At 39.9% G+C, this 106,623-nt stretch overlaps 3 protein-coding genes and 1 long non-coding RNA gene across 9 annotated transcripts; 1 reads left to right on the top strand and 3 right to left on the bottom strand.

The window, feature by feature from the left end:
• Nucleotides 1-2,366: 2,366 nt before the first annotated feature.
• LOC110962607 (low-density lipoprotein receptor-related protein 8-like) lies at nucleotides 2,367-27,320 on the bottom strand. 3 transcript variants are annotated; one of them, XM_022210597.2, is made up of 13 exons: nucleotides 27,217-27,320; nucleotides 25,359-25,493; nucleotides 22,775-23,038; nucleotides 16,050-16,169; nucleotides 15,707-15,832; nucleotides 13,355-13,526; nucleotides 8,884-9,099; nucleotides 8,191-8,309; nucleotides 7,428-7,567; nucleotides 7,008-7,149; nucleotides 6,656-6,853; nucleotides 5,592-5,752; nucleotides 2,367-4,622 (listed from the first exon to the last, which is right to left on the bottom strand). In XM_022210597.2, the coding sequence occupies exons 1-13, from the start codon at nucleotides 27,275-27,277 to the stop codon at nucleotides 4,587-4,589; spliced, it is 1,890 nt and encodes a 629-aa protein (XP_022066289.1). In that variant the 5' UTR covers nucleotides 27,278-27,320; the 3' UTR covers nucleotides 2,367-4,586. The 3 variants fall into 3 exon arrangements, with proteins under 3 accessions (XP_022066289.1, XP_022066288.1, XP_051803552.1); XM_022210596.2 differs by having other exon boundaries at nucleotides 2,367-5,752; XM_051947592.1 differs by having other exon boundaries at nucleotides 2,367-5,752; nucleotides 6,656-6,847.
• Nucleotides 27,321-31,161: 3,841 nt separating this feature from the next.
• On the bottom strand, nucleotides 31,162-33,804 carry ndufa7 (NADH:ubiquinone oxidoreductase subunit A7). Its single transcript, XM_022210599.2, has 4 exons — nucleotides 33,665-33,804; nucleotides 33,369-33,418; nucleotides 31,576-31,713; nucleotides 31,162-31,364 (listed from the first exon to the last, which is right to left on the bottom strand). The coding sequence occupies exons 1-4, from the start codon at nucleotides 33,713-33,715 to the stop codon at nucleotides 31,277-31,279; spliced, it is 327 nt and encodes a 108-aa protein (XP_022066291.1). The 5' UTR covers nucleotides 33,716-33,804; the 3' UTR covers nucleotides 31,162-31,276.
• A 679-nt stretch (nucleotides 33,805-34,483) lies between these two features.
• mast3b (microtubule associated serine/threonine kinase 3b) lies at nucleotides 34,484-76,684 on the bottom strand. 4 transcript variants are annotated; one of them, XM_051947152.1, is made up of 28 exons: nucleotides 76,310-76,684; nucleotides 73,755-73,844; nucleotides 63,206-63,294; nucleotides 60,529-60,601; nucleotides 58,341-58,361; nucleotides 57,931-58,009; nucleotides 55,769-55,926; nucleotides 53,529-53,604; nucleotides 52,952-53,161; nucleotides 49,266-49,367; nucleotides 48,556-48,688; nucleotides 47,313-47,380; nucleotides 46,602-46,693; nucleotides 45,874-46,082; nucleotides 45,488-45,626; nucleotides 45,059-45,191; nucleotides 44,752-44,917; nucleotides 43,812-43,913; nucleotides 43,533-43,655; nucleotides 43,080-43,192; nucleotides 42,563-42,729; nucleotides 42,230-42,351; nucleotides 41,926-42,126; nucleotides 41,498-41,724; nucleotides 41,189-41,311; nucleotides 40,963-41,099; nucleotides 40,215-40,399; nucleotides 34,484-40,033 (listed from the first exon to the last, which is right to left on the bottom strand). In XM_051947152.1, exons 1-28 carry the CDS (start codon nucleotides 76,354-76,356, stop codon nucleotides 38,940-38,942), a joined length of 4,479 nt encoding a protein of 1,492 aa, XP_051803112.1. In that variant the 5' UTR covers nucleotides 76,357-76,684; the 3' UTR covers nucleotides 34,484-38,939. The 4 variants fall into 4 exon arrangements, with proteins under 4 accessions (XP_051803112.1, XP_051803113.1, XP_051803114.1 ...); XM_051947153.1 differs by lacking the exon at nucleotides 58,341-58,361; XM_051947154.1 differs by lacking the exons at nucleotides 73,755-73,844; nucleotides 76,310-76,684 and adding an exon at nucleotides 66,881-67,337.
• An 11,907-nt stretch (nucleotides 76,685-88,591) lies between these two features.
• On the top strand, nucleotides 88,592-99,956 carry LOC110950114 (uncharacterized). Its single transcript, XR_007941498.1, has 5 exons — nucleotides 88,592-88,865; nucleotides 90,877-91,203; nucleotides 96,121-96,273; nucleotides 97,944-97,990; nucleotides 98,076-99,956. It is a non-coding gene; the product is annotated as an uncharacterized LOC110950114 (long non-coding RNA).
• The last annotated feature ends 6,667 nt before the right edge of the window (nucleotides 99,957-106,623 follow it).

The raw sequence follows: 106,623 nt of genomic DNA, 5'->3' as shown, positions 1-106,623 counted from the left end.
TTTCTAAATTTATGCCTTTAAACAGAAAGTATGAACTGCAAATGACAACTTTGAAATGCATGCTTCTTGAAAAATTCATGAACTTTTTGAAAAGAAAAAGGGAAAATATGAAATTAAAATGTTGGATTCTACTTTGTCATTTCGTTTACATACAGATATTTAATCAAAAGCAATGATTTTGTTATTCGTGGACATCCGATGTCCGTCTGACTGTGGCACTAAGTAATCTTATATCCCTTTCGGCTTAATCAAGGAAGTGTGATCTCGTGCTAACCTACTTGTTCAGCCTCACAACTGATATCTGCCAGGGACAAAGGGATTGGTCAGGCTTAGTGGAAAACTGCAACAAAACACATATCACAGTGTGCAAACAGTCTGTACACAGTCGAAAACATCAGCAGATCAAGATGTCAAGTGAAGAATCAGTGGTACAAACCTTGGGACAATCTGACCTCTTTGGACAGCTGTCAAATGTGTTACTTCCTGCCACAGGCTTGTAAGTTCTCATTGTCCTATCAGAAAAAGACGTTCCTTCCTAAATGCTTCGACACATAGCGTCACAATTGTATTGTAGCAAAGCTGCTTTGGGATACAGAAAGTGACCGAATGACTCGGCAAATTCATCGTTCAAGGATGTGCAGAGTGAAGATGATTGTCAAGACAAAACGAAGCTGAATTCCAGTAATGACATAATGAAGCCATCAGTGCTCATTTGCTAATCTTCACTATTTCCAATCATTTATCGTCACTGCCACTTATCCAATATAGAGAAATTTTACAGTATCAATGTGTGTTGTGGTGTGATTTACCGAAGCACTCTCAGTGCTTTAAACTGATTGCGCTGGAAGGCAAAAAAATCTAGGAGGAGCAGCCTTTACAAACTGACTGAGGCTACAACAGCAAGTTGTGTCCAGTATTACATAAAATAACAGAAATACAGCTTTACCACAAAGCATGAGGGTGGCAGCATCATCAGTTTAGCAGCAATGATAGATGTGAAGTCATTTTGAAGGAACCCAACTGCTCTAAAGTTTCAGAAGTAATATATCAGTATAATTGTATTTGATTGTATGGTTTTTCATTATCTGTTTATGTACCAGAGTTAACTGATGCACTCAAAAAAGTACTGGATTGTTTCTGTAAGCGCATCGTTTCATTAATTTTCTCACAGTTTCCAAGTTTTCTAGATTCTTTCCTTGTGGTCAGTGAATGTGTCTCAGAGATATAAAACACTTGTATTTGGAAGAATCCTTCATATAACTACTGTGAAAACATCAGAATTTCATAAAGTACTCTGTGTAAAGGTTGTTCTACAGCTTAACTAAAGAAAAGTCTTATTTCAATCTGTTGAGCTTCATAAAAGGAAAAAAATGTGAAAATAAAACCACCATTATTTGACTGAAGCCACCTCAGATTGATTATTTGATCATTTATAATCTGCATCACTTAAAAAGAATTTTAATTCAGCTCATTTTAGGAAATTTTCCAAGACCTGGAAACCCTGAAAGCCATCTTGAACTCTGAGGATGCAACATCGTCCACACATGCAGAAATATTTTTGGTTTTTTAGATTTTTCGAAGGGATGAAGGGAGTAGGGGTGAGGAGAATGAGGAAAGCAGACGGAGCTACACCAAACATCCGGCAGCCTCCTCCACCTTCAACTCACTGTGATATTTTTTCTTTTGGAATAAACGTCACCAAGAGCTTCCCCCCCCCCCCTTTTTTCCCCCCTTTTTCCCCCCTTTTCTGGTTCTTTGACCTTTTCTCCTTCTTGCTCTAGAAGTTACTTAATCGTCTCCTCCATGTCTCTTTTTTCAGCTTCCATTGCAACTTACAGCAGATCTGCTAACGCCTTGGTGCCAGATACCACAGCACACCTTCAGGGGTCTAGTGGAGTCCATGTCTTGACGGATCAGGGCTGGATGCATGGACTTAAACCCAACTTCACTGACAAGGATGGGCCAAACCAAGGTTGGGATGCATGTTTTATTTGTTTTCTTTCTTTTAACCCTGCTGTTTGACCTCAGTTGTCCACAAGAGGAACAGACAAATAAGATCCACACGTATGTCTGCTTTGACCTACATTATGATGTCATAAATCACCATGCTGTAGGACTGATTTCATTTTTAATTCATAATAAAAACACTTAACATTGCTTTTAAAACTGCCATTTTCCAGGCATTTTTTTCCCCCTAATAGATTTGGAAATTAAATATCTTAACTGGTATTGGTGAGGCAAAAAGTAGCATAAGGGGGTTAGAAAAGGTCTTCGATTCACACAGTGGATATCTGTTTCTATGAGATTTTATATTCTCAGAGAAAAGATGAGTCAAAGCGTAACAACTGATTACAAAAACACAGAAATTGGAAAAAAATAAAATACTTTATTTGATTCACTTACAGCATTTAACAGTGTCTGAACAGTACTACAGCAGATGCAATGCTCCCTAGAAATAAATACAAAACCTTCAAAATAAATACCAGCCACACAACTCAGCAGTTTTAGCACAGATTTTCAGAATTATCGCTCAAATAGTGCCAATGGATTTTTAGAGGTCCAACAAATTTAAACATTTCTTTAAGACACAAAAAAACTGAAATTAGACAAAGCATGTCGATCGTTCGAACATTCACACCGGCGATAAACACACTTGATGCTGGAGCAAAAGTAAAGCTCCCAGAAAACCCACGATTGTTACCAATGGAGCACCAGTTTGCTGGAAGCATCAGAACACCAAACCTGCCACCAAAGAAATCTTCCATGTCTCTTAAATCCCTCAACTTACTATAACTACACGGCATTACTGTTGCCACTCAACCGTTTGTCTTCCCATTTGTTTCAAGGGAAATATTGAAATTTGAAGAATAAATACTTATTTGCCATCCGACGCTTAAATGAAGGCCAGTTTAAAGCCAGAAGTTGGACAGGCTTGGCCGAGCATAAAAACAAGGTCATTCAGCTCACTAATTGACACATTCCTCATTTGTTCATTGAATTATGATGGAATCTTGTTACCAAGAAGCTTCATTTCCTGCTCCCAGCAGAGAAATACAATTAACAAATTAAATATGCTGCTATAATTAGGGAGATTTAAAGGCGTTGGGTGGATTTTATTGCTTTTGGACTGTCTCTGCCTGTTCCCATTCATTATGCTCTGCTAACTGGCTGTTGTGGCATTACTTTACTCATTGAGTGGTCTAAGAGTAAGTAAATAAGAGCATTTCCCAAAAATGTTCAATGATCAAAAGAAGTACAAAAATTCACTGAAAACTACAGTTCACCATCAGTTCAGCATTCAGACAGAAAAAAAAACAGAAAAAAAAGAGGATGTACCTATGTTTTTTTTTTAACCTTTTCCTCTTAGTAATAGGCCACTTTAAACTGAGCAGCATCGATGTTGCATTAATCAGCTGCGGAAAATAAAGCTTGCAAATAGGGTTCGAAATTCAGGTATCATAATAGATTCCAGCACAGAAAAGAAGCTTCACAAACATTATTGGCCTTAAAAAAAAAAAAAAAAAAAAGTCAACAGTTGTGCTCTAAAATGAAGCCTCAGCTTTACACTAAATCTGTCCCTCAATACAGACTGTAGTAAATGTTTATGATTCAAGTGGACTGGACAAAAGGCAGCACAATGCAGGTCTGGTTTTCTGACTGTCTCACACTCACAAGCCAAGAGAGTAAAAAGGTCCAGAACAAACCAGATCAGCACCAGTTTTCTTAAGAAATATGTGAAACTATTCAAAAGATTCCTGTTCGACACTGGCAAGGAAAAATCATCCAAAATACTGCAGAAGCAAACCTTTGGGAATTTCATTGCTGATACAAACACTCAAAACACACACAGAGAAGGTGCAAGTAATCAAAATAAAACTACATTAGGACTGCAACTAATGATTATTTTCCCCAATTACTGTTTTGGGTATAAAATCTCAGAAACATGAGTCTCCTAATTATGTGTTTTATCTGATCAAAAGTCCAAAACACTCTTTTACTTTTAGAAAAGAGAAACATTTGGGAATTATTGTGCTGATAACCAAATGGTCCAGATGAAGTTTTTGTCAGTTAATTACACAGTTTATCAGCCAATAATTTCAACTCAGGATCACATTTCCACTGAACATGTTGGAGACTTTCACTTTACAGCATGAGTGCTCATCAGATAAGCAAAATGCTTGATAGCACAGATTAAAAAAATAAGGCATCTAATCGTTTACACTGATATTGAAAGAAGAAGAAGAAGAATGTGTGCGTGTGCTTACTGCTGCCTACAGCTTTCTGGGTGAATTAACAACGAACATCATGAACAACAAGGAATCTGCTGTACAGCCACCAGGGCTGGAAATGATGCCAAAACTGAAGGTACAACAGTAATGACTGAAGGCCTTTGTTCCCCCTCCTCCCTGAACTCATATTTACCACAAAGTCATTTGGTGATGTAAGCCTCCAGAGGGCCTTGGGATGTGGCGGGTGACCAGCTGGGTTTGTGTTGTCGTGCTGTTGTTGCGCTCAGCTGCGAGGTCACTGCAGGGTTGATACATGTACAGGAGAAGTCCAGTCAGCTGACCGTCTTTGTCTCACCTTCATTCACCGTCCAAGTCCAGCTTAAGTAGAGTTTCCTGGCAGCAGAGAAAGCACAGCTTAGTCGACCTACTGCGCACAGTAAGCCTTTAGCCTGATGGAACCTGGTCAAACTGTTCACCTAAGAAGCCACCAGAATGCGTTTTAAAGAAAAAGTGACAAACAATTAAATCATAGGAACCTCATTAAGCTTAAACTCTGATTAATGCTGGATTTTTTAAGCCTGTATTATATTTAATGTTTATTTGTAAATCAAAATGTCTGACTACCAAGTGTTGTTCAATATGTGGATGACAAAATAACTAAGGATTCCTTAAATTAGGCATCAAAGTGTTGTGACAAAGATGTTCTTCCCCTCAAATGTAGGTGTTAAAACTTCAATTAATTTCATATTTTGTGTTTTCCACAAGAACATCATAAAGCTTACATGATTTATTTTTTCTGCCTTCAACACTCTACACTTGTGGCTGCTTCACATTAGTTTCCTGGTTTCAGTGTGCAGCAATGACTCTCTTTAGCATGAAAAAAAAAAGAACTGGTGATATCAAACATCCAGTGTTTTTCCTTTTACTGGATCTCCTAAAGAGGAAACACCTGCTGATCCTGCGATTCTGTGAGTAATAATAGAGGGCAGAAACAATGGCACTAACATCATTCTACAGATCAGAGAACATTGAAGCTTTCATAGAGAAGAATCAGAGGACAAGGAGGAGATCTGGGTCTTTAGGCGCAGAGAGAAAGACGTTACAGAGGCGCCAATGTGCTCTTTTAAATGGTGTTCATCATCATGAGCCTTTCATGTTTTTCCTGTGTAATTTGTGTTCCAGTTAGCACATCACAAACACAGCCTCCAAAATAGAAAATCAACACCTCTATAAATCAGATACGCACATATACACACATCTCAAGTGTACACGTGCAGCTGAATGAATGCCGTCTCTTCTCTGAACATAAATAAAGGCGCCTGTGTTTGTATTTGTGTGTGTGTGTGTGTAAACTTCTCTTGCCTTGACCAGACATGTGTTTGGAGCCACGGCTGGCCCCTGAATGATGAGCGGGTCTTGGGACTCTTTAAAGGTGAAGCTCTGCACAGTGAGAGACCTGGACGGCCTGAGCTCTTCTCTCCACCACCACAAAGCCATTCCCGCCAGCAGCACACTGAGGAACACTGGGAAACACACAGAAGAACGTCATCCCTTTCTGCAGACCTGACAGACATTATGCTGAGGAGCTGACATCAGCTTCCTGCATTATGTCACGTCCTCTACCTCCTCTGAGTGGACTAACAAGTGACTGAACAGAGCTGCAATACTTGTGAGAGAAGTCTTTAACAGAAGGTGCTGCATAGCTCAGAGAAACAGCAATACGTTTAATAATGTGGTTTGTAACTGGAGAGGGCTTTTAAATGCACTCAAAAAGGCAGATATAGGAATGGAAATATACTGTATGTGTAAACACTATTTTAAAAAAGTATGAAGACACACAAACTGGTCCTATTTTAGATCCTTACAGTCATGGCAGTTCCTGTCTGTGGACAGCTGTGCAATGTTGCTTATGTTTTATACAGGTTTTAAATTTGACAACTTGGCAAACAATGGCTTCTCTTCTCGGAAGCCATCAGTAGGCTGTCTAAACAGATGCCTGAGTGTCCAAGTAGAATCAGTTGTGCAACTCTTTAAATGCATGAAATAACAGTGACAGATGGATGCTGCTTACACTGTGACTCATCAGTTCATGACCTCGTCAACATCAGTGTAGTGGCACAAGGATATCCTTAACCCATAAGAACCCAGACCCATTTTTCCTTAAAGGACTTAATGAGTTAAGGTCAGACATAAAACTTTACAAGGAAGAGACTGGGGCACTCAAAGGGCTTGTTACACTGGTGTCACCGTGGGTTTTTATGGGTTAAGATTAACAAGAAGTAGACAGTATTTGATTATCGGTCATTTTTACTTTTGAAGTGCCACCACAGTAGATACAGACTTATGATAAAATACGCATCAGTACTAACAAAAAATCCGCTTGAGTTTCATATGCCATAAAGAGCCATAAATCAACAGATTCTTACTGATAAGAGAGAGGATTCCAGCAAATGCAGGGTCGGATAAAGTTGATGTGGGAACCGTGTGGGTGACGGCAGGAATTTCTTGAGACCGGTTTTGTTTCATTTCTGGAGAAAAACAACTGAACTCTGGATGCTCAGCACGCAGGTGTACGACGCACTTGTGCCGACACACGGTCCCCGGACGTCCACATACGGCTGGTCCTTGGAAGCAGAAGAATGTAGAGTTTAGAGAAACCGATGGCTGTGATGTGGCTCTAACCTGTTTACTTGTTGCCGTAATAAACAAAACTTTACAAATCAGCAAACTAAAGTCTGGGACACACATTATGATGAAAACCTTGCTGACTGGTCTCACCGTTTGGTTGAAGAACAGCCTGGATGATGGAAACACCACCAGGTGAGGTGATGTCAGACAGCAGCACCTGGAGGTTTCTGCCATTGTGTTTGTTTGCTCGGCAGATGGAGTGTGTAACTTCTTCACTCCAATACACAAACCCCTAACAACAGACAGAAAAGGGTTACTGGCGCACTGCATGTATAACCAGGCAGTTTTCATTGTAGCACATGAATGGGATATTTCATCTCATCTTAAATTGTTTCATAGATTCTTGCGTGTGTATTTATGAGGGAGTTTTGAAAATCACTTGAGATTTTTGTTTTGTTTCTTCAACCCTAAAGTATTCAAAAAATAGTGTTTTCCAGACTCTTTGGGAGCTGAACTCTATTCCAAAAAGCTCTGGATAACAGGCAGCACAGAAATGTAACGCGATTATACCTCAAAAACAGCCAGTCCCAAGCACCGGTCCATATAGCCGTTAGACTCTACCACTGTTTTGCGGTGACGACCTTCTAGATTTACTCTGGAGATGCTTCTCATTCCCTCGTCAAACCAGTACAGCAGCTGGCGAGGCATATCTATGAAAACAACAACATGCATGAATGGGCACAATGAACACCTGCATTGAGGTACTTTCACATATTCAGATGCACTAAAGGTCATCAGCCCTCTGACTTTTACAGCAACACAAACTCGCACTGTTCTTGTTCTAAACAGGAAGTTAGTGTTCTTCTATTATTCAAATTTCCCTTCACCACTGGTTCCCACTGACTTTCATCTCACTCAGACCTGTCAGATTGAAACTGTTTGTACCACTATCTCTCCTCCTCAAACACCATGATCCTCCAGAGGATAGGTGGGCACAGCTAATGGAGGGCAGATGGATGAAGGGATGTCACTTAAATCATGTATGCAATTCATTTGGCTGCCTTTTCTACTATTGCTTTTGTTTAACCATTAGTTTTCTGCTTAAACCTGTTCAAGTCTCCAGTATTGTTCAATTATATTGTAATTTTTGTTTATGTTTGATGAGTTTAGCCAAGCTTTCCGCTCTGCTCCTGTGAAATACTTGTACTTCTGGTTAGAAATCACTACTCTTAACAATATGCATGTATGCAACTGTGAATATTGGAAGAGGAAGATTTGAAACCATCTGCTGCAGCATTATCAAACAGTATCTGTGAAAAATTTCAGCCCGTACCCAGGGAGAGGGCAACAGGGTGACGTATTGAGGTAAAGACCAGAGTCGTCCTGTCCCGGCCATCCAAACCAGCCCTCTCGATCTTTGGTGAGCTGCCACACTGAGTCCAGAAGAGCAGCCTGAGGAAACAAAAGCGCCTCAGTTTTCATGTTCTGACTTTTTTTGGCTTTCTGTTTTACTTCTATTAAAGCAACTGCATTTCACCTTTTTTGCAGTAAACCCATTTTTAATGCGATTGCCTGTGGTATCATTTTTAAAGTATTTTACAATCTCAAGGTATTCACACTGCATTTTTTGTCTCCAAGCTGGGCAATAATCAGAGCTTTTTTGCAGCTAAGCAGCCAAGTAAATTGGCAAAAACCAAATTCAGCAAAAATTGGGGTGAAATCCACTTAACTGTGAGTAATAAGACATTCCAAACATCTGTATTTACTGTATATCTGTATGTATTGCTCCATACTGTGTTGGCAATCCTTGGATAAATACAAGAATTGTGTGTTCAACCACCTCTAAGTGGTGCTATGTCAGTTCCTGAATCCTGGGAATAGCTCTAAAAACAAACATTACCTTTGAGTTGAAAATCGTGATGCAATATCACAGGTAATAGTCGTGCTGACGTGCTTTGAATAACATTTATCCTCTTTTGATGACACTTAATTATTAAAATAAAATGCAAATGTTGGTCCCTCCTACCCTCGGAGAGGATCCACAGCTACTGCAGAGGGCTGGTCGAGCCCGGTGATGAGCTGACGCCGAGCTGAACCGTCCAGCAGGGCAACGCCCAGTGAACCGGTCTCTGTACTGGTCCAGTAGAGAAGCTGGTGGATCCAGTCTACTGCCAGGCCCGACACAGAACCTTGAACTTCCAGCACCAGCACAGCTTCCTGTGGCCGTCCATCCAGGGAGATCCTGGGAAGCATCAAGTAGTTAAAGAATGTAACATACATAACCCACAAAACAAGCATGGCGTCTATTTGAAGTTCTGCTCTACTCAGTCCTCCCAGACATGACTGTGACTGAACACGGCTCCATTCTTCAACGGCATAATTCCATTTCTTCGCAGAATCCCTGAAAACCCAAAAACTTTTACAGAGAAATGCATCCAAAGCACTAAGATCTGATTTTAACCAGATAAATGTGGCCAACACTTCCTGAGGTGCACCCGATCAGAGACCATCAGGATTCAAATACATTAATTGACAATAAGCAGCAAGTACATCAAAAATATATATCCTTTAAGTAAAACTAAAGGTCTCATATTGTGCCCCTTTTCAGCAAATTAAAAAGTCTTACAGGTGCCAACATACTGATGTTAGCATTTAGCTGCTTCTGAGAATAGCCTCAGAGCCGCTAGCACGGCGGTAGAATCTTTCCTATTCTAATATTTCTCATAAACGAGTGATTTTTTTTAGATTCAATCACATGCTTTTTATCAGCTCTAAACTACATTTATCAGCCTCTATAGCCAGTGCAAGGGCTAACGTGTGTTGCAAGTGAATAATATTCCTGAGAGATAAGTATTTATAAACTGCTTTATTGAATTTTTAGCAGTTTGTTACTCTGTCTTTGGCTGAAATCTCGCCTATATATTTTGTAAAAAGCAACAACATTTAAGTCAAGTCAAGAGGCTGAAGCGCTGCAACATACAGTCCTGCACCTCTAAAGAAATGTAATGTCTTGCTTATTCTTACATGTACCATCTAATTTAAAAATACATATCTTAAAGAGGCTACAATACCAAGCATTCGTTTTGCATTTTTACTTTATAAAATACTGAGATGAAACAAATCATTAGAAAGGTAAAACTCCTGTCATATTGTCTGTCAAGGTCTCCTGCTATGTTGTATGTGATGAGAAAGCAAACTGCTTTCATTTTTCACAATAGCTGAACACCACATTATCTCTTCATGCACATTTGACTCAATTTTCTTTCACTTCCCTGTAATTTCATCTCGTGCATCTGCATCAACTGTCACAGCCGTTCAGTCACGCCTTTTGTCAGTCTGTTTTCTTGAAATGCTTACCATCACAGAAAATCCTCAAGAACAGATTTCATCATGATGTAACGTGAAACATTTCCCGTCTGCATGTCCGGTCTTTCAGTTAAAATTCAGTTTTGTAATTCAGAATTTTTGGTCTATAGTTCTTTTAGAAATGTGTTCTTTTGAAGTAAAACCACACAAAGAAAGATGATTTGTCACATTCCCACTGTCTACTCTGCCTTATCTGTGAAGTAGCAGATATACATGAAGGCACACCACAGTTCCCTTGTCATGAAAGGCCTCTTCAAAAAGATTGTAAGATCAGATAGGCACAGTCTGAAAGCATCTGAAACGTGATTAATCCAGGCTTGTAAGAATAGAGGGAGGAGCAAAAGCTCTGACCAGTCTATTCACCCATTCTTTGGTTTGATATCAGATCTTGTGTTGGCTTTTCATAAACTCAAGGGACAACACTTAACTTTTATAGTTACTAAAATGTGTTTTCTGACTGTTACATGGTATAAAAGCACAAACAAGCTGTCATAAAGATGGGAATACACAACGTCATTTAAACAAGGGGATACAGTCAATTTCTGGAAGACATTCATGGCGCTGTACTTCAATCTGCACACGAGAAATGATAACGTAGTTTAGTGAAGAATGTAAAGATTTTTTTAAAAGCTAAAGATCAGGGGGTGAGAATGTTTCAGGAAGTTACAGTGAATCAAACTCTAAAACTACAAACATCTTACAGACTGATGAGAGTTGGATGGGAACAAGAGCAGCTCATCGTTCTTTTGTCTTTTTGGTCTTAGAAACATGGATGTCTGTTATCACTGGCCAGCTGAGAGTTACACTTTTCCAGTTGGCCGCTGCTCTTTCAAAAGTAATCACTGCATCTCATCATCCCACATTTATCGCACACTGAATGGTATGTCCAGGTTAAAAACTGACTACTATCTCCCATACACAGTGCAAACATGAGCTAAGATTTAACCTAGTACTGGTTTTGAGGGACAGAGGTTACTGGGTTTATCTGCAAAGCAATCACTGGAATAATGAGAGGTTAAGATTTGGAAAACTGCAGCCTGCCGACGGTTTGCATGTGAGGCATTTAGAAGGCATCTGTAAATTGTAACTACAGAAAATAACCAATGTTTTATGCTTTCCCCTCACTTTCACGTGTCTCTGCATGCGATTAACTCTTACATGCTGCACCATCCACCACTACGAGTAAATTCTCAATTTGTGGGAAACACTGCAGTGAAATTTGGGTACAACGAATGAAAGAATGGTTCTTAGTAAGCACAACTCAGTTTCCTTCATTTATAACAAAGAGGTGCTAAACAGAATAAGTCACTGTTATAGACAGTTTATTTGTCTAAAGGTTTGACAAACAGAACTCGAGCTTTTGGTGTAAAGATCTGTCTGTCTGGAACCCTGATTTCTTTAGTTTGGTGAAGGTGACAGTAACTCTTTGGTCATGATCTTCATGTGCTGACTGTATGATAAATGGTGCATACACTGGGCAGTATGGGGTTGTTTACAGTTTCCATTGCAGAGTATTTTTGGTGCAGCTTTAAGACTGATACAGTATACTCAAAGCAGACAACCACAGAGACAGGGGACATGTACATGCTTCTATTTATATTACAGTGAGTGTCTGTGGTGGACGAGTGAAAACGTGCAAGTAGCGCGTAAACTCTGCTATGCGTGTGCAGAAAGAAGGCAGGTTAAGTGGAGCGGGCATTGATCAAAAGCACCTTCAGTCAGTCAGGATCTATAAATACGAACAAGAAAGCGTAAGTCACCCACAGTATACAAGGAAGTCATTATTTCACTGAACCAGCTGAAGGTTTGGATTATGAACAAACATGTCAATATTAGCTTCCTGTTCTGCCGCTATCTTGTTGATCAGTCCACCATTATCTCGGCATGGCTCAGTGGGTAGAGTGGCTGTCTCGCAACCGGAGGTTTGCGGTTCGATCCTCGGCCCGTCGTGCTCATGTCGTGGTGTCCCTGAGCAAGACACCTAACCCCTAATTGCTCCTGGTGGGTCGTGGTTAGCGTTTTGCATGGCAGCTTTCGCCATCAGTGCGTGAATGGGTGAATGTGACGTATAATGTAAAGCGCTTTGGATAAAAGCGCTATATAAATACAACCATTTACCATTTATCTCTGTTTGTGCAAGTCTTCCTTCTGCTTAAGTCCTTGCACTTCAAGCAGCTTCAGGGCATTTTTTACTCGTACTTCTACTCACTGTGGGCTCATTTTTCGCTGCTACATAAAGTCCTGCACCTCTGTGGGAAGAGGACAACCACGTATGACACAAAACCTACAATCAACAAGTGACCATAGGTGTGACTAAAACCGGAAAAAATGGTAACTCTGCATACTAGAGATTTAACTACTTAGATTTTAATTTGTTTCCATACTCGTCTCCTCTCTGCTCCGTGAAAACACAGTCCGCAGTTCAATCTAGTTCAGCTGAAAGTCCCTAAATTATTGAAGGGATTTTTTTTTTTTTTTTTACAGAATCCGGTTATCGTTGTCTAAATTATGAAAGTAACTCGTTAAGTGAAGCAATTTTGATTAAATACATTTTTGAGCTTAGCTTTAGTTAATTCTCAAATGAAGGTGCATGCCAGAAATGTGTAGCTGAAGGATGTTTGTTATGTAGAAAAATCCAATGATTTTTTCTGTTTTAACCATTTCTGGCTCTGATAAATGGTGGAAGTCTGGCCACTTTTCAAGCTGTTTATCATGTGTTCTACTGTGTCATTATTTACAGATGGATGCGTACTGTGCTATTGTGTGTGAGTGAATTTAATAAGACATCTTATTGTCTTTATCAGTGTGCCCTTTAAACACATGAAATGAACCACTTTTGGGCGAACTCTTGCTCAGCTTGCATTTGATCACGCACTGTCTTCATCTAAAAGTCTAATAAGAGAAAAAGAATTAACCTGTTGTCCAATCCACCCCATTGATCGGGGAAAGTTTCAGGAGGCACTGAACGAGGAAAAAGATGTCCGAGTTATCTTGCTTATCCTGGTAACTGATGGATAGGATAAATCAGTGTGTTTACATTTACACTGATTTACAAGTGTCACGCATCACTTCATCAATCTACTGGAGAGAGGAGTGTAATGGAGGCAACAGCTCCAGCTCTACTCTGGTACCTGTATATGGAGCCTTGTCCTTGCTGGGCCCAGTACACCATGCGGTTAGAGGCCACAGTCGCCAAGGGTCCCGGTCCTGGTAAATGTGGGGCCAGTTTTCTGCTCTCAGAGCCAGTAATGCTCTTCCACTGTATTCCTTCAGACGTGGTGAAAACCAGCTGAGGTTCATCTCCTGCAAGGACACACAAAAAACAACCCTGTGCATCTTGTGTCACTCTTTACGGCCACAGATGTCCTGAGAAAAGCAATAAAAGGCCACATTGTAAGTTATGAGGCTCTTCAAGGCTCTAGTTTTGATTGTTGGTGAAAACTCCTTTTCCCCATTGCTGGTTCTCACAAGTAGCTAAAACGTCTGGAATCATTCTGAAATAGAAGAGGAGATTGGTCCAACATGACAAGCAATGTAGCACTTAGTAGCATGAGGTGAAACGTTAACGTTATCAGAGGGAGTGTGCAAAACCTAAGCTATCAACATTGTCACAAAGTCAAACTATTACAAAACTGATCATTAGGTCTGTTAGCATAATACAAAGCACGTCACACAACACAAGAACACAAAGGAAATAAAGTCATGTGGACTATCTGCAGACTTGTTCAAAGAGTATGTCCATAGTGAAGTCATGATAGAATATGTTTGTACAGCCATATTTACCTTCTGCTATGTAATTGAGTCAATGTTTATTAAGGTAGAGCCAGTCCGAGCATCACATATTTCAACCGGACATCAGGATTTAAACCTGAATACATGTTGCTGATAGCATACAAATGTGTGCAGACACGTGTTTCAGTGGCTTTTAATCAAACACTGGACAGGAGCTCTGCCAACGCTTGAGGTCATTTAAATCTAAATCTTCATTTTAGCCTCATTTTTCAGACTGGGCTAATGCATGTTTGAATGTTATGCAAAGACTGACTTACTGTAAAACAAAAACATTTGCTGTAAAGTGGTGCTATATATATACATATATATATATATATATATATACACACACACACACAAATGTGATGAATTGAATTTTATACACAAAAATGTTATGCCGCCTCGTTGTTCGTGGGTTTTGAGAGATACTATGAACATTTTAATTATTCCTCATAGACCAATTGTATATTTATTAAGTTGAGCCTCGTCCTGTTCTACACACAACCTCCAGTCTTTATTCTGACCACATTCTGTAGTTCCACTGTTAACTTTACCTTCAAGTCATTAGACAGCTTTAATTAGTGTCAGTTTTGACTTATTTCGTAAATGTGTTATTGAAAGATGGTTTAAACTTATTTTATGATTACATTTGAAATACATGGCTAACATGGATCGTTTGTGTTAGCGGTGACTCCGACATACAGTAGATATAGTGATGAGAAATACAGACGAGATGAAATGGCAGAACAGATAAAAAATATATATAACCACTTCTGGTGTAATTCTCATACAAACTTCAAGTGTAAAATGCATAAATAGACAGATTTTTGTATAAAAACTGTGAAGCTTTTATGAAGTATATTACTAAGCTTTAGGCCAAAAAAAAAAAAAAAAAAAGAGAGGCGCAAAATCACACAGTGAAGGCCACATACTTAATGAATAAATGACTTGTGCAACATCTATGAACTCACTAGATGTATTAAGATCAACCAGCAGGTGACATTTGTTGGTCAATCAAGTCCAAAAAATAATAATTTAAAAAAAAAGGGGGGAGTTTATAAAGTTGGGGGACACAGAGACAAACGTCAGTGAGGTGGGGACATGAGGAAAATTTTGCTGCTGCTTTGTCGGTTTGACAGTTGGCTGAAGTCAGGTTGTTAATCAGTTTGTGTAGTATCTGATCTGAGACATGTACTACTTAATAAGTTAGTAGAATGGAATCGGTTTTGCTCGTTTTAGTATCTGATAGGAGTCGCTGACCAGGATGGGGATCTTTGAGACCCACAGAGCCTGTGGGCTGATCGACTGAAGGGTATAAATATGACCTGACTTCTTTGTTTGGGTGAGATTTGTATTGGCTTTTGAATCCTCCATCAGGCAGACCATGGTGCTTGATCAGATGCTGTCTTTTTTATATAATATCATAAAAAGCAGCAGTATTTTATTCAATATCTACGCATCCGTGAGGCCTAAGAGAAACCATGACACTTGTAACGAGAAGAGTTTGCATGGAGTAGATGTTATTTCTTCCTGTGGGAGATGTTAAAATGTGTAGTGTGGTATCTGGGAGAAACTGGCGATATGGCTGAAATACTATAAATGACACACCGAGTTAACTTCCAAAATGATGCTGTACAAATAACAAATCCTGGGATCTCACCCCCGGGTTTCTGTGTGGTCTATGGCTGTCATTGAAATCATTCATTGCTCACCTTTGGCGTTGCACTCTCTGGTCACTGGATTCATGTGGTAGCCCTCGAGGCAGTCACAGGTGAAGCTGCCGTTCACGTGGACACACAGCTGGTCGCACACATCGCTCTCCAGGCACGCATCGACCTCTAGATGATAAAACAAAGAGTTTCAAAGATGGCTAAATAAACAAATCGAAATGAGGCTTTCATTATTTATAGAGGATTTATGGAAGTTGATCAGTTACCATAAAGTCAACACTACACCCGGAACAACATTTAGAACATTTTTATGAGGTGACGCAAAAACCAGTCATAAAAAAAAAAAAAAAAAGACACCTCAACCATTACAGTTAAATCAGCTTACCCTCACAGTGGGTGTCCTCGACCAGCCTCATGTTTTCAGGGCAGTCGCAGTGGAAACCCATTGGCTGGTCCACGCAATAATGAGAACAGCCGCCATTATTGACTCGACACTCATCCTGATCTGCAAGATCAAACATGTCAGCAGAGGTCACGTACAAGGAAGCACCATATTCTTGTTCATCGATCCATGACTTTAATATGCTCAAGAAAAATATGCGTTTTAGATCTTTATAAATTTTTATAATTCATGATGCTCAAATATTGTCATGTACTGATGCATGAGTTACTGCTTTCTTATTGACACATTTCTGCACCATGTTCACCTTGTCTTCTAATATTTGCTTATTGGGCAGATCGCAGCTGAGGCTGATGGGGATGTCATGGATTTTGCAGGAACCACAGACCAAAATGGACAACTTGACGTTCTGACCCGATGATTCCACAAGAGGAAAGTTGAGATATCACCCATGTCAGTAGATTAGTCCTCTGTGGAGCCTAAATGTCCCTAATCACAAAGAGCCATTTTATAGTCATTGAGCCTAAGTTGAGGACAGACTAACATCACCATACCAACAGCCAACTGAACTGGTGCAATGCAAATAAACTGAATTGAATAGAGCATTCAAAGCGGTAAAAAAGGCAAATTTTAATATCAGCAGTTCCTGAGTGCAAACAGTCTTATTTAGATGAGGGATACAATCAAGTGCTCCAGAACAGCTGCTGCAGCGACACTGAGGTGAGATCATTCTGTCAATTTACATTTCAAAGCTCAGCATTGAACATTTTTACAGACCAAGCCCTCGATGCTACATTGCCAACTTGATAATGAAGGCTATAACTGACTGATGTGGCAGAAACGTGTGCAGAGACACTCAATAAGACACTGGTTATACTGTCAGTGTAACAGTTTTAAGGGGAAAAAAACAGTCTCAGTCTCACTGACTCCGGTTACTTTGAGCCTACACCTTGTTCAGTCAGTCATTTTGTTCTAGTAATGACGATCTGTCCCTGTTTTTTTTTTAAGCTTATTTTGCTCTCAACAGGGCGTTGCTGTGATCGACTTTGTATGACTCGTCACCCAGCCTACCATTTAGAAAGATGTCAAATATTATGTCACTTTTGGATGAAAATGTTCCATCTTCAAAATGTCAAGCTTAGGAGTGTCCTGTTCTGGACCCGACCACAACCAACCAGAAGGGCTTTGGACGGACGTCATAGTGACAAAAACTTTGAAAATATTCTCACAGTCTACAGTAAAGTTTTAACCCATTCAACTGAAATAATACAGTACTCAATAAGCAAATGTAAAATATAAAGAGACACATTTGCATTTATTTATTACGTCGTTCCTTGTGTCATATTATAGAGGAGCAAGCAGAAAGGTTTGGATGTCAGCTGGCACTGAGAAAACATTTGTAAAAAACACAATAGAAAAGTCATTATCAAGACATTATTCATGCTTTTTGACCTTGGAAATAGTTTTGAAATAATATAATGACAGATTCTGGTTTCTTTCACACAAATAAGTCAAAACAGACCAAACATATTAGAGCACGTGCTTATAAAATTGACAACTAAACCTGCAGGACCTTTTTACACTACTGACATTACAACCAGTGATGATTTGAATCATACGCATAGACTGTAGATATAGTGGACGTAGCATCTGGCTCCAAAATTGAAGCCCACCCGGAAGTGTCAAAAACTTGCAATATCACGCCGTCCGCTAGGGTTGGCTCCAAAAAGCTTTTTCTACATAGACCCCAATTCATTTTTGGAAAAATAAAATTTGATAGAATGATTTTCTACAGCTCAGGATTTTTTTCCCGTTAGTTTTCATGGTCAAAATGAGAGATCAGGTGGCCGATCTTAAAATAAATCAATACTGAATTTTAAATAAATCGTTAAAGTCGGCGGAGCCAGGGGGCGTGGCTATACTTGATAGACAGCAACAGAAGTGGGCGGGATAAGAGAGTCTTCAGCCAATCCTGCCCCTAGTTGCTCTCCGGTCCAGTCTGTTTGATGACGCTTTTTACGTCACTGGCTCCAAAAAATCCAAAACGGCGACCAGGAAGTAGCAAAATCTGGGCTTCATTTTCTCGCCGTTGAAACCAACGGGTGACGTCACGGTTAGTTTACGCCTGATCATACGTAGATGCAATTGATCATTTCTTATGCATCACTTAATCTAATTTAATGTCAAAACAATAGTGAACAATGCCCACCCGAGTGTGTTGTCTTCATACATCTTCTTTTGTTCAAGTTAGATATGAAAATATTCTACATCTATAATGACACAATTTTGGAAAATGATCACCACTGTCACAGCAACTAGAGAATTTTGGGCACTTTCACTTCATTTTATAGTCAAGTATATCATTTTATAATCCCAGTAGTTGGGGATTATTTCTTTTTCAGTCAACTCAGCTCTGCTACTCTTGTGATAGTAAGTGCTGCTGAGCTCATCACTATTAAAACACGGGAAACTGAAGTAAAGTTGAAGCAATAATTCTAATGGAATAAAACATGTTTTTGACTTCCGGCAGTTAGAACTCAGTTTTAAACTGACAGTATGTTCAGGGGCATCATCATGTTGGGTATCAATCTGCATAATGAAGTACTATACTGCCCTCTTCTGGACGGTCTGCAAACTATCAGCACCAAAAGACTGCACTGTAGGCGAGCACATATCACTACATCCACAAAGCTATGATGATATACTTCTGCAACAACCTGCTCTCGTCTCCACAGGATTTTAGGGCCTGACGTGACATTCTTTAACCAAATCTCGTTAGTTGGTTGACCAGCATCTAAAACCCTCTGGAATCATATGGAGGCTGCATGCAGCAATTTTTCTAACTGACAGAATTCAAAATTCACCCTCACTTCATGGTCAAGTTTGCAAAAGTACGAAGTATTAAAGCTTCTCTATCAAGCTCCTCTTATCAGTTCTTTACTCCACTGTTTGCTTTGCTTTTTGCAAGTGTCTCACCACGAATGCCTTTAAACGGACACTGTCCAGAAGGGTGCCTTTTTAAAATCATTATTTCACTGGTTAGACTTTTATCTAAGTAGCTAAGCAGAACAGATGCATTTATCCAGTACTTATGCCTTCAGACGCCATAAAACAGAAGGTTATAAGAACTGTCTTGATTCAGGCAGACTGCTGTCTTTAGTGATGTTGGGCAGGAAGATCTGGTTTGAAGTCAATGTTTCAGTTCATGTTAAGGCGCTGGATGGAGCTGATGTCAGGACCAGTAATGTTCTTTCACACCTAACTGGAAAAACTCTTCTTATGAGCCTGGTTTTGTACAGAGAGGTTACCATTTTGACATGAACTGCATAAATCCATGTCCAAAATGTCCTGTGCGCTGGAACACATTTGTTAGGCTTTCTAGTGCATCCAGTTTGTGTGGCTGCAGCTCAAGTGTCAGAGCAGGTCATCACTAACCTTGCCAGCAAGTTGATTTCTCGCGATATTTGTGAGTTCACAAATGTCTCAAGAAACCATCTTGCTCCGCTCCCGCATTCACTGTTCGTACAGAGCCAAGTTGGCATGGGCCAATCACACAGCAGTATTCGTGTGTGGGGCGGGATATCCGGGTGTGAAGACAACACCAAGCGCCAGTAGATCAAAACAAACATGGCAACGGAGGACAACGATTGTGTAGATGCTGCTATTAAGTCAGTTTTAGCTGAATCTCGTATCGCTTCTTTGAAGGAAGAACAACGAGAGGCGCTTTGCGCATTTCTGGATGGTAAAGATGTTTGTGCTTTTTTACCTTACGGGTTTTGGTAAGAGTTTAATCTACCAATTGGCTCCGCTCGTTGTGAAGATCCCGCGATTGGCTAAAAACAAACCTCGCGGGACATACTGTTGCATTGTCCAATCCGTGCCTCTTTCCTCCGAACGGATTTACATGGAGCGGTCCCAGATTGATATCGTGGAGTACTATCAAGTACTACACAATTATTAATCTGGCTATTGCCAGGTTAGGTCATCACACACACACGTTTGTACTTCTATCTTAGTGAGGACATCCATAGGCGTAATGCATTTCCTAGAGCCTTACCCTAACCTTAACCATCACAACTGATTGCCTAAACTTAATCCTTACCCTAACCAAACCTCAATTCATACCTGTTCTCTAAAAACAAGTCTTCACCCTCAAACATGGCTGTTTCAAAGTGAGGACCGGCCAAAATGTCCTCACTTTGTAAAAATGTCCTCACTTTGATAGTTAAATGCAGAAAATGGTACTCACAATGTAGCAAGTACAAGAACACACACACACGTTTGTACTTCTATCTTAGTGAGGACATCCATAGGCGTAATGCATTTCCTAGAGCCTTACCCTAACCTTAACTATCACAACTGATTGCCTAACCCTAATCCTGACCCAAACCTTAACCAAACCTCAATTCATACCTGTTCTCTAAAAACAAGTCTTCACCCTCAAACATGGCTGTTTCAAAGTGAGGACCGGCCAAAATGTCCTCACTTTGATAGTTAAATGCAGAAAATGGTACTCACAATGTAACAAGAACACGAACACACACGAACACGAACACACACACACACACACACACACACACACACACACACACACACACACACACACACACACACACACACACACACACACACACACACACACACACACACACACACACACACACATGTTTGTACTTCTATCTTAGTGAGGACATCCATAGGCGTAATGCATTTCCTAGAGCCTTACCCTAACCTTAACCATCACAACTGATTGCCTAAACTTAATCCTTACCCTAACCCTAACCAAACCTCAATTCATACCTGTTCTCTAAAAACAAGTCTTCACCCTCAAACATGGCTGTTTCAAAGTGAGGACCGGCCAAAATGTCCTCACTTTGTAAAAATGTCCTCACTTTGATAGTTAAATGCAGAAAATGGTACTCACCATGTAGCAAGTACAAGAACACACACACACACACACACACACACACACACACACACACACACGAGCTTCAAAATGCAAAGAAATAAAAGACATGGGAGTGAGAAAAAAAACTGGAGCAGGCAGTTTATTGAAAACTGCATTTCAACTCAAACACGCTTTTGTCAGCTGATCAAAAGTTTAAGATCACAGTCTTTAAAAGCCAAACCCTGCACAAAAATTAGGATGCCATGTCATTTCCTCTCAAGTAGTCACACTGTCACGACCTCCTGATGGCAAAAAAAAAAAAAAAAAAAAAAAAAATCTGTCTGTTTTTGAACGTGATAGGCTTGTTAAGCTGCATAAGCAAGGCCTCTCACTACACACCATCTCTGCTGAGGTTGGACGCAGTGAGACAGTCATTTTGAATTTTTAAAAGATCCTGAGGGTTATGGAACAAGAAACTCAAGTGGTAGACCCAAAAAAATTTCATGGGAGGATCTGATTGGCTGTCCATCCACACGTGGGACGATCCTCGACCCAAATTAAGGCCCTTACTGGTGCTGACTGCAACCTAGTAACCATCAGACAGCATCAAAAAATGTCTGCAATGTCCACATCTCCTTCAACGCCACAAAGTTACCTGTTTGGACTTCGCAAGGAGCACCAAACATGGGACACTGAAAGGTGGAAGAAAGTTTTATTCTCTGACCAGAAAAAAAAAAAAAAAATTAACCTTGACAGTCCTGATGCCTTCCAACGTTAATGGCATGACAAGGAGATCCCACTGGAGAGGTTTTCTACACAGCTCCATCATGATGTGGGGTGCCTTTTCCTTCAGTGGAATACTGGTGTTTCAGGTTGTGCAGGGCATCAAACGGTGGTTGGCTTTGTGGAGATGTTTCAGCGGGCATCACTCATGACTGAGGGTTTCGTCTGTGTAGTATTGACTGTGTCTTTGAACAGGGCAATGCTGCAGTTCACAATGCCAGCCTGACGAAGGACTTCCAGGAGAATAACATCACTCTTCTGGACCAACCTGTGTGTTCCCCTGATCTAAATCCAACCGAGAACATTTGGCAATCGATGGCAAGGAAGTCTAAAAGAATGGACATCAGTTCCAGACAGTGGATGCCCTTTATAAAGCCATCTTCACCACTTGGAGCAACATTCCCACTTAAACAAATTTTTGAAGAACGGTGGAGCTACTCATTACAGAGTTCTTTTTTGAGCTACGGTCTTAAACTTTTGATCAGCTGATGAACAGCCTATTTCAGTTTAACTGTTTTCAACAAACTGCTCACACAGTTGTTTTACCCTCTGGCTCTCATTTCTTCTTTTTGCATTTTGAAGCTCTGCTAAGAACCCTTCTATGATCCACCAGTGCGAAATGCAATTTCTTGCACTTTTTCAACTGGATCTTTTGATCGGGACTGTATTCTATTTGTGGCACCTCCAGTACAGGTTTTAAAGCATCCTCGAACCCTAGCAACAAATTAATCCTGAAGTGCTTGGGACACAAAGTATGTTAGATCTTACATTTTCACTCCAAAAAGGACAAAGTATTTCTTTAACCCATGAGGGTTGGGCACATTTTTGTGCATGACACAAAAATAAAGAAATCAATCAATCAATCAATCTTTAATACAAAGAATATAATGAGTCAGCAGCAAAACTTAGGGAACTGTTCTTAAGCTCTTGTTTTGCTTGTTGTATGATTTAAAAACTTTCAGAAAACCCAAAATCATTTAATTAGTTTCTTCAGTGTCAGCACTTGTTCTAAGACATGCAGCACCATCACGTCACTCACCACAGCGGTCCTCATCACTGGCATCAGGACAGTCTGCCGAGTGGTCACACCTCCAGCTGTGGGGGATGCAGCTCCCGTCTCTGCATTGAAACTCCGACACTGCACACTTAGGAGACTTCTGAGGGACTTGTCGTCCTGAACCACACAGCTCCTGGGTCTCATCCCGTCCGTCTTTGCAATCAGTCCGTCCGTCACAGAGCTTGTTCTCGTGCAGGCAGGCGTCAGACGGCCCACAGGAGAAGAAACCAGCAGAACACGCGTGACCTGTGGAGAGCGCAATTTACAACTATAGTTCGAGCAACAATCAAGTGTTAACTCAGTCTCAGAAGGTTTGACTAAAAATATAATGCTAAGTGAGTGCGTTTACACCACATAGTTGTCAACACCTGCAGCGACTAAAATCATCTGAAAACCTCGGCGCTGTCCACAGCTGAGGGCTGGTCCTTGTAAAGAATTTCAGTCTGATTTGGTGGAGAGTTTAAGTTTTTCAGCGGTACTCTAAGAAGGAAAAATCCATAGCTTATAAAAAGAGATTTATTTGAAATCAGAGAGCATGTATTTGTTGCAAGTCGCAGGAGATCAGCATTTGGTTGAAAAGCTGAACTGAATTTATTAGACATCACATCACAGCTCATGAACATCCTTTTCTGGTGGACTTCTGCATTATTCTGCAAGCCTTAAATGAAAAATTACAGCAATGACAACACAGCAATTTCCCACTGGGATAAATATAATTTCCTGTTATCCATCTACTGCATTTACTGTGTGGACTCTGGTTCAAAAGTCCAGCAATAACTCCAATAATGTCGGCTGGTAAATAGTCCTTCAGAGGCACGCTATTTTGGCAGCTGATTTTTGCAGCAGTCACATACAGAAACATCGGATTATGTCATTTTTATAAGGTGTGACTGATCATAGTGATAATGTGAGAATGTGTAGTCATGGCAACGATACTGCTGTACAAAAAAAAAAAAACACGTACAGATCAAACTACAAAGCTGCTTATGTTGGCTGAGCCATAATAAATTTTCTCCAAACTAAACCAGAGGAGACGGTGATACTTCGTGCCCTGCTGGGCTGGGAAACTTCAGGTCAGAAAACCAAACCATGATGCTTGATCAAAGTTTCTTCTTTCTTGCTGGGGATTAAAATGCTTCCCTTCAATTCACTCCAATAAAAAAAAAAAAAAAATCACATTTTGCATCAACCTCTACATGAATCAAATAAAATCTCTTCTTTCCTGCTGTCATTTATTGTCGCTGTGTGACTGAACATGACTTAAATTGTGTTGAAAACAGGAAGGATCAACATAATTCATAGTGCATCCAGTTGTAAATAACAGCATTAATATAGATTGTTATATTGAAAATTTGTTCAGTTATATTGGACAAACTGTACAGGATTGCATTATATTACCAGTTTTCTCTTTCATTTGCTCTTTTTTTCACTGCAGATTCCTGCATTTCTGAGGGAAAGAAAGTCAAACCTGTTCACTCTCTTCACTTTCCTGGCCAGCAGTCAAAGCAGCACCTTCCAGGTCTCTGAGTCCAAGTCAACACTGAACACATTCATACCTGCTGCCTTCACTCACATCAGTGTTCATATTGAATCCCTGAAATCACATTCGGTTCTCTCAAAACTTCTCCTTTCTTTGCAAACCTGCAGCTTACAGTTCACGGGCTCAGCACCAAATCCCTCTGGAATCCAACATCAGCAGCTCTAATAACTTTAACAGGATTAGAAGACAAAATATGCAACAGAATATTCCCACACAGGAACAGAAAGGAAGATGATCTTTGCTGCACTGTAATTTTAAAACTCCATGTAGGGCTGCGTGAGCTGAACCGTGGAGTCAAGACTTTAAAAAAATGCATTTATGTAATGAGGAGTTAATAAAAATTAAGGTTCAAGGCAAAAAATCTGGTCCAAAAACAAGCCAGAAGGAGAAAACACCTCAGATGAAGCTTTATTCCACAGTAAGGAAATATCACAATCATCATGCAGTAATGGTCTGAACTTGTCAGACTTTGACACCAACATTAGAATATAACTAATGATGGAAAAGAAGTTGGGGGAAAAAAAAACACAGGAAGTCACCTTTGATCTGAACAGTCCCTCATCAGTGTGGACTATGAACAGCGCATGAATTTTACAAAATGTGTTGGCTCAGTCTCAGTTTCAGATTTTTTGGTGCTTGGTGGAAGAAACACTTTTTTGCTTTTCATGAACTAAATAAGAAAAACTAACTGGCAGAAAAACTTGAGGTTTGCTTCAACTCTTAATTGATGCTCAAAGCATTTCAGTTTTTCCTCTTACACTAAGAGATGGCGGCATCCTTTTTATTCTCTGGTTAAATGCTTTATTGAACTTTTTATGACTTTATGATTTTATTTCGCTCCTTATAAACCCTGCTGCTTTTATCGTTTCATCTTCCTTTAATCTCTTGCATTGTTGCCTTAATATCTTACAAGGAGTTCTGAGTTGCTTTCACGTTTTGATAAACTTGCCTCCGATTACAACATGAGTGTTTGCGCTGATAAAACCCAACTTAACATGCATGGAATGAAGTCAACATTGTACTCACTGCAGTGGCGTTCATCTGATCCGTCCTCACAGTTTTTGCGTCCGTCGCACACCTTCAGCTTGGAGACGCATGAACCATCGCTGCACCTGAACTCCAGCTGCTGGTGGCAGGAGGGCAGAGAGTGAAGAGCAGCACCTGAGAGACGGACAGATTTACTGTTACTGTGAAGGAAGTCAGACAATAAGAAAACTTGGAGGAATCATCCATGGATTCTCAAAGTACAAGTCTCAAAGTAAACTCAAAGTATACTTATTATGGAAATCTCATTATTATACTATTTCGACGCAGACAAGTATGAAATTTGGATAACAATGCAATTTTAATTAATCCCTTAAAAAGGCAAAGACAGTAAAATGATTTAAGAGTTAAATATGACACATTACACTTCTAATTCTACTTTTTAGCTCCAATTTTCCAACATGTATGTCCTGATTAAGAGTTTAAAGAGACTGGGAAATTGACAATACTCAGAAATCAGTCTATTCTTTTCAAAGTCTAATATCAACACCCTCTTAAAATAATGGCCAAAGTCATTTTTTCAGGAAACAAAAAACTGAACTATATCACACTGAACCTTGACCTAGGACATTATACTACAGGGGTAGAACTGACTAATCTATTCATCTGAGGATGTAAGCGATTTTACCAGAGGAGTCCAGTGACAACCAATGAATACACTGAGGATTTTCTGCATAACAGGGCTCCAGATCGCAAACAAAATGGTGCATTTGTGACCCTTTTTTGAGAGTGTGCGACTTAAAACTTCAAATGGTTGCATTGTGCGAGGCCATGATGATCATCAAGTTGCATTTGTGCCGCTCTAACTAACGCAGGCAGTGATGGAAAGCAGTACTTTTGTAACTCAGGTGTACTGCAGTATTTACGCTCAAAAATGTGGTCTTCTGGTGAAATGAGCAGCGCACCTCCAAAAAACACATTTATATAGAACAAAATAACACAAATCTGGGACAAACCACACATTAAAACGCTTTTTTCCATCGCTGCCTGCAACCAGCAGCTTCTGCAGCCTGCAATGTGGTGTGTTTAGGGAGCATTGGTAAATTCTAGTGTCTATTGAGAAGATAAGTCATGCGTTTTTGCGTGTGGCGAGATGGGAGGACGACCAAATAAAGTTGGTCTCATCGGTGCTACAAGTGGGGAAAAAAAGTCAGTCTGCAGCCTTGAATAATCATTTTTTATTTTGGAGAGCACGCAATAAAACGAAAACAGAAAACTACATTTATTATATAAACAGGTAAATATTTAGGCTACGAATGTCCATCAAAAAACAGCAACACGTGGAAATCATGAAATATAGCATAAATGTAATTTATTCTCTCTTAGCAGTCTGTAATAAATACTTCTGATGAACTTTTCCCTTAAAACGTGGTTGGCTTTTGTCTCAGTTTTCTCCAACATTTTCTTCACAAGTCTCACTGGGATGAAAGTACACTGAATGTGCACATGTATACATTTGTGCAGTGTCACAAACTGCTATATTCCCATCTAAAAACTTGTTTTTAATGTAAAAAATTATTTTTACTGTAATTACGACATATTTGTAAACCCAAATATGCATCAATGCAATGTAAAGAAGAAGCCAAGTGGCTAAATTTGAATGGTTTACAGCTTTCAAATGACAGATTCGCACCTATATTTCAGTGTAAATATGAAAAACATCTTCTCCTGTGTTTAAAGTGCAGCTGTTGGTCTTTGTGTAACGCTTCGTGTTTGTTTGGCAACACTACAAACGTAAGTTCACTGCACGCGAGTCAGACTTGATTCAAAGTGACGGACGGTCTGAAGTCTGAAGACCCTCCGTCCGGCCGCACAGTAAATAGTAAGAGCAGCTTCCTACCGCTGATATGAAGCCAGACGACAGCAGCGACCACCAGAAACGCTCCTCCAAGGTCTCCCATGCTCCGTGTGTGTCCTCCACTGCAGCGAACCGGGGCGCGGAGATATGACGCAAGAGGCGCTGCTGTCAAACTGCTGAATGAAAAGTCTCCCTGTGTCAGAGCTTTTAAGACACTCTATGAAGATAATAACAGTGCAGTAAAGCTGCTTTATGGTACATCTCACAGATTCAAAATTAACAAAGGGGTGCGGCAAGGCTGCCCAGCCTCACCGTATATATTCTTACTTGTGGGACAAATTTTAAATTATCTAATTCAACAGAGTTCTTTCAAGGGAATCAGGGTTTTTGATCAAGAAATTAAAATATCTCAATTAGCCGATGACACAACAATATTTAAAAAAATTCTGGGGAAGTACCATCAGCTTTATCTGTAATATCCAAATTCTCAGACATCTCTGGACTAAAACTAAATTTACAAAAATCTGAGATTTTAACTCTTTATAATACTGATCTTACATACATCTGTGACATTCCTGTAAAAAATACTGTAACATATCTGGGAGTAAAGATTTCTAAAGTGCAAAAAAATTCAACTAATAATTTTATATCTGTAGTTGATACCATTCAAAAGAAATTTATTAGCTGGCTTGCCAGAGATCTATCTATATATGGTCGAGTGTTATTGAGCAAGGCAGAAGGAATGTCAAGAACCTCTTACCTATTCTCAACACTAGATGTCTCCAAATCCATCTGCTCTGATCTTGATAAGATTTTATTTAATTTTTTGTGGAAAAACAAAGCTCATAAAATAATAATTAAAAAAAAGATATTTTATCAAACCCGTTAGCTGAAGGAGGTTTAGATGTGTTGACCTTTACTGTATTCAATCAAATTTTAAAAGTAAATTGGTTAAAAAGATTTCTGAGAAACCCATATAGTTTGTGGAATATTTTCCCAAATTATATTTTTAGTAAATTGGGAGGTCTGAATTTCCTTCTGCGTTGTCCTTTTACTGTTGGTAAACTTCCTGTGAAATTAGCCAATTTTCATCAGCAGGCTCTGCTTAGTTGGTCTCTGCTCTACAAACATAACTTCTCTCCCCACAATTGTATTCTGTGGAACAACACATATTTTACATAGAAACAAATCTTTATATTTACAGAATTGGACTGAGGAGAATTTATATACTGTAAACCAGCTTCTTGATAATGATGGTAAATTTTATGACTATGAGAGCTTTTCAAACAAGTACAATACTCAAATACCACAGCAACAGTTTGAAATGGTTGTAGAGTCGATTCCAAGTAGTATAACATTTTTAGCACATAATATACAGTTTCCAAATGTAAATTTCAAGGAATGTCCGATTTCCATTGAAGGAACAAATCTGCTTGATAAGAAATGGACAAACAAAAATATTAGAAATCACTTAATTCACATTTCCAATCCAGTGTGTAAGCATAGATGGGGTTCCTATAAAAAAGAAAAGTGGAATAACATTTTTTATTACCTTATAAATACATAATTACAAATAAAGTTAAAGAATGTTTATTTAAAATTGTTCACAGATATTACCCAGTCAAAGACAATATTTGTCGCTTTCTTCCAAATATACTGAATCAATGCTCTTTTTGTCAATGTGAGGGAGAAAGTATCGAACATGTCTTTGTAGAATGTCCTTATAGCAGTAGATTCTGGTTTAAATTACAGCAATATCTGTCAGGAAAATTGGGAAATCAGATTTTACTAACAAAACTCCAAATATTACTTATATTTGATAACTCAAGGTTCACTTCAAATGAAATTTTTGTTATAAACCTATTCATAATCCCAGCAAAATATTATATACATAAAATGAAATGGAATGAAAAAGTGCCTTCTTGGACAAATTTTGCAGAAACAGACCTAATAATAAAAAAATATTAAAGACTACAAGACTTTTGAAAAAATACAATATACTATAATTAAGATGTTGCAGACCCCTGTAATTAATGTTATCTGTTTTTGTATTGTACTGTTTGTGTGTGTAATCTACTTGACACACTTGTTACTTGTTACTGTACTGAATTCATAGACTGATACACTGTTAATGACTGAATTGTATTAATAAAAAAAAAAAAAAAAAGTCTCCCTGTGACGTCATGGACTCGCATCAGCATCACCTGTGCTGCTCGGAATTTATTTCTTCTTTTTTTTAAAATTCAGCTTTTTCCTCCTGTTTTAACCTAAAATTCAAGACTGTTAATGTACCTTTAAAAAAAAGGGGGGGGGGGGGGGGGGGGGGGGGACTGTAGCTCACCTGTTTGTGTGTTTGTGTCCAGTCAAAAAAGCAACTTTATATCTGTGTAAAGAGATTTTTATTGCACATTTGACTAAACAAAACAAAAAGAAAAAGCTGTTTCATCAAAATGCTTTCCAGATCAACTACTGATGTAAAGACCTCACAATATTGTATATGATGTGAATTTACCTCATAGTTTACACATGAAGGACTAAAACATAGAAAAATGATAAAATACAGCTTTACCTGATTCTACTAAATATTATCACTGAGGCCCTACAGTATTATTAATTATGGAAATTAACCTGGCTCATTTGCATTTAATCTGATGACTTTACATGAAAGCCCAACAAATGTAAAGATTTTTTGAATTCCCAATGAGAAATCTTTGTGTGCATTATTTGTTGTTACATATACATTTTTTGCCTGTTTTCTTAACATAATCACAACATGGAAACTTTGTGAAACATATCATTTAATTGAATAATTGCGGCCAAATGAATGGAGTTTATCGGTTAGTTAGGGATTACATTTACATAGTATCATTTCTTAAGTTTAGGCTGTAGTCAATAAAAATAACATGAAGAAACTATCTCAGTTGTAACTATCCTAGGGTGTGGTGTCTCTAAAATAATAAAAGAAACAAAATCAAGTCATTATGTGGGGATTTTAGGTTGTCTTGGTCCTTTAAAGTAATTTCAACCAGATAAAACAACTGGACTGGTTACAATGTAGGACACAGAGCAGGTAAAACAATATAGACAAGCACTCTTTCACGCAACACCTCCATCACATAATGATCAAATTATCACTAAAATGTCACTTAAAGTTGGAAATAACAGGTTTGCCTCACAGAGAAGACCTAAACTTGCTCAAAATCAGAAAAACATTGCTTAATGTTGGACTTTTTCTAGTTTAATCGCATCTCCACATTATACCGAATAGACAAAACAACTCACTTACTTCAATAAATTCGTTTAGCTGTGTCTTCAAATGTCTGCACACCTGCACAGTCACGTTTCCAATCACGGTTGCAGATTGTGCCTCACATACCCAAAGCAATTAACATACGATTTGGAACAGCTGTGCAATTCGAGTTTTTTTTTGTTTGACTAGCGCAACTCAGTATCACATCTCTGCCACACATTTTACTTTTGGGTGATAACTCCACTTCATGTTCATTGTTGAGGTTGTTCGTGCTGCTTGTGGAATGTTTTCCTGGAGGGCTCAGAGAAGTCTGTGAACATTTAAGAGGATCAAATCACGTTATCGAACACATCCACAGAGTGCTGTTTGAAACAAGTTAACAAAAGGTGGAGCTGTGGACGGCTAACTGTCCTCACTGACATCCAGCATTCAGCAGCTCGGTCTCGTCTTCTTCCCAAAAAACCTGCATTTTAAGGCAACCTTTAATTTTCACAGGTCAAAGGACTGTCTGTATGCTGGTCATACTTTTGATCATCGCCCTTTAAAGCCACACGTTTGAATGCTGCAGTTATAAGTGTGAATTTACACACAGAAACCAAGTCCTCCCTGACGTTCACTCACCTTCAAACTGGTATTTCCGAATTGCCTTTCGCACATTTGACACTGATGATTCAACATCCATTTCACATTTGTTTAGGACAGCATATAAGCAAAATAAGAAGCTTGACCAAAAGACAAACATATAACATATTTTATTCACACTTTCTATTGTACAAGATGCAACCACCACTTGCTGTTCTCGGGGCTCGGCTGAAGGTCTGGATGGAGAAGTGAGGAGGTTTGTCCTGCTGCTTAGAGGTAGGGCTGATCTGTGGACAGCGATGGCTCTTTATACACAGCACCCGGCGCCACTGGAACCTTTGGGGTTTCAGCAACTTCACTAAAAGAGATCAGATCAGAAATATTCGGCTAAAAAGTACATGCAGACAATTTCACTGCGATGTTGTGGTGTCTCATGGTTTAATGAAATGCATAATACTTTTGACAGGTGTCATAAAACAGCAATGTAGAGAAAACACCAATATTCCATGGGGCTGAAATCCAACTGGTTTATGTGCTCAGATCAACCTGAAGTAAATCTATTGACTAACCTGCCAGCAGTCAGGGCCTTCTGTGAAGACATCACCACTGTGGCGGGTACCGACTCCCTGCGTCCGTCTCTAGTATAATAGTAGTTTGCAGCATACTTGTGGCTCGGGCCTACAGGCAGCTTTGGTGGTGGCTGTGTCCTATTGAAAAAAACCCATCACAAACAGAATTTCATTTCATGTCTCCCTGTCTGACTGTATCAACTTGTTCCAAGTCTTTATCAATACTATATGATTACAGTGAGCTTTTAATGGAGTACTGTTGCCTTCTATTTGATGACCGATTCATATTTTTGTAATTCAGCCCTACTTTCTCCATCAAGATCACACAGTGTCTTTTATTGATTTAAATATTAGAATTTGTTCTTGTTCTTCAAATGTCATCAAATGGAAATATTTTAAACATCTTTTAAATGAATCACTAACATTTATCCTGATAAATTTGTACTTCACTGCACTGGGATCTGCATAAGAGTTCAAAGCCTGAACGCACAAGAGATATTTGTAATGGCAGACAAACTAGTGGGATGCTGCTCATGACTCAATCCCAGTGTCCATATTCACAGACTTCAGGACTTTAAAGCTCATTCCCACCGAATGTGTGAATGTTTAGGGCAGCCTCACCATCAAAGCATCAAACATAAGGACTGATGCCGACTTTTCTAAGCCTTTCTGTGAGTATTTTCAATCAAACATAGGATTTCCATTCGTTCACAAGTTTCCTGCCTGTTGGTATTTTACTAAAATGTGCAAAAACTGCTTTGTCACGCACAGGAGTGATCAGCTGAGCAGCAAATCAAACAGCAAATGTCAAATGAGTTCAAATTCACTTTTTTCAATCAATCAATCTTTATTTGTATAGCACTTTTCATCCGATGAAATCGCACCACAAAGTGCTTCACAACATTACAATGTTGAATAAAAACAAGAAAATCTTTCCCTCCCACCCTGGGTATGTACATATATATCTACACACGCACACACACTCTCACCACGACTGTATGGAGACAAGGCATGGCACCGAGGGTCATGGAAAACGTCACCACTGGGGTCGTCCACACTGGGAGGAGCCGCAGGCCATGACTGCCGGGGGTGCTGGCACATTGACCCCCCAGACCCCGACAGCCAGGGGGACCCCCACACCGAAGTGGGAAACCCCCCATCCAACTGGGGTGAAGGGACCCACGGACAGCACCCCCAGCAGCAGACCAGATGCTGCAGCCAGTTAGGAGGACCCCCCTGGCAATATGTTGTGCACAAGCATTGTGTGCTGTCCATTTCTTTGAACTCTCATAAACTCAAACAGCCAGGCACTACAGCTATGACTATATTTAATCTGTATTGGTTCAGTCTTTGTTCAGATTGGGACTGAGGCTGAAAACAGACTCACTGGGTCCTACTGGAGCTTGAGAACTGTGGATGATCTGGCAGCAGGTTTGCTTTAGATGCACATTTAATGTCAAATCTAACTAGTCTAGTACTGTTTAGCAAATACAGCTAAAATCTTTTACTCTGAAGTAATTCAGGTGTTAAACCAGCTGACAGTATTTTTTCATCAGGACTCTGACACTGCAGCCTTCTGTTGACAAATTGCTATCTTTCAGGTCTATTCAAGTTATACTTTTGTTCGAGATGTTGCGGATTGAATCAGCAGATGTGCCATAGTGTGACTTAATATCATGCCACTTACATATAGTAATTGACAGAGTGGTAAGTGTTTCTAGAGACAGTAAATCTGTCAGTGTGTAGCTACCCACTACCTTCACAGGCTAACAGTTTAGTTTATCAAGTCTTACCTCTTAGCAACCTCCTCATAACGTAGCTGCAGTTTGGCTTGCAGGTCATGCTGAAAAACGAGAAAAATACACCGCTGAAGTAAATATTCAATCATTGCAAACAGACTACTCTTCTCAATGTTTCAGACGTTAGCTCGTATCACTGCTGCTAGCTTGTCTAGGTAGCTAGCTCTGGAAGCTAGTTAGCTTAGCTCGTACTACACATTTTTGCCTGTTAAACATGTCTTGTCGGAAAAATTTCTTTATATCCAGAGCACATCTTGGATTCATTTTAAAGTCTGACTGTAGTTTCTTACCCCTGATAGAAAGTTCCGCAGCCTCTGGATGAGTCTAGTAGCAGTAGCCATGTTAGCTGTTGTGAAGGACACAGCGCCTCTTCTGTGGTGTTAGCGGGCTCCTCACGGCAGCACTGACACCTACAGGCAGGAAGCACGAACTGCAGTCTTACACAGACAGAAGCATGGATGTTTTACTATTGGTAATTGAGACATTTAAGTTTCAGTCACTACAAAATGCACAAAAATATCTTACAGATAAAAAAAAATCACAGTTGATTTTTTAATTACATTTTCAAGTAATCTTGTTGCAGCTCAGCAACACTCGAGATAAGAAACAGCTCAATAAATAGATTTCTATTTAATTACACAGCTGTTGAAGTTTTGGTAATATTAACCTGAGATTCATGCCAAAAAAGCAAAATGAAACCAAAGTGATTTTTAAAACATCTTGACTTATGAAAACAGTGTCTGACTTTTCCAACACTTTTCTCTTCTGAGATAAATAAGTCAGTGTCTTTGAACATTAAGTAAATTATGTCTGTGTGGTGAGCGATAAAAAAACTGATAAAAGAAAAAGTAACTTTTACTATTATCTACCTAGTAGTCCAAAGCTTGCTTTTCTCTACAGAACATGCAGTCTTAATTACTATATTTTTTAGAAACCCTGCCACATTACTGTAGAGAAGACTGTACACAATGTAAAAATCTTAACATACAAAATTCTTAATCAGAATAACACAAAACTAACCTTAAAATCTGCTGATTATGTACTTACTTTCCAATGACAGAGCTTTGTAAAAAATTCGATGTGGCTTAACAAAACTCAGTGCAAGAAGATTCAAAGAGAAATACAAAGTTTATTCGTTGCACAAGAAAACACAGTAGAGGGCGACGACGCCGGTATACCATGCAGTCAAGTATTACAGCTGTGTGCTTGTCTCATGCAGCATGCACCGAACAGAAGAGTCCACAGGAGAACACATGCACATGTACAACAGTTTGACCTGCCAAAACGTTGAACCTTGTATAGCTGACCTTGCATTTGCTGACCTCCAGTTGTTGAAGCTCAACTGGGTGGAGTGACAAAGTATGTTTACATTCACATAAGAAACCAGGTTAGTAAAAAGAAACCGGAGATGAGATTCCTTCTACGTCATCATTTATCATTTTGGAACCTAAATTTGCAGACTTTTAAGTGCAGTAATCATTTTCAGTAAATCTCTGTAGCCTTTTGCACAGTGCCGTCTGTCTCACACTTGCAAATGTGTCTAATGGTTAAGTGTGAAAGTGGCTATTATAGCTAATCTGACTTTAACACGCTGATTTTTTAAAAGAGTGACCTTTGAATAATGATTTTGTATTGCCCATCCTGCTTCAGCATGACTTTTTTCTGACTCATGCAAATATGCACATGTACAGTCGTGGTCAAAAGTTTACATACACCTTTAAAGAACATAATGTCATGGCTCTCTTGAGTTTCCAGTTATTTCTACAACTCTGATTTTTCTCTCATAGAGTGATTGGAACAGATGCTTCTTTGTCACAAAAAACATTCATGAAGTTTGGTTCTTTTATGACTTTATTATGGGTGAACAGAAAAAATGACCAAATCTGCTGGGTCAAAAATATACATACAGCAACATGAATTAGCAATTTTGGTGACTTAGAAAGTTGTGTCAATGAAATGAGCTTCATAGCATTGCCTCTTAACTTCTTGTGAGTGATTATGAGTGAGTACAGCTGGTTACTTCTCTGAGGCCATTTAAATAGGGCTCAGTGGATACAAATGCCCACAGATGCTACAACGGGAAAGTCAAATGAGCTCAGCACAGATCTAAAAAAGCGAATCATTGACTTGAACAAGTCAGGAAGGTCACTTGGAGCCATTTCAAAGCAGCTGCAAGTCCCAAGAGCAACAGTGCAAACAACTGTAAATATAAAGTGCATGGCACTGTTTTGTCACTGCCATGATCAGGAAGAAAATGCAAGCTATCACCTGCTGCTGAGAGAAAATTGGTCAGGAGGGTTAAGAGTCAACCGAGAACCACAAAAAAGCAGATCTGCCAAGAATTAGAAGCTGCTGGAACACAGGTGTCAGTGTCCACGGTCAAGCATGTTTTGTATTGCCATGGACTGAGAGGCTGCCGTGCAAGAAGGAAGTCCTTGCTCCAAAAGCGACACCTTAAGGCTCAACTGACATTTTCTGCTGATCACATGGACAAAAAGAAGACCTTCTGGAGGAAAGTCCTGTGGTCAGACGAAACAAAAATCGAGCTGTTTGGCCACAATGGCGAGCAATATGTTTGGAGGAGAAAAGGTGAGGCCTTTGACCCCAAGAACACCATGCCTACCGTCAAGCACGGTGGTGGTAGTATTATGCTGTGGAATTGTTTTGCTGCCCATGGAACTGGTGCTTTACAGAGAGTAAATGGGATAATGAAGGAGGATGATTACCTTCAAATTCTTCAAGATCAGCCCGAAGGTTGGGCCACAGTTGGGTGTTCCAGCAGGACAATGACCCCAAACGCACATCAAAAGTGGTAATGGAATGGCTAAATCAGGCTAGAATTAAGGTTTTAGAATGGCCTTACCAAAGTCCTGACTTAAACCCCATTGAAAACATGTGGACAATGCTGAAGAAACAAGTCCATGTCAGAAAGCCAACAAATTTAACTGAACTGCACCGATTCTGTCAAGAGGAGCGGTCAAAGACTCAACCAGAAGCTTGTGGATGCCTACCAAAAGCGTCTAATTAAAGTGAAAATGGCCAAGAGACGTGTAACCAAATATTAGCATTGCTGTATGTATATTTTTCGACCCAGCAGATTTGGCCACTTTTTCTGTTCACCCATAATGAAGTCATAAAAGAACCAAACTTCATGAATGTTCTTTGTGACAAAGAAGCATCTGTTCCAATCACTCTATCAGAGAGAAATCAGAGTTGTAGAAATAACTGGAAACTCAAGAGAGCCATGACATTATGTTCTTTACAAGTGTATGTAAACTTTTGACCTCGACTGTAAAAATCACACTGAGTGTACACACTGTCCAGAAATCAAGTCATGTGAAGCATTAATCCCTTATTTCATTTAATTAAACTGAGCTTCTTCTTTATATGACATCTAAGGTAACACGCTACAAAACCAGACGATAATCTTGCTACTTATGTGCATGTAAATATACAAAATGCTTCCTGGTTTGGTGCTAAATTACTCTTCATGAACACTTTCTTAAAAACAGAACAAAAACAGATATGCAACTTCTGTAAGTTCCTTTCATGGTATCAAAGAGAATGGTTTCATCACACACAGCCACAGGATATAAAATGCTTGTACAGTACGTAGCATGTTTGTTCGTTGTAAACAATTCTGTCAGACTGCGAAAATAACTGAGCCATTCTGTGATCTGTTCATCTGGTTCATGAACACAAAGACAGAATCCTGAAATGTTGTCATCACAAGATTTTTTTGTAAAGGAGGAAGAAGGGTTAACATAACACAGCAACAATTTTGATGCTTTATAAACAGAAGACTCTGAAGAAGTCAGTACAAAAGCCAGCAACAGCCACTGACAAATAAGAAAATAACCCTCAATGCTCCATCTCTGTAGTGGAAAAACAATGTGAAGCCAACCAGCTCATTCCCTCAAGTAAGAATTCCCAAAAATCCCGGTGCCACAAATTGTCATCGTCATTGTGCATATTATGTACTTGAACACATTTGGAACTATACACAGCCTTGTTACCAAAATATACATCAATATTTGTACAATACAAAGACAAAAAAACATTTGTTCAAAGAAGCCCTGGGTTTGGATTCACTGTAAATGTGTCCCTCTGCTGCTTTCAGTTTAGCTTTCACATTCGGTTACAAAAATTTATGTCAAAATACATTAGTGCACTTGCCCCTCTGATGTAAACATCACCACACAGTAAACCAAGTAGGAACAGGTCATTCAGGCATGGCGTCACTCAACATGATCGTCAAAAAAAGATGAACACAAACGAGGATGTGACACTTTCAAATGTCAAAATGTGTAGTTGTGGTAAGTGAGGAAGGCCGAACAACGAATGCAAGAAAATCCTGATTCCCTCTTGTCTCTGGAGAAAACGCAGACCTCAGTTTGGCAGTTTGATGTTTTTTTCTGCTTTGAGTAGAGCAAGTCTACGGCAAGACACAAAGTCTTGCTGCATCAGTGTTCAAATCAGATCTAAAAAAGCAGCAGACACAAACACGAGTGTGCAACATGTAGAGCTTCATCATCATTTTTATGAGGTGATGTCAAGATTACGATGCCAAGTGGAAAAGAGATGCATAAAAAAATGTCTGTGTTGAAATTACAAACATTTCTCCTGACATTTCTGTCTTCAAAGATATGGCTTAGAGGACACCGATGATGTCATGGCACCCTTTGATGGTGTCTTCTTAACAGATTGTACTTTAAAGTCGCAGCTGCGTAGTGTCTCGGTGTGATTTGCAACGTCACCCTGCGCAGACTGGTTCCACATGAAAGAAATACAATCCTGTGACCATCAGTTCACACCGCAAGGAACATGACCAATAAGTCAGTGACATCTGATTTCCCTGCTGCTATGACTGTTCTGTGAAAAACAGACTTTGTTTTCCTGCAGTCTGGTAAGTGCCCGGTGGCTTCGATGTTTAAATCTTTGAGGAGATGTAGTGCTATTAAACAAACAATGTATGTGGACTGTATATTGTCGATCACGGCTGACAACTGATCTGAAAATGACAAATCAGTCATGTTGCTCACAGTGTGAACCACAGCTAATTCTTCAGTCTATGAACAGCAGTACTACAGAAGCTGCACTATTATAAAGGAAAAACAAAATATGACTTCTGACTTTTCGTACGTTTTGGTCCTACAACAGTTATGCCCAGCATTACCTCTACTATTCTGTATCACGACAATATATTTAAAAAATAGACATTTTTGGAAAAAAAAAGAGAAAACCTCCAAAAGACATACAAGCACAATTACAAAAATGTTGAGCCTTGGCTAGTCAAACAATGAGAACTTCCCTCTTTCCCTGTTACGAACGCGTCATACTTTACAAATGTAATAAATAAGACCAGAGAGTCTGCAATGCCTGAAGGCAAATATTTACAATATAAAATTCAAGTAAAATCCTCTCCCTGTCCTTGAGCCAGACTAGTCTGTAAATGTGTTTACGGCTTGCAGTTCATCCGGGCCACACTAGAAACAACTCGGCTGCAATTCCTGTTGTCCTTGAAAGACTTAAAAGAAACAATATGAGCAGCTGAAATGAGAGCTGTCACTTTCTCAGATGGCCTTTTAGCGGGGGGTCCTCTCTGCACTCAGTCTTCTCTGGTGCTGGTGCAGCATGAGGTCCGGTCGATGTGTTTTCTGCTGCCTGACTGCAGCTGCTGTTAGCGAGAGGACGTTGCGTTTGTTGTAGCTGAGATGAAGCGCCGTCCGTCTCCAGCTCAGGCTTTTCATTGGATTCCTCTCCGTCTGAACACGGCTCCCACTCGTCCTGCTCTTCGCTTTCTGTTGAGCCCTGCACAGCGATTTGGGGCACCAGTGTGAACCTCCTCACCACAGGCACCTCCAGCTCCACCTCCACGCTGGTCTGGGATCGAGCGTCCATCCAGGCCGTCCTGTGCTGGTGCTGCTGAGGCTGTGTTTGGGCTCCTGGCGCTGCGGTGGTCCCGGCCACCGTGCTGCTGGTCTTCTCCTCTGGCTCATCAAAGCTCACCTCCTGCACGGCCTCCTGCTTCTTAAAGGAGTCTCGCCGCTCTGATAGGTTGAGCTTCCGCATCACAACCAGCTGCTCCGATCGTTCAATCCCAGAGTCTCGCATCCTTTGGCTGCTTATGTAACCTCCCAGTCTGCTGTGGTCGGCCCCGAGGTAAAAGCCTCCACAGGCCCCCTCAACCTCTGAATCGCCCAGCAGGTCACCCTCACCATAAAACGGCACTTCCAGCGTGTGCCTGCGGGGGGTGTATGACTTCTTGTCAGCATGATACACTCCGGACAGTTTCTCAGCTGACTGCACCCTCTTGAGCAAAGGAGATCGAGGCGGCTCTGCGCTGCGGGGCCGAACAATGTGTCTAACGATGGTGGGGGGCGATAGTGTTTTGCCGTGGTAGGTGTGCAGGGTTTTGGCAAAGCCTGGCAGTGGGGAGGGCGAGCGCTGTGGGGAAAGCTGCTGGCTGGAGGACGAGGAAGAGTTACAGGCCAGAGGCGAGGGGGGGATGTTACTGGTGGATTTCCGACGGCCCACCTTGGTGTAGCGTTGCGTGCTCAGTTTGGAGCCCAGACCGTGCAGAGAGCTGGGTCTGATGTGGGCAGCAGGGGAACTGGGAGAGCTGGAGCAAGGAGACGTGCTCTGAGGAGAATTATTGTCTGGAAAGTAGAGGTAAAATAAATCACTTTTAGATTCTGCACATCAATGTTGGTACAATACTTAGCTATTATTTGCACAATAATATAATATGTAACGAATCTAACGTTCATTGAGCAGCTGCAAAACCTCTACATCAGAAGTAGTTAATTTCCACATCCACAACCTGGAGGAGTCTCTCACCAAAGCCTTGATGGTCGGGTGCGGGGCTCCGGCAGGGGGTGGAGGGTCCGGGGGAGAGGCTGTGTGTCGGGGAGCCTGGAAGACTCTCACTGGAAGAGACAGAGTGATGAAGACCTGAGGAGAAGCTGCGGCTGCTGTGCATCACTGTGCTCTGCTTGGACAGTTTCTTCAAGATGCTTCGTCGCCTGCAAGAGGGACAAACGCAAGACATGCGATCAATTTGTAGTTGCAGCATTGACACCATTTAAAACACTCAGATATTAGTAGTCTGTTATCATTACAACATTCAGGGGAACTCTTCGCACATCTATTTCATAAGGCAGGTGTGTAGGAGAAGGAAGAGCACATTCAACAGGTGCAAAAACCGACTCCCGCACGCTGTCCACCTTGCAATCATAAATTCATTGATACGTTTCGGTACTAGACCTTCATCAGGCAAATTTGATGAATTGAAGATTGCTAGTTAGCATCACAACATTAACCTGCATCATAACTTTAACATGGATTTACTGGTTTTATTTTAGTCAAGCTTTAACTCCTCATACATGCCAGTTAATAAACTTGCTTCATGTGGGTGCCATGTTTTTGTAGTTCATACTTAACCCTGCTAACAGTTTCTAACACTAGAGGGAGACAGAGGACTAACAACATCCACCCATTACCAGCTTCACAAAGTAAACAAATGATGAGCAACACTGCAGAGCTCCATCTGTTGTGAGGAAAGAACAGGCAAACCTCGGATCTTCACCTGTCATAATTATCTCTCCTCTTGCTCTTCTTGCTGCGACGAGCCATCTTGCCTTTGTGTTTGGTCTTTCGAGCTGGACCGACTTTGATCGACGTGTTCTCCAGCGCTATGGTCTGCAGAGCCACCTTGGTGCCGCTCTGCGCATTTCATGAGAATTAAAGTGTCAAGTCAAGTGAATTTCAAACTAACTGACGAGTTTCACATCGGTGTGAGTGAGCTGTTGTACCTTGAGCAGCAGTTCTATCATCTCTGGGTGGACCAGGCCTTGAACAGACTCTCCGTTCACGTGGGTGATGAGGTCTCCAGTGCAGAGACCTGCCTGGTGAGCCGGGCTGCCCTCCTCCACACTCTGTTGAAACAGTGAGGAGAGCAGTTTCATTTGAGCATTACATAACCACCTTTTTATATCACTCTCTTCTAGTTTGGGATCATCAAAATAAAGCACACAACTTGGACACACAGCATTTGAAACACACAAAGACCAGTTTCATTTGGGACGCAGACACAGATTTTAGAGCTGATGGTAAAAACCCACCGACACCATATGGTGCACGGTGTAGACGTCGCTGTCGCCCATGTAAACCCGGATGGCCTGCAGGGTGAAGCCGTACTTCTTCCCTGAGGTGTGGATGACGATCGGTGGCCTCAGGCTGGTTGGGCTGAGCAACAGATCCCGGTTGGGGGAAGAGTCACGAGATGAAGGGTTGGAAGACAGTGAGCGGGGTGAGATAGGACCAGGCTGGAGGCTGCTGGGCGAGTCATCTGAAACAAACATAGGACCGTTTTTGTTCACATATAAATCTGACATATTTATGGGCAGTCATAGATAAATAGATTCACAATTTAAGCTTTTGCGATATAGGTCTATTTTATTTTCATTTTTGAAATCAGCGTCAGCGGCTCATTATTAAACAATTTCTTTCTTGTGCTGGACTTTGGGGTGGTGACAAAAACCTTCTGTACCTGGAGTGATGATGAGGGACAGAGCTGAGACGGAGGCTGACTTGGGAACCTTTCCTCCACAGGGAAGCCTCTGTCTGTCGGGCGTCTCCAGCTGGTTCCCGAAGCGTCGAGGGCCAGCTGGGTCCTTGGGGGATGAGTGTTTGCCCCCGGTACTGTTGCTGCGAATCCTGATCCTCCGAAGGTTTGACACCACCACCTCAGCTGTCGAGAGCAGTTTAAAGGTTAATGTGTTAGTATGCTCAGTGGTAATTCCTTTCTATGTATGTACATCCTGTAAACAGAAATGTAAAAAGTCTGTGTATACCTTCATCATCGGTGGAGAGGGCGAAGCGGGGCATCGTTTCCAGGCTATGAGTGCTGCTCATCACCAGAGGACTGGTGCTCCTCTCAGACTGGGAGGAGCTGGAGGAGGCCCGAGGGCGAAGGCTACAAACAGTCAAAGACTAGTTGAACGAGTCAGTCAGCTGGTAAGAACGTTCAACTGGCCAACACACCCTGCATCACTGCTTTTCTTGCTTTCACACAGACATAATGGAGCTTTGAGCTTGTGATCTCTTCTCTCCTAATCTGTTTTGGCAGTATTACCTATGCGACCTGGCAAAAATTAACTCCTGATGTACAGTATGATGTATTCTACCTGGCCATGCGTCCAGAATGCCTGTGCTCCATACTGCCATCTGCTGGGCTCGGGGAAGGACCAAGTCCTCCCATGTCTCCACGGTCCTCCTTGTCCTCGCTGTGGCTGCGGTCTGAGGAGAAGCTTAGGTTGGATGGCGTCGCCAGATGTTCTGTGCTGCTGTAAACCTGAAAGGACAAATGGGAGAGGGTGTGATTGTTGAAGAGTGTTCAGGTGTTCTCTGAGCCTCACCGGAAGTCCTCCAGTAAATGTATTTGGTATCCCAACATGCACCAGTTTAACACGCTGAGCCAGACAAATGCAGATGTGTTGTAGTTGTAGCAGAGGTAATGCATAACACAGTGAAACAGACTGGTAACTGTTACACTTTACCAAGTTCTATCCCAGCATAAACTTGACTAATACATGCATGCATAAGTGAGTAACTGTCCATTGAAATAATGCTGTAAGTTCCTCCTGTGCCATTTTCAAAGGATTGATGGCTCTTACAAATACAACAGACTGGAGCGCTCTTTACCTTGCTGAAGCGATGCGACCAGGAAGAAAACTGCCTGATTTCTAGGGAAGACTCTTCATCATTGGTTTCTTCATCCTCGTCAGATGCCAAATGATGGTAGCGGTCTGAACGAGCTGAACACAGAAAAAACACACTCAGAATTAAAGAAAAGTTTAACTTAGGAGCCTAATCCCAAACAGAATTACAAACCAACTCACTTACATCTTAACTTAACCTGAACTCATCATTCGAAAAATACGGAGAATGTTGTCTGTTTTACAAATGTTGACTTCTGCTGGACATACATGTTCAAACAGCAGGAATCCTCTGAAAAATAAGGGAAGCTTGGCTTTCAACTGCCACAACTAATGCTGTCTAATGCTCACACTGCAGGTAATATTTCATTTTAAACAATTCCTGAAGCCTCAAGTCATTATGTAACACTCACTGTAAACAGTCTCGAATGTAACTTACTGTCAAAGTAGCTGGTGTCATCCTCCGCCTCCAGCTGAGGGATGAACTCGGCTTTCTGTCGGAGGAGTCCGTTCCAGTCCAAGCCCAGGAAGAACGGGTGCTGCTTCACCTCTGAGGCTCCACCTACAACCACACAGTTTTCATAGTTATCAAACACAGGCTCAAGTTCAGTGATCAGCACTAAAAAAGAAATTCTCTTGCTATAAAAATCTCATTCTATCAGCAATGACTGAGCACTGCATTATCAACCTGTGTCTAACATCATTATCATCACAGTACCTGTTCCCAGTCGGTCTAAAGGGCTCTGCCTCAGCAGGCGGGTGATCAGGTCCTGGGCATCAGCAGGTAAGGCATCATCTCCTTCTGGCCAAATGATTTCATCTGACAATCACAGTAAAACAGAACAATCAGTGGGGCATAAACAAAAGCAGCGAACTGAATACAAACTCAGAGCATTTTGACTTTAGTTTGGACTGACATGTTTGTCTTAGTTTTTCTTTTTTCATTTAGTTTTCTATTAATTTTAAACAAACAAAAATAAACTGTATTAAATAAAAGAAACAATGAAATAAAAAACAAACAACAAAACTGACACATTGCTCAAAATGATGCAGACAAAACACGTGGCGATCATTAGTCAATAAAGAAAAAAACACAAAAAAAGGCAGCAACCACATATCGGTTTTACATCTCATGAACATCATAGAATTTCTGTAGATGTTATGCAACATTAATGCGAGCCAGAAAAACCTACAGTCGTCTTAATTAAGGTGTCCGAGTTTATTAACGATCGATTATTACATTCACGTTCTTAAATTTAAATTGAGTTTTTCTGTTTTAGATTGGAGTGAAAAACATCCAACTACTTCGCCACAAAAATGCAAAGATACAATTTTGTACCAATTTCTGTGAGTGGAGACACACCCTCTTTTGTCACTGCTGTGTTTGATCAGCAGTTGTATTCAACACACTTATCTAAGAAAAGGAGGTGGATTTGTAATTTAAGTGTCCAAACTGAATAAAGACTTTACAAGGTTGCTTGAGCAAATAGTTCAAAATGATGTATTTTACATGCATGGCACATTTTAATACATTTTTAAGGTAACTTAATATATTTATCTCAGAAAGATGTGATTTTCTGTTGTAGGTTTGTTGAAAATTGGTATAGAAGTAGTGAATTGTCCCAACTAGTAACTAGATATTTTAAAAAACATCTCACCACTGACAACTTGTCCGAAAAGTTCTTCAGGAGTGTCTCCAAAGAACGGAACACAGCCGACCAGGAATTCATAGAGGATGATCCCCATCGCCCACCAGTCCACTGGCTTGCCGTAGCCCTGTCTGAGGATCACTTCTGGGGCAATGTACTCTGGAGTGCCGCATACCTGCACAAGCAAACCAACAAAGATGCATTTGGATAAGGAGAACCAGCTGCTTCCACAATCACTGCTGTCTCAAATTAATTTTAGATTAGTTTTCTTACATGCAGAATGACAAGGTTTGTAGTACATCTGAAGATGTCTCACCTGTTTGTCAATAAATTCTCTCGTGTCTTTCTCCATGTGACCCTCATACAAGTTGGTGGTCATGTTCATTAGGCCAATTTTGGACAGACCAAAGTCTGTCAGTTTGATGTGTCCCATGGACGTAATCAACAAACTGTTGGTTGGAAAAAGACAAAAACAGTCCTTACCGTAAAGCAATACAATTCTGCACAGACCAATACATAAAGGAGGAGAGGAACTCCATGTGTGTTTAAGCACAGACCAAACCATGTGTGTTAGTTGTATAATAATGTTGAATTTCACAAATCCTAATAAAAAGCTGCAAGACTGCATCAGAGCTGGGTTAGACTGTACATATTTTCAAAGGAGAAGCCAGTATTTACAAACAGTGCAGATGACATGACAAACACGTTTAACAGGAGTGAAGTAGGACTTGATCTGTTTTCTCACTTGTCAGGTTTGAGATCCCGATGCACAATGCCATAGTTGTGAAGGTACTCCAGAGCCAGGACTGTTTCAGCAAAGTACATCCTTGTCATTTCCACAGGCAGGGGACCCATGTTCTTGAGCAAGTTGGCACAATCTCCACCTTTAATGAAACAGAAAACCTTAAGACCATAGACTCGACATTATTTTCTATTTCCTTTAACAGAATGACTGTTCAAGCAATACAAACGATGGATATGCTGCTGGACATTGCAAATTTGACTCTTCGACTTCTCAGCATTTGCTGCTGGATAAATTTGTGGTTTTTCAGCATTTGCACTCAGTTTAAACTGAGTTAAATGTTTGAAATGTAAAAATGCATCAATCATGGCAGCCTCACTGCACTGTACCTTCTACATACTCCATGACCATGCACAGGTGACGGCGTGTCTCAAAAGAGCAGAACATAGAAACAACAAAAGGGTTCTCAGCAAAGGTTAGGATGTCCCGCTCCACAAACGCCTGCTGGATCTGGTTCCTCAGCACCAGGTTCTGGCGATTTATCTTTTTCATGGCAAAACGTTGGCGGGTCTCCTTGTGGCGGACCAGATACACAGCTCTGTAAAAAACACACAACCCACGTCAGGCCTATTATGTCTACAGCTAACAGTAAAAAGGCTTCAAGAAATCTTTAAGTGGTATTCTCACTTAAAACACTGATAAAGACGGGTTGAAAATGAGACACACTTCTACTTGCTTGCTAGTTGTAAGTATCAGCATTAATTTTACATCTCAGATTTTCACAACTGCTTGGATGGAATATCTCTGCCTGTTGCTGTCTTAGTATGCAGCCACCAGTATGATAACGAGGTCAGGGTGAAATCTGAATGAAATTAACAGACTGAAAACTTATGCATAAATTAAAAAGTTTTACTAAAATTCTGGTCAATAGCGGATTTTGAAGACAACTGTAATGTACTGTAGCAAAAACCCCCAAAAGGTGCTTTCTTGACATCTTTTTAACTCTCTAAGTTTTTCCAGCAAAAAAAAAAAAAATCTGCAGTAAGTGTGTTAGGAAGCAGAAAATAAATTCAAAGAAAAGACAATGAAAACTGAAGACATAAACGTCTCATCTTACCCATAAGCTCCGTTACTGATTAGTTTAATGGTTTCAAAATCACTCTCAAGAGGCTTCCTTCGAGTTGGAGTCAGCGTCTGTGGGGCCTTATTCTGTATAGATGAAGCAGAAACATGACACTGAGTGTGAGTTTGTGGAAGTAAAAATGAAACATAGTCAAAGCAATAATAGCATGATTAGTGGTAGAGCTATATTTTAAATTCTTGGACATTTTCAGTACATTCTGCTACTGCTGCAGTATCCAAAGAGCCTACTAGAACTTCTGATACCAAGTATAGCAGTGTTTTTACATTTCCCAGGATTTGAGATGTTTGACTGTATAAACAACATTTAAATTAGACATTTGTTATGCTACTACCGTAACAACTACTGCATCTACTTAACTGGCAGTCATAGATTTCAGAGCAGCTTTGACATTTACTTTCAAGTTGCACATGTTCTGGCATCCTGTAACCCACAAAACGAAAAGAACGCCCTGATTTTAAATATGTATGGTAACCTTTTATACTAAAATAGGTCACTGTGTTTCTGGAAACCACAAAGAAACAACAGTCCCGATCCTCTGGAGACAAACGTAGCACAACACGCAGAGGCGGCTGAAAAACAATTTTAAGCATGGGACGCATCTGAACAAAGTGTGTGTTCAGAGATCATCTATTCTTTAATCTTAAACCATACTCTCTCTGACCATCAAATTCTGTAAAAGTTTACCTCTACGGCTGCGTCTGGTTCCACGGACACTGAAGGACTGGTATCATACTGCTCAAGCTGCACCATGTCTGGAAATAACAGAAGGAGGCTGTGTTTAATATTACAAAAACAATCATCAACTCCCACAACTGAGCGTTACTTCTGCATCTCTGGTACTCTTTTCTTTTACGCAGGGTTAGAAATTTTCCTGTGTACTTTGTCTTTCATCCGAGCCTTGTCGTGTGTCGTAGATGTTTAGGAATGCAAGCATTAAATCTTTCATGGAATTTCCAAAACTGGCTTAACTACAATTTCAAATTACACTTCAGGGCATCTTTCTCCACTCTTAACTGCTGGAGATGTGGTTTGTGTATGACACGTATTCTAGGAAATATGTCAGACTTACTATAAAGTGGCAAAAAGTAACATATGGTGGAAATAACAAAATATGTCTCCAGCTGGTGAAAACACATTTCTCTTACAGCCTGTGCTCCTGGCAATGTCAGAACTGAGGTATTAATGACAAAATAATGCCCCCTCCATGATCCCCATGACAAAAGAACACACGTGCTCACAGTGCCAGCAGTCTTTTATAATGCGGATGGCATGAATATGCAAATTAACATAGCAAGGCACCCCCAAACGCTCATCAGATCACCTATTCCATATGTGACACGTGGCGCTAGCATGACATTTGGATGAAGAACGACTGAGTTATCAAAGAAAAATCAGTGCAATTCTAATTAAGCTTATTAGGCCGTTCATTAGCAATGTTTTTTTCACACCAACACATTTGTCTCTGCATACTATACACGTTGTGTTATTTGAGCTTGTTAGCTTTAAGTTAAGGAGTTACAGCAACTTCCGGGAAATTACTGACATGTAAATTTATGCAGAAATCTAATCAGAGCGCCCTCCCCCCATATGAGGTGCATATGGTGTGAGTGTGAAGAGAATTTACAGAGTCACAAAGTAAGAGACGGCTCGTTGACACAGTGTCTCATATATCATGTACCATGCTAAAAAAAACAAGCTGGCTTTCTTTTCCTTGTTTGATTAAATGTCTCATTAAAGACATCTGATTTTCTCACTGTTAAAACAATGAGTGCAAGCTGTGTGTATGTTAAATAGTCACTGATTCAATGCTACAACACACTGACTCTATTTAGAAAAGGCAGAATGAGAGAACATCTGATCAGGGCAACAACTGAAGCAACATTTCAGTATGAATGGAAGGCAAGGCATCACTGGACAATTCTTTTACCTTCCAACGGATCCCGTGTCAGACCCAGCTGGCTGATGATGTACCGTGGGATGTCCGTCTTGATCCCCTGGCCGACTTTAGCATGACCCTCTGCTGCCTCAAGTAAATGATAAAACTCCTCCGGGTCGAACTCCTGTCAATACCATCCAATTGTAATCAATGTGGAGAGACTGAAGGGAATATTCTGCCAGACTGAACATTAAGGAGCAAATAGCAAAAACAACTGTGGACTCTGCATAAATGGTTCAACTTAAAGGCTCTTTGGTTTTTTAGATAATCAGGTTCTGATCCAAGAGGTTTCAAGTCTAGCTTCTTTTTTATGTTTATTTACTATCCTGATCAAACCTGTGTTCACAGTTAGTGACTTATGATTGTAAAAGATTAAGCAATAAACACAACAAATGATCTTTGCAATTAGACTTTTCCTAATAATCTACTGATTGTAGGCGTTGAGAAGGTTTGCATCTTTTATTAGAAGTCAACATAAATAGACTTCATAAATTTATATTTACTGCAGTGTAAACATTTAGTAAAATCTTCATTCAAAGATCATCAGCCTCATGTTCTGATGACACACATTCACTTTCTAAGAAGGAGTAAAGGTCAGAATCTCATTTATGGCCTACTTTAAAGGGAATTGCCTTCTGCCAGGTTTTAGTCAAAGTAATCTCATTTCCAATTAGGAAGAGATTTTCTCTTCCACAGCTTACCAGGCATTCAAGGAGGCGGGCAGGCCGAGAGATTATGATGAGGATCTTCCTGACTAGCTGGATGATGACGGTCACCTCCTCGCTTTCAGAGCGTTCGTAGGCCTGGAGGGGAAGAAGGGGCCGGATTAGAGTCAGGTTTATTTATGCAGGACCTTAAACAAACTAGCTCATCACAAACCACATACACAGATTAGAATCATACATAAAAATATATTTGTAAAAAAAAAAAATTGGGACTATGCAAAAGTTGATATGGTGCTATACAAGTTTACATAACTTTGTGTCTTTGCTGTATCTGTGAAAGCATATTAAAAAAAAATACAAGAAATGCAAATTCTAGATGGAATTCTAGTTTCGTAATTTAAAAGCAGATAAAAGGAGAAAATGTGCAAATTGGAAAACATTATTTTCCAAGCAGTCACATTTCAAGATATGTAACAAAGGATGAGATATACACATCACAGTTAACCAATTAACAAACAACATGGACAAGGGGCGGCATGGCTCAGTGGGTAGAGTGGCCGTCTTGCAACCGGAGGGTTGCTGGTTCGATCCTCGGCCCGTCGTGCTCATGTTGAGGTGTCCCTGAGCAAGACACTGAACCCCTAATTGCTCCTGATGGGTCGTGGTTAGCGCCTTGCATGGCAGCTTCTGCCATCAGTGTGTGAATGGGTGAATGTGACGTACCTTGCAGGTATAGTAAAGCACTATATAAATACAGACCATTTACAAGAAGCTTTTGAGAGTTTCTCTGCCTGATGGCTAAACAGCAGTTACATTTTTGTGCCTGACTGAAAAATCAGACGTGTCATCAATTAGTTCTGTGACTCGAACATAACTGATCAATGCACAGTTTTCCCCTAGGGCCACTTTCCCAACCATTGAAAAAGGCTCTAGCAGCTCTGTTGTTTTTTTTACTGAAACAGGAAAATTAAACATATAAAACAGCACATTCTGGGCAGATGCAAAAGACATTAAGAGAAATACAGAAACAGACGCTGCCTGACCAAACAGCATCAGAGATGACGTCTCTTTACATCAAGAGAATTATTAGAATAATAACTGAGTGGGTGGATGGGTGGAGTCTTAATTAGTCATCCGTGGCCTTTTTTTAAGATGACTTGAGCAACAGCATCTCAACTGGGAACTGTTCCCAGTACTGGTGAAACAGTGGCTGCACAGTACACTACGCATCCGTGTGTAAGTCTTATGTCTGTACAGAGTGTAACAGGACAAGACCAGAATTACTCTCATCTCTGTGAAATATAAGGTTACAGTTAGCAGGTGGTTAGCTTTGCTTAGAATAAAGGAAAGAAACAGCAGGAGGAACTGTCTATCTTGGCTCTGTTTAAAAGAACAAAATCTACCTCCCAGCACCTCTAAATTCTATCATATTCCTTCAATGTTTCCACAGCTCCTGATGGTTGACATTATCTTTGTGTACGTGTGAGTTTTTAAATCAGAGTCTCACCTTCCGGTCATGCAAGACCAAAACTACAAACGTGAAAGTCACACTGTGAAAGTGTACGAAAGATGATTTTGTTACTATAAAGTGACATTCTTCAACAGCAGTGTGCCCTAGAATGGAAAACACAGAAACCTCACAGGCATGCTGAGTGTTAGGTCCGTTGGGAGGTTCCGGTTAAGCACGTTTTGTTATTTCAGTGGTATAATTCACTAATATCCTTTTTATTTTACACAAAATCCCCTGAGGGAAGTAGATATTGGCTACAGGCAGATAAATACATAAACTGACCCTGTTTACAGTCACGTGTTGTTTCTCATAAAGCTGCTTTTGTTGTCAAAGTTCAGGAGGCAGCGCATTAGATATTTTTCTTACTTGTTATTTGCAAAGGAACAAAATCTGCCAATTCCTGTATACCAGACGATATTTCCAAAGCAAGTAATAAGGCAACGAGTGTTAAAAACAAAAATGTTAAAACAACAATAGTACCATGTGTCCCTACATATTTAAAATCACAAAGAAAGATTTGGGGTAAAGTTAAGTATAAGAAAGTAACATATTATTGCTGAAACTATAACACCTAACAAAGTGGCCTTGGCTCACGAAGCAAATCTTGTGGGTGTGTGTGTGTGTGTACATATGACAGCGTTTGTTCCACTGTATGGGAACAGACTTATCAGTTCAGCTGGAGGTACAGCGAGTTGGTCATGCCTTCTGTCTGACAGCATGCAGAGAAGCACGGCAAGAGGTTGCTATAGAAACTAATATTTTATCACAACACACATAAGACCTGTGACAAAAGCGCCTCTCGCCATCACCAACAACTTCCACTACCAATCTATTGCGTGTGCTTTTGGCTATCAGACGGTTATTGAGCGATGGGATTGATCCCACATTTCCGCCCGGTTCGATCGATCCCATTTCATAACTTTGCATCTGAGCACACAGTTAAAGAGTTCAGCATCAGATGGTGCTTGAAACTGCAGCACAACATTGAGGAAGCTGATTTTTTATGTCTGTTGCACAGTGAGTCATGGCAGAGGTGAGCCAACGAAACAGGTGGCCACGAAAAAATAACTAAAGCAGGAGAAAAACATAATTGCTCTTAATGTGTTAAACAGTAAGTGCAGTGCAGAGCTGTGCTTCCCTCCGACCAATCTCCTCTCTCACAGTATACTCAGAACTGTTAAAGCTGGCCTATCCAGTCAGAACACAAGAGCAGACCTGACAACAAACACACATGATTTTCCTTCAATAACAACGCCTCAGTTCATAGATCCTCAATCCATCATGCTTTACTGCACAATATACACACAGTATAACAAATACTGTATCATGCTGAACATTCAACATGCATCTAATATTTGTGTATCCTTCATATTCAGTAATCGAGCAACATGCCTGCTCACATACAAGATAAAGGAGTTGTTTTTAGGTGCGCTTCCCTTTGGCCCAATCCCAGTCTCCACCCTAAAGCCTGAGTACTAAAGCCTCACGGACTTAACTGACGTCACGGCTGTAGTACTTTGCTGTTTGAATGCATGTGAGCTAGAAGCGGTGTAAAAAAGGAGGAACGGGATACAACACCGTAACGGCACACGTTGCTTGGAAACAAAGCATCGTCATGTTTTCTTAAGGGAATTTGCAGTCATGTTTCATTCACACTTTGATGAGTTGTTGAGTTTATTGATGCCCGTTTGGTACATTTTAGCAAACTAAGAAAAGTCTGGAAAACAGTCGAACAAAAATGCAAACAACTTTACAAACACGTAATAAAGAACCACAGCAGTAAAGAGCCAGGCACTGTCACTTGCAGATAAACTTCCTTGTGGATTTGTTCCTTGACACCACCTATGTTTGGTTTGTACATTTTGTGTGGGGCAGGACAACAACTTTTACACACCACCAGTTTCACTTAAAAAAAAATTGCATTTGAAATTGCATTGTCTTGGATTATACTATTATTAGTTTGAGTGAGTTTTTGTCAACTTCAACTCTGTGAATGGAATGCCTTTTTAATACGTGTTTGTTTTACAAAATAAATATACTTAACTGTCTATTCTGCCTCTAGCAATGATATCCGGATTATAACCTACTCAAAAGGACTCTGTATGCAGTCAGGGAGAGAACTGGTGCTTTCTAACAACATCAGGTCAATACTTGACCCACACACATTCTACATCAACCCTGCAGGACTTAAATCAGCTGGCTTTCTCCTCACCTCGTGAAGCAGCTTTTCCAGCTTCTCCTGCAGTTCAGCGAAGTAGCGTGAAGTCACCAGCCCTTTCTGGGACTTGTCCAGGCAGTCTCTGACCAGCTCCACCAACTGGTGCTGGATGAAGCCCAGCACCCCATCAGCCAGCGGGAGGGAGCTGTCTGGAGAGCAGTGGGTGACAATCTCCAACAAGCGGTCCTCCATCTGGGCTGTGGCCTGCACAGAGGACAAGCACAAGCACACAAATACAGAGTTAAGACATTGAAGTTACGGACAATTATGATTGTTACTCTGCATGGCACCAAATGTCCAGAGTGTTTCTGTGGATGGACTTATATGGTCGTAGATCATTGCCAGTGAGCCAACAAATAGTTTGCCACTTGCTGAGACTTAGTTTCTATGCCATACTGTCCTGAAATTAAAAAAAAAAAAAAAAATCCCTGATTCTGCTGTTTTTGCCTTTCAGGTGGATAAACAACCATACTTGGTCTGCATATGTGCAAAAACTGAGCAATTCACTGTGTGTTCGTTGTTCAAAAACATCTCCAGCACAAATACCGATTTATTTATATCTTATACATACCTTTGGAAAACGTTCTCTGTAAACATGGTTCATCATGACTATCTCATTATCGATGGAGACATTTGATCGCCCAGGGCTACAACAGAAACAAAAAAACAAATCAGTACATTTCAACTGATCGACACAGCAACATTTAAAAATACACAAGTCGATGCATCTCATCTCTGAGCTATTAAGCGAGGATGGGGTGTGTTAATGGTTATGTAACTGAGGCCATCTCGATTATCTAGAAATGGCCAGCAGTCAGTTCAAGTCTGCCCAACCAACCATACACACATCAACTCTGAACTCAGAATAGTATTTTTGATGTCAGCTTGCCAAACACAATGCTGTGAGCCAGAATTCGATTTTAGGAGCTCTTAAGCTGCTAAAGCTGCCATCAAGGTGGATTTCACTGTGAGGTTTTGATGTTTCTCTGTAAGACATATCTGCACCAATAGCAGAGGTTTCTCCTGGCCAAACACTGTGAATCATCAACATCAGTCAATTAGTCACTTCAGTATTTAGGACGATGAGATGGGTGTATTTTTACAGAAAAACCTTGCTTGATGAAAGCTTCAAACAGAACAGATGGAGGGAAAACCTATCGCATGCAAACAGACTCCCTAAGACATTTTATTTTTCATGAAAGACGCCTCTGTTTTAGCGGATGTCTGCTGCCCATCACACACTGCTGCAGCTCACCGAGGCTCTATGCATCAGGCGCCCCCATCCCCCTGAGCCAACCTGCCCTCGACTACAGTTCAGCGGCTAGATCCCCGAGGCGCTCTGTTAGCTAGCACGCCCACACACAGCACACTATGGTGCCAGAGCACAGAACACCGAGGCATCGCACAAACAGCGCAGTACAGAGCCAACAGACAAAAGTTGTTGAAAGCATGCAGCTCTGCAGTCAGATCTCCACCTGCGTGTCGGCCAGCAGGCCTGCGCAATCAATCAGAGGCAGTTGAGGCGCCAAACGCTGTATTTGCCAGGGAATTTGTACTGGTCGAACTGGTGCAGAGACATGTTGACAAGTGACAACCCACAAATACGCAATGTTACAGTGACCTCATGCACAGTGCAAACCATGCTACTGCTCTCGACATTTAATCTGAAATGCTCAATAGAGGCAGGTAATCCCTTCAGAGGGATTATTGCACTTAATCTGCATAAAATATGAATTTAATCAACTTAATGATGGGCCAAGAAATGCTATAGCTTTAGAGATAGACATTGGACCACCTGTTTTTTGTTGTTGTTTTTTTTTTTGCAAAATCTACACAAGAGGCCTTTGACACTGATAATTTTGTTTACATTTCAGAAAAGTGGTTGGTTAATTAAAGAACCTTCTACCACACATTTAAAAAGTCTCATAATAATAATCCATTACATGCATAAATTCAATGCAGAAAAATGATATAACTGTAAACATTTCCAAACTAACACTAGATGTCCTAAAACACTTTGAGTTGTGCATAAACTGTAAATATGAAGTTAACAGATACTGTCAACCAGCAACGCATAAGAGAAGAGAATTGCGAGACGACAGTCATGTCAGTGCTTAACAATGACAAATAATGGCTTGGAATAAGGAAACCAGCTGTCCATTACAACCTTACAAAGAAAACACAGCATAACTCCACCAGGAACTGCAAAGAAGGAGGCAGAAAACTGTAGTCATAGTGGTCTAATAATTATTCCCAAAGCTTCACAAAACAGATGTTTAGGCTGAGTTGTAAAACAGGTGGTGAGCACTTCTGTAACTTATTTAACCCTTCTGTTATCTCAGAGTGTCTAAATAGCATACGGGTAGTATTTAAAGGCTTTAGAACAATTTTGTGTCACACTTACCTCAGCACTGACAAAATGCATCAATATTTTAGTTTTTGCATTTTTAACTTAAACTGTCAAAGGATCCAACTGCAAACTGATGGACAGCTTGAGAGTCTAAAAAAATCTCAAATGAGGTGACATTGTTACGTTTTCTTAGTTTTCCAGTTGGTAGGTTGCAGTCCACTCCCTTGTACATTTCTACCAGCTACATAAAAAACACTAGCATCAAGAAAAAAAGGCTATCCCACACTGCAGACTGACCCTTAGGAAGATGTAATCATCATCATCATTCAAATGTTGTTACACTGGGCAGAAATTACCTTCTTGGCATATTGCTCCTTCAATTAATATGTAGCAATACAAAAAAATGTACATTTGTCAACAAGACCAAGATTGCAGTGAAAGGTGACATCGGGATTAGCTACCTGAGGCTCCGAGATCGAGGACGTATGACCGGTGAGGGCCGTCCATCCTCGTCTGTCATGCTGTCTGTGCTGCGGAAGTGTTTGAAGAGGAAGTGCAGCTCATCTTGTGTTGGCTGGTAGGGAAGTTGGTGAAGACGCTCCTGGGAGGACGAGGAGGACTAAAGACACAGAACAATCAGTCAAAAAACTAAAAATAAATTCTACGTTCACCAGCTTTTAAATATTAGCATTTATTTGATGGCGAGTGACCAAAAAACAAAAGTCACATTTTCCATGAACTCAGTCAACCTGGTAAGGATGTTTTAATAATGACACTGAACGATACTGTTGATGCTAAAACAGGTGACTGTTCAGGAAAATTCTGAAAGCCCACCCTGCAATCTTTATGCTTGTAAGGTTATTACGGTGCTGCAGCCAGCTACTTTTACTCTTGTCTATTTCATTGTGTTAAAGATTGTAATTTTGTTTAACAACCCAGTAAAACTCACTGCTTCAAAGGGCCTCGCAGAGACAGTAAAAAGCCAGAAATCACATATTTTGGATGCAACACATTCCAACATTTCACTGCAAAGCTACAAAAGACTAACAGCTTCCAAAACTGTCTGAGCCCTGTTGCCAAGTGGATGATTAGTGCGACCAAGTTAAGCCAGTCAGATTTAAAAGGGCTGTATGTGGCAATATGTGTTTGGCAAAATCAAGACCTCAACTCTGCCTGCAGCCTCCTTTTGTAAAGAGGATGTTGCTGCATGCCAGTCCTGCCTTTCAAGTGGCATCACTGTGTTGCAGAGGGAAAGGTCAGTATTGCTAAAAACCCGCAAACACATGTTAAGACAAGTTGGGCAAAGCTGAGTTTGAAACAGGGCAGTTAGAAGAGAAGAAAAACAATAAAGATTCACCTGCGAATTAAAAAGGTTCCTGTAATGTGAAGCGGCCTCTCAAAGCAAGATGTTTTGCTTTTTTACTGCAAGTTTTTTGCATCCTCTCACTGATGTTCTCATTTGGTAAAAATGTAATGGATGACTTAATAACTTGTTGATCGAGTACTCCATATAGTACCTTCATACCAGCATTTGGCTGTTGGGAATTTTCCACTCATATTTTTATTTACTTCCTCCAAACCTGTGCCAACAAAAAGCCAACAGAAGCTCCGACTGATAAGACACTGTGGAGGCTTTCAATGTGCCTCGAATACAAATGAGGCACAGAAATTTGGCAACTGTGTGGATTTGAGATAATAGTCTAAAGCATGAAAAATGAACTGAACACCAGTCAATGTAACGACTTGGGCAAATACCATTATTTACACAAAGAAGATATTTTTCATGTCTACTGAGGCATGGAGCAAACTCTTACAACTGAACGGGGTGTGATTTAAGTTGCCGGCAATCTGTTAATTTTTGCAGCCCATGTGTTGTGAACAGAAGAGGGCCACGGGGACAGCATCTGTGGAGTCTCTCTCGAATGCCTCAATACAAAGAGGGCAATGAGGGCCACTGAAGAGCCCTATTGTCCCCGCTGACCACCGGGCCTACCCAATAAACTCCCTCATAATAGCTCCACATGGTGGACTTTAACCGTGGACTTAACACTCTCTCTCATGCCTGGAAACTGCTCATTTGAATCCCATTTCTCAGCATCATTCTGTCAGTACAATTACAGCTTCAGTCTTATGTAAGACATTTGATATATATATATATATATATTAATTCTAAGCCCTGGAATTAAAATCCGGGCCATTTTTTTTTTTACATTGTTTATATTTTGACATTTTTTTCCCCCAATGTGTGTATAGCAATCTGGAAATCATTGTGTGATGTTTTGCTGAAAACCTGTCAAAAATGAATGCCACTGAAGAGTATTTAATCTATAACTTATACAGCGAGAGCACAAACACACATATTTTTTACTTTAACTCCTCATTAGCATGCACACATACAGACTGTATGTATTACTTCTAACACCTAGTTCCACAGACTGGGAGAATGACTCACTGAAGCAGACGATGGAGGAAAACAATTAGCGATTTGTCATCTCAGTTTTGGCATTCGCTTTCCCTTATTGCATAAACCAAAGTGCTATTTGGGTTGAGTGAGGTGTTAGAAATGCCTGGTTGACATGTATCGACTGGGGAGGACGGTGCCATTTTTTGGGGGGTGACCTACCGAGACGGTGGAGCTCGGCGGATTGGTTCCATAGCCAGATGATGGGAGGGAGGCCAGGGACCATCGCCGGCCCTCAGCTCTGAGAGAAAAAGACACGGATGTTACATAAGCCTCAGCAGCATAGGCATCAGTTTAGCATTTCATATGTGAAATTCCTTACATAACAGATGATGGGGGAGTCCCGTGATTACAAGAGTATGAAATTAATGTCTTCTTATTCTAAATCACACATAATAGGGTTCTCATTTTCATCACTCGATTCACAGCAACTCGGTGTTTTTTTCCAATGCGACGCACTGGAAAAATCGACTCCAAAATAAGATATTTTGGAGGAGAAGCGTTTAGTGAAAAACAAATGCAAAACACAAAGAACACAAAGAAAGGAGAGAAAGAATTTTAAAAGAAGCTACCTGTCAGCGCGAGCCAAGTGACTGAGATCACGACAGCAACAGAGAGAAAGGAAAAAAGCAAAGAGAGCGTTTCAGTGAGTTTTAGTAGTCTTGCGCAAGTGATCCTGTGACCCCTGGCATTCAACTGAGGGATTAGTACTGACAATGTTGCCTTCCTTGCCAGTTTTCATTTGGCAAAATACACGGAGTAGATAGCAAACTAAATTAATTTGAAGATATATTTTACATAACAGAAAGAACTTTTGACTTCAGAGTCATAGCCCGTGAATGAATCGTGTTACTTTAGTGTCTGCAGCTTGGGTTTTGCAACAGCAAAAATGAAAATATAAGCAATTAAAATGAGGGTTGTATGTTGCCTGGCATGTTGTTTGCAAGCAGAGGACACAGTAAACATATTACACAAAATTTTCACCCAGGTTGAATGAAAGCACTCACAGTTCCATTATATTCAGAATTCAATATAACTGCAGGAACGAAAACAGAAAGCTTTAACAATAAATATGTGAATTAAAAAACATGACGCATAATGTGAACGCTTTGAAAAGGGCTTGAAAAACAAGCGTGAATGCAAATTGACAACTTCAGTACAAATCAAAAACGATGTCTCAATATTTCTGTGGGTGTTTATGAGCTGATCATAAAAATCAAGTCTCATTAAACAAAGAAAATAAACAGGAAACTTTAAGCAGCAACAAACAAGGTTACTGGCTGTTCTTCATGGTGGTAAATGTTTATTATTGCAACAAAACAGTAGATGCAATGAGGAACAGACGACCAATGTGCAGTATTTCTAGAAAAATAAACGATATTAATTGTGGAGGAATTCATTTACTACGTTTGTCTGCGTCAAGATAATGCAAAGGATACTTCTTTGTAAATAAAACAAAAGACCTTTAACTCTGATGGCTAAATAGTTGAGGTTTGCAAATATTGAGGTTTGCTTTCATCGTGTCAGTAAGCTCTAACATGCTCTACGCTGGTGCCAGCAACAATTTTCGCCGAGCAGATGTGTTAAGGATGATGCACCTGAACTGCTCATGAGTTTTTAATGACTGTTCCTGGGTGTCTAAGGTGCCGCCTCACTTGTAAACTACACATGCCTGGAGCGAGACAAGCGTGTTGCCATGGTAACCAGGTTGAACGATGTGTGAGTGGGCTTTGGGGGTACCCTCGATGTGCCTGCACTCATCCTGTTGAGGAGGAGTCGGCTGTAAGAAGACCTGGCAGAGGGGGGAAGGTGTGAACGCTCCAGGCATAGTCAGCCTCAGTCACCCGGCTGCTGTTTCACTTCTGCCTCCCTCTGTCTTGCAGACGGTCGGCCTCTGTTCCAGCGCACATACCGAATCTCAGGAAACGCTCAGTGTGTGATCACAATTTACATTTATTTTGGTCTTCGGTATATATTTTGTTCATTTGGACTCACTTTGTCAAATCACAAAGAGCCAGAGCTTAACAACAGTTACATAGCCTCAGCTGCTTTCATTGTAATGTACAGCCCAAATCTTTCAGGGAATCTCAACACAATTTTGACAAACAAAACTCTAAAATTTCATATATTGTTCTTTTGGCAGGGATGTTAAACAAATAAGTCTCAGTTAGCACCTCAAGTTCAAAACATTCTTAATAGTTCTAGGTACAAAAAGTAATTCAGGCATTCTGTTGGTTGGATACTACATTTTTGGACTTGGAGGGTTTTGTATACAAAACAGCGAGAAAAAGTCTTTTAAAATCCAACCCATTTCTAAAAAGAAAAAGAAAATTCATTAAGAGACAATATATGCACTGTTTAATTTGTACATTGTCAATGAATTAACCCAAAGTAATTGCTGGTGTGATGCCGTTTTCACTCAAATGATAAGGATGACAGTTAAGATTGCAGCAAATTCATTATCAAAAAAAATGTTGACGTTCAAGTGGATCTTTTATTAGAAGTTATTAGAAGTTTTATTAGATTTAGTGACAAATTACATAGTTGTCTGCATGAAAAACATGTAAATGCAAATGGAATTTACAGAACCAATAAAAAAGCGTGCTACCCTTCAAATTAACTGTTCAAATGAAATGCAGGCTATGAAATGTGTGTCCATCAATAAATGTTTTAATTAAATCCAACTCTTATGATCGCTTAAGCAAACCAAACACACATCACTGTAGGGGAAAAATGATTCATGAAGCAGTGCTGACATACCTTCGGGCAAATGGAAAGTTGAGGCAGGCATTGGTGGACACATTTCGAGGACTGTCTAGAGGGCTGCTCGCAGCTGAAAGAGGAAAGACAATGTTATTACCAGTACTATTCACAACTGTAATAACAAACTCATGAAAATAGAACAGAGGAGACCACTTTGACCACATTTACTGGTGGAAAGTTTCCAAAAAGGATGACATCATGTCTGTGCAGGAACTCTCAATCACCGCAAACCCAGCGGCATTAGCCAGCACCTCAAAAAGGTCCAATATATCATCCTGGAATTACTTTTCCAAACATTACACCACCAATCTGTGAACACTCTTAATTGAGGGAGAAGCTTCGTCCTGCTTGGTTTTGCTCGAGCCTGGAGATCTGGGTCCTCTGGAGACTGTGGTTTGTTTATATGCAAGTGGTTGAGTACCCAATTAGAGCCTGATTGCACTCTGTGATTTGCTAATCCTTGGCATGATTGAGTTCAAAAGGGAGCACATCTACATACTGCTGCTATGAGGAGCTCTTGAGCAAAACTCTTTTCATAGAGTGCAGCTGCTTTGTGGCATTAAGAGGCTGTACACTGTGTGTGTGTGTGTGCACAGCGGATCTAGAAAGCAGAAGTACAACACCAACAATTTAGAAATCCCATGCCCCTCAATTATGTTTACGCTTTTTGAAGACAGATAAAGCGGAAGATAAAGGGATACAGTAAAAAAACAAAAGTGTTTGTCTTGGTCTGTCGTGCAAATAAAGAGTTGAGGCTTCAATTAATCCTCTTGATCCCATCTTAAAGTTCTGAATTAATAATAATTTCCCATCCAGCTCTGTAACAGTTTCACCTCGGTTTTTATCTCTTCTAATCACGGACAACTAACAGCACACATTGAAATAAAATTCAGACTTCAATATTTAATTGTATATCGTGGACATTAATAGTTAAATATCACTCAACCAACCATATCTGTTGACATATTAACACAAATTATGCTGATTTATTTGAGTATAGAATTCAATTAATAGCTACTGATATAGCAAGTGTCCGTGAACATGTCTGAATGTTGTACACAGTCAATTAGGAGCTGGATATTGGGAGGCTTAAATAAAAAATAAATAAACCTCTAAAAACGTATGCATGTGTGTATCATTTGAAAGTTTTTTCATGCCCTAAAATGGTGTAAAAGGTTTAACTCTACACTGTTGCTTCGTCTGGAATTAGTGAAGTCACTGCCTCGTTCTAAACTCACTCCACCACTTGCTGCAATTCGGGCACGGCTGCTCACCTTCGGCTCTGCTCAAACACTGTAAAACAACTCCTAGCTACACAATGTCAAGGTGCAATATTGGAGTAAAAAGACAAATTTGACAGAATTGGTTCCTAAATTGTGTTGCGTAAGAAACATCTGCTGGCTGAATCTGTCTTGATGAGACGGGAATCAGTCTACTGCCGTTTCAAGGCAGAAATGTCCAGCCATTTCAGTTATGATGCATACAAAAAACATCATATGGACATGTTAAAGTCTTTACTGCTGTGTCCCGTTGTCTTCAGTCCCTTATATGATTCCCTTCATGGTATTTAAGCAATTTTTTGGTAATTAGTGTTCAGTTTCAGTTGTCTCCCTTTGGTACATTGATTGGATTTGGTAACTAATTTACCTTGAAGTTCATTTAATTCTGTCAGTTCTTGCACTGTTCCAATGTGTGGGGTTAGTTGGGGCTGCACATGTGAAAGCAGTGATTCACCACTGTGTCGCAGTACGCTGTTATATTTATCCATGAAGGTTGCACATTAGAAGGTGGTAATCCTCACATCCCCTTTCTGGGTCTTTTAATTTCACAAACTAATCTCAACTATGATCTAAGCAGGAAACCATCCAGAGTAATGTTAATATCCTATTTTTTAACATATCCCTTGAGGGTCTGCGTGCTCTGATACGAGCTCTGTCAATATCAATTACCCAGTGAGCCTCAAAACAACAGCGGTACGAATCTCCAATTCCAGTCAGAACTTTAAGAACAGCATCGAAGCAAAAACAGAATGCAGAGATTTGTGAATTTGGCATTGAATTAAGGTGACAGGCTGACATATGCACGATTAATCTGGGGGAGATTGTGATTCAGATCGTGGTTTGTGATCGCTCATCCCCAGTTCACACCTCCTGACTACACCTCCAGTTTAAACATGCCAGCAACCAATTAACAGCAAGACACTCAAGGACATGTATGACTGTATAAGTACAAAATACTGATACTGATCTAGGCTGAAACCGGAGCAATATGTCACACTGTTCTCACCAGTATAGACATGCAAAAGAGCACCGAAGGTGGAATCAGAATGGTGTAACAAAAGCAGTACAACAACACAGTCCAACAGTGCACTGATGTGGAAATACTACTAGACGGCACAAGAAAACATGAATCAGACAGTGACGTTTAAGGGTTATCTTAAAGCCAAGGCACCACAGGGCAGATCATACTTTCGTAGAGGCAAAATTGTACAATCGTGGCTGGCATTAATTTCCTCCTTCACTCCAGTGCTTGTGAAATAATATTCTAGTAAGCCCACTGCTACAAGGCACTACAGCTACAATCTGCACTTTTATCTACCTGAAAGGTCAGCACAGTACATCGCGGGAGATCACTGCACAGCTGCAATTTTACCAAACATTGATATACTTCTTACCAGTGTGGAAGGACAGCGGGGAAAGTGGCCGGGACAGCGTGGGTGAAGGCGTCCCGACACCGAGGCTCTTCCTGTTGCTGCTGCGACAGCTGGAGCACAAACAGGAAAAGACAGAAGTCAACAGTCTGTCACCCGCAATACACATCATTCATCCGATTTTCTTATCATAGTTTGTATGAAAAGCTTTCAGTGGTGGTTTGCATACTGAGCGGTGTGACTGCACAATGTATTTTAAGTAACCACACGCAACAACAATGCTCAAAATATAGTCTAATCGCCAAGTACTTTAAGGTATGTATTAAAGACAGTGTGGATTTAAAATAAGAAATCTAAGACACTTAATCATTTAGACACAGAAAGATTTCAGATGTTGTATTTTTAGGATGAAAACAGCCTCCAGTTGGTCACACTGGGTTTATCTACGCTACACAGGTGTACTAGCATGTTATCTTAACAATATGGTTGCAGTCTGATGCATTCATTATCACTGCATAGCACACTCTGAACAGCACTGCCTCATTTCTCTTCATTATGTTTCCAGCAAGAGGCAGCTATAAGTTCTCATTTTCACACTTAAAATAATGAAAGTGACACTAAGCTTGTATTTAGCATATTGCGAAGATGTTAGCATAGAGCAATGTAAATAAACGACATGCTGGGAACACATGGTTAATCCAATTGTTTCTTTTGATTTACTATCAATGGTTAAGATGAACGATAACCTGAGACCGTGGCTAACACGTTGTATTCCTTTAAACTGAGTGTAATTGTTGTGATTTTGAACACTCATAATTACATGTTTGAGTCAAACGGGTTGTATGTGTTAATGTGTGTGTGTGTGTAAAGCAGATTGCAGACACAAAAGCCTTGTGACAGCGCAACATTCAGCAGATTAAGACGACACTTGACCTCTAAAGAAGCAGACTGTTATCCTCTAAAGCTTCGACTCTTGAGGAGCACAGAATAACACCAAAACATGTCTAGTTTATATCCACATTAAGCTTCATTTTAAAAAACATTTTCATGGTTATATAACTTCTAGTTTTTAAATCTGACTGCATTTTAAGACGTCATATCATTTTAATGTAGATGTACTTTTCTGACATTTTTCCAACATAGTTTGCACTCCTCCTGAATCATTTAGAAGCCATCATTTGCTCGGAACAAGTTATCGCTCCCTTCACAGACAGGTGTCTGACATAGCAGGGGCGACTGCACTGATTTCACTCCATTTCAAACTTGCGATTTTGAATAGTCATTTTAATTTACTAAATGGATTGGTAGAAGTGGTTTTAACAGACCTTTCTCCTACGCTGCTCCAAATGTACTGCTGAGACAGGTCTTCAGAAGACTATTTCTGACTCAGAGTGTGAACCAGTAGACCTTCAGTTTGGAGGCTGCAGATTTTGCAGGTTTTAGCAGAAAAACAAGAATGTGCATGGTGATCCAAAACGAAACAAGTCTGGCAATCACTGTTACACTATACTGTCTTCTGTACAGACATATGAATGTTTGTGCTGTTTTTATTCTGCTCTTTTTAGTGCTGCTGCTAACTTTTTTCATCATGAGCTGATCTCCTCTTTTTTTTTTGATGAAGTGTCTATATTGCAGAAAATCACAACCTCAAGGAGCCGAGGACACTTTTGTTTTCTGTCAACTTCAAACCGCGGACCAAAAACTTAACTCTGTCAGTGTCGATCAAAACACTGATAGCAACGATGATGTGAATCAAGCAAACCAGAATAGATGCCAAGATAACAGCCTACAATAGGCACCATTTTCCTAATACTGCTTTGTATTTCAAACAAAATGCATCCCATAAATAATAAAATTCTACAGCTGCACCATGGTCCACTACATGTTAGTTACCTTGTAGCTTTATACACTTTATTTCCTACACAGCTGTCCAATATAGTATCTAATACCTGCAAGCCCATCACATGAAGAAGACGTTCAGATTTTACAGATCTATCCCAAGTATTGAATAGTACTGCATGCAGACAGGATGAAATCATCGACTGCAACCACAAGAGATTAAAAAGTTCCTGAAAATTCTTTGCATACTTGTGCTTTTTTGGTACACATTTTACAGTCTAGCACAGATGAGGATTATGATACTTAGTGACACCAACTTCAGTTTCTTTGTCTCTGCCCAGTGAGATTATTTCCGCCCTCAGAGCCACTCTGCCTTGAGAAATGTTTATGTAACTACAACTCTAATCTGCAGGCGAACGCATGACACATCAGTATGGCCGTGTCAGATGAAGAGGGAAAACTGACGAGAGGCAAAATACAAAGAGGAAATCTCTTGTCAACAGACTGCAGGCTGAAAGGGGGTGTGGACGGCAACAGCAGGCCAAGCTTGAGCCACAGATGTCCAAGATAGTGTGTGTGTAAAAAGAGGGAGGGTGTGAGTTCTTAAAAAAACACCCTGAAGGGACAAACTTTAACCAACTGCTTTCATAATGGCATATTTTTTAAAGATGGCAACCCACAAAAGTCCTAAAATGATTAGTTGATTATATGGGGGACAAAAGATAAATAATCAGCTGTTTTGATAGTCAGTGAATTGTTTTTTTTTTTTTAATTGAACAAAATCTCCAAAGATTGTGCAGTCCAGCTGCTGAATGGGAATATTTGATGGCGTATGACTTTGGACTCTGAGAACTTGTGATGCCCATTTCTTACAAGATTACAAGTGGCTGTAGCCTTTAAAATATTTTTTTGGGCATTTTTAGCTTCTCAAATGTGTCGATTTGCTGTTTTTCATTTATTTTTAATGAGGGCAAATTGACTCTCTTTAGGTTTTATATGTTGATGTGATGACGAGTAATTTCAAGGGGCTACATCTAGCTCTGGGAGACTGTAGGGGACATTTTTAACCGATTTTTTTTCTCCATTTTAAAATCATCAGTCACTATGAGAGTGACAGATAAATTGATAATAACATATTTAGTCAACCATGCACAGGCCCCATTTGATCCTGTGCCACAGCCTGCATCAGACAGTTAGCAGCTGCAGCTTTCATCTGCACTTATCTGACAGTAAACACGACATAGTTTGACACATGGCCTCCAGTCAATCATCATTACGGTCTAAAGTCAACCAACAAGCCTCCAGCACAAACAGAGAAGCACAGATATGTTTGCCTCCAAGCAAGAGCCCGTATTGTGTGTTTCTTTGACTTGCACTGCTGTGATATTCTGAGTCTATTCACGCCGGTTTATGTGCCAACTGCAGGCTGCACAGTTTGCCTTTGTCCAGCCACACGTATGCAGAACTGCTGTGATGTTACGTCCAGCATTAACAAAGGAAACTGTACACTGTCAGGTCCCGCCTCTGGGAATACTGAATATACATCAAATACTGTCTGAAAACTGCATTCAGTTGAGATACTTTCTGCACCAAAGCTGAGTATAAAGTCGAAAAGAGCCGTTAAACTGAACAAACACGGGATTAACGTTGAAGCAGACGGCTTTCTTAGGAGCTAGCTTATATGTTGGCAGTGTTTGTTTGGTTTTTTGTAACATAACCTACGAAAAAAATAATAAATAAACAAATGCGAGACTGAACCGGCACTAATTAACTCCATTTAAACAGCAGTATAACACAACATGAGTGTACAAATCAATTTGAATTAGTTTTATCCTCCATATCCCAACTCCTGGTAACTACCTTTTGGAGCGCTTCAGCAACGTTCCCGGAACAAAATGGGACTTGCTGTGACTCGGTACCGCAGACCAGTGACTCGGATCCGACATGCTGGAGGATTTTTTCGCAGAAGCCCGTTTCAAAGTTCAGAAAACTGCGACTGGGCTCGACGCGAGAGCCGCTGGTTCTCCTGGTGCCGCCGCCGCCGCAGCCGCTTCTCTCCCCACCATCGTCTCCTCTGCTCGGCGGGCTCCTTTTGTGTTCGCTCCTAACCAAGACTATAGCTGCATTCACGTTCTCCGGTCCTCCGTCTGCCTGCGGTCCTGTCCCCGGAATGAGACCTCCATGGCGGGGTGTTTAGGTGTGTTAACGCCGCTACCACAGCAGCAGCAGCAGCGGCAGCGGCAGACTTTAGTTGGTCCAAACACTGGCTGCTGGCTGCGTGTCTGTCCGTGTGAGGAAGCTGGAGTCTGATGCTGCGTTCAAGTGCTGCTCGGTAACTTCCCATTACGCGCTGCCGAGAAACTCTGCTTGAAACGAACGATATTATTTATCACCGAATCACCTAATTGTGAGCAACTCTCACTCTACAGTGTGTCTGAAAAATAGTTAGGCACCCATTGCAATTTTCAAAAGCTAAACAAATTCCTTGTCATCCAAAGAAATTCAACATTAACACTTGAAATGTCCATTTTACGTTGACGTGTTCAAATGAATACAACACAGGAATTAAACAAAAGTAACTGAGTATATTTTATCTTCATCTCAAAATAGCAGATTCTGATATAAAGTTGTAATCATGACATCACGCTTGGATGTCGCTGTAAAGAACCTTTACATTTTAAAACATGGATGCTTCACAAGATCAATAAGACCCTAAAATTCAAGGTGGCCGTCCAAGACAAGTGTCACCAATTCAGTGCTAGACAAGAAAATGGTCACAATCATCTGTTAGTTATGCTGCTAATCAACGCCAGAAAAGTGTTTTGCACAACTTCATGGTCCCACGGCAAAGCTGAACTTTCGCTTTTGGAATGTGAAGCCATCATGTTGTCATTTTATCTTATTAGACATTTATGTTCCTTTTATTTCTAATAATTAAAATATGAATTCCTGACATCTGATCCTTGGCCAAAATCTAATTAGTTCTGAGTATTGGTCCAAGTGAAGATTTAAGCCAAATTAAAAAAAAAAAACAAACAATAAATTCTCACAGGTTTTTTTCATATACTGTGTTTACAAGAACAAACAGATGAACAACTCATAAACATCATGCATCAGACCACAGCAACACAGAGGCATAAAAAACAGCTGAAAACTGTCCCATTAGAGAGACTGGAATCAGTGAATGAGTTGCCTTTCTGCTTGATAAATGGCATGTGTTGTAATTCGTTTTCAGATATTGTCACTACAGATGTTCAGCTTGCAAACAAAGCTGCATTTTGATTTTTTTTTTTTTTGTAACGAGTGACATCTGTTTGTTTGTCTGGCTGTCAGCAAGAATGTGAAAAACTACCTAGCTAAATTCCATAAAACTTGGAGAAGAAGTGCAGTGAGAAACTTGAGTTTTAGTGCAGATCCAGACAGTGTAATATGTAGTACTTTAAGTTTTAGGAAAACAGTTTAGGAAATATGTAATATATAGTGGAAGCATTACCTAAACCTGCTGATATTTCCGACACATTATAAAGTCCAGTAGCACTGGCACTTTATTTGTAAGTTTACAGAGACGAAACTCATTGATTAACAGGATAAAAACATATTAATTAATAACCTAAATGGACACTTTTTATCATCTACATTGTAAAATGTTCCTCGAGGGACAGACAAGTCCATTATTATGAAACCATCAGGTTCATGATTAAGTATAAAATACAAGTTTTGCTGTTGGTCCCAACTAAATCTGTAAAAAGCTGCTAAAGTAGTATCAAGCAACATCACCAACAGAGTTTTATACAAAGTAATGAACATTGTGTGCAAAGCCACTACAACAGACACATTTACTTCATCTACTAACTGCTATTATTTACTAATATTGGACTGAATAATCAACCAATCATGTCACTGAGGTTATTTACTGTGCAGCAGCTACCCGTCGTGTTTTAAGACAGCAGTAGACGAGGTATCAGTTTGCTTTAACTGCAGCTAAAGACAGTAACAGACTGAGTTACAGCTCTGATTACACAGTAAAGGAGAGCAACAAACTGAGACTGCTAAAGATTGTAGGAGTGAAACTCCAAACCGCGCTGACTCCTACGATGAGACGAACCTGCTAAAACCCGAACATAGTTGGCCTGTAACCCCAGTTTACATCCTGACAATTTATAGGTACTTTAGTTTGACAACAACACGCTGTCCCTGGAGTTAAACGAGGTCATTCCCCCTCCCTGGCAGTGCACTGGGAAAATACAGCATATTTACTGTTAACATTAGCAGCAAAAGTAGCTGGAAACAGTGATTCTAGCAGGATAATATGTAGCGATCACTGGGGTCAGAGTGATTTGTAAACAACTGGATTATGAATAGCAACTGAACGCATTTTTTGTCCTATTTTTTTCTGTTCTGTTCCAGGTTATAGTGTCTTTTCTGGGCAGTAACTCCATTGGACAGGGTCTCACTGTTAACACATCTCATCTGATCAATAATGTTGCCATAAAACCAGCACACCAAGTTAATGTTTGCACAATTAGAAGGCTTTCTGAATTTCACTGTTGGACTTCTGTTGAAATTTCAAGCTACTTTTCACTTTTATGAATTAACTTCTTCATTTTGGTCAATTTTTTGGTCGTACAAATATTTTAAAACCAAAATATACTTACACAAGATGCATTTTTTTATATAAAGAGCAACCTCGATTGAGTTTCAACCCCCTAAAGCTAGTGTTTAGTTGTGCTGTAAGCCTTCATACTATCTGAACATTACATAAGAAGAGTTTGAACAACTGCAACAGAAACTCTGCTTAAGTTCACCTCTGTAGTCACGCTTCTGTTCATGCCAGAGTGACAATTTCCTACAGAACCTGAAAGCAGCGTATAATGTTGTTGGGTTATACCATGAGGAGTCTGATGGAGGGAGGCTCCAGCAAACTTTTACACAGTGGTACATGCCATTACATAAAATATCTCTAGTTTCTGTGTTCAGTGCAACAACAACAACAAAAAGAGTAATAGAGTGTAACACTGTTCAAAAGGAGTAAGTAATTCTGTAATAGTTACTGCAAATGCAAAACTATATATTTGTAAAGTCTAGAGTATTTCTCTGGACTCTATATGTAATAAACCTCAAATTAGGTTTAAAGAAAGAATGATATTTGAGAAAGAAAATACTTTGTGGAGTTTAACCTTACTGCAGTTAGCCATATTTAAAGGAAACCGAGAATTAATATGTTTTAACTTTAGAATTCTGCATACACGAGTTATTTTTCAAATCTTGTCTTCTTTTAGTGAATGCAATTTTTTGTCAAGGGATTTTATATGGTCAGTAACACCATTTTCAAATATTGTTTTGTTAAATATGTACATTCGTTTAATGTTGATATTGTATCACTTATTGTTTTTTTGTCGTGCACCTTCCAGTGGTAGCTACTTATACACTCAACAAAAATATAAACGCAACAGTTTTGTTTTTGCTCCCATTTTTTATGAGATGAACTCAAAGATCTAAAACTTTTTCCACATACACAATATCACCATTTCTCTCAAATATTGTTCACAAATCTGTCTAAATCTATGATAGTGAGCACTTCTCCTTTGCTGAGATAATCCATCCCACCTCACAGGTGTGCCATATCAAGATGCTGATTAGACACCATGATTAGTGCACAGGTGTGACTTAGACTGCCCACATTAAAAGGCCACTCTGAAATGTGCAGTTTTATCACAGCACAATGCCACAGATGTGGCAAGATTTGAGGGAGCGTGCAATTGGCATGCTGACAGCAGGAATGTCAACCAGAGCTGTTGCTCGTGTATTGAATGTTCATTTCTCTACCATAAGCTGTCTCCAAAGGCGTTTCAGAGAATTTGGCAGTACATCCAACCAGCCTCACAACCGCAGACCACCACAGGACCTCCACATCCAGCACGTTCACCTCCAAGATCGTCTGAGACCAGCCACTCGGACAGCTGCTGAAACAATCGGTTTGCATAACCAAAGAATTTCTGCACAAACTGTCAGAAAGCATCTCGTCGTCCTCTTCGGGGTCTCAACCTGACTCCAGTTCGTCGTCGTAACCGACTTGAGTGGGCAAATGCTCACATTCGATGCCCCCCCCCCAAAAAAAATGCACCTTTCAGAGTGGCCTTCTATTGTGGGCAGTCTAAGGCACACCTGTGCACTAATCATGGTGTCTAATCAGCATCTTGATATGGCACACCTGTGAGGTGGGATGGATTATCTCAGCAAAGGAGAAGTGCTCACTATCACAGATTTGGACAGATTTGTGAACAATGTTTGAGAGAAATGGTGATATTGTGTATGTGGAAAAAGCTTTAGATCTTTGAGTTCATCTCATAAAAAAAGGGAGCAAAAACAAAAGTGTTGCGTTTATATTTTTGTTGAGTGTATTTTCGTCATGCCATGTATGGTGATAATAAAGCTATTCTATTCTATCACTTCTACCTAGTTTCTCAATGATAAATAAATTTAGTTTGCTTTAAATAGTATTAAAGGTCTCAGCTCAGAAACGTTTCCTCCAGTGTCTCTTCAGGACCACACAGATTTGTGGAACCATCTTTTAGACAGCTGGACATCTCACCAACCTTATAGTTTAGGAATTTTCTTTCTTCCAACAATTATTCCATTAGTTGTCAAGAACTATTTTAGTGAGCAAATCATCAGTTTTAGTTTTGAAAATCCAGACTGACTTTATTTATGTATTAATATAAATACAAATAAAGGCAGTCTGGCATTGTGATGATACGAGACGATTTCAAAAAGGAGGGGCTAACGAATGCAGCTTGAACGAGAAAGAACCAATCAGCATAACACGGATGTGATGCACAAACAAATCGACCTTGAAGTCCATGTAGTCCAAACGACAATGGCATGCAGCCGAGAAAGTGAATGATTACTGCCGTTTTTGTCACAAAAATCTGCGAATACATGGGGTACTCTCAAGTACAACACTTATTTTTGAAAAGGCTACGCAACAAAAGACTCCTTCCGAACAATTAGCGGTGTTAGGAATAACTTTGTTAATGTTTGTGTTTGGTTACGGGAGGTGCGCGGGTGTTTTATGGGTAATCCAGGCGCTGAAGATGACGCAGCATTAACTCCCGCCTCCCGTGCTATGATTGGTCGTACCAAACTTTCCCGGGAGGGAAACCCGATTCAGTTCGCCCAATGCCAAACTGATTCTCCTGTATCTCCTAACATGGAGATAGGAGATTACATGGAGATTCAGTTTGGATTTTCCAAGCTATAACACACCTGCTCTGTAAAAGGTGCCAAAATGATAAAAGGACTCCAGTTTAAAATGCGTGACACTCTCCTCCTCTGCCCAACATGAATCCTGTACCTGCTAGCTGCAAACCTGCATCGGTAAAGTCAAGCCAAACTGCTGATACACATCCAGTGTATCAGTATGAAATGTTGATGCCAGGAGTTAATTTAGTTGCATGCAAATACAGAATCTGATGCACGAGAATGAGTGTGTTTCCTGATGGTGAAACAACACTGGGGGGGTCTCTGATGTAAAATGGTGTAAAGAACACAGCCAGAATCAAAACAATCTGCCACACTATGGAATCAGATTACACCAGTGTGAGAAGGAATCCATGTTTAACGTGTCTGTGAGAGATTTGTTTGCATTCCCAGTAAAAATTTGCTCATTTTTCCACAGAGTAAATGAGATTCATTACTGTACTATGTGTGGTGTGACAGCCTAGCACAGCTCACACATCCAGAAACATGCTGGATGCAGCCGCCTCTGGTTGCAGTGTTGCCTTCCTCCACAGCACCCAGCACCGTTGCCAAGCAACCCACATAGACTTAGAGACAACTAACAACTGATAGGTCTTCACTGGTGAAACAGAAGCACCTTAATATACAAAAAAAATAGCAACTCTGACTTACTGCACATTTCTTCTTTCACTAGAGGGTTTACATTTATATTTATTTATTATTTACTTACATATTTATCTATTTCACACTTTTAACGATCTCACAAGCGTGATCAGAAAATCACTCCGATAAAACAGAAACGGTTTGATGAGCTGTTAAATCTACAGTTATCAATGAATCTAGATTTTAAAATGTGGACAGCTTTTCCAAATGGTGAACAACACATTGGATGTTGGCATCATACTGATCCAGTCTATACTGTATCTACACGACTTGGTGTATAACGTCACACCAGCCTGGTTCTTCACTCACATCCATCTCTGTTATTTCTGTAGCGTGTGTTAAAAACACGTCTTCGAATGATTAAGAAAAGGTCATTTTTAGTGGCTATTTGTGGGAGCCGAGACTGTTTTACATAATTACATCACATGACTGTCTTGTCTTGAGATTGTTTAGTCGAATACTGTTACAAACATCAAGAGTTGATGTGGACTAAAATTGATTATATCCTAATAATACAAACTGCTTTCAAGCAACCAGAATCATCAGTGCTTTTGTCAGTAGAGGAAAATTGGACTTTCCTGCCTTGTCTGTGGCTCTGACTGAAGACACACATCTTTAAAAGTGAGTCATTAAAGTACATGTTTTACTTGTTTACAAAGACTGACTGGCCTGCAGGACTGTATATGTGTAACTGATTCAAAATAAACCTCTCTGATATGTTTTTTTAGTCGATTCTTGTGGCGCAGAGGAACAAACGCTATCAGGCTTTGGCTATAAAGACGACACGTGTGAACTTGCTGGAACTTGTTTGTGTGTGACCCGGCCGTCTTACCTCCAGGGATGCAGGGTTTGTAAGGGGCTGCAGGGGCTGCAGGGGCTGCATGGGCTCAGGAGGGTGGGGCTCTGGCATGTGGGTGATAAACTGTAAGGCAAAACATGGTCACATGGATTATTGAGCTGACTCAGCAAACTGGCACGCCGGCGTCTGTCATCTGTCGGCATCACAGATCTGCTGGTGGGTTAGACCAGACTGAAGCTCGCTTCCCTCTGCCTCATATCACCAGCTGATGGTGACAGACTCTCACCAGCTGCAGAGTGATGCCACTTTCTGTCTCTCAGCCCGTCTGTCTGTCTGTTACTACTGTTTGCTACAGGCTGGCTGGACGCATCACTCTGTGCATCTGATTAGCTTCTGATCTCATGTGAACTCTTACGCAACAGGAGGTCAGCAACTGAGTGTGGACACGAGAGAGGAAGCTCAAGCACACACACAGAGAGTGAACGTCGAATGCAAATGACACACACATGATGTTATGGTGGTGATAAAGGGCTTGACTTTAATTCAGCTCGAACAATACATGCTGTGTTTCTGTGCACCCAACACACAAAATCCTGACAATAGAAATCAATATCATCCACCACTTCACACCTCAGTGCATCATTTTTGCATCCAAACATGCCTGCTCAGCCCGATCGCTCACCCTAAAGTCTATATCTCACTGATGCTGACCCAGTGCACAAGCTTTTTTTCTATTGATTTCCCTGCTCAGATGGAAGCTCTTGCCTTACGGGCTCGACAAAGCTGCTATTGTCTCAGTCCTGCAGAAGCTTCTCAGTCCTAAACGCAGCGCTGGCTACCACGGCACTAATGAACGTGTTGTCATAGTAATGCAGGGAGGATGGCAGGAAAAACAAGTCCTCGCACAAAGACTCCTCATTCTGTGGTGTCGGCTCATAACTAAACAACACATGCAAGTCATTGCGCTGTATTTCACATTGACACACCTTCTTCAGACCCCGAAAACAAAGCCCTCGATGGTGCTCGAGTGAGTGATTGTCTGTCATTTCCATATTGCTTTTCCATTTTGCATTTCCATTACATCTGCACTTCAGAGACAGTCCTGTTCCACGGTGTAAACTGAGCAGCAACTCATCAGTGACACCAAAGTTCTGATTTTTGATTGTCTTTAGTGCAAAAATTACAATTACTGGAAGAGAATTTTGAATCAAATCCGCAATTATCAGCCTATTCTGAGATGTTTTAGACTTTCTGTTTTCACTTACAGCTTATAAGATTTGAACTGTCAATTAGAATCTCCAAACAAGACTTTCCTTCCTAAATCTGTTCGGAAAAAGACAAACAAGTACAAATGTACAATTTCTTGAAAGCTGTGTACCTTGCAGAGCACATTTCTCTGCTGTAAATAAGTCTGAACACAAACAACTTGTCTCGATCCAGTCATCACTAAGACCCCGAACCCCTCCCTGATCGCCAAGCATGAAGCCTCCTCCGTATCCCTGCAACAGAAGCCACACAGTGCTTAAAAATGAAAATGAAGTGGAAACAGCGCATGCTCAGCTGAGGTGGTCCACGAAGGAGGCAGATGGATGGATCAGAGAGAGAGAGAGAGGATGTGAGCAGGGAGCTCCTACGCCTTATGGATCAGCATCTAGTGGGTAGCAGGTACTCCCCCCCTCCCTCCCCACCTACCAAAAAAAGAAGAAAAAACACACACACACACCACTACAGTCACTCTGAAGGAAGAGTGGGCGGGCAGAAGACTGCAGCCACGTCCTTTGATGAAGACAGGAATCAGAGGTTATCAACAATAAGGAAATAAAGTAAGCAGTAAGTCTGGGATTTCATGCATTCCTGGAGTGAGGGTGAGATTTGACAAACAAAGGACACAACAGAGACACAAATTAAACACCATGAGGACAGAATTTGCTCTGAGGCATGAAACATCTGATTAAAGTTAAAAGATCTGAAGCAGTGTTGAGGAGGAAGTAATCTCACTGACGTTTGAACCGCCCCAAAAACTTCACAACATCTTCACAAGTCCCCTGTTGTTTCAGTAGTACGGTTTTTACAAGTTTCCCCAGCCTTGAACAGTGCAAACACAGTTCCAGGTCAAGGCTGGGAAAACTTGATTTCTCCACTCTTGAGTTCAGTTTAAAGATTAATAGGCAGACAGCAGCGGTGCCAGGTCTGAGCTTGTTTTTAACTGAGAGGAAATCCTGGCTACAGATGAGACACCTGTTACTCCTCCAGCTTCCTAACTACCACACCGTCGTCAAAATACAACTGCAAACTGAAGCTGTTATCTAGATAAATGGCAATTTCATCACCCGGGGCGAAAACAGGAGGGGTTGTTTGCATCTCCTCCAGGCTCAGATGGCTGTTTTGGTGTCGCAGCTTTGGTTGTAATTGTTGGTTTGATCTACAGCCACTTTGCATAGCGTTGGAGTCATTTCACACGAGCGCATAAATGCCAACCTTTCGCTTCTGCTTCAACTTTAAGAGACACCAGTTTCACAGAGCAGCTTGTGGTTAAACACCTGAAACCAGACGACGAGAGTCTTAAAGAAAAGAAAAGCAGAACTTACTCCAGAGTCAGAGAGGGGATCTTCAGTTTATCTCTCCTCGACTTCATTCTCGCTGAACGCCAGTCCGGAGCTCCACTTACCACCGCCTAACACCGCTCGCTCTCACGGCCGGCTTCCAGCCACTCATCGCTGTCGTGGGGGACTAAAAATAACCCCGTTTAACCAAGTATCGTTTACCAGCGGCTTCAGTGGAGTCCGGGGAGACCTTCCGCTGGCGGATAGACGCAATAAAACGCAGTTACACCCAAAAAGAAACGGCGCGCAACCTGCGGGGGTTTCGCTCCCAAGTCCGTCGGCGAGGCGCACCGGAGAGCGAGTGCCACAAAACCGAAGGCAACGACGGGTCACCGCTAACCTCCATGTGACTAGTGGGAAGGGAGGAAGAGAGGGAGGAAGGGAAGGAGGGAGGGCGAGAGGGGGAGTTGATCGGAGGGAAGGGGGGTGGCCAAATCAATTCGGGCGGTGGGTGACAGTGAGCAGAGTAGAGGTTGGGTGAGGACGAGGGCAGAAATTAGTGTTGTGACTGAGATGTAGTTTAGAAAGCTGATTATTCCGGTTTATATACATGCACATGTTTGGTTTAGTGCACATGGTGTAACAGTCTCTTCTATGTTTCCTTTCCACGAGTGCGTAAAACCAATTACGCGACGCCATAGTCCGAGTATTTTTATTTCTCTGCGCCCTGTGAAGCAGCTCACAGAGGTGTGAACAGCAGCAGGCCGAGGAGGATGGGGAATACCTCCGCTGGAAACCGTGACAGCTGCCACACGAGACGTGTTTCCAACCCTCTGCCTGTCAGTGCATGTGCGCCGAGACTCTGCCCTGCGAGCCTATATTCTATGGGGGGGCATTAATTGCACGGACAGAGTCAATTTCCCCCGAGGAGGCTGACAGCCGTGTGCACGTGGACGTGCAGAGACCGGCTGTGTGTAGCTAAAATCACATTTTTGGAGCATCAGTGTTTATTCAGGGCTCCTCGGGGTTTTTTGCGCGCACGTGTGGATCGAAGGTTTGAACACGTTTCTGCAGCATGCTAAAAGCAGATTTCCCAAACATGTGTCAGCGCAGTGTTTTATATTCGAGTGGATGTGTGCCTCCAAGTGCATGCTTCAAAGTCGATCCTCCTGTGGGTGCTTGTACTGCAGGTGGTTAGGTTTAGTGTGTGTGAGATATCCAGTAACTGTGTACCAAATTGTTGGTGCGCTCTTGCGTGTGCGTGTGAGGAGAGTCGGGGTGTACTGACACTATTTGCACCTCAACTTGGTTTCTTTGGAATGCTGGCAAGATCACACCAATGTCCTCCTGGTTGCTAGGGAGCTGGTGATGGGTGACTGGTTGCTAGGACATGAGCTTGACCCAAGCACAGCAACAGTAACCAACCAGTTATCTTCTCACTCTCCCATCTACTAACACATATATGCATTAGTTGTCTTCCTCACATGACTGACATGTCACAGCACTCGATGAATTGAGGAGTAAGCTGCCTCTTTGCTGTAGGAATCCCGAAGTCCTTTGTGTTATCGATGGTCAACATTATGCTTCATTTGGATTCATATTTGTATCCACTGATAAATGTCTCTTTTAGCTCCAGTTTTGGTCTCCACTGACTCCTGAGGGAAACCTGACTTTTTCTGTGCTTAATTTTCCACTATGTTCGCCAGCTTGTTGGTAAAAGTCTCTGTTTGCTCTATGGTGTTGAGTTGGTATAGTGTTCAGTGAGTTGGGGTTTTTTCAGCTTTTTCACTGAAGGCAGCTGCTTCCTGCCACCAAAAAAGAAAAAAAAGATGCTATGAGAGAAGTGTGAGTCTGACCCAGAACAGTAAAGTTGCAATTGAACAACTAAAAATGGAATTGAAAGTCATTAAAGTTACATAAAGCAGAAAGGTGTTGCAGATTCAGGTGATTATTCTCTGTTGGTTTGTCACTATGAGCAGCTTCTTTGACATTGTCGTTTGATACAGTATCAAACGAATATATAAAAACACATATTAAAGCCATTTAAATGTCCTCTGTAAAACGTTTCAGAACTGCTTAATGCCATGAGATCACCAGCATGTCAGACCAAAATAAATGTCAGCCATACCTGCCCCTCCATATACTTCCAATTCTTACGAGAAAGTTTACAAAATCCATCCATTACCTATACACCACTTAATCCTCATTAGGGCCACAAAGGGACTGGAGTGAAAGACACCCTGGACGGGCCACCACTCTATCACATAGAGACAATCACATTCACACCTACAGACAATTTAGAATTATCAAATAACCTCAGCATGTTTTTGGATTGTGGGAGGAAGCTGGAGAACCCAGAGAAAACCCAGACATGCACAGGGAGAACATGCCAACTCCATGCAGAAAGATCCCAGGCCGGGTTGCAAACCAGGGATCTTCTAGCTGCAAGGCAACAGTGCTATCCACCAAACCACTGTGCAGCGCAAGTTTCCAAAAGAAAGAAAAAGAAAGAAAAAAATTCAGTCACAACCATTTACCAACACCAGCATTGTAAAATACATGGAATAGCCACCATGAGTTGTTTTCAATTCACGCAATGTCATCTTCACTTCATCTGCCACTTTGTCTCTTTACTCACGTTTGTTCTGCTCCGGTCTATGTGTGTCTGTTTCCACAGTTTGTCAGATCAGAGTGGACAGAGAGGGTTTGATTGTGGACAGACAGGAGCAGATCTGTGTGTGGAAACTGGCACACATAGACTGGAGCAGAACAGAAATAACTAAGAACTAGAAGCAGAGGAGATATAGAATAGAATATCCTTTAATTGTCCCAGGGGAAATTTGCAGACAGGAAAGTAGGGAGAAGACCTGCAGCAAAGGGCCATGAGCTGGAATCAAACCCAGGTTGCTGTGTTGGGGAATATAGCCCTTTTTGTGGGTCGGCCACTCAACCAGTTGAGCTATCTGTATTCAGACTTCAATATCATTTCAATTATCAGTGTGGTCTCTTTTTTTGACAGATTCCGATGAAATAAATGAAATGGCTCTGATGCCTGTCTTTGTCTGTAGCCACTCTTCCAGGAACAGATTATCCTGAAACAGTAGCTGGAAAACAATAACAGTAATAAGATATGGGCCTTAGTGAGTAATAACAGTGAAAGAAGAGCAAAAGGTTTAAAAAAAACTGAACAAAATAGCAGATATGACTTCAAGAGAAAAGGAAGAAAACAGTTATCAATCTCAGAGAGTGTTCTAGCATCACGTGACAGTCACTGTCATTTCTACTGCTGTTGTACAAATTTTTGTCTGTAGTAAGCTTTATTAATGAAGAAGAAGACCTTATGGATCAGAGGGACCCTGCTATCACAAGCTGTTAATATATGACATTTAATGTGTATCAGTTTGAAATATCAGGTTATCAGGATCCTTGATTATTAATAATCTGTATTGGCATTGGCCCTGAAACAAAACGTATCAATGACACCTACTCAGAACAGAAGTAGAGACTCTCACATTGAGCTGAAATGAAACTATTTACCATATTTAGTTGAATAACCAAAGAAAAACAACCTTGGACTGCACTTTGGTTTTTGCCATTGCGATGGGGAGAGGTCAGTCTGTTTATAAGCACAAGGAGGACCAACGGTTTCAAAAGGAGGGACTCACATGCACTAACGAGAATGCACAACCAGATGCCAAAATATAGCTCAGATTACAACACACACACACACACACACACACACACACACACACACACACACACACACACACACACACACACACACACACACACACACACACACACACAGACGTACACGTACAGGCACACACACACACGAACATACACATGGAGTATGACTTCACTTGCTAAGAAAGCCCTTGCTCCACTATACCTTTACATAGCAGAGAGCTGGTAGCAGATATAAGCTATTTTAAGATTCAAAATCATGCATAGATGCACATTTAAAACGTAAACCAACATTTGACATTTCCACCATCAGTGTGTGAATGTGTGTGTGAATGGGTGAATGTGATGTATCATGTAAAGAGCTTTGGGTACCTTGCAGGTATAGTAAAGCGCTATATAAATACGTACCATTTACCATTTAGATAAAATTTGACTATTGAATGAAAAAAAAAAACAGGTTTGTGCAGTAGCATGACCTCACCTCTTATCTCAATTTATTCACACTACACTTTGTTGTTTTTGTAGTTTGTTGGAATTTCTTTGCAATCATTAAATTGGTGCATGAAACAGAAAAGGTAAATGTTGGGGCTCTGTGGAGTTGTAGCGCTGAGCAGTAGGAATGCACCATTGTTGACTGTTTTTGTGGTAAATCAGTCGGCGTTTCTAAAGCTGAACCTAAAGAGCAGAAAAACAGCCTCTGTGTGTGGCGGGTGGTGTGTAGTGATGGCAGTGGGGGTCCCATTACCGATTGCTTGATAACTGTTTTGTTAGGGCAGCGTTTTAGTAGCAGAGTCGGTTTCTCAGTTACCATGACAATAAGGGGTTTCCTGCTCTTCCCTTCCCGTCAGTCTGTGTGTTTCCTCCTGTTCTCTGCTGTGTGATATTAGCTGCATGCTTTTTTAGTAACAAATGTCTCTCCGCAAACGGAAGCCAAATCAGATTTTAGATATGACATCATGTTTTGTTTACAACAACTTATACAGTACATTTTGCAGTACAACGGCAGGAAACACGGTAATGCAAAGTGCAAGTTACTAGGCAACTGTGTATTACATATTTTTGATCAAATTAGTTGTGGAGTAATGTAGTAAATATGTATGTTTATTAGTATGTAGTATGATAGTTAAATCAGGATAAAATATATCTCATATGAGCACATGTTCACACAGAGACTTAAAGTGGAGGTTTTTGGAAAACTTATGGTTTATACTGAGGCTCACTCACGTCCAAAATCTCACCCACAGACACTGAAGGCTCCAGTAACAAGAGAGAGGAATGGCTGTGCACCAAAACCTGAGAAACGTGAGGTGAGGCATTGTTTTAGTCAGCAATGCTGCAGGGGAGGAGGAGAAAAGAGGGGGCTGCTTAGCTGGAGATGAGACCAGTGGCTTAAATAACATGGAAGCACACACCATCAGTCAGATCTAATGTTGTTTACACTGGTTTGTTCATCTTCAAGTTTATCTGTCACTGTCCTGCCTTACTGCCATATAAGTGACACATCCGGTTTGAAACACTAGAGTCTCCACATGAGCAAATGTCTCAGTTATGCCAAACACAAACACACACACACACACACACACACACACACACACACACACACACACACACACACACACACACACACACACACACACACACACACACACACACACACACACACACACACACACACACACACAGTGAACTGAAGATGCTTCCCCTGATGATCTGATAATGGCTGCAGCCTTCATCTGAGGCACTGGAAGTGAATAACCGAGGCCTTGATTTATTTCTTCACTGACTCTATTACAGTACCGCTGAAACCTACTGACTGCAAACACAAAGTGAGTCCAAAAGCTTAATGCACTTGCAAGTGAATCGAACACAAACTGCACAAACACAAACACTGCAGCAGAATTCAAAGCAGATAAGGATTTGCTTGCTCGATTTGACAACAGCAATCCAAATCAAAATGTGCAGTCACAATTAAGCTCTAGAAAAAAAAGTTGCATTGTTATTGCTGGATAATAGAAACAGAAGTGTCAACAGGACATAATAAGGTGTGAGAAATGCTCAGAGGAAATCATCATAAAGAGCTGTGATATGGGAAGTAACACCACTCAGGACATGAATGGTAATAAGTGTGAGCTTGCGTGTTTTTAATAGAGTGTAAGAGAGAGGGAGGGAAAAAAGAGGGGCAAGCGTGTGTCTGATCACGTGTCACACTGTTTTTATGGTTGAATTCAGTCCACAAGATGGCAGTGAAGCACAACAATGAGACTGGAATAAACACATCAGCACCCAAATCTGTTTGGTTATGCCAAACAGTTTCAGTCAGGCATGTAAATTTCAATTAAACATAATATATGAGGTAGAAACTGCTCTTTTGTTGTCATGAAGCACTGAGATTGGACACACTGGCCCTTGAGTGCGCCAGTGAGGAATGGAGAAATCATATTTGTGGCCTTTTTTATAAAACAAATCACAGAGTGTATTTTGACCTCCAGTTGAATCTTTATGAGATGAATGTCTGCCTGTACCTTCAGAAGAGCATCAGTTTATCAGTTTTATAATAAAATCCAGATACCTCAGATTTAAATTGGTGATTTACTATAGTGAGTGAATTAGAGTGATAAATGCCGAATATTTGCAGTAAAGGCAGTAAGAGTTGTGACCGGAAGGTTACTGAGAAAGGTTAGACAATAAGATGCAAACAAACTGCAAGAATAAGGATTCATGTGGTTATTGTTACGTTCACCGAGGATGATATATGTTTTCAGATACAGTTTGTCTCTATTTTGCTTTAATACAAAAGCTACTAGTGAATTTTTATGGAAACTGGTGGAAATGTTGAGCAAGGACAAAGACTGAGCCCATTAAATTTTGGTTTCTGAGCTTCGAGCTCATGTTACTTTTGAACCTCATGATCAACTTCCACAAAAGAGCTGCTGTTGGTTCCTTAGGCCAGTCTGGTTTCAAAAAATACTATCGCGTAAATATCCGTTATTTTAGATTCTCCTTCTTAATGGACGTCATGAAAATCAAAGAAAACCAAAACCTCACAGAAAGCCACAAATCAAGATCAACGTGAAACTTAAATGAGGTCACAGCTGTAGCAGAGTGTGTGAGCGAATGAGGGCTCAAAATGAAATAACAGTAAGGAACGGAACACAGTATGATGACAGCACATGTTGTTTAGAGACAATGGACTGCATAAAAAATAAAGAATTTGAACTTGTGTTGTACTTTGTTTGATTAGCCGCTCAGTCTGCTGATCAAAGTGTTTTTACATTGTAGTAAATTCCCAAAAGTCAAGAAAACTTTGAACACATGGAGATCCAATGTGTGTGTGAATATCCAGTGTCCACATAGTGTCTTATGGATGCAACAGAAGAAAACACTCATTCATCCCAGTGCAATCAGTTATGAAAGTCTTTTTTGTTGTTGTTGGTTTAATCTGAGGTCCTAATAGATCCATGATACACATTCTGACATACTGCAGAGGCAGTTGGAGCCCTGATGTGCCGATGTAGGTAAATGGTTCTATGGTTTTTTTATGTGTTTATTTATTTATTTAATTATTTTGGATACGCAGCTGGAGCTAAGCTATGAAAATAGCCCCAAAAATAAAAGAGAAATCATAAAAAGAAAATGCAGATAATTAAACAGATTATACAGAGTGAGTGAAAAAAATGGTTTAAGTGAAATCTGGGGTTACAGTGACAAAAAAAAAAGAATAATACAACTGCTACTCTCTTCAGCAGGAGAGAGGTTGTGGTTTTATTTGCTTTTTTGAGTTTTTAAAAAAATTATCAGCTATGCTTTTACGTCTCCAAGTGTCCAGGCTGGTGATGTTTGACTGAAGATGCAATAAAATACATACAAATGTGCAATAAATACAGCAGCAAGCAGGCACATGCTGTCACTGACAGCTAAACCTCCAAACATCTTTTTTCCCCACACAGCCCACACCAATGTTGCTATGAACTATGGACCTCAGGAAATTCTGCGCATATACAGACTCACAATGATTTCAAAGTGAAACAACCCTCATGCTTTAGAAGAAATGCACCTAAAACTACATTATGGGGAGATTGGTGTTTGAGTTTGAGTAAGCACAAACTTTGACCACTAGGGAGCGCTGCAACAGGCCTGAAAGGGTTTTGCCGGAGTTTGCAGAGTCCAAAAGCATAGAGGAGTGGTCTGTTGACCTGCATAAGGGTGTGTGCTCTCTGAGTGTTCGTCTACTTTTTCTATTTGATTACAATATTTTTATCTATTCTGAGCAACTGGGAAGGGACAAAACAGCAGAACATTAGTGTTAAAAATGGAAAAAATACGCAAAGCTTACCCTTAAAATGCAACAATGTACCTCATAATACAACATAAAAGAAGCCTTATCACAAAGTATAATGTTCCATGGCATCATAAAGTAGGAATCAGCCCCTAAACCAGACTAAACACCCAAGACTCAGAGAGAAGTAGCTAGGTCACAGAAGATCTACTCTCCTAGCAGATACCTAGAATTCATTTAGATTAGAAGAAAGCTGCTTTTTCTTTGCATGTTAGACTGTGGCATCATAGAGAGACAGACAACAAGACACATTCACACTCACTGACAATTTAGAATCATCAGTTAACTTCAGCATGTCTTTGGTCTGTGAGAGGGAAGGTTGAGAACCCAAGCAGGCACAGGGAGAACATGCAAACTCCACATAGAAAGAGACCAGGCCAAGAATTGAACCCAGGTTCTTTGAGTTGTGTGGCGACAGTGGTAACCCCGACCCCACTGTGCCGCCCTAGAAAAATGACAGTGATGGATGACTTCGGGGAAAAGTTGGTTAATGTGCTGCTAATACAAACAAAACTCCTCCTGTCGATGCTTCTTTATCTGAAAAACTCTCCACTGACACACCATTTAAAGGCCTTTATTGTGAAGCAACAGCAAAAGAAAATCTGTCAGAATTTCCCTCTAATGATGTACTTCTGAAACTTCAACTTCACACAGGTAAGCATCTCAAGTAAGGATGTCTTTTTACACTTTTACAGATGAAAAGTATCCCAGGTGTACGACTAACACGTGGGACAACACAAAAACACAACTTTTGTCCCTTTCATGTAGCAGTCCAACTTGAAATATTATTCAAAAATAACAAGAACATCCATCCATCCATCCATTCTCTATACACTGCTTTATCCTCACTAGGGTCGCGGGGGTGCTGGAGCCTATCCCAGCTGACTCGGGCGAAGGCAGGGGACACCCTGGACAGGTCGCCAGTCTGTCACAGGGCTACATATACAGACGAACAATCACACTCACATTCACACCTACGGGCAATTTTAGATTAATCAATTAACTTCAGCATATTTTTGGACTGTGGGAGGAAGCCGGAGTGCCCGGAGAAAACCCACGCATGCACAGGGAGAACATGCAAACTCCATGCAGAAAGATTCCAGGCCCACCCCGGGATTTGAACCGGGGACCTTCTTGCTGCAAGGCAAAAGTGCTAACCACTACGCCACTATGCAGTCCATAACAAGACCGTGACAAGGAATATTTAATCTTTCTGATTTACTGAAAAACTAGTAGATAGAAGCACTGAAAATGCATGTGCTACTCAAGTTCTTTTAAAACAGAGAAGCTGTTGGCTACATTTCAAAAGACACACAGCTGTTGAGAGATTTTGCCCAAAAGCTTCAGTCATCACTGTGATTGAATGAAGAAGCATTACATCATTGCAAAGTCACCAGCTTCAGTGTGGGCCACAGGGTATTCCTCTACCACTCTGAGTTTACATGGCTTTCTGACTGAGAGCTACGAGCTGCGAGGAAATGGCCAACTCCAACTGCAACCACTGAAACAAACATCCAACCAACAAAATCCCCCCGTGCTGCTAGCTGCGATTTATATAGTCATGAAATTGTGACTTCAAAGCCCCCAACTTCCTCTGCTGTGGTTAGTGTGTTGCTCTGTCTGTGTGTGCATGTGTGTGTGTGTGTGTGTGTGTGTCAGATATTCACACATATAGTCATTATCACAGCACCTCCAGATGATAATATCATTTTCAGTATTAAAAACACTCCACAGTACCACCATTTGTTATTTTTAGTTAGTTATCTCCAATGCGGAAAATTCAATTTCACCTTCACTTGAAATGATTAAAAGCAACACAGTGAATGAAGACAGATACTGAGAGCATGTCAGCAACCATGATTTTTGGAGTTCCTTTGAATCCTAATCTTCAGCTTCTCTTTTCTTTCGTTTCTTTCTTTTTCAAAAACAGCAAAGCAAGAAACGTATTCCGAGCTGAGAATCAATTTTGCTATGAACTGCAGCATGAGTGGTGTGTCTGGAGCGCTTGGAGTGAGTTACATGGTTTCAAACACTGCTCAGACAGGGTAATTTTTTCAAAATGTTGTCCATATGATGTAAAACACAACATTTAATGTGTTCTGAATGGTTGCATTTTGCTAAACTATCATCTGGAAACTGATGAAAAGACTGGAAACAAAGCTGTTAGCTGTTTGTTGTGAGATTGAGACTTAAATAATGTTGAAGCCAATCGTGTTTCTTAAGGTTATATGATAACGCTGCAAAGGAGCAAAGCGGTCCTTCTCAAAGCTGGGGTTTGACCTTCACCCCTTCAGACAGAGCCAATTAGAAGGACAATATCTCAGTCATAAATCACACTGGTAGCTCCTACTTTTCTTCTACAGTGGAGCTACTGGATATTATGTGCATGTGATTGATTTTGGAGGAGTTATAGTGTGCTACAGGCTCTGCTCAACCTACATAAAAATGTAAGGTGATATCGCTTCATCATTTAAATGATTTACTGTAGTTATCGCTACACTAATCAACTACAACATTGAAACAGCATCAGAGTGCAAATATAGCCTACATCATAAAGGCGAAAGTAAATTTCACTGTGTCGTAATGTATACATCTATGTGTAGATTCATCATGCCTGGTATGCTGTCTCTGTGAGGCATATTTTATTACTATATCTTTATTTTTTTTTTAGCCCTGCTATAATTTTGTAATTCTTGTGGTTCTTTCTGCCTTATCTGTATCCAGTTGCTGTAACATGAATTTCCCAGGAGAGGAATCAATAAAGTCTCTTCTCTTCTCTTCTCTTCTCTTCTCTTCTCTTCTCTTCTCTTCTCTTCTCTTCTCTTCTCTTCTCTTCTCTTCTCTTCTCTTCTCTTCTCTTCTCTTCTCTTCGGTACTGGCATTCATTTCGACATCTAACACCCACCTAAACACTGTTACAGATCAAATTCACCCATGGTGATGGTGCTCCCCATCAGGAAAATGTCCACCGCCACACTGCAAAACTGGTGAGGAATGGCTCAAGGAACACAATCACGAGTCCAAGATGTTGACCAGGTCTTCTGCCCAGATTCCAGTCCGATAGAGCTTACGCCAGATGCATAAGGCCCAATTCTGCAAACTACAGGACCCAAAACATCTCCTGCCAACATTCAGTGCCAGACACAACGGACTCTACCAAAGGCACTGACTCAACAGGTCATCAGTCGTTTGGTGGCAAAATATTATCCAGCTGGTTTTTAAGTTATGGCTGATGTATTTCCAGTCTTTGTCCTTTCTTTGTTGCCTGTCTTATTTTGTTTTGCAAATGTTATGCCTCTGTTTCTGTGGCCTGTGAATTTAATTTGTTTCGGCAGGTGACCACATGTTCCACAGTATCTGCATCTGTGCAAACGGTTTCACTTGTTGTGTGACAGCTGTGTGTGGATGAACATGTGCGTGGTTATTTTTGTGTGACAGGTTGTTGCCCTCCAAAATCTGTTGTGATTGTGTTTCCAGTTTTTTTCTCTAAAATGTGAAATATATTGGCAAATTCACCTTATTCAGAGATACTGAAAACAAATCTGGTGTCTAAAAAAGATTCACCTGCAGAAATCAGTGGTTAAATCTAGGAGAATTTTACATCCATCTGCTCACAGTGAACACTGTCCTGTAGGTTTTGGGTTGTAAACTATATGTCCATTGATACACTTTACATTATAATAAGCTTCTCACTCACAGTCACGGCTAAAAGCAATTGGCATAGCAGCCTATAATGGAAAGTGTACCTAAGTGAAGGTCTGCTATTACGGTACATGATGACTAATATAAAACAATAATGTCTAAGGACTGACATGTCTTACTCAAGTGGTTCAGTTGATGAAGATTATTAGCAAGAGAATTTGAAGAAATAACAACAGAAACACTGATAAAAGCTTGGCAAAGGTTTTTTTTATGACCATTTACTTACATTTCAGTTTGCAGTGATGTCTGTGCATCATGCAAAGTATATACAGGATCATGTTTCTCAAAAGATAAGCAAGCAAGACGAATACCTCAAAACCTCAGCATGCAAAAATGAATATATTTGTCTAAGAATATGTAGAATATTGCTATTTTATCAGTTTTGTAACTAATCAAGGTTCAGCCAATGACAAAATAGGTAAACTCTTAACTATAATATTTTTAAAGCAGATTAAATTCAGAGTTTGTATTGTAATGTGTTGTTGTATTAGTGGCTTTGAGAGTTTTCTGTGTGTAAAACTGCCTCATGTGAGTGGCAACCTCCTCATCTGAGTTCCTAACCACATGTCCATGAACCTCATTGAAGTCTTCCGTTACAGGAGGTGCTTGTGTCACTGTCGGTACAGATCGGTGTTCGTGCAAGTTCCTGTCTGCAGTTTCCTCCCGTCTAGTACACAAACTGCTGTTTGACTAGCAGAATAAAACTCTGAATTCAGCAAACCAAGGCAGCTCAGGAAGACCAGTTTATCAGATCAAAGGCTCAAAGGCCGTTGCGTCGGGCCTGAGAGCAGCACAGATCTTCTATCATGGTTGGCAACGTCGTAACAAAGCCTCTGGGGTTCTTTTTGATCGTCACAGCTCACATGGTGTTCAACGGTAAGCTGTTTTCTTCAGAACTCATGTTTCACTCTGAGACATAGGAGAGGTTTTATGGGTTTCCATCTGCTAGAAACTCGTGTTTGCCTAAATCTCTACATATTTTTGGTCTGTTTTCTTAGAGTTGTCTCCTTGTTGAATGCCTTCTATATGACACCTGGTATTATGTCTCTAGTGACACCTCAGGCTCCCCTCTGTAGTTACTGAATTATTTTATATTCAAATGAAAGTGCCTAATACACACATCTTCTGTATATAACTATTGGACACTCTATGGAATAGGAGCAAGCTTGAGGCATTTTGACTTAACTTGACTCATTAATTCGATAATTTAGGTTTATAGTAGTATATTGGCAGACCTCCCAAGATACAGCTTTAGAGTATTATAAACTCTGCAGGGTCTTGTTTGAGAAAACAGACGTGGTGGAAACTTGCTGTGTTTTTGTTCATTTGAGTCATCATTGTTTTTCTTCATAATTATCAAAATCATTCTAACCATGACAAAGGTTACCACTGAAATCAGTCCTCTCACCCGTAAGCTTAAAGTTTATCTGGCTCTCAGCCTCACAGATTGTATCTATGCTGACTTTGGTCTAAAATGGTTTAAACAGCTGAGTCTCTATGTTCTCTGTATTAAATAAAAAAGAAACTCCTTAAACTTTGCAAATATGAAAGGAAAGCAAATCTGTCTCTATTATCTCTGTTGATATTAAGTTTATATAACTTGTTCTCTCAAGTTAATTGAATTTAACCCAGTTAGTTTTACACTTTCACAACTCATATAAGATGACTTTGAACTAATTAATCTAGCTTAGGGCAGTCAACTCACATTTTAAAGGTGGCAGGAAAACTTAAATTTCTAGTCTGAATTGAGTGCAATTGAAGGTAGAAACATGCTAATGCTTGTAAGTGAAAGTTTAAAGGTTTCAGGCTGTGAATTGACTTGGAAAATGAAATCCTACCAGGTCTCAAAAGGAAGCTGTTGTATCGATCGATCGGCAATATGTGTTTTGGCAGCTTATTGTGAGCTAGTTTGTAGAAGAAAATTTTCTATTTATTCGGAATTAACTGTCCCTCTCTTTAGCTGTAATACGTGTCCATACATCAAGGACACTATTTAGCCTGTATTAGCATACACAATAAATTAATTACATTTCCAAATGTATTATTGCAATGAAATATGTTCTATGAAGGTAGTTTCACCACACCAAATAGCAAGGTTAAAGTCAAAAGCTCAGATGACGTGATATAGCTAAGCTAGCATTTAGCTTTTCAATGAGATTAGCTACAGCCGGCTGTTAATCATCATTTTCACTGAATTTAGCTGCTATGCTACGCCATTAGATATGTGGGATAACACTGAACTACAAACATGTTTTTCAGACATGAGTACCGGTAACAGGTTGGCAAAAACAATTTGAAAATTTAGCTTCCGCCTAGCTTGTAGTTGTATTGGCTATATTTCCTGTTAGCTTCATGTGAAAGCCAGTGCGGTAGGCCTTTACACTGCTGGAGATTAGTTACTGTGTCTCCACTTGGTCTTTTCACCTATTTGTACTGCTACTGTCAGTGGTGGGAAGTAATTTAATATAGTTGCTCTAGTATTAAATTCAAATTTGATGTACTTCACTTGACCATTTCCATTTTGTGCTATTTTGTAATGCTTTGCAACCATTCTGATTCAAATATTGTATTCTTTTTTCAGATTTTGCAGATTTACTTTGCAGATCCAGATGATTAATGCAAAATATAATCTCTAAATAATGATATATTACAATAAATGAATACCTGTCAGTAAATAAAAAGGTTACAATTAGCCCCATCTGCAATATTAAATTGATGAATACATTCATGAATGTCCATCATACTCTAAAATGGGCCATTCTGGGTAATGAGTACTTTAAGTCTAATCTGAATATATCACATTATACTTGTAACTGAGTATTTCTTCTCTATCCCTGGTTATTGTGTCTTGAGGGATAATTACATTTCTTGTTTTTCGTCCTAACAGGCTCTAGCCATTCAGTTCAGCCAGTCACTGGGATCCTTGGGAACAACATCACCCTTCAATTTACATTTCAAGTCAACTTCACCAACGAGACCCGAGTTGCTGCTTACATAGACAAAGGACAGAAAAAGATTGCTGAATATTTACAGTGCAAAGTTTGCTTTGACATTTACCCTGTAAATTCTTCTGTATTTTACCACATCACAAACCTTAAACGGAGCCACAGTGAAATTTACTATGTCGGTGTGTTTATGAACGGAGGACCAGCGATAGAAAGCAGAAACAGGGTGAAACTGATTGTCCAAGAGCAGAACACAAGCACAAGCACAGGTAAGCTCAAACCTTATGACTATTGGCTACATATAGGCCTACAGAAAACAGTGGCAGTGGCAGTGGTAGTAATGTCAGTCAGTGAAGTGTTCAGTATTAGAAGTCCAAATTTCAGGTACTGTTTGGACATCTCGTGTTCATTACAGTCCACAGTGTTATGAACTACGTTTAGTTCGTGTATTCAGTTGTATTTTTGAACAGTTTCAGATGTAAACCATGTACTTGTTTCACCAGTTCATACAGTTAGTCATCACCCGCCACCCTCACTTCCTATGTGTCAATGCTGTTCACGACTGCATTTGTTTTGCTGTCTCCCTTTCCACGTGCTACACTGAATTATCAGACCAATCCCAATATATTCAAAAACATGAGGCTCTTTTCTAGCCATGGTTTTTATTACTGTCAACAAATTCAACAAAAATTTCAAAACTAGTACAGCCACTTAGCAAGCTAATTGTATTGTTTGATAATGGGAAATAGATGTCCAATGAGGATATGCTATTAATTTCATTTATTTATTTTACAAAAATCACTAAATGTGTTACATTTAAATGTAACACATTTAGTGAGTAATTCAGAGCAATATTGGGTCTACTAGGGTCTACTACAACCACATGTAAATGCATGGAAGAAACATGTATTTTTCCATTGTCTCAGATGATGTTTCATTGATCACTGATCATTTATAGTGGGTCAATCCCCTTTCAAACATCATTCTGATGTTGACTCACATCTGCACCAAATGAGTATTAATCCTGTATTTTGAATAAACAAATATATTACTTGCTACTGTTTGAGCAACATTTTCCAACAAGCTTTTACTGTCACGCCTCTGCGGTGCTGTCCTTAAGACGGTGATGTCTAATAGAAAGACTAGTGTCACCGTGCAAACTTAAAGTCATGAACGAAAGTTCACATATGCTTGTAAAGACCATGTATGTATATGTTAGCAATCTTGAGTTTTCAGTGACTAATGTAACTTAATTTTCTTTGATGGAATAACTGAAACCTATTTTTCTTTGTCGCAAAAAACAATCATGAATTTTGATTCTTTCATTGATTTGTTATGTCTTCTGGACAAATTACAATATCTGAGTCAAAAATATACATACAAAAATGCTAATATTTGACTTAATCTTCCCTGGTCATTTTCATTTCAACTAGGCACTTTTGGTAGCCTTCAACAAGCACCTGGCAAGCTTCTGGTTGTATCTTTGACCACTCCTGTCAGAATTGGTGTAGTTCATCTAATTCTGAATGAAGATTTGTTTCCTCAGCACAGTCTACAGATTCTTGATGGAAATTTAAGTCTGGACTTTCAAAAGACCCTCTAAAAACCATAATTTTAGCCATATTTATCCATTTCATTACCACTTGCAATGTGTGTTTTGAGTCACCATCTTGTTGGAACACCCATGTCCAAGAAGCAACCTTCAAGCTCACAATTTTTGGTTTTCCAGAAGAATACAGAGGTAATCCTCCTTTGTCATTATTCTGTTTACTTTGTGTAAACTCCAGTTCCACTGGCAGCAAAACAACCCCAGAGCACAATACTGCCACCACCATGCTTGATGAAAGGTTTAGTGTTCTTGGGGTTAAAGGCCTCAAATTTCTGATTGATATGGTCTAACAGCTAAATTTGCATTTCATCTGACCACAGAACTTTCCTCCTTTTCTTTGCCCATGTGATCATGTGACCATGAAAGGTTTTCCTTTCTGCATGGCAGCCTCTTAGCTAGTGATGATATATAACACACATGACTGTGCATTACAACAGCTTCTGATTCATTGCAGACCTGCTTTTTGGTGATTCTTGGTTGACTCTTGACCATCCTGACCAATTGTCTCTCAGCAGCAAGTGATAGTTTGTGTTATCCTTCTGATTGCGGCAGTGACACAACTGCACCATGCACTTAAATCCTAAAAGGATTTTGGGATCTGTAGCTGTTTTGAAATGACTCCAAGTTACTTTCCTGGCTTGTTCAAGTCAATGATTTACTTTTTAAAATATTTTCAGAGCTCTTGTTGTGAAGCATGGAGGTATGGGATCCCAAAACCAGCCATTTATAGGGGCTGACTGGGATCTCATAGAAGGGGGTGTTGTGAAGCATGGAGATATGAGATCCCAGAATCAGCCACAAAGGGGAGACTCTGACAGAACAACAGTTAAATAAGAGAACATTGTGATATTATAACCTGTCATTTAGGATCAAATTATGCCATAACCTAATGAATGTGTTTGAACTAACCAAGCGTCTATTCTTACATTCCTTAATGTTGAAACAGGGTAAAAATAAGAAGGGTGCCTCATTTAGAAAGAATGAAGGGTTGATTATTTTAAATCACGTTTATATGATAAATCACGTTTATCACAGTTCCTTTAATCCATAATTCCATCAGAACAGTTATTCCTTTGCCGATCATGTTGAATTCCCCGTCCGAGTTACGTGATAAAATCCCCTTAGCTCAGGGCATTTCTACCCTGGTTTGCATCAAGCGACTATCACCCAACGACTCCCAACTTGCATCTCTATCAGATGTAATTTATAATTTACTGAACCTTATGCATACGCAATGACTCCATCTTTAACATAGCAATGATCTCATACTAAATTAACTTGAGCAATAACTTCATCTCTACCCCCTCCCAACTCGCACACTTGTCCCATGCACCGACCGCATGGACACTTCCACTTTTAAGGAACTGAAACTGTCTGTTTTGGACTTTCTAGACAGCCCATCTTGCCCCCCCCTGATCTTTCCTGTCTGCAACTCAGCACAGGCTCCTGATCAGGAAATGGAAAAACAGATGTCAGCCTCTAACTGTCGCTGGCATCCCATTGTGCAATCTTTTGGACAATGTGTACAGACTTATTTAAAAAAACCAATCTTTTCTGAGTTTAATCTTTACGGTGATCACTTGACCCTAGTTCACTTAACTCGTGACTTCTCACCTCATTACAAAGTTAAAACCCTCTTATTTTAACAGTTATCAAAACTCTTTCTGAAACCTATAAAACCAGTAAAAAGGACATATTTAAAGAAACAACCAACTTATAAAAATGTATAAAGAAAAGACATTTTCCCCAAAAAATAATCAACCCTTCATTCTTTCTAAATGAGGCACCCTTCTGATTTTTACCCTGTTTCAACATTAAAGAATGTAAGAATAGACGCTTGGTTAGTTCAAACACATTCATTAGGTTATGGCATAATTTGATCCTAAATGACAGGTTATAATATCACAATGTTCCCTTATTTAGCTGTTGTTCTGTCAGAGTCTCCCCTTTGTGTCTGATTCTGGGATCTCATATCTCCATGCTTCACAACACTCTTTGGACACTGTAGTGTTTGAGTCTGATGAATGGATCATATGGGTCCTAAATAGTGACTCAGTGGAGTCAGCAGCTGTAGCTGATTTTAATCATTCACAAGAAGTTAAGAGGTTATGCCGCTAAGAACATTTTAACACAGCTTTCTACATGATAAATCTGATTATTCAAGATGCTGTATGTATTTTTTTTGACCCAGCAGATGTGTTCGTTTCTCCAGGAGACCTTTAACAAATCTATAAAAGAACCAAAATCCATGACCCAAACATGCATAGGTTTCAGTTATTCCAGAATAGAAAACTGCCATGATATACGTATATAACAGGCTGAAATGTAGCATATCCTCTGCAAATTAATTTCCAAGCTATTTGAGTATAAAATGAAGCATTGGTCAAATTAAAACTATGATCTGATGATGAAGCTAGATGAAAAGTCAGTGGCTCACCAAAGCAATCACAGTTTATCCTCAGGGAGACACAAATATCTGAACCAAACTTTGTGGTAGTCCCTCCAATTATAGTGAATTTTACTCTAAACCACAAGTGTTAACTTTATAATGGTCAGAGGATCTACAGAACCACTGATTCTTGTACTGAACATTTACATAGTCTGTACAGGAATCAGCTTTTAAATGGGAGCCAGAAAGTAAAAACAACACATTTTCAGAAATGTCATTATATGTTTAGTGGGGAAAAAAAACTTTTTTAAAAATACATATTGCTTATTTTTATTTTATATAAAAAGACCTAAAAGTTCTGCAGTGAAACACTGTTATCACGGCAGTGTACAACAAAGTGCAACATGACAGAGATATTTCATATTTGGGTTGAAGCATCTTTGTACTCTTTAAGAAAAATATATGCATTATATTAGATTCAGTGAAAACATTTGCTTAATTTGAATTCAGAATGTAAAAGAATGTTTGAATTTAAAAGTACAAATAAATGTCAAATTTATAAGATTTATCTTAAAGTTACTTCTCAAAATATTGGATTGATAGTCTGACCTTAAACCTTCATATAAAGCAACATATTACAGAAAATCATCATCATTTTACGTAAATTTGTATATAATTCAAGAAAAAATATTGTTTTCTGTAAGAAATAAAAAGAAATAGGCATTATACTTTAAATAACCCTTTTGCTGGTAATTACTGTGGTGATGTGCGTGTGTGTATGACTTTTCTGTACAAATTTTAAAATTACTTTGTTTTTTTACAATGTGGTTGCTGTGTAATTTGTTGACAATCAAAAAAATATATTTCCATGAATATATAGCATAATGATGCCAAAACCTGTTGTATGTTATATGCTCATTAGCTCACTTGTGCGGTGTTATTTGAGAGGAAAAAATGTCCAACTTTACTATCTACTTTGTATTTAATTTTGATGAGTATTGCATTAGTCCAGCTGTACAGGAAAAATGTTATCAAATAACACAGTCTCAGTGTAGATTAGCAGCAATTCAGTGACTTATGAGCCGCTATAGCCATGGCAAGACTTATTATAGACATGTTGGTGTGAGAAACAGATGCTTTTGTGCAGCGGTGAGTAGTATTTTCATAATTTTCTTTCAACTCCTACAGTTCCTCCAACGTCGACTAAGGTTGCAGCAGCTCCAAACAATGGAAGTTCCATTTTCGATTCCTTTCACATCATCACTGTCCTTGTGGTTTCACCCGTAGTGCTGCTAGCTGCACTGCTTCCAGTCTTGGTCTACTGTTTGATGAAGACCAAAGGTAAGCAAACTTTGGCTCCAAAAATATTCTACTTCTCTGTATCTCTTTTACCTGTTTGTCATATTTGAACATTCACAGTCCTTCTGGTCGTATCATGATGTGTCTGTTGTAAAGATATGACTCAACACTGGTTTGTTTTAAAGTAGCAGATATGTCATTGTTTTCACATTGCAGTCAGTCGTCACAAAAGTGTAAACTGCAGTAAAATCTAAAATATATAAAATATATGTTAATGTTTGACCTCATATGGAAGAAAACTTTAATTTGACATCATATATACATCTATATTGATATGGGGAATGACCTGATGAGCTGTAGCCGGTAGTATTTTCTAGCTATTTCAAGGTACAAAAGTCGCAAATGAGGAAAATAGTTGTTTCTGTGTGGGAAAAAAAATAGCAATTGTGTGGTTAGATGCTCCAAAATGCAAACCAGGTTGCAGTTTCACATCCTTTTGATGCATGTGATGATTCACTTCTTTTTAGAAAAAAACATACCTCCTCAGAGCATGCAAATACTATCACAGAGAGATGGGTGGAAAAAAGATATCGCTTGCATTATTTGTTCACATTTATGGGTGCTTTCACTTGAGAGGCAAACCCCTCTGGCCTACTTTGTGTAGGAACACTGCCGCTTTGAAATATTTGACAGTCCCTGTCACCTCAGAAACCACACTTGATGATTTCCCGTATGTATACACAAATGCACGCTTTTGCTGACTCTGCGCTCCTGTATCATGTCAAGATAACTTGGCCCAAAGCTGGCCTGGACTGTGGGTTTCTCAGTAAACTGACAGATGGGGGTGATAAACTGAAAGTCTTTGACACTCGTCAGTCAGTGCGTATAAAATTCTGCTTGCTTTTCAGAAGTGGTGTGGTTGTGTTTAAGATCAAACAGTGAAAGAATATCGTTGGTAAAATCAAGCTTAAGGAAGCCAGGACAAAATGAAGAAGTTGTACTTAAACATAGCCTCCTTTTGCCACTAATTCTAAAAAACAAAATAGCTTTAATGTAGTTGAATGTTTTTGTCGTTCATCATCCTGTACTTGCACTGCTCTGACTGGTCATCCTTAAGAATTCCCACTGATTCATTTATAATATTTTAATTTAAAAGACCATCAATATTATTTTTCTCTCTGTATGTACAAAACTAGTCAGGAGGTGATTAGCCTAGCTTAGCATAATAAATGAAAATGGAGGGAAAAGCTAAAAAAAAAGCCTCTGTTTGTGTTTACTGTGCTTTGCTTAAAGGGTGTATTAAGGGTTTTAGTTCTGTTTGAGTCTCCTTAATGTTTCACAGCTCATCAGCTAGCTATGAAGTTTATCTGTCTGCTGCTTGGTTCTGTGGTTCTAATAGTGTAAAATATATTTGTCAGATGTTTTTGTGCATTGAATCAGGAAACTACCTGATGAGAAAGATCAGAATGAATGAAAATTGTAAAGTTTGGAATATGAAATTAGTCTAAATGAAAGATGCGAAGGTGTAATCAGGTGAAAGTTCTCAACTATGTGATACATCATCAGAAAAGCTTTAAATTTACAGTTAATCTTAATCAATGGATGGTACCAGTACAAAAGAAGCTTGCATACAGTGTAGGGTTAGGGTTACACATGCATATGCACAGTTACTTGCCTGACTTCATATTTCACCTATTTTGCTTCTTCTACAGACAAACAACAGCAACAACCACAGCACAGCTCAAATCCAACAGTGCAAGTAATGTATCATTTTCCCACCTTTAAAGACCTACCGTGTGTGTGTGGAACTAAACACTTCACCTTGATTCTAATTGTCTTTGCAGGAAACATTTGAGGTCTCCAGCACCGTGCCTGCGTCCTCGTTGGTCTACAGCGTCCTGGACTTCCCCAAAAGACTTCCAGCAGTTGCTGAGATGAATCCCAGTGATACAGAGTATGCTGCCGTCAGCTATCTCCCAGAAACAAGACGAATATGACTGAATGTAAACCTGCTCATATTTCTTAACATGAGTAAGATGTATGTAGACATATAACCTAAACATATATTTCTTCTGAGTGTGAGCAGTTCTGTTTTTGTAAGGCAGTTATAAGAGCACCCAGACTTTAGACTTCCTGCAAGATATCACAAACCAAAGACTTCGGTGGGAAAGAATCACTTGTCTGCTGCTGTGGTGGTCGTGAAACTGAAATGTATATAGTACTTGTGACAAACCACAAAAGAGAGCACAGACTGTTACAGTAACAAACCAGCTTCCTGATTAGTTTGCTCTTTATTTGTTTCAGGGGCATCTAGCCACTGAACCATTAAAGGATAACCACTGAGATTTCATATTTTCTTATCATAAGCTAATAATTGTACTGTTTCATGGCATTTAGCAAGGTAGAAACACATACTTTACTGCACTGTAGAGTGCTTTGGGTCTGAGTAAATGCTACAAAATAACTGCCATTAATAATAGCTCCTATCCATTTACCAAAAATTATAGTTTCCATGAGATTTGGAAAATTACTGAACCATTTCAGCGTTTGTTTTTTTCATTAGGAAACAGAAGAAGGTGGTGTTTTGTGCTACAGACAGGAAATATAGCAAAGTCAGTAAATACTGAGAGATGGTTTAACAGATAAAACTTAACGCAGGATGTTACCAGCCTTGTATATAAAAGCTGAAATGTTCATAGCTATTTTTGAAATCTCAACAGGCTGCCTTCTGGTTTCAAGTTGAGTTGCAGCATCTTTTCTAGCTGTGTTTCCTTTTACATCAATGCTTTTATCACAGTAGTGACTCACTAACTGTCTACTATTGTTTTCTCAGGTGTAATAAACTAAACTGAGAATCATTAGTGGTTGGAAACAGCTTTGGGGACGAGTTCTATGTGTAGTTGCAGATCATTTATCTGTCAGCGCACTGTATATTCAGAAGTCACAGGTGTGATTTTCCATTTACTGCTATGACAGTTTGCCACTAGCACACCAGTTTTAAACACACAATAACTACCTGACACTATCTGGCTGCCATTTTCCACCTTATGGCCTCCAAAGTTCTCTCTGCAGGTGCTTATTGGTGTCTTTGAAAGGTCTGTGAGACGGTAAGCATTGACTTAGTTCTCATGGCTATGTACTGTTTTGGGTTTAGAATGTATTGTGTAGTCAAGCTCAACCCAACTGTTAGTGGAAAACAAGCAGGGTGATTTTATTTCATCCCCTATGTTGCTTTTTCTTTTCTCAGGAGGGACAACAACCAACTACTGTAAGTCAGGAAATTCTGATTGTGGCTTTTCAAACTGGTGGCTGCAGTCAGACATCCAGTCAAACACAGACTGAAGGTTCTTCTTTCCTCTGAAAAGCCTGTTAGCAAAATAGCAGAAGTGAATTTTGAAATTTAGCGAGCTACCATATCTTGTTCTGTCAAGTGTTATTTCCTTAGATACTACTAAACTGTTACTTCATGAAATACATTCAATATTTTAGCAATGAATGTCAAAATGGTAAACAATATTTTTAATGTAAATTAAGGCCTTTGTTTAAGAATGTAGGATCTCTGAGTCTCATGTCATTAAAAAACAACAACTTTGTTTTGATGGCAGCTGTGGTATGTTGGAAGATGTGGCTAAAATGAGATCAAAATGCATTGTGTGAACTTCACTGTGTGTTTTGTTTTAAACTTCTTAAACATGGCTGAGTCTTGAATAAAGCTGCTGATTTAACATTTGTCTATCTTATTATCTCTACCTGAGGTTCTGTTCTTCTTTGTTTTTCCATGTAGTGGTTATTTATCCTTTAAAGACCCTCTCTGATGAAATGCAAGCTTTCTCGTTAGCATCAGTGTGGTGCTTTTCATTTGCTAGAAAACATACCCTAAGTGCAATTAGGAGTCAAAGCCGTGGGTGAGCATTTCCACTAAAAAATTCAGATTCCAACTTCTGGCATTTCATACTTAATAAACCTCAAAACCAAATCTTGTCAGCTTGTAGGGTGACATTTTCTGTGTTTTTTTTTCTTTAGAAACATTTTTATGGGTTAAATATGTATGACTGATGTACTCCAGTGCTACAACTTGTCATTTTTTAGTGTACAGTATGTTTACAGTGTTTGAGTGAAGGAAGTAGGAACTTGTAGGTGAGCTGGTGTGCTAGAAGAGCAGTAATTGTGAATGGGTAGATGGAGAGATGCGGGGACTTGATAGATCTGCACATCCTAAATGAAAACAATGATTACATATAAGTTATTTCAACCAAAAAGGGATTATTTTCATTAAAATAAACATCTAACTGTAGAAGTTTAACACTTAGACATCAAGTCGTTGGATTTTAATCAATAGACAGAGAGAGAAGCCTAAATACAACAGTATCTATGTATTTTATGATATTTAAACCAATTCTAGCGAATCAGTGGTGCTTGCCTGAGTAAATCCCCTAACACACCACTGTTTGTTCTCTGTATGGCCTATGTGATGAGCTGCATGCAGGACTCCAGGTGCAGATGCTGATTCAGCTTAAAATATGCTGAAACCTTTCACTCAGAGCCCCCAAACCGACTGATGTCAACATTGTCAGGCTTATGACAGCTGTACTTATGCTAGAGTAGGAGAAAAGGTCAGATGGAAACATCTGAAATGTTATTTAGGACACTAAGAGCACGAGTAAAAACATTATCTGCTCAATTGAGACAAAAATTAATGCTGAGCACCGTGTCAGGAAAACACCATTTATTGCTCCTCATCTTCTAAAAACATCTCTACTGTGAAGCATGGTGGTGGCAGCATCATGCTGTGGGGGCTCTTCTCATCAGCAGGGATCGGGAAACTGATCATAACTGAGGGAAGGGTGAATGTAGCCAAATACATTGAGTGCAGAAAACTGAGACTGGGGCAATGGTTTACCTTTGAGCAAACAGTGACCCAGAGCTTACAGACAAGATGACACCAGGGTCGGTATTTGACAACTCTCTGACCGTAAACCTCATGAATCATCTGTGGAGAGACCCGAAGATGCTGTCTCAAAGACTCTTCCCCCACAATCTGACAGTGTTAGTGAGGATCTGCCAGTAAGAATGAAACACAATGTCCAAGTCCGTGTCTGCAGAGGTTGTTGAGACTTACCCAGTTAAATTCAACGCTGTAACTGTTGCCAAAGTGTCTTTCATAAAACCTTTTATACAACCTTGAATACGTACATTTTGCCATTATGAGTTACTGAGAATAGACTGATGACTGAAAATGGAAGCTGAATGCATTTTAAAATGGAATCGAGAACAAAAAATGAAAGTCTGAATAGCTTCTGAATCCACAGTACAGTGCATCCTTTTGCACAGTGACAGTCAAGTATCATGTGAAGTAACAGACGAAAGAGCAATAATGGAATTTTACTCCATTTACCAAAGTTAGACAAGAATGTGTGTCATCTCAGCCTTGGAGCTAAACACCCAAGTGATTGAGATTCTGCCTCCCACTCCTTTCAGGTAAAGACTTGATTGTTTTCTGCTCGCGTGCATGTTTGCTGCTGCACTTTACCACTGTCAGAAGCAAATAATTAGTCTGCACTCTGCACAACATAACGCCCACCTCCACTGTATCGAGGTTTCTTATAAACAAACCCAACCTCACTTTTCCATAACTGAATTGCTGAGCTGCTGCATCCTCTAAGCTTGCAACATTCACATTGTGAATGTATCATCATCTCTTCTTCATGAACACTGTGTCTCGTGTATGTCATGTTCTTTGATTTGCTGCACGAACAGGAAGGCTAAAATGAACGTAGCTTACTTGCAATCTGGGCACAAACTGGGGCACTAAAGCAACCAGGGCTGCAGCACAATGCAACTGGTACATTCCCACAATGCAGCAGGGTAGTCTCAATACCAACAATGATAATGTGGATGACAGATTTTATTATTATACCAACTTTCAAAGCCAGACGTACAAAGTGCTTAAAGAAAAAGATGACATGACAATAAAACATTGGAATCATATCATCATTGTATCATAATTATTCACAAATGTGTCTATGCACAGGTTGTTTTTTTTTAAAAGCTTTGCAGACTGAAATTGAATTCCATAACGAATGAAGCCTCAGAATAATTCAGCAAGGTGTTTGAGAGCAGCTTCACTGCTGTGTTTTAAATCAAATGTAAACTTGCAATTTCTGCACTATTTAGGCAAATGAATAATGAGTTGCAGTAGTTGAGGCAGGGAAAATGAGTTTGTGGAGTAAATGTTCAGCAGTGTTTTTTGGATAGCATTGGTTCCTGTTTAGCAATATTTCAGATTCGTAAATAGCAGGATTCAACCCCAGCATTAACATGCTTATTGAAGATGGGATATTAATCAAAAGCAACTTCCAGTTCTCCAGCAGAGTGCTTCATTTCAGTTGCTGTTGGTCCGAGGTAGAGTGGGATACTGTTAGAAATATGATCAGCACCAATCACCAGGACTTCAGCCTTATCTGTGTTCAGTTGCAGGAAATTAGGAGCCCTCTGGTCTTTAATGGCAGCAATGCAGAGAATCCAGACTATCACAATTTCTAGGGCTAAATGAGAAGCACAAGTCAGAGTCAATGGCGCGGCTAATATGGTTAAGGTTCAACAGATATAAACTGACCAAAAGAGGACCAAGAACTGAGCCTGGTGGGACACCACACGACACAAGAGCAGCTGAAAAACTAAAGTTGTCAGCAACAACTTTGAATAGTCAAATAATTGGAGCAGTATCAAAATTTCATAAATAACAGTTTTGTCAGTTTGACCAGGTTTCATGTTGGACATATTTCTTTGTAAATGAAAAGTAATACTTGGAGACAATGTGCATTATATCCTGACTCAACCCATTTGAATACATAACGCCTTCTGAAACTAGATACTTTTCCATGGAGCCAGACCAACACTTATCATTAGCTGAATGGAACAATAATTTTTTTGTCTTCCTGTTAATGAAGAATATACAATCCCACACATATGATGCATAATGATACTTTTTTTTATTTATAAAGTTCACATTTGATATCTGTGATGAAGGATTAATGGATCAGCTTAACACACAGCCAACACTTGCACTGCTTGCCATTTATTGGTCTGCAGCCAAGAGATCTTGTCAGCAAGCCTCAAATTTATTCACATTTCTCTCAGATTGCTACATGTAGTGCAATACTTAAAATTAAAAAAATACTATAATAAAAATATTATACTAATATACATGTGTGTGTTTGTGTGTCAGCAGGCTTCTAGCAATGACAGCACCTAACAATTCCAAAGACTAATAATAATGATGAGAATAAAAATATATTAATTATTTCATTTAATAATTTCACCACTCTTTTATGCACTAATAACATAATAAAATGTAAGGGTTTTTTATATGTTCCATCCATTTGCTATTCTGCAGTCGCCTTTAATGATTAAAAGGTAATAAAAGTTATATTTGGCAGTGGCATAAAGCCTCAAAACAAATATATGATTTGAACATTTAAGAAAATTTAACTATTAGACAACTAGTATCTATAAACAAGCTTGTTATTACTGATATAGACATAGATGCTGATCAGTATTTATGGTGGCAGCTGCCTAACAGTCACTCTAGTGATGCCTCAGTTTGACCTGTTTGGTCCAGATGAAATATTCCAGAAGACACATCTACCACAGCATTAAAACCGATAACATCACAGGTGGCTAGTGATTCATTCTCAGTTTAGGTACAGAGTTTTTATTCCTGCTCATATTGTTTCGTTTCAAAAATGTTTTCAAGCCTGAAGTAGTAAAAGTTGTCCACAATAAAAACCAATAAAAAGTATGTGTTCTATTTGATATGGCATGAAGAGTTTTATTTTTTCATTATTATTATTATCATCATTAACTATATTTCCCTAAATAGCCAGTTTTGTCAGTAGAACTACAGACTGAGGAAGTATTCATTATAAAAACTGTTGAAACGAACCACATTATCAGTTGCAAATAGTGTTCTGTCAACAATTTCTGTTTGTGTGTAGTCGTGACAATCACCATGCAGTGCTGTTGACCTGTGGGTGTGAAATTAACATAGATCCTGTTTTCTGTCTGACAACAGCAGCAAGAACAGTAAGCGCTCCGGATCTAAAAATGAAAAGGTTTCATAAGTCAGGAATGGAAACTCATGTAATTTGTTCTCAGCTCATTTCCCCCTCATTACTCTCAATAATCTATGCATCTTAATAGTCTTATTTCCTCTTCAGAGCATGCTTAAACGGACTCTAGGATGGAATGGAAACTTGGAGTGACTGATCAATGTGGTGTCAGTGGTGATAAAGGCAAACCCTGCATCTGTTGTGTTTTTTCCAGTCATATCAGTGGTTACTAATCTTTCTCTGTCACGACCTCTCTGTGGAAACTGAACAAAGTTATCATTTCTGTATCATCCCAGTTACAACACTATGAAATCATCTCTCTGACTGTAGATATGCTACCAAAAAAGGTAGAGTTACCCGCAGATCATGTGAGGAAATTCAGGTTTTCTTAAGGACTTTGTTGCATTGTTTAAATGATAGAAACTCAAACCGCTTCTGGATCCTTTTCCCAACAGTGAAATGGTTTCTTTCAAATATTTTAGAGATCTTTTTAAATGCCCTTGTGAGACTAAGGAATATCTAAAGTTTTTGGGGGCTTTTTTTCTGAAGGCTTTAGAGAACTCTTTAGATCCTAGCATGAAGACAGCACACATTTTAACTGGAACTAGAACAGCAGACCCTTGATGCCAAAGGTTTAAATCAAACTAGACTAGATTAATTAGGTTCCAAACAGGTTGTAATCATTGTCACCGAATCTGGAATTCTTGATTCTAATTTTATGGATGTGATAATAAGTATGATAAATGTACTGACTTCTTTTTTTGTAACTGATCTGGATTTTAGTTTATTTAAATTGTGAAATGACTACATAACATGCAATTTCTATATTATATCTATTGTCTATGTCTGAAGCAACTCTTTCAAAGATCATCAAATGTTTGTTTGATCAGATTTGTTAAAACACTCAACAGTTTCCATTAGATGCCTTTTCCCCCCATAACTGTAAAGAATAGTCTAAGTGGATGTTGACAAAATATGTTAATATATTAAATTAGAAACCTTTGCTGTTGATTTGCCGTCCTGTTTCGCACCGTGTTCTCTATGCAAGCAAAGGGCAACTTGTACTGATGTCTTGTTTTTCCTTTCATATCAAACCATTTTTGAACGGTTATCACTCTCCTGATCTTGTTTTGCAGATGATGCATACCTTTCCCTTTCAAATTTACATTTTCGTCAGAGTGTTACAGTGGAGTTAGACATTTCTTGGTTCGGTTTCACACCTCTGAATGCTGCCCACACACATGAATTTTTTCAGCGATTCAAACAGAAAATGGATTTTATGAGTGAAAGGGAATGGAAGCTCAGCGTGATTACCAGACTGACATTTTAAAAGTCAATTGCTTCATCATTTAAAACACCCAGGATGTTTTGGGGTATCTTTCTTGTCACAAGTCAGTTTCATTTGTCTAATTTTGCTTGTCCATCTCCAAAGTCACTATGATTTCTTCTCCCTTTTTGATTTGTTCACCTGAGATTCCCACCTGCATGGTGCTAAGCCAAGCTCGCTCACTGGTTTCGTTTCTCACAATTCTTCTTTGTCTATTTTTCCTACAATACTCACCTTGGTAAAGATGTACGGTTTGAACTTGTGTGTCTCTGGTTTTGTGTTTTTGAGTCCTGCCAGGGTCCCTGCATGCAGTATATCTATTTCTACAGCATTTCTTATTCTATTGGTTACTGGTCAGCATCTCTACCAAGGCTGATAAACAGCAAAATAATCCCTAGCATAATTTTTTTCCTGTTTCATGTGGAATTTGGTGAAGTAAACTTAAATCTTGGGCTGTGTTGGGTTTCTCTCTATAATATAGTATTGTAAGTTCCCTGAGATTACTTATTTTGTGAATTGGTGCTGTGAAAACAAAACTGGACTGAATTCAAATCTGAACTCATTGCACATGTCAAAAGACAAAGGCTACCTTCTTTTCTCTATAACTTTAAACCTGTAGCTGACACTGACCTCTGGTGGCAGTTAGTCACAGTGCTGGTAGGAAACCTCAAGAAGTTGCATCTGCCCACAAGCTTGCACATTGTCTATTTCATCTCATATGTCTCCTCACATCTAAAGTCACGATTTTATCTAGGGAACCACAAGACAACCTGTGTGAGGAAACTGGGTTGTTGTAAAACCAAATTAGTGGTTGCATAACATGAAAATGTGGCTATTAGTATTCAAAGAATGAGAAATTGGTAATAATAATAATAATAATAATAATAACAATAAAAGAAAAAGAGATGAAGTGAGGGCTACACAGTGGGTAGTGGTTAGCACTTTTGTCTTGCA

This window comes from Acanthochromis polyacanthus, chromosome 4, assembly GCF_021347895.1.
Source record: "Acanthochromis polyacanthus isolate Apoly-LR-REF ecotype Palm Island chromosome 4, KAUST_Apoly_ChrSc, whole genome shotgun sequence".
Classification (NCBI taxonomy): domain Eukaryota; kingdom Metazoa; phylum Chordata; class Actinopteri; family Pomacentridae; genus Acanthochromis; species Acanthochromis polyacanthus.
This window is presented reverse-complemented; position numbering and strand designations above follow the sequence as displayed.

Coding starts and splice junctions, on each gene's coding strand:
- LOC110962607 (XM_022210596.2), bottom strand. CDS start 27,277: ATGGGAGACCTTGGAGGAGCGTTTCTGGTGGTCGCTGCTGTCGTCTGG. Junction 23,039..25,358: donor ATCAGATGAACGCCACTGCA/GTGAGTACAATG, acceptor CGCTCTCCACAG/GTCACGCGTGTTCTGCTGGT. Junction 6,854..7,007: donor GGCTGTTCTTCAACCAAACG/GTGAGACCAGTC, acceptor TCTGCTTCCAAG/GACCAGCCGTATGTGGACGT.
- ndufa7 (XM_022210599.2), bottom strand. CDS start 33,715: ATGGCTACTGCTACTAGACTCATCCAGAGGCTGCGGAACTTTCTATCA. Junction 33,419..33,664: donor TGCGGAACTTTCTATCAGGG/GTAAGAAACTAC, acceptor CTCGTTTTTCAG/CATGACCTGCAAGCCAAACT. Junction 31,714..33,368: donor TATGAGGAGGTTGCTAAGAG/GTAAGACTTGAT, acceptor TTTTTTCAATAG/GACACAGCCACCACCAAAGC.
- mast3b (XM_051947152.1), bottom strand. CDS start 76,356: ATGAAGTCGAGGAGAGATAAACTGAAGATCCCCTCTCTGACTCTGGA. Junction 49,368..52,951: donor TGGAAAAGCTGCTTCACGAG/GTGAGGAGAAAG, acceptor CTTCCCCTCCAG/GCCTACGAACGCTCTGAAAG. Junction 47,381..48,555: donor GACACGGGATCCGTTGGAAG/GTAAAAGAATTG, acceptor TGTTATTTCCAG/ACATGGTGCAGCTTGAGCAG.